General features: G+C 38.9%; 1 protein-coding gene across 3 annotated transcripts; it reads right to left on the bottom strand.

Annotated features, from left to right (window-relative positions):
- Nucleotides 1-26593: 26593 nt before the first annotated feature.
- On the bottom strand, nucleotides 26594-85458 carry LOC110908546 (probable LRR receptor-like serine/threonine-protein kinase At1g07650). Of its 3 annotated transcripts, none has more exons than XM_035983581.1 (12): nucleotides 85299-85458; nucleotides 85067-85223; nucleotides 72173-72244; nucleotides 72017-72085; nucleotides 71849-71920; nucleotides 71669-71740; nucleotides 71455-71523; nucleotides 70885-70956; nucleotides 70516-70587; nucleotides 70353-70424; nucleotides 70205-70276; nucleotides 26594-26792 (listed from the first exon to the last, which is right to left on the bottom strand). In XM_035983581.1, exons 1-12 carry the CDS (start codon nucleotides 85375-85377, stop codon nucleotides 26762-26764), a joined length of 909 nt encoding a protein of 302 aa, XP_035839474.1. In that variant the 5' UTR covers nucleotides 85378-85458; the 3' UTR covers nucleotides 26594-26761. The 3 variants fall into 3 exon arrangements, with proteins under 3 accessions (XP_035839474.1, XP_035839484.1, XP_035839479.1); XM_035983586.1 differs by lacking the exon at nucleotides 26594-26792 and adding an exon at nucleotides 26946-26964; XM_035983591.1 differs by lacking the exon at nucleotides 71455-71523 and having other exon boundaries at nucleotides 26596-26792.
- Nucleotides 85459-139982: the final 54524 nt, after the last annotated feature.

Below are 139982 nucleotides of genomic sequence, written 5' to 3'. Positions count from 1 at the left end.
TAGTAACAAATTGTGAGCCTAAGCATATTATGTGTAGTAAATGATTTTGCGTGATCATAGGGAGGTGTATTTGTGCCCTCTTTATCTGATTGAGGATTTGTAATCTATATTCTTGTTATAAATCTTTGATACCTAATTGCTAAGTAACTCACAACGTGACGCATCACAACTTTGTGAGCCAGCCAAAGGTTTTTGTAGGTCCCTCGGAGGATGAGGTTCAACCTTAACCTTGTTATACTAACACACTAGCAAGTGCGGAATCCAAGCTAGTATGCAAACCGAGTTGAATCAAGCACAAACACAACACACAAAGTTCACCGATTAACACCACTTGTATTAATACGAATGAAAGGTTCCGGTTACAAGCTCAATGTTCACAAATGTGTTTTGCAAACTCTCAAAGTGTGTGTGTGTGTTCTGGACAGAATGCTCTCACTATCTCTCGAGTGTTTCTTGTCTGTCGAAGTCTACCATGAAATGAACACACTGCATGGGTATATATACCCAACACTGGTTGCATGGTCGAAGGATCAGACAGTCTGATCGAAACATCATCTTCGAAGGATTCATACATACCTCGAAGGATGGCATATCCTTCGAGGTCCATCTGCATCCCTCGAACGGTATCTTTCGAGCTCTTCGAAGGATATACACAATCTTTCGAGCTCATCCTTCGACACAAGACATTTTACAACCATATTCTAAATGTTTGGCCAAGTCAAACCAGGAGGATGGTTGACTTGGTCAAACTTACAAGACTAACATAGACATCGTTTTACATCGTGACCGAATACAGACAAAGTACAGACACGAGTGCACCAAAAAACTCCCCCTTGGTTGTAGCTTTGTCTCGATTATGATCATCTTTGATCTTCGTGTCTTCAAGACTCTGATGTCCTTTTAAGTCTTCAATGTCGGAGGATCTTCAAAGTCTTCACGTCTTGAAAGCAGAAAGTGTATCAACAAACTACCCGTATCATGTAGGAAGTGTGTTGACAAACTCCCCCTTAACATAAGCTCCCCCTTGAGTTATGCTCGTGAATGACTTGGTCTTTATAGCTTGAGATCCTTGTGGTGTTGATGATGGTCAGCGGCAACTCGATCATCTTCATCTTTTGAGTGCCTTCACGTCGTGTCTTCATTCCGAAGCTTGTCATCGACCATGTTCTCCTTGCCTTTAGGATCTGCACATGCAAGAAATCTAAACGCATAATGAGAACAACTGCTTGGAATATAGTTAGCGTAAACAATAGACACACGTATGACCATGTCACAATCAAACACCGTCCGACAGTTTGAAAGTTTTACAAAATTTATCAATTTTAGTTTCCAACTTTCAAAACTTGCAAAATTTCGACCGTTTATGAAGATTTAGTCAATTCGGTTTTCGTTCAGGTTTCAGGTAACGAAGACTCGAGCTCCAACATCGTACGATCGAAAATAAAATAGAAATAAAATCTTTTTGGCTTTTAGAGAGTTTATATTGAAACACACCTAAAATCTTTTTGGTATTTTTGAATATTTCGAAATGAAAAGACCGAAAGCAGTAAATAAATATATACAGACATTCTTTTTGCGAGTTTCGAGGGTAAGAGAATCATATTAGTGTACGGTCATGCCAAAACACCCTTGTTGTTCAGTTAGTTAACATTAAGATAAGCATCCTATAACAATTATCGGTATTGTTGTCCACTTAAGCTCAACTTATCAGATGTAATCATGGCGAGGGGATACGTTAAGGTATGATTTATACTTACCGACCGGTGTTCATCCACATCACGACACATTCTCGTATCATGGTATGCACGAGGGTTCATCTTACCGGTGAGTATACCGATTATCATCTGTTTGACCGTATATGATGTGAGATTCTCACTTATTTTGATTTGAAAACAAGCCCTATGTGATAGAATCACTTATTTATGAGGAACTTGATTTTCATATGCATGAGGGCACAGGAACAAGTCCGTGAACAGGTCAGTACTTCCGTACAGCAGAGAGACGAACATGACTCCCGGATAAATGTGATATTTTATCACTTATTTGTTTTGGACATGTGATTGTTTATCACTTATTGAGGTCGAATGCAGTATGTAATATGTACACGTATGTATAGTATCATGGAAGATCTAGACTTGCGTCCCCGTTATTTTTCGGCAAAAGATACAACCATGATACCTAGATGATAAGCAGCATAAAGACCGAATATCTCAGAACCTCGGCAATCTCTAAAACGAAATTTCGGTACTAAGACCATATGCCAATGAATGGTTCCCACCTGGTCTTCAGTCGATTTAAGTTTATATCACCCTGCACACTTTAAAATGATTGTGAGCCTACCGATACATCTTATATAGAGCTGCTTATCGTTTTTCATTTAAGGTTTAAAGAGGTTTGGATAGACCACTGATGTTCTATCATTTTCTCTTTTGCTCGCCTGGAAACTCATTTTTGTTTTTCTATTGTTTTTGTGTTTTTGAAATTTTTCGATGTTTTTGGATTTTCAGATTTTTGGATTTACTCCCCCTAAAATCAATAAACTAAGACAAATTTAAAACACAAAGATATTTACAAAAATGATTTTTCAATGTTGGTTTTACTCTTGCTTGACCTTAATGCCGTTTACCAATAATAAAAAGTCAAATCTTGATTTGTCAAAGGCTTTGGTAAAAAGGTCGGCACGTTGGTCATCGGTGTGGACCTTAACAACATCGATTAGCCTTTTCTCAAAGCAATCACGTATGAAGTGATATTTGATTTCGATGTGTTTGGTCTTTGAGTGCTGCACAGGATTTCTAGTGATCTGTAAAGCAGCAGAATTATCAACGTAAATAGGAGTAGTTAGGAATTCAAAACCGTAGTCCCGCAATTGTTGTTGGATCCAAAGAACTTGGGAGCAACAACTTGAGGCAGCAATGTATTCAGCTTCGCATGTTGAAGTAGCGACACACGTCTGCTTCTTGCACTGCCATGTGACTAGGCGATTTCCTAAAAACTGACATCCAGCCGTTGTGGATTTGCCGTCGATTTTGCATCCGCCAAAATCAGAATCACTGAAGGCGACCAATTCAAAGTTATTATCCCTAGGGTACCATAGACCGGTGTCACGGTAACCCTTCAAATAACGAAAAATCCTTTTTACAGCTGCAAGATGTGAGGCCTTCGGGTTGACTTGATATCTGGCAAGCAGGCACGTTGGGTACATTATGTCTGGTCTTGATTGTTGGTGCACTTGTGTCTGTACTTTGTCTGTATTCGGTCTGTATATAAACGATGTCCAAAGTTAGTCTGTAAGTTGACCAAGTCAACTATCCTCCTAGTTTGACTTGGTCAATCTGTTTGTAATATGCTAGTCTGAATCGAAGGATAGCCTCGAAGGATACTGTCGATCCTTCGAGGTGATCGAAAGATATGCTTCGAATTGTTGGACCTCGAAGGATTATCCTTCGAGGTCATTGCTGATCATTCGAACATGTTGTCATCGATAGATGATCCTTCGGACCATCTATCGGATCCTTCGACCAAGACCTGCTGTGTATGGGTATATATACCCATGCAGTGTGTTGTATTTCAGTGAGACACCAAGAGAGAGCATATCCGAGAGATAGAGAGGATACTCTGCTGAAAACACACACACACACACTTTGAGAGTTTGCAAGTTAGGTTTGTAAACATTGTGCTTGTAACCGGAACCTTCATACGTATTAATACAGTAGTGTTAATCGGTGAATCTTGTGTGTTTGTGTTTGTACTTGCTTCATCTCGGTTTGCCTACTAGCTTGGATTCCGCACTTGCTAGTGGGTTAGTATAACAAGGTTTAGGTTCGTAATCCTCCGCGAAAAGGGACCTACAAGTGGTATCAGAGCTTGGCTCTTTACCTTGTTTAAAACCGGGTTGTTCGAGTTCTTGATGTGATTGGACACTAGATTTAGCACCCGTTTTGGTGGTTTTTGTTGCTTTTCTTAACTGAAAAACGGCTTCTAAACCTTCGGGAGTGTTCAAGGTTGGGTTGGGTAACTTGAAAACTTGTTTTTAAGTGACTTTGATTTTTCCGGCCATATCTCCGGTGTGTTTCCGGTGACCAGATCTTGTTGATAAGGTTGCCATTTTGGGAAAACTTTTTGAAAGTCAAAAAAAGTTGGTGAAAAGTCGTGTCTGCACATACCTTTCTGCCGAAAGTTGGCTCACCAACCACATCAACTTTTCACCAACCTGTCGTACTTTTGTCAGTGTGTCAGACCGTCGAAAGATAACTTTCGAGCTCGAAGGATCATCCTTCGATCAAGGAGATTCGAAAGATAACCATCCTTCGAACATCTTTCGAAGTCAGTGTGTTATCCTTCGAGTCAAGGAATCTTTTCGATAGATATATCCTTCGAGTTACTGTTCATTACGAAAGATAAGGATCCTTCGTGTTGGGTGAATCTTTCAAGGTTATCTTTCGAGGTTATTGTTCGAGCCATCAACAGTGATCCTTCGAACACTGTTGATTCTTCGAACAAGTGTCATCTTTCGAGACCTGTGATCGAAACATAAGGAGAATCTTTCGAAGTCATCTTTCGAAAGATAAGGATCCTTCGTATAGTCAATCTTTCGAAGTCAATCCTTCGAAGTCTTTGTTCGAAACTCAACAAGGATCTTTCGAACCTTGTTGATCATTCGAACAAGTATTGATCTTTCGAACAGTTTACATCTTTCGATTCATATCTGTTTTGCACTTAACAGTTTGTGGTGTTTAGGTGTGGTATTTGTATTTGATCAAAATGAGTTGTACAAGTCCTTGGGATTGGAGTTTGGACTCACAATCTAATAGTCAAGAACTCACGTCTGTTGCAGCATGGGCAAAGAGTATGTTTCCTCCAGCATCAATCAGTCCAAATCAATGGGCTTTGGTAGCAAATCAAAGTCAAAGCCTTCAAAACTTGTTGATCAGTGAAAGTGAAACGGGCAGTAACAATCGTCCACCGAAGCTAAATCATATGAATGACTATCCTTCATGGAAAAACCGTTTTCACACGTATGTCCAAGGACAAAGCACCGATCTTTGGACGTGTTTCATCAATGCATTCAATGAGAATCTGGAGACTGCTGCGTCCACTTCTGAGGGTTATGCCAATATGCTTGAAAATGACAAGAAGGCTTATGAATTGGAGAAAAAGGCCTTTGCCACACTTACTCAAGCACTCAACAAAGACATCTACCATCAGTTCTCATATTGCAAGACCACGAAAATGTTGTGGGATGCCTTAGTTGCTAGAGGAGAAGGAAATGCAGCTGCTCGAAAGTCTCGAAGTGATTTGTTGAAGAAAGAGTTTGAATCTTTTCAGTTTTTGGAAAATGAGACTCTAAATGATATGATCACTCGTTTCTATCATTTGATTAGTGAAATGTGTGCTTATGGTATCATTTCTACTCAGCCAGAGATGGTGAACAGGTTTGCTGATGCCTTGCCTCCAAAGTGGAGCTCTTTCATCGAGCTGTTGAAGCATACCGGAACTCTAGACCAAGTCAACATCTATGAGTTCATTCAGAAACTGGAGCACAAAAATGATGAAGAAATCAGGAAAGCAAAGCGAGCTCCCGCTCCGCAAAATACAGAAATGTATCTTCCGGGTTTCGATGCCTTGGCAAGAGCAGCAGCATCTCAGCAACCTAAGTTACAGACTGCATTTGTCTCCAACACAAGCTCATGTCCGTTTCCTCAGTCAACAGCTGCTCCACCACAACCTCAACAACAACAACAGCAAGCTCATTACACAAGCCATCCTAAACCTCAACCCCAAAATCCTCACACAATCCGAGTCGACAACTCAAATCTTTCACACCTTAGCATTGAAGTTGCTAAGGAACATATGGAAATTATCAATACCATGGTCAGTGCTTACTGTGGTTTGGTAGCTGGTCAACTTGGAAACATCAACATGACCAATGAAGATTATGATCAGATCGACAAGGAAGAAATGGAGTTGATGGATATTAAATGGGCTTTTGCTAGTGCGGTTAGAAGGGCAAAAGATTTCATGGCACGAACTGGAAGAACTTCGTTGGAAGGAAAGAAAAACACGAAGTATGGGTTTGATATTAATGCCGTCACGTGCTTTAACTGTGGCGAGAAAGGGCACTTTAAACGTGAGTGCACTCGACCAACAAAACACGGCAATCACAACCCTTTCAGAAACCAGACGAATGTGAATGCCCAACAAGAAAACCGTGAACGGAGGATGGTGGCAGTGAACAACAATCAGGGACAGCCTGGAACTGCAAATCACAATCGGGCTTTGGCTGTTCAAGCTGATGAAGGATGTGACTTGTCAGTGCAGTTTGGTGAAGGAGATCAGGGAAGTGGAACTGCATTGTATGCTAAGGTCATCGAGCAGGTTCATAAAGAAGAATCTTCTGGGAGTGATGACAGTTCTGGTTATTCTGGAAGTTCGGATGAAGAAGGCTCTGTTTCTGGGGATAATCACTCAGAGCCTGATGAGAAGGAGGAAGAAGGTGAAGATATTCAGGATCTTCTGAATGAAGCTGATGAGCTTAAATGTCAGAAATCAATTCTGATTAGAAAGGCGGATACTGCATCAAAGGAAATGGAAAAGCTATTCTCTGAAGATGGAGCTTTTTCTTTTCAAACTGCCTTTATGGCAAACGGCTCAGCCTCTACTAGTCAGGTAACTTCTGAACCTCCTGCTCCTAGTATATGTAAATCATGTGCAGAGATGAAGCTTGAATCAGAAAAGCTTCATAGTCATAACCAGAATTTGGTTATTGAACTGTCGAAATGCAAAGAGGCAAACATGGCTTTAACTCGGAATGAAAAAGAATTTAAATCTGTAATAGAAACATTAAAGAAAAATGTGTCCGAGGTTAACAAAGTAGTTTACCACAAACAAGTAAGTATAAACGAATACATTAACATTGTGGAAGAAACTAAAAAGCAATTAGCCATTGCCCAATGCGAACATGACGCGATCAAACAGAAATTGGATAGTTATTCTAACTCCCAATTTGTGCTTGATCACATCATCGATGTTCAACAACTAAAGGGAAATCAGAAAGGCATAGGGTATAACAAATGTCCGCCCCCCTTGATGAACAACTATACCAAGATGCCTGATGAGGAAGAAATGCCTCGGTATGAACCCAGTGTGCCTCTTGATGTTGAGGAGTTTGCTACTGGCCTTGGGTTCAAACCGGACAATTCTTCAAACACAGCCCCTAAGGAACAAGAAACTTCACCATCCATGAGGCAAAGTCTTCCAATTATCGAGGACTATGAGACATCGGATGATGAATCAGAAGTGGCTGTAAGTGATCAGGATAAATCACTTAGCAAGATGAAAGGAGTAGATATTCCACGAGAAAATCACATTCTTTGTGATCCTGATACTCCTGAGGTTCCATCTGTTAAGAAGCTCCTGTCAAAGTTGATAAGACAGGTGTGTCTACTGTTAAAAGCAGTAATGTGTTGTACACTTTGGTTGGAGATGATAAAATCTACTCAGATCATGTTTTTCCAATTAAAAATGTAAATAAATCTTTGATTGACAAAGTCTTTGAAGACAATACAAACAAATTTTTGGGAAAAACACTTCCGGGAATTGTGGTAACACAATGTGATCCAATTCCTAAGTCTGAGATTAGAAAACAGTTTGGTAATCAAAAATCTCCAACCACTCAACAACCTACTGCTTCTAAGGGTAAACAACAACAACGAGCTCCAAAGCCAAAGGCTAAGGTTGAATCAAAAGGAGCTCGTTACATGAAGAAAGGAAAAGATGTTAAATTTGTAGCATCAAAAGGTACAGATAAAATTGAGACTTTTGAAAACAAATCAAACACTGATTTTGTACAACAAGTCAAGATTTTGAAACGCAACAGTGATAACAATTACACCCAACACACAAACGGGTGTGATGAAAGAGCAAGTACCTCAGGTTCTACAGGTTCAACATCTGGTAGTCGATCAAGTTCTTCTAAGTCTGTTGAAAGGAGAACTTGTTTCAAATGTGGAGAAATTGGACACATTATCAGAAACTGCCCAAATGCTCCAAAGAAGAAATTGGTTGAAAAAGCTCCACCTGAAACAGTTCACCCTCAACGTCGGTCAGTTTCACCTAAACAAGATAAACGAACTGTGAAAGAACAAGAAACTAAACAACGACGTAAGAACATAAAAACTGTTGAAAAAGCTTTAAAATCTGAAGTTAAAACAGTGCAAAAGGAACCAAGTGTGTCACAACCTGTAAAACCAGAAACTTCAAAAATTGTTTATAAAAATAAATCTGGCAGGCCAAATCAAACTTGGTTACCTAAGTCGGGTGACAGTTCAGGGGGAGCAATTGTTCTTGAAAATCATCAAGAGATCGAGCTCACGTTTCGTGATGCTAAGGGACGACCCAAGACCACTAAGGCTTGGGTCCCCATTCTCAACTGATGTTTTTATGACATGTGCAGGATGTTCTAGGAGGAACTATTAATAGTCATTGGATTGTTGATAGTGGGGCATCCAGGCACATGACTGGCGACTTACGGCTCCTATACGACGTGAGAAACATTAGAGGAGGGTATGTTGCTTTTGCGGGTGATAAAGGTGGGTACATCACTGGAGAAGGAAGTATCTCCAATGGTATCGTGTGTTTTGATAAGATCAATTATGTGAAGCAAATTGATCACAATCTTCTGAGTGTGTCGCAAATCTGCGATAAAAAGTTCTCAGTGATTTTTGATGACGCTGGCTGCTATGTGCTGAAACCTGGATTCAAAATTCCACAAGAATGGATTCTCTTATCGGCTCCGAGAGTTAATGATCTTTATATTCTCGATATGAGCCAAGCGATTACTACATCTGCACAAGTCACTTGTTTTGTCTCAAAAGCCACAGAAAAGGAGTCTATATCTTGGCACAGAAGAATGGGACACATTCACTTGAGAAAGATGAACCATTTGGTGAAAAATAACCTTGTGAATGGTGTGCCTGTAAGAAGTTTTCATCTACAAGATATCTGTGTCTCGTGCCAAAAGGGGAAGCAAACAAAGAAGTCTCACCCTTTGAAGAAAATCAACACTGTCAGCATGCCTCTCGAGCGTCTTCATATGGACCTTTTTGGACCTATGAAGCACAAGACAACGTTTGGTGATGCCTATTGTTTAGTAGTTACTGATGACTACTCTAGATTTTCTTGGGTATCCTTTATGGCACACAAGAGTGAAACTCCTGGCATCCTCAAGGATCTTCTTACAATGTTGGAAAATCTCTATACGTTGAAAGTGAAAAGGATCCGAAGCGACAATGGAACTGAATTCAAGAATCAAGTTATGGATGAGTTTTGTACTTCTAAAGGCATTCTTCATGAGTACAGTTCTCGTTATACTCCACAACAAAATGGTGTCGCTGAGAGGAAGAATCGGACGATTATAGAAACTGCAAGAACAATGTTAGCAGAGTCGGAACTCCCTATTCAATTCTGGGGGGAGGCTGTATCGGCTGCATGCTACACGTTGAACAGAGTTCTTACAGTAAAGAGACATGGCAAGACTTGCTTCGAACTCCTTCAGAGAAGGAAACCGGATCTTTCTTACCTTGAACCGTTTGGTGCTCCTTGTACTATGATTGAGCCGGATGGAAAGTTTGGTGCAAGAGCTATCGAGGGTTTCTTCCTTGGATATGCTACTCCGAATTTTCGTGTTTGGAATCTAGCTACCAAAAAGATTGAGCTATGGAGCGAAGTTAGGGTTCAAAGGTACACGAGTCCTGTTAGGGCTCCGGGTGATCCGTGGATGTTCGATTATGATGGGCTATTTGACTCCTTCAATCTGCCAACCTTTGACGAAGAATCAGCAGCGGCTAGGATGTTGTTGGAAAGTGACAACGCTGCTGTCTCGCCTTTGGTTAGACCTATTGTTGTTGACCCTCAAGTTTCTTCGTCAGTCAACAATATGGTTCAAAATGAGGTTTATGAAGATGCTGCTGATTATAATGACTCTTCTGAAGATGATGAATATCATGATGCAGCCGAAGGATCTTCAGCTCCAGCTGCTCCTGTTCAAGGTGCCTCTGGTGATACTCCTCATACGCAGAATATAGATACTGCTGAAGGGAATGCATCTACCTCTACACACATTCCTGGTGTGGAGTTGGTTGTTGATCTTAATCTTACCAATTTGGGTATCAATGCTCGTGTGCCAGATAATCCTGAAATGAGGATTCATGATACCCATCCCCAGCAGAATATCATAGGAGATGTCCATCGCGGTGTGCAGACGCGTAATCAGCTGAGAAACAACCGGAATGCTGGTTTGTATTCAGCTATAAGAGAATCTGGTCAACAAAATGACTGGTCCTTCGCGTGTTACGTGTCACAAGAAGAACCAAAGTCGTGGAAAGAAGCATTGAAAGACAGTGCTTGGGTTGAGGCCATGCAGGAAGAATTACAGCAATTTCACAAGCTTGGTGTTTGGAAGCTTGTTGAAAAACCTGAGAACTACAAGAAGATTGGCACTCGATGGGTCTTCAAATGCAAGAAAGACGACCGTGGAGTGGTTATTCGGAACAAAGCTCGTTTAGTCGTTCAAGGTTTTCGTCAGATTGAGGGGATCGACTACAACGAAGTCTATGCACCTGTTGCACGTCTGGAAGCTATTCGGATCTTTCTGGCTTATGCCTCATTCAAAGGATTCAAGGTTTACCAGATGGATGTCAAAAGTGCATTTCTACATGGTGTGGTTGAAGAAGAGGTATATGTCGAACAGCCTCCAGGTTTTGAAGATCCTGTTCATCCCGATAGGGTTTGGTTGCTCAACAAAGCTCTCTATGGTCTTCATCAAGCGCCACGAGCTTGGTATGCAACCTTATCTACATATCTGCTGGAGAACGGTTTTCGAAGAGGCCTTATCGATTGTACTCTCTTCATCAAAGAACAAGATGGAGATCTTCTTCTGGTACAGGTATATGTTGATGATATTATTTTTGGTTCTACTAATGATGTTTTGTGTAGGAATTTCGAGCGCATCATGCAGGATAAGTTCGAGATGAGTGCTATGGGGGAAATGAATTTCTTTTTGGGCCTACAGGTGCAACAAACGGAGTCTGGGATATTCATCCATCAGACTAAATATGTTGGAGACATCTTGAGCCGGTTCCAGATGTCCGATGCAACGCCCATTGGTACCCCACTGCCAACTAATCACGGAATTACTCCAGACTTGAAGGGTGAACCTGTTAGCCCTTCATACTATCGCGCGATGATCGGATCACTTATGTACCTCACCGCATCAAGGCCAGATATAATGTACCCAATGTGCCTGCTTGCCAGATATCAAGTTAATCCAAAGGCCTCACATCTTGCAGCTGTCAAAAGGATTTTTCGTTATTTGAAGGCTTACCCCGACACCGGTCTGTGGTATCCTAGGGATAATAACTTTGACTTGGTCGCATTCAGTGATTCTGATTTTGGCGGATGTAAAATCGACGGCAAATCCACAACGGCTGGATGTCAGTTTTTAGGAAATCGCCTAGTCACATGGCAGTGCAAGAAGCAGACGTTTGTCGCTACATCAACATGCGAAGCTGAATACATTGCTGCCTCAAGTTGTTGTTCACAAGTTCTTTGGATCCAACAACAATTGCGGGACTACGGTTTTGAATTCCTAACTACTCCTATTTACGTTGATAATTCTGCTGCTTTAGATATCACTAAAAATCCTGTGCAGCATTCAAAGACCAAACACATCGAAATCAAATATCACTTCATACGTGATTGCTTTGAGAAAAGGCTAATCGATGTTGTTAAGGTCCACACTGATGACCAACGTGCCGACTTATTTACCAAAGCTTTTGACAAATCCAGATTTGACTTCTTATTATTGGTAAACGGCATTAAGGTCAAGCAAGAGTAAACCAACATCGGAAAATCATTTTTTTTGTAAATATCTTTGTGTGTTTTTTAAATTTCTCTTAGTTTATTGATTTTAGGGGGAGTAAATCCAAAAATCGGAAAATCCAAAAACATCGAAAAAATTCAAAAACACAAAAACAATAGAAAAACAAAAATGAGTTTCCTGGCGAGCAAAAGAGAAAATGATAGTACATCAGTGGTCTATCCAAACCTCTTTAAACCTTAAATGCAAAACGATAAGCAGCTCTATATAAGATGTATCGGTAGGCTCACAATCATTTTAAAGTGTGTAGGGTGATATAAATCTTAATCGACTGAAGACCAGGTGGGAATCATTCATTGGCATATGGTCTTAGTACCGAAATTTCGTTTGATAGATTGCCGAGGTTCTGAGATATTCGGTCTTTATGCTGCTTATCATCTGGGTATCATGGTTGTATCTTTTACCGAAAAATAACGGGGACGCAAGTCTAGATCTTCCATGATACTATACATACGTGTACATATTACATACTGCATTCGACCTCAATAAGTGATAAACAATCACATGTCCAAATCAAATAAGTGATAATATATCACATTTATCCGGGTGTCAAGTTCGTCTCTCTGCTGTACGGAAGTACTGACCTGTTCACGGACTTGCACCTGTGCCCTCATGCATATGAAAATCAAGTTCCTCATCAATAAGTGATTATATCACATAGGGCTTGTTTTTCAAATCAAAATAAGTGAGTATCTCACATTTTATACGGTCAAACAGATGATAATCGGTATACTCACCGGTAAGATGAACTCTCGTGCATACCTTGATACGGGAATGTGTCGTGATGTGGATGAACACCGGTCGGTAAGTATAAATCATACCTTAACGTATCCCCTCGCCATGATTACATCTGATAAGTTGAGCTTAAGTGGACAACAATACCGATAATTGTTATAGGATGCTTATCTTAATGTTAACTAACTGAACAACAAGAGTGTTTTGGCATGACCGTACACTGATATGATTCTCTTACCCTCGAAACTCGCAAAAAGAATGTCTGTATATATTTATTTATTTACTGCTTAACTTTTATTGTTTTTCTTTTAAACAGTTTCGTCGTTTGGTGCATATCAGCACGACATTAGCGGTGATGTCGTTTGATAACACTCAAAGGATTTTAAATTGTTGTCTTTTAATTTCAAAAATACCAAAAAGATTTTAGGTGTGTTTTAATATAATCTTTATAAAAGCCAAAAAGATTTTCTTTCTACTTTATTTTCGATCGTACGATGTTGGAACTCGAGTCTTCGTTACCTGAAACCTGAACGAAAACCGAATTGACTAAATCTTCATAAACGGTCAAAATTTGCAAGTTTTGAAAGTTAAATCTAAAATTGACAAATTTATTAAACTTTCAAACTGTCGGACGGTGGTTGATAATGACATGGTCATTCGTGTGTCTTTTGGTTATACTAACTATATTCCAAGCAGTTGTTCTCATTACGTGTTTAGATTTCTTGGATGTGCAGATTCTAAAGGCTAGGAGAACATGGTCGATGACAAGCTTTGGAATGAAGACACGACGAGAAGGCGCTCAAAAGATGAAGATGATCGAGTAGCCGCTGACCATCATCAACACCACAAGGATCTCACTTCATAAAGATAAAGTCCATTCACGAGCATAACTCAAGGGGGAGCTTATGTTAAGGGGGAGCTTGTCAACACACTTCCTACATGATACGGGTAGTTTGTTGATACACTCTCTGCTTTCAAGACGTGAAGACTTTGAAGATCCTCCGACTTTGAAGACGTGAAAGGACATCAGAGTTTTGAGAACTCGAAGACCAAAGACCGTCGAAGTTCGAGACGAGTCTACAACTATAGAAGATAAAGACAAAGCTACAGCCAAGGGGGAGTTTGTTGGTGCACTTGTGTCTGTACTTTGTCTGTATTCGGTCTGTATATAAACGATGTCCAAAGTTAGTCTGTAAGTTGACCAAGTCAACTATCCTCCTAGTTTGACTTGGTCAATCTGTTTGTAATATGCTAGTCTGAATCGAAGGATAGCCTCGAAGGATACTGTCGATCCTTCGAGGTGATCGAAAGATATGCTTCGAATTGTTGGACCTCGAAGGATTATCCTTCGAGGTCATTGCTGATCATTCGAACATGTTGTCATCGATAGATGATCCTTCGGACCATCTATCGGATCCTTCGACCAAGACCTGCTGTGTATGGGTATATATACCCATGCAGTGTGTTGTATTTCAGTGAGACACCAAGAGAGAGCATATCTGAGAGATAGAGAGGATACTCTGCTGAAAACACACACACACACACTTTGAGAGTTTGCAAGTTAGGTTTGTAAACATTGTGCTTGTAACCGGAACCTTCATACGTATTAATACAGTAGTGTTAATCGGTGAATCTTGTGTGTTTGTGTTTGTACTTGCTTCATCTCGGTTTGCCTACTAGCTTGGATTCCGCACTTGCTAGTGGGTTAGTATAACAAGGTTTAGGTTCGTAATCCTCCGCGAAAAGGGACCTACATTGATGTTGTGAGGTACATAAGAGATCCGATCATTGCGCGATAGTGTGTGGGGCTAACAGCTTCACCCTTCAAGTCTGGAGTAATTCCGTGATTTATCGGCAATGGGGTACCAATGGGCGTTGCATCAGACATCTGGAACCGGCTCAAGATGTCACCAACATATTTAGTCTGATGGATGAATATCCCAGACTCAGTTTGTTGTACTTGTAGGCCCAAGAAGAAGGTCATTTCCCCCATAGCACTCATCTCGAATTTATCCTGCATAATGCGCTCGAAATTCCTACACAAGACATCATTAGTAGAACCGAAAATAATATCATCAACGTATACCTGTACCAGAAGAAGATCTCCATCTTGTTCTTTGATGAAAAGAGTACAGTCGATAAGACCTCTTCGAAAACCGTTCTCCAGCAGATAGTTAGATAAGGTTGCATACCAAGCTCGCGGTGCTTGATGAAGACCATAGAGAGCTTTGTTGAGCAACCAAACCCGATCGGGATGGATAGGATCTTCAAAACCTGGAGGCTGTTCGACATATACCTCTTCTTCAACCACACCATGTAAGAATGCACTTTTGACGTCCATCTGGTAAACCTTGAATCCTTTGAATGAGGCATAAGCCAGAAAGATCCGAATTGCTTCCAGACGTGCAACAGGTGCATAGACTTCGTTGTAGTTGATCCCTTCTATCTGACGAAAACCTTGAACGACTAAACGTGCTTTGTTCCGGATAACAACTCCGCGGTCATCCTTTTTGCATTTGAAAACCCAACGGGTACCAATCTTCTTGTATCCAGCAGGTTTCTCTACGAGTTTCCAGACACCAAGCTTCTGGAATTGTTGCAGTTCTTCCTGCATTGCCTCAACCCAAGAGTTATCTTTCATGGCTTCTTTCCAAGTTCTTGGTTCTTCCTGTGAGACATAACATGCGAAAGACCAATCGTTTTGTTGCCCGGATTCTCGAATAGCTGCATACAGGCCTGCATTGTTGTTGTTTCGCAACATGTTTCTTGTTTGAATGCCACTTTGCACATTTTCGATGATGTTTTGTTGAGGATGGGTATTATGAATCCTTGTTTCTGGATTATCTGGAACTGGAATATTTATACCCAGGTTGTTGAGATTGAGATCAACAACTAAATCAATGCCTGGAATTGACGAAGAGGATGATGCAGTCTGTTCTATGAGTATCCACTGGAGGAGTACCCTCTGAAGTACCATGAACTGCTGTTGTCGGAGCTTCTTGATCTGCATCTAGAAATTCATCATCCTCTGAAGATTCGTTCAATTCAGCAGCATCGTGAAAATCCTCATTGTCGAGAGTATTATTGTTCACCGAAGATGGTTCTTGATTGACAAGAATTGGGCGAACCACCGGTGAAACTGTTGCATTGTCACTCTCGAAAAACATCCTTGCCGCAGCACTTTCTTCAACGGCTTCAACATTGATTGAATTGAAAAAGTCATCGTACTCAAACATCCAAGGCTGACCCGGACATTTGACTGGCAAAGTGTGCCTTTGTACTCTGACCTCAGACCATTCTTCGACCCTTTTAGTCTCTAGATTCCAGACTCGTAAGTTAGGGGTGGCATACCCAAGAAAGTATCCATCAATTGCTTTTGCCCCAAACTTTCCATTAGGATCGATGATTGTGCATGGAGCTCCAAACGGTTCAAGATAAGACAAATCTGGTTTCCGTTTTTGAAGAAGCTCAAAGCAGGTCTTGTTGTGCCTTTTGACTGTAAGGAGTCGGTTCAATGTGTAACATGCAGAGGCCACAGCTTCAGTCCAGAATGGAATGGGCAACTGCGACTCTACCAACATTGTCCTAGCAGTCTCGATCAATGTGCGGTTCTTACGTTCAGCGACGCCATTCTGTTGAGGAGTATAAGCTGCACTAAACTCATGAAGAATACCCTTTGAAGTGCAAAACTCCGCCATGGCATGATTTTTAAATTCAGTACCATTGTTGCTACGTATCCGCCTAACCTTCAACTTATACAAATTCTCAATCTGAATGATCAAGTTTTTGGTAATGCCAAAGGTTTCACTCTTGTGTGCCATGAACGCCACCCAAGAAAATCTTGAATAATCATCAGTTATCACGAGGCAGTATTGATCACCCCGAATACTCTTGTGCTTGACAGGACCGAACAAATCCATGTGCAAACGTTCAAGAGGAACTGCCACTGTGTTGATCTTCTTTGTAGGGTGCTTCTTCTTCGTTTGTTTACCCTTCTGGCACGAAACACAGACGTCTTGAAGATGGAAATTTTTAAGAGGAACACCATTCACCAATTCATTTGAAACCAAATGATTCATTTTACGTAAGTGAATGTGACCCATTCGTCTGTGCCAAGAGATAGTGTCTTTTTCTGTGGCTTTGGAAACGAAACAAGTTGCTTGTGCAGACGTAGTAATAGCTTGGCTCATATCAGGGACGTACAAATCATTTATCCTTGGAGCTGACAAGAGAATCCATTCTTTTGGAATTTTGAAGCCGGGTTTCAGCACATAACATCCATTAGCATCAAAGTGTACTGAGAATTGCTTGTCACAAATTTGAGAAACACTAAGAAGATTGTGATCAAGTTGTTGCACAAAGTTGATCTTGTCAAAGCTGACAATCCCGTTGGATATCATTCCTTCACCCGTAATATATCCTCCCTTATCTCCAGCAAAAGCAACATAACCTCCTCTAATAGATTTAACGTCGTAGAGAAGCTTCATGTCGCCTGTCATGTGCCTGGATGCCCCACTATCAACAATCCAATGACTACTGATAGTTCCTCCTGGAACACCTTGCACATGAACTCAATCAATTAGTTGGAGATGGGGACCCAAGCCATTGTGGTCTTGGGTCTTCCATTTTCATCAATGACAATAACTTCTTGTCTTTGATGGTTGGTAAATTGTGATGGTCCCCCTGATTCATTAACCGTTTTTGGTTTCCAGGTCTGTTTTGTTTTACCAGTGTTGTTCTTTAAAATTTTAACTTCATGATTGTCTGAAGTTTTTGAATTGTCTGGTTTTACAGAAACAGATGTTTTGTTAACCACATCGGTTTTAATTGCCTTTTCAATTTTCTTGACTTGTTGGCGTTTCTGTTTCTTTTTCCTTTCTTTTACAAGGCGGGGATCTTGTTTTGCAGAAACAGTTTGCCTGCGGTCAGTTTGGTCACGGGGAACATCAACTTTTTCTTTTTTTTTATGAAGATATGGACAATTTCGAATTATATGTCCAATTGTTCCACACTCAAAACATGATCTTCGTTCAACAAACCCCGAAGTATCATGTGATCGTTTAGCCGATGATGTTGAACTTTGTGAACCCGAGGTACTAGGCTTTGAACTGGTTTGTTCATTTCTTTTCAGAACAGTAGCTTTCTTGACAAAATCTAAGTTAGATTTATTTTCAAACGTTTCAATTTTGTCCGTTCCCGTCGATTTCACAAAGTTTACATTTTTGTTTTTCTTCTGATTCGGCTTCTTTTGAGTTTGAGCCGGTGATTTTGCTTTTGGCTTGGTGTGATTTTGCTGTTTCTGCACTGTTGGTAATTTCTTGTTGCCAAATTGTTTTCGAATTTCGGCCTTTGGAATAGGAGGACACTGTGTAACTGTAACACATGGTCCTGTCTTTCCCAAAAACCTACTTGTCGAGTTTTCAAAAACTTTGCTGATTAAGGATTGATTCACATTCTTAATGGGAAAGTCTTTGTCTGAATAAATCTTATCATCACCAACCAGAGTGTACAGCAAGTTCACACTCTCCGACTCTGTTGCAGACGAGGACTCAACTGCAACAGTCTTAGCGGGTTTTGCAGGAGGATCACATAGAATGTGATTCTCGAGAGGTATGTCCTCATTTTTGACTACCGCATCAGACTTTGCTGGGACAGCATCATCAGATTCATCATCAGAAGAATCAGCATCCTTAGTAATGACTGGAGGATCCTGATTCAGTTCAGCAGAAGACACACCTGTATCTGCTGACACATCTGAATCTGAGGATACTTCTTTCTGGTATCCGAGTCCTGCTGCAAACTCTTTCACATCTAGAGGCACAGATGGTTCAAAGAACACTCTGTCCTCCTCATCCGGCATGGCATCATAATTATGTCTCACTGGTGGTGGACAATTCTTATAGCCTATGCACGTGACGTCCCTTTTCTCCTTTTGGACATCAATGATGTGATCCAACACATAGCTAGAACTCAAATAACTATCTAACTTGAGTTGGATTGCCTCACTTTCCGTTTTTACACAAGCCATCTCTTTTTGCATTGTCTCAAGGCGAGATATATACAAATTAATGTCAGTTTGTTTTCTGAAAACCATTTTAGTTAACTCGGTTTTATCTTTCTTTAACTTTTCGATTACCGATTTAAACTCCTTTTCATGATTTTCATGAAACATATTGGCTTTTGTACATTTGGAAAGGTCCACAGTCAATTTCTGATTGTGAATAAAAGTCACATCATACTTTTCTTGCAAAGCTTCATGCTTACTTTGCAAGTCACACAAATTCTCATTCACTGTAGTATGTTTGTCTTGCAAGTCAAACAAACTAGCTTCTAAAGCATCATGTTTGCCTTGCAACTCAGACATACTTTTCTCTACATCAGCACATCTAGCACGCAGCCTATCACATTCATCACAATTTATAACAGTGGGTTCATCGACACATACCTGACTTGATGAACCGTCGACATTAGCCATAAAGGCTGAATGGAGAGAAGACGAAGTATAAGCAGCTTGATCCACCAGAATAGATCTTCTATCACTTAGTGCTGCAGCTTCCTCCAAAAGCTCATCAATGTCAGCATCACCCGAAACATTTGCTGTCTCACCCACATGATCATCACCTGAACTGGATGATTCTTCATCAACACTCCTGCTGTACCCAGAAGAGTCTTCATCTTCAGAAGATTCACCACCACTGGCGGAAGATTCTCCACCACTGGTGTGAACCAAATTCTTCACAACTTGTGCAAAACATGCTGTTCCATCTGGAGCATCACCACTCAACTGGATTGACCAGTCACAACCTTCATCCACTTGAACCACAAGTGCCCGGTTGGCTTGGTTGTTGACAGGCACTAATGTACGCTCATTGTTTCTGTTCTGGTTCTGCTGGTTGCCTTGGTTTCTGAAGGGGTTCTGGTTCCCGTGCTGTGCTGGCTTTGTACATTCCCTTTTAAAGTGACCCCGTTCACCACAGTTGAAGCATTTCACTGCCTGTTTATCGAACCCATATTTGGTGTCTTTCTTGCTCTCCAAGCTGGTTCTGCCAGTACTTTCCATCCAATCCTTTGCCCTTCTCACAGCACTAGCAAAGGCCCACTTGATATCCATCAAGTCCATCTCTTCCTTATCAATCTGCCGATAGTCTTCTTGTGTCAGATTAATGTTGCCAATCTGACCTTCTATTAACCCACAGTACGCGCTCACTACAGTGTTAAGAAGCTCCATGTGTTCCCTTGCTACTTCTACATTGACCTTTGAGAAGCTTGAAGTGTCGAGCTGCACTGTATTAGGTTTTGATTGCTGACCAGCAGATGATGTTCCTCCATAACATGCGTGTTGTTGATCAGGAGGAGGAGGAGGTGGTTGTATTGGATTTCCATACATGTCTGTGGTGGGAGGTGGCTTAACAGGAACTTGCACCGGATTGCCATACATATCTGTACTTGTGACAAACACCGTTTGTAGTGGAGCATGTGGACCGGTTCTTGTAGACGAAGAACTGGAAGTTCCATAATACATTTCTGGATTCTGTGGCAATGGAACTCTTTTTGCCTTTAATGTTTCCTCCTGATCCTTGTTTTCTAAAAGTTGCACGAAGTCGTTGATATTTGTAGTTCTCAAAACTCCGTTATACTTCAAGATTTCCAAGAAACTACTCCATTGGGGAGGCAAAGCATCAGCAAACTTCTTCACCACTTCTGCTTGAGTTGTCGCTACAACAAAATTATTCAACTCAGTAAGCAAGTGTTAAAACCGGCTTGTCATGTCTCCCAAAGACTCCTTATCCATGCACGTGAAACAGTCAAATTCTTTCTTGAGCAGATCATGACGCAATTGACGTGTTGCTTCATTCCCTACTCCTCTGGTTTTCAACCCGTCTCACAGCTTCTTTGTTGTCTTGAAACTGACAAACTGGTGGTAGATATCTTTGCTCAACGCCTGAGTGAGTATTGCGTATGCTTTCTTTTCCAGATCATACGTTTTCTTTTGATCTTCAGGAAGATCGGCAAACGTAGCAGTATCTGAAGCAGCAACCTCTATAGCTTGATCGAAATCTGTAGTGAAACGTATCCACAGTTCGGTATTTTGCCCAAGTACGTATGTACGAAATCTATCAACCCAGCCCGGATATTCATTTAAATGCATCAGCTTCGGAGGTCGATTCAAACTTCCGGTTTCGCTTTCGCTCAATAAGATACTTTGGATGCTCGGAGTTTGATTCGATACTAATGCCCATTGACTTGATGATATGGCATTTGCTTGTGAAGATGTAGACACCGGAGACTCGGCCCATGAAGGTGATAGACTTGTACACGTGTACTTTCCACTATCTGGAGCCGGTGTACCCCACCATGAGGGAGTGGAACCTGTACTTGTATATTTTCCACTATCTGGAGCCGGAGTTCCCCACCAACTCGGATTCATCTTTGATAAGAAAAATAAATTCTACCCGAAAGATAACAGTCAGCCGAAGGATCCAAGCTCGAAGGATCTGAAAAACACAAACTTGTTAACACTAAACAGACCACAATCGAAGGATCAACACTTGTTCGAAGGATCAACAGTGTTCGAAAGATCACTGTTGAATTTCGAACAATGATTTCGAAAGATTCACAAATTCGAAAGATTCACAATTTGAAAGATCCTTATCTTTCGAATATATATCCTTATCTTTCGACTATATATCCTTCGAATAGATTCCCTGGATCGAAGGATAAGTCTCAAACTTCGAAGGATTGTTCGAAAGATGACTATCTATCGAAGCTCCCTTGATCGAAAGATGATCGTTCGATGTCGAAAGATATCCTTCGATCTATTCTGACACAACTGACACAAAGTTGACAGGTTGGTGAAAAGGTGATGGGTTGGTAGTCAACTTTCGGCAAAAGGGTATGGTCAGACCTTACCTTTTCACCAAACAGGATTTGACTAATAAGATATTCCCAAAATGGAAGAACCTTATCCAGAACCCGGTCACCGGAGATAAGCCGGAATTTGGCCGGAAATCACCAAATTTCTTAATCACAAGTTTTAAGTTACCCAACCCGCTTTTTAACACACCCGGTTGGTTTAGAACACGTTTTTATGTTTATAAATGCAAGAAAACCACCAAAAACGGGTACTAAACCAAGTGTCCAAACACACCAAGACCTTGAACAAACCCGGTTTTTAACAAGGTAAAGAGCCTTAGCTCTGATACCACTTGTAGGTCCCTCGGAGGATGAGGTTCAACCTTAACCTTGTTATACTAACACACTAGCAAGTGCGGAATCCAAGCTAGTATGCAAACCGAGTTGAATCAAGCACAAACACAACACACAAAGTTCACCGATTAACACCACTTGTATTAATACGAATGAAAGGTTCCGGTTACAAGCTCAATGTTCACAAATGTGTTTGCAAACTCTCAAAGTGTGTGTGTGTGTTCTGGACAGAATGCTCTCACTATCTCTCGAGTGTTTCTTGTCTGTCGAAGTCTACCATGAAATGAACACACTGCATGGGTATATATACCCAACACTGGTTGCATGGTCGAAGGATCAGACAGTCTGATCGAAACATCATCTATCGATCAGACAGTCTTCGAAGGATTCATACATACCTCGAAGGATGGCATATCCTTCGAGGTCCATCTGCATCCCTCGAACGGTATCTTTCGAGCTCTTCGAAGGATATACACAATCTTTCGAGCTCATCCTTCGACACAAGACATTTTACAACCATATTCTAAATGTTTGGCCAAGTCAAACCAGGAGGATGGTTGACTTGGTCAAACTTACAAGACTAACATAGACATCGTTTTACATCGTGATCGAATACAGACAAAGTACAGACACAAGTGCACCAACAGTTTTTCTTGCTTTTCTTTTTTTATCACCTGAAATGGTTCAATTAAAAATTTTAAAAAATTAATTAAATTCCCTTCGAAAACTTAAAATGGTTTTTGATTTCATTTGGTTTGTTAGAACTATTATCAAACGACATCAAGTAAAATAAGAATATTTAACTTTTTTGTTGCCAACATCAAGTATCATTTTATAATTCTTAAATTTTCGTTACTACATATTTAATATATGATTTATTCAATCCACATATGATATACGGGTTTCTAAACTAGTAAATATATAAATGAAGATAAGTACAGTATATAGTATTTGAGAAAGTGGGGAGCCAACGACAAGGATGTGCATAAAACCGAATTAACCAAATTAACGGAATTGGTATAACAAACCTACCCAAAAATGGATGTGTTGGTTTTTTTTTTTTTTTTCTTAAACTGAAATTATTGACTTGGTATTGAGTTTTCTTGAAAACTGAAATTAGTGTGTCGGTTTTGGCTATTCCTATTTTCCGTCCCTGGCAAAACCAAACCCGCTCGAGATTTAATAAAACCACGATTAATCGAACCTACCCACTACACTTCATTGTTATCCAGTTAACGTGTATATCATTGTTTGATTATATTGTATTGTACTATTGTTTGAATATTTGTTATTAATGTTATGAATTATATATATATATTTTTTTGTATGCTATATATAATATATACGAATTTAAAATGGTAAAACTCAAATTATTCATGCCCAAATGTCTAGTGACAACTTATTAAGTCGTTAAAAATTTTATGCCTAAACTTTGAGGCCAGTTATATTGTTTTGGACTATTTACTCAAACCCAAACATTTTGATCACCAATTATTGTTTATGTTAACCATCTATAACCGGTTCGAATCAACATGTAAAATCAATTAACCGTGTCCAATTGGTTATAATTCTTTAGTCAATCGAAAGTTCGCTTATGATTACGGTTTTAGGTTAAAACTGACCAATGCACGCCCTTAGCAAGAGTATATCGCCCTTCTTGCAAGGAAGTGACCAGGCTTTAACAACTTATTTATGATTGGGCCAAGACCCGGATGGCCTGGTTATGATGCTCACAACACTTGATTTGGTTAGTGTGACCTTAAACGAAGTTAGCAAAATGTAAAGTCTTACTGTTCATTCGTTATGGAAGAATAGCTCTCCACCACATTTCTGAGACAAACAACAAAAAAGTTTGTTTTCATTAAGAATATATGAATGTATCCTCAACTCATCCCCGATTCCATTTCCATCCTCAAAAATTAAAGAAATTGTAAGAAAAACATAAAAAACACTACTCCATCCATGTTCCCCATCCCTAAGTTTTGTGTAGTTACTATTCATTCTTCATCCCTTTTCCATATATAACTAGGATATTGACCTGCCGTGCTTTGCGGCGGCGTCGAAAGTTATAATAACTTGCATTTATAGTGTATATTTGACTTGACTCTTTATCCAAAAAAAATTTACGTCTTCGTCGAATGAAGACGCATTATATTTGACCCGACTCGCTTTCTAACACAGTTTACGAACGTACACAAAATAAGTATAAAAACGTATTATTTTGTACCAGACTCGTTTGAGAGAAAAAATTATGTCAAAACGTGAGTCGTTTACGTTGAAACGTGAATTTAAAATGACAGGTACGTTAAAACTACCATACGTCGCGCATTACGGTGGCGACACCTTAGCTGTTTATAGTCGGTGACACGTTATATGATTCGTTAACCATATAAAAAACATGTTTTGACATATCCGATCTAACTCTGTATAATATAAGCATTGCGGTTACAGTATACGGTGATGACATTAACGTGTGATACCTACACGCGACATTACACGTGTTTGACTTTGTTATATACAGTACGTTCTTGACATTAACGTCATTAGATATGGATAAAAAAAGAGTATGAATCGCTCATTGTGGTGTAAAGTTGTAACAATATTTTAGAGAACCGTGTAAAGTCGTAAAAGTAATTTCGACATTAACATGGTTATACATAGATAAAAAAGTATATTAATGTGTGCTATGATCTATAGTCGTAAAAGCAATTCGTAGTAAAATAAGACGTCAAGTTATTAAGTACAAAAAGTTGGTGGATCAAAGTTATCAATTACCAAAGTTGGAAATGAATAACTTACTTAGTTTGAGAGTGTGAAATGAAAGAATTAAAAATATAAGGGTTGGAATTGTAACTTTTGATGGTTATTTGAAAGTTGAAAGAAGATAAAAGTGTAAGGGCTATATATGTTATTTTTCAAAAGTTAAAGGAACACCGACCTTTGTCTTTAATATATATATATATATATATATATATATATATATATATATATATATATATATATATATATATATATATATATATATATAGAATAAGTATAATGTACAAAAAGCCTAAACGTACGTTAACGTACGCGACAAGATTACAACGTGCGTGATTAACATACAACGTGCGTGATTTGTATAATAAAGGCCCCCATGCGTGATTAATTAGGGTTCCATGCGTGATTTGTGCCTCCCATGCGTGATTATCAAAAAAAAACTGTTCCATGCGTGATTACTTACCTGATCGAACGGTTACACCCTTCGCGTATGTTAATGTACGATAAGGTGTTTTGTATGATAACCTTTCCCTATATATATATATATATTAAATAAATGTGAATGAAAGAAAGAAAGAAAGAGAAAGAATAACAAAAACTTATTAATAAATTATTATCTAACTAAATTGAGATAGACATGGAGAATATAATATGGGAGATTTTTAAAAGTTGAATTACTTTTAGGGGTAACGAGTTACATTAATATAGGTGAGGATGAGGAACGGACTTTGAATGCCCTGACAAACCCAACTCTAGCATGCATGCATACATACATGTGACCTTTTTGTTATGGGGAAGAAGAACAACTTACGTCGGATCTTGTTCACACTTTTTGGGAGCGGAAACTCTGTCCCATGTAAAATGATTATATGAAACATCCCTGGAAATGCATAAATGGTTACCTTCGTAGTATAATTACCTATTTGGAAACCAAGTTATATATCCTACTAATATGGTTAGGTTGCATCACCTTTTTTTCAAGACATACATTTACCAAAATTTAGTAAGGTTATTTATTTTATCATTTGATGATGTGAACCGTAGAGTGAAATGATAATTATAAAGGAAAGATAATCCTCTTACACGTTCTTGGTGCTTGACAACACCCACCCAGGCATAGGTCCAGTAAGTTTATTTTCTGTCAAAAAACTATTAAATAGTGGTCACCTTAGAGAATGATCATACTTATTAACTAGATGGAGATGAAATATGGTTGAAGATAGTCTCACATACATGTAGTCTGCATCTACTAGTTGGGAAAAAGATGGTGGGATCTTTCCACTAAGATTGTTGAAACTTATATCTCTACATTAATAAAAGATATAAAAATAAGCTTTAGGATAAAGTAAATTTACGAGTTAGTTACACATATAGTTTTTACAGTTTGCGTAGGGTAGTACTAAATGTATCCACTCCCTCCTCACAAACTTGGGGTTGAGGCCCACAAGTAAAGTTCATTTACTCTCACATGTGTTGAAAAACAAACATATGCAAAGGGAAAGCGGCTAGAATTTATTCAATAGAAATGCATCAAGAACCAAAAGAAAAAGAAATACATGTTGTATAACCGGGTTACATGCTTACTAGGTAATTGGCCAAATGCCACAGTAAAGTAAACTTATTTATCATGCTAACATCCCCGCCCTCCCCCCTAAAGTCACAATGCAATAATAATTAGCATTGAGAGTTTGTCACATAAGAACCGAGATCGAGACGTTAATTGAGCCTTGGTGAACGCATCCACAATCTACAAGGCTGATGGAACGAAGCGAAGTGAGATTTTTCCAAGCTAAAGATGATGACGAGTAAAAAGACAATCAATTTCAATATGTTTTGTTCGTTATGAAAAATAGAGTTCTTAACAATTTGCATAACACTTTAGTTATCACAATGTTAGGGGTAGGCTGAGATATTGTAACACCCATATTTGCAAGAACCATCATAACTAAACAATATCACATCTAGTAACAGCCATAGCACGATACTCGGTCTCAGTAGAAGATCTCAAATCTCCAAATAACATCATGTTCTTACATTTACATGAGATTAATGAATCTACAAGGAAAATACAAAAAACTAGTGGTGGATTTGGGAACATTACGATCATCATTCCAATCATCATCACTCTAGGCACGCAACTCCAAAGAGGATTCTGAGGGAAACAAAAGACTATAAAACTGAGTGCCACGATGATATCACGGGAGAACTAAAGAAGAATACAAAGAATAACTCCTAGTGAACAGAGTTAGGAGCAGTAATAAATTGCCTAATCACATGAACATGAGCAATATCCGAACGAGTAGTTGTAAGATAAAGCAAGCTACCTACAATAATATGATACAAACTTGGATCAATCAAGAGAACACTATCAGTGGGAGAATATCATGCATTGGTTTCAAGAGAAATGTCTATAGTTGTATTATCAGAAAGTCTTGCCAAGTCTTGCTAGTTGAAACCGATCACATATATATATATATATATATGTATATATATATATATAGGGCCGGGATCATTTCAGAACCATAAATATTTACAGAACTCGCAGAACTCCTAATAAACAATCTTTTTATTTATATATTTTTATGTTTAGGATAATTTTATCATTTATTATGTGTATTTTTACGATTACATACATGTTAAGAGTAATTTTATCATTTTTTATATTTAATTTTATAGTTACACATATGTAAACTAGTTATTTTTACATATATGTAATTAGTTATGACACATATATATAATTTTGGCAATTAAACATACGTAAACTACTTTTAACATGTGTGTAATCAAAGAAATACATATAATAGATGATAAAAAGATCCTAAATACAAAAACTTATATATAAAATGATTGTTTATTAGGAGTTCTGAAAGTTCTGTAGTTATTTAGAGTTCTGAAATGAACTCAACCCTATATATATATATATATATATATATATATATATATATATATATATATATATATATATATATATATATTCGATAAATTAGGTATCTTTTCTCAGGCTCAGCCACCTCAATACCCAAAAAATACGGTAGCATACATCCTTCATAGAAAATGGTGAGCCAAATCACTCTTCAACGACTCAATACCATCATAACCATCTTTGTGATAATGAAATAATCCACATATAAAGATAGAAGAAAGCATCCAACACTCGTAAATCAAATAAACAATGCTGAATCGTGATTACTAGGAACAAAACCAAGGGAAGTAAAATATGTAGAGAATTTTTCAAACCAACCACGAGGAACCTGTTTGAGACCATATAATACTTTCCGAACTACACCGCGCTAATGAGCAATTCCTGGAAGAGAGATCATGAAAGCCTCCTGATGGAGATCACCATTCAGAAAGGAATTCTTGATATTCATTTGATAAATCTTCCACCGACAAAAAGATGTAACTACTATAAGAGTTCGAAATAGAGAAGGGCAAATTTATCCTCATAATCCATACCATACTTTTGTGAATATCCTTTTGCTGCAAGTTTGACCATATATCACTCAATACACCCATCAAACTTGTTTTAATCTTATATACACAATGACAACCAATTGCATGTTTACCAGGTGGTAGTGGAACCAAATCCTATAGTTGTGTCTGATGAAGGGTAGTTAGCTCTTCAACCTTTGGAAATCTATCTAGTGTCTGGTACTATGTGGTTCCACTCTAAGAACTCCGAATCATTCTTGAAGCTCATCCCTTTCATAAAAAATGATCTGCTTTCCCAAGAATGATGAACTGGACCAATAGGTAAATGTTAATTCATTGGGCTTGTCGATACAATCAAATAGAAACCCCGACGACGCCATATACTAGGAGCTCAAACTATGTGATTGAATAAATCCTCCTATATATTTTTCCGTTCAAGGGCTCCTTCTCCCTCTTTAAACTAGAGCGCCTTCCACTTCTAATAGGCCACAAACTAGACTAGAATCATTCTCAACGAAGCTATTCTGGCAAAGAGGATTAGAAACAACATCTCTATACAGTTCGTGTTTAGTTATCAAATGTACATTTGCAATAAAGAAGCAAAGGAAGCTAAGTAAGTAGAGTTGGAATAAACTGGTAGCTTGCTGGACTTACATTCATAAGTGGACCTCATTAGAGGTAGGGTTGTCTCGATAGATGAAGGAGTTATCTCAAGCATAGTCGGACCTAAAGTTGTGTCTTGCGATGTATGGGTGATGTAATGTAAATTACATCTGTTTCCATGTATAGGTTGTATTATATTTCGAGTCGTTTTGTGTGGCTTTTATCTTTCTTTTAGTATATTATCGTGTCATGTGTGCTTTGCAGGGTTCCGAAAGAGAACGAGCTAAAAACGAGTCAATATGGAAGAAACCGAGCCTCCGGACAAGTCGTACGTGATCCAGAGGATCACGGGAATGGAAAACCAAGAAACAGGCTTCGTCACATGATTCGCGAGGAAAGGAAAGGCTCGTCGCATGATGCGACGAGCTAAAAGTCAAAGTTGGTCAAATAGGAAGCCCACGTCGCGGGAGCACATGGTCACATGACGCAACGGGGTTAAAATTCACGAATCAACTGATTAGGGTTTGGATTTTGTTATAGAAGTTATAAATACGAATTTATACTCTAAAAACCATAACTTGGCAAACCCTAGACGAATTTAATCTTGGAGAAGGTAATTTTGATGATGGTGAAGCATAAAGTTGAAGACTTTGGACGTTCAGATCCAGATTTCCATGGTTTCTACATCGGGTTTCTTCGTTTCTTCGTTTATTATCTTTCAATCATGATTATGCTTGTTAAATTAGATCTTGTTCTTGAATTGTTAAAGATGTTAGGCAAGATTTCTTTTCTCTACCTAGGTCGTACGATGATTACATTTTTTGATTATGTTAATGTCGGTTTTGGATTTATTATGTGGATTTAAGTACTAAAGTAACGAACTTTGGTTTCAATGATTTGATGTATATGCGTACTTGTTCTTGTTTTAACCTTATCATATGTTTCACTTGCGTTCTTGTGGATGTCTTCTATGTAAGAATGTATGTTAGGTCGTGGACTTTGTGTTAGCGGCTTTTTTATAGTTAATAGTGTAACACCTCGAAAATTCCTGCCCAATAAAATAAAGACACGTGTCATGAGACAAACGTGTCAGGAACCCGGATCAAATAAAAAGATGTATGGTAGGATTTTAAAGAGGGCGTCATGTTATTAAAAATACCTCTGAACGACCCAAGGGCAACATGTTATTAAAACACCTCTGAGCGGCCCAAATTTATAAATTCCAAGATCCTTAAATCGTTTGATAAACATCTTATATATTAACCGGTTGTTTTCTAAATAAATAAAATTCCATCCTTTATATGGAAATTGGGCTATTAGGAATGTTACTACTAAAATTTTGATTTAAATCCTAGTCTAATGCGAGTTGGAAGTAGTTAATTTAACTTGTTCAACTATTATGAGAATCCAAGACTTGTTTTTGGTATTTCCGTCAACTTTAAACTCCCACATGGATCCAAAAACATGTAAGGGACATGAAAGCATGCAATGGCTGAGCTAAAGGACCCACAACTGAAAAGGATAGCATGTGAATTCGGACTTGTAAGTTGCATGGTCAATACTTGGAAGTTTGTAAAATTTTTGGCTTATGGCCATCGGTTACGGACCGTATGGCTTTAAGCTTACGGTCCGTAAGGTGCATACCTGGGCGATTTCAGCAAAGGTCGGTTACGGACCGCAACCATTTCAGCATAGGGTCCGCAAGAGCTGCATACGGACCACAAGAGCTTAGGCTTACGGTCCGTAAGCCTGTCGCTGGCAGCAGAAACTGGACAGCTGCCTGTTCAGCCTCTTGCACCGACTTATGAGCATGGTTTTCGAAACCAGGGACTTGCTAGGCAGTATTTAGCCACATAGGGGCACCTGGAATTGTAACACCTCGAAAATTTGCGAACTATAATGCATTGACACGTGTCATAAGTTTGCACGTGGCAATGGTTTCTATAGGGGGGACTAAAGTTGACAAACATAGAAAGTATGTGAATTTAAGGGTTCAGAATGTCAACAAGTGATAAAAATACTTTACAGTAACCCTACGTGATGCTCGTACCTTCAAACGAATGAATCATGGATCATATGGAACGAAATGTGGAAGAAAGCGAGGAAATTACAAACTACAGGGGTCAAATGTGTCAACATGTTTAAGTTATACCTCTGAGTGACCCTTTAACAAACCCGAGGCTATGTAACAGTATAATATACTCAATAGAATGCACGGTATAAATTTCATCAAGTTCCGTTTTAAAATGAGAAAGTCATGATCGAATTCGTACATGAGGGGTTAAAAGCGTCAACATTGAAAGTTAGGACTTTTCGGGTAGTTGTAAACTAACCGAGGGCTTAACAAAGCGGGTAAAAGTCACGAGGCCCTTATACGTAAATAAGAGAGGCCCAAAGTGCAAAGTTACCCCTTCGAAACGCCAAGAGCCGACTGTAATAATTGAAAAAGATTTGAAAATCTTACAGCAGGCCTCAGGCGGGCCGCGTAAGAGTTGTCGTAAGGCTTACGCGGGCCGCGTGGACAGTAAAAGATATGGGCTCTGACAGGAAGATTCAGGCGGGCCGCGTAAGAGTGGTTGGATCATTGACGTGGGCCTCGTCAGACTCCTAGATACAGAAAATTCGGACAGAAGCACTGTTTGGTGTTTTAACCGACTTAGGAGCCATTATTAACAGCATGGGCACCCCCTAAACGACCCCTAGCGCTCAGGGACACTTGTTGATGATCCGGTTACACTTGTAGAGTTGTGTGGCATGATCTAATGCATCTAAGATCACTATATAAAGGCCTTATGTGCAACCATTGTAACCACACCTCATTTCAACACTTCTAATCATTTCTGGAGCTCAAGTGTCTTCACTACTCATCTCTGGTCGTGCATAGGACTTCAGTAAGTGTGCCTAACCCTTCTTAGTTAAGTTTTTGCTTAGTTATCGCTTAGAAGTCAAACTGTCGTAATTAACGGTTGACTTAACGATTAATCACTAATGGTCCAGTGATGAGTTGAATCAAAGATACTTATATGTTGTTAATTATGTGGGTAGTAAACCCTTAAAAGGGCACCCTATGATTCCCACTCTAACTAGTCCAAATGTCGGGTCAAAGTTGCTTAGAAAAAGTCAACAGAATGCTAATTTTCGATTTAACGCGTAATTAACAATGTAGATGGCATGTAACCTGTTTTATCACTTATATAACTTGATAATAAGTATTGTAACTGGTCTAAGCTTGTTTGATCCGACCATTTGCTATTCTAACCTGGTTCGGAACCGAAAGTCGCAAAACTTTGACTTTTGCTTTAACTTCAGTTCGGACCGGCATTGGTATGTTTTAGATATGCCTTAGGACTCTCTTAGGACCAGGTTACATGATGGTATAACCCTCTGTGGCTAGTTCGTTGTTTGTCTGAGTCTTTTGCATATTTCCGTTATATGCTTAAGGTTGACCATCATGCCCTTTTATCTTTAAAACGAGAATTTTGGACATGTGAAAGAACAATAACCTTAGTTACTGAATTCTAAGCATGTCCCTAAAATTTCTTGTCAAACCGAGGCCTAGAATAGGAGTTATGCTAAATAGCGCAATTAAGAAAACTTTTGTAATTTAACGGCGCAATTAGCATAAAGCTTATCTAAACCCGAATTTCGACACCAAACCTTTTACACACTGATGTAAAATAATATTTTGAGTTTTTTAAAGATATTTAATTATTTTTAACCTATTCATAACCTGCGGTTGTGGCCTTGATTCGGTAAATACCAAATATGCCATTTTCGAACATAAAATGAGTTCTGCACGGTATTTTGACCCGAATCCAATTGCTACTGATTTTAAATAATAAATAAAGTATTTTGAACTTTATAACCTGGTCAGAAAGCTCAGATTTCCTGTATAACCCGGAAATCTCTTCTATAATCTTTAAAATGACCAAAATACCCCTACGGGGCGTATATTGGGATTAAACTCACTATGGGCATAATGGAAGGTATCCTACTGATACCACCACCTCTTTAAAGCATATTGACTTAGGAAACCTGTGTAAGACTCTTGCGGTTACCCGTTTCGCCAATTTCGCGTTCGGTTCAGTTTATGTAACTAGTTTACATAAATTAGCCAAAACGGGTCCAACCTTGTCGTTTTTACCTCAAAATCCTGAATGTGTTTAGTTTACCCATAATATACAAGTCTCCGAACTTGTTGGGTCCAAACCACATTCCATTCCCGGTTTTCGCCGATCATGTGATTAAACCGTATTTATCATTTGAAACTAACCGGTCTAAGCTTAGGCTAAATTAAAGACCCGTTAGGATTCTAATAGCTTATTATAAACCTTCGTTCCAGAATAGGAGACCAGTAAAAGATACTTGCATTTGCTTGTTGTGGTTATTACTTGCTCTGGTAAATACTTTTAACTTATTTCCCCTTATACGGGCTTGGGGTATGGTATATAAAATACCGCTTGGTCGGGCAATTGACCTTAGTAGTTGAGTATTATCAATGTGACCCGTTTAAAAATTTGGTTTTGTTTGTTTTACGCTTTTGGGAGTTTAATGACCATGTCCCGGATATCCTTGGCATCATTCTACGAAATGGCCATGACCTTGACAGGCGGGTGTAGGCGTACACCCGACAATGTGTCCATATTTATAAAGGTATAACCGTTGGTTTTCCCGCCGCGGTTTTATACTATGTGGTGTGTCAATTAACCTTAAACCCGACACGAACCGGGCGACTGAACGCATAACGAACATGTAATTCTTTTACAAGATTAGATTTGATTAATTATCCCAAGTTATAAAAGTTTGTGCCACGTGCATTCAAATCAATTTTATTAAACATTTTACAAAAGTGTCGGTTGAATGTATTTACCAGTGACGTATTTTCCCCAAAAACATTAAATGCAGGTTCTACACGAAATAGGCTGGCCACTCCTTAGCATCGTTAGAGTCTCGCAAGCTTGGATGCCATTTTCTGTTGAACATTATTTCCTATTTTACTTTTGATCCCCTGTGGATTATTTTGACTACTTGTGATACTTGGATATTACATTTGTTGGTTGAAATATATATATATATATCTTTATGCTTCCGCTGTGCATTCAAATATTGTGTGGTTTGACTATATTGTTGCCAACTACGTCACGGTAATCCCCCACCGGGCCCACCGGTGAGAAGTGTGGAAATCGGGGTGTGACAGGTTGGTATCAGAGCCAACGTTGAGTGAATTAAACTCTATCCTTATGTGTTTAATCTCAATGACACAATTGCACATACTCGAGTCTAGACAAGAACATAGGACGAATTCGGATTGATGTTCTAATTGTCCTTTATTGTTTACTGTTGATTTAAAATTTATGAAAGCAGGAAATATGCCACCAGCAATCAGAAGAGCAGGAAGAGGCAAAGGGCCGATCACTACTCACAATGATCACGAGGCCGGACCTTCACATATGCGAGCTCCTTCGAGCACAAGGAGTGAAGAACCTCAGAGGCGTAGGAGGAACCTCTTTGAGCCCGCTAGACGGTCTACCTCGCACAGTTCGACACCTTCATACCATCACTCTTTTGGGCCGAATTCAGAAAACGAACCCGATAACCCTCAACCTTCATATATACCTCTCCAGCGATCCCTTTCGCACCATTCCTATGGCGACCCTACTCCTGCCTTTCAGGTCCGATTCAACCCGGCAAACTTTATCCAAGAACCAGTAGGTTTTAACCCACTAGGACCAGAGGACCATTTCTCCGAAGACAATGCGATGGATATGGACGAGGACACGGATCCCATCGAACCTGCAAGAGGTACCCCCAACCATCCCATCGAGATCTCTGATGGGTCATCCTTCCATGGAACACCCTATCAGGGTCCAGACAGTTACCAGGCGAGGTTCAACCAGTGCGAGTGGTACTTTACACCCTCTCACCATTCATCACCTCATGAGCAGCAACAACAACAGCATCAGGATCCTTCCGAGGATTCACGTTTCGTGGCACTTACGCCACCGCCTCCGCCGCCACCAGTTTAACAAGCACCTCCAGATCCGCCAAGGCGTAGGAGATCAGGCGCACGGATGTCCACACGAGGAGGGGATTTTCACTTTAGCACCCATCGCCACTCGAGTGGAAGTCATTTTCCGCCACTGCCAGAAGACCCACAAATGGGTGGACCTTTGGGTCACCCTGCAGAGATGAATTCTGCACCAGTTGCACCACCTCCGCCACCGTTCGGCTATGATAACCCGATACCTGCGTACGCCGGATCCACAGCGTACAACCCATTTGAGCAGCCAGCTCACACTCACTATAACTATATGGGTGGTGACCCATACATAGAAGCGGCGGCAAACTACCACGCCCTTCACCCTGAAGTACCTTATGAAACACCTTGGGGAATGGGATATCAACTCATGGGTACCCAATACCCGCTAGACCTCCGGCTCAGCACTTATCGCAGCAGCTGCGTTTTTCCCCACCAGAGCAGGAAGAAATTCTCCACCGTTTGAACAAAGTGGAGCGAGATTTCTAGCAAGACGTAAGAACAATCGTGGATTCCTCAAAGGCCTAGCAAACCTGTTAAAAGGGAAGAAGAAGCGAGATCATTAGTCTCTATATGTACTATTGTATTTCCTATTTTAAATCAAGTCCCTGCATGGACATTTATTTGTTTTAGTCCCTGCGTGGACATTTATTTGTTTTAGTCCCTGCGTGGACATTTATTGTGTGTTTAGTCCCTGCGTGGACTCGCCTTTCAGTCCCTGCGTGGGCTTATCTTTCAGTCCCTGTGTGGACATCTATCCTAGTATTTGGTCCCTGCGAGGACTTGTTTTCTGTATAACCTCTGCGTAGGTATTTTGTCTATTTCAAAGTCCCGTTTAGGGCAGTGTGTAATCTTTTTATAGGTATTGGAATGTTACGTTTATAAATTTCATATTTGTCATTATATGCACTAGTATATGAAATAAATAAATCAAAAGTCATTCCTTTTCAATTAATCTGCCTACTAGTTATTAAATAAAGAGTCTTAATGGTGTAACCTAGCCTTGTGTCATTATAAGACCCGGCCAAGATGGTAAGACCTGATTAAAATATTCATATTCCGGTTAACCTCTGTAAACATGTTAACACTCCTGGCAGACGTGATTCGTTAAAATCACACGTGTTATTTACACAAGGATCCTTCTAAGGATTCCAAAACCTAAATTAGTGATTTATAAATCATGGGTTTAAATCATCAAGTATGATGATCGATTATCAAGCATCCATTAGTGATGTAGTGCCTACGGGCTATACTCATTGTCATATAAGACAAGGGACAGCGGTAGTCTATGACTCCCTGTCAGAAAGGTAAGGAACTATGTTCAAACCTACATGCCTTGATTCTCTGAAATCCTGGCTTATAATATAAAAATGTCCCTGTGACTAGGCTTCTGTGCAACTAACAATATTATTTGTAATTAGGATAAGTTATATTAAAATCCTAAATAAATGTCAGTAATAAATTAACCAAATATGGTCTACGTTTACCATGGTTGATGAATTACCCAATAAGGGTAATTCCATAATAAACTTCCGAATAAGACTTCTGTTATTATCTTATGTAGCAGCTCAAGATTACAATGGCTGACTCGGACGAAAACAGCAGTCATCCAAAGGATAATGAGAATGATAACGCCCAAATTAATATAACGGGTGCTGAATTAAAAGCGTTAGTAGACGACGCTGTTAAAACAGCCTTAGAACGGCAGTATGAAGATTATAGCGAGTCTCGAAGTAGGACGCGATCTGCACCACACTCTAAACCAAGAACCCATTCTGAATCTCATAGCAAACCACCCTCTACCCAGTCTAAACCTAAGAAAGATGATGATCGGCATTCATCAAATGAGAATAGTGTCCTTCCTAAGAAAATAGTGTTCGATGATGCACCTCGCGCCAAGGGTTGCACATATAAGTATTTTGTTTCCTGCAAGCGCCGAGATTTTACTGGGGAAAAAGGCGTTGTGGATTGCATGACCTGGCTGGACGAAATGGACATTGTTGTGGACATTAGTGGTTGTGCTGAGAAGGATGTGGTAAAGTTTGCATCCTAGTCATTTAAGGGTGAAGCCCTAGCGTGGTGGAGGTCATTGGTTCAAGCCTCTGGAAAGGTTGCTTTGTACAGCATGTTATGGGAGCAATTTGTTGCTCTCATCAAAGAAAACTATTGCCCTCAACACGAGATCGAGCATATAGAATCTGATTTCCTATCACTAGTCATGAAGAACTTGGATTGCCAGGCATATCTTACAAGTTTCAACACCCTGTACAGATTGGTTCCATACCTTGTGACCCCGGAACCCAAAAGGACCGCGCGCTTCATTGGGGGTCTGGCCCTAAAAATCAAAGTAGCGTGAAGGCCTCTCGACCCGCTACATTTAGATCCGTAGCAGATATATCTCTGTCTCTCACACTGGATGCAGTGAGGCAGAGATCATTGAGAAATGCTGACACCGAGAAAAGGAAACGTGAAGATGATAATTCACGTCGGTCAAGCAAGAAGCATCGGGGGAACCGTGACCACAAGAGGGGGTCTGAGACCAAGAAGGGTGAACAGCAGTCGGGCGATAGGCCCAAGTGCAAGGTTTGCAAGAAGCACCATTTCGGGAGGTGCAGGTATGAACAGAAATCCCAGCCGAAGGCATGTGGGATTTGCAAGTCCTCTGAGCATAGGACTCTTGAGTGCAAGAAACTAAAGGATGCAACTTGTTATAGTTTCAATAAAAAAGGGCACATCAAGACTAACTGCCCAAAGCTAGTGAAGAAGGCTGAAGAAGGGAAAAAGACCAACGCCAGGGTCTTTCAGATGAATGTTCAAGAGGCTATCCAGAACGACAACGTCATAACCGGCACGTTTCTCATTAATGATGTATTCGCAAGAGTATTATTTGATTCTGGAGCAGATAAATCCTTTGTAGATAATAAGTTTTGTGAGTTGTTAAAATTTCCTGTTAAAGCCTTAAGGGTGAATTATGAGGTAGAGTTAGCTGATGGGACTATGGAAACAGTCTCAACTGTGTTAGAAGGATGTGTCATATCCATTAGGAACCACTCATTTCCTTTATCTCTGTTACCCTTTAAGCTAGCTGGTTTCGACATAGTGTTGGGTATGGATTGGTTATCGCATAACCAAGCTCAGATTGTGTGCAACAAGAAGCAACTGGTGATCAAGACCCCGTCTGGAGAACCACTTACCATTCAGGGAGATACTCGGCATGGATTGCCTGCGCAAGTGTCTATGCTAAAGGCATCCAGATGTTTGAAGAAGGGATGTGTCATTTATATGGCACAGGTGACCATTGGTAGGAGAAACCCAAGATTGAAGACATCCCAGTCATCTCTGACTACCCTGAAGTTTTCCCGGATGAACTGCCTGGTTTGCCACCAAATAGGCAAGTGGAATTCAGTATCGACATCATTCCAGGAGCAGCACCTATTGCAAGAGCGCCTTATAGATCGGCACCAACAGAAATGAAAGAATTGAGAACGCAGCTAGATGATCTGCTAGCCAAAGGTTTTGTTAGACCTAGTTCATCTCCATGGGGAGCACCAGTCTTGTTCGTCAAAAAGAAAGATGGTTCGATGCGTCTATGCATCGATTACCGTGAGCTTAATAAGGTTACTATCAAAAATAGGTATCCTTTGCCCAGGATCGACGATCTGTTCGATCAGTTGCAAGGAGCAAACTATTTTTCCAAGATTGATCTAAGGTCAGGCTACCATCAATTGAAGGTCAAGGACGAAGATGTGCACAAGACTGCATTTAGGACTAGTTATGGTCATTTCGAGTTCCTAGTGATGCCTTTTGGGCTCACTAATGCGCCTACCGCATTCATGGATCTCATGAATCGCGTCTGCAAGCCGTATTTGGATAAATTTGTCATTGTCTTCATCGATGACATACTCATCTACTCAAAAAGCCAAGCTGACCACGAGCAGCATCTTCGATGTATCCTTATATTGCTTCATCAAGAAAAGCTTTATGCCAAATTCTCTAAATGTGAATTTTGGCTACGAGAAGTCCAATTCCTTGGACATGTAGTCAGTGAGCGTGGTATCCAAGTGGATCCCGCCAAGGTTGAAGCCGTCATGAATTTCTCAAGGATTGTTGCACCCCTAACTTCTTTAACTAGAAAGAATATAAAGTTTAATTGGGGCCCTAAGCAGCAAGAAGCTTTTGATATCCTTAAGTAGAAGCTAAGCAATGCTCCTGTGTTGACATTGCCGGACGAAATGGAAGAATTTGTAGTGTACTGTGATGCATCACACACCGGGATGGGATGTGTGTTTATGCAGAAAGGCAAGGTCATTGCCTATGCTTCACGTCAGTTAAAAGTGCATGAAAAGAATTACACCACCCATGACTTGGAGTTGGGTGCCGTTGTATTTGCACTAAAGCTATGGAGGCACTATTTGTATGGCATTAAATTCGTGATCTATTCTGATCACAAGAGCCTCCAGCACCTGTTCAATCAGAAAGATTTGAATATGAGGCAGCGACGTTGGATGGAGACTCTGAACGATTATGACTGCGAAATAAGATACCATCCAGGCAAAGCCAACGTAGTCGCAGATGCCTTGAGCAGAAAAGAAAGAGTGAAACCAATAAGGATCAATGCCAAGAGCATTGAAATCAAGAACAGTCTGAATGAACGATTGTTAGCTGCACAGAAGGAAGCTGTGTCAGAAGCTAACTATCCTAACAAAAAGCTAGGAGTAACTGAAGAACAGTTATCCTATGGCAAAGACGGAATTCTGAGATTAAATGGAAGAATATGGGTTCCTGTTTATGGAGGTCTCCGGGACGTTATCCTTCAGGAAGCCCACAGTTCCAGATATTCCGTTCATCCTGGAGAGGACAAGATTGTCCAAATTCGTGACCGTTTGAAAGCTACCCGAGATAGGCAGAAAAGCTACGCAGACTTGAAGCGTAAACCTTTCAACTTCGAAGTAGGTGACAAGGCATTGCTTAAAGTATCACCCTGGAAAGGAGTGATGCGATTTGGTAAGAAAGGCAAGTTAAGCCCGAGATACATTGGACCATTCGAGATCATCGAACGTGTCGGATCGGTAGCCTATAAGTTAAACTTACCGGAAGAGCTCAGTGGTATTCATAATGTTTTCCACATCTTTAATTTGAAGAAGTGTTTCGTTGATGAATCACTAGTTATACCACATACAGATGTGCACATCGATGAAAGCTTGAAGTTTGTTGAAAAACCTGTGTCAATCGAGGATCGACAGGTTAAGAAGCTTCGAAGAAAGTATATACCGATTGTAAAGGTTAAATGGGATGCCCGTAGAGGTCCCGCGTACACGTGGGAGGTAGAATCCACGATGAAAGAAATGTACCCTCATTTGTTTCAGTAAATCTCGAGGTCGAGATTTCTTTTAAGGGGTGAGGATGTAACACCTGGAAAATTTGCGACCTATAATGCATTGACACGTGTCATAAATTTGCACGTGGCAATGATTTCTACAGGGGGGACTAAAGCTGACAAACATAGAAAGTATGTGAATTTAAGGGTTCAGAATCTCAACAAGGGATAAACATACTTTACAGTAACCCTACGTGATGCTCGTACCTTCAAACGAATGAATCATGGATCATACGGAACAAAATGTGGAAGAAAGTGAGGAAATTACAAACTACAGGGATCAAATGTGTCAACATGTTTAAGTTATACCTCTAAGTGACCCTTTAACAAACCCGAGGCTTTATAACAGTATAATATACTCACTAGAATGCATGGTATAAATTTCATCAAGTTCCGTTTTAAAATGAGAAAGTTATGATCGAATTCGTACATGAGGGGTTAAAAGCGTCAACATTGAAAGTTAGGACTTTTCGGGTAGTTGTAAACTAACCGAGGGCTTAACAAAGAGGGTAAAAGTCACGAGGCCCTTATACGTAAATAAGAGAGGCCCAAAGTGCAAAGTTACCCCTTCGAAACGCCAAGAGCCGACTGTAATAATTGAAAAAGATTTGAAAATCTTACAGCAGGCCTCAGGCGGGCCACGTAAGAGTTGTCGTAAGGCTTACGCGGGCCGCGTGGACAGTAAAAGATATGAGCTCTGACAGGAAGATTCAGGCGGGCCGCGTAAGAGTGGTTGGATCATTGACGCGGGCCGCGTCAGACTCCCAGAAACAGAAAATTCGGACAGAAGCACTGTTTGGTGTTTTAACCAACTTAGGAGCCATTATTAACAGCATGGGCGCACCCTAAACGACCTCTAGCGCTCAGGGACACTTGTTGATGATCTGGTTACACTTGTAGAGTTGTGTGGCATGATCTAATGCATCTAAGATCACTATTTAAAGACCATATGTGCAACCATTGTAACCACACCTCATTTCAACACTTCCGATCATTTCTGGAGCTCAAGTGTCTTCACTACTCATCTCTGGTTGTGCATAGGACTTCAGTAAGTGTGCCTAACCCTTCTTAGTTAAGTTTTTGCTTAGTTATAGCTTAGAAGTCAAACCGTCGTAATTAAAGGTTGACTTAACGATTAATCACAAATGGTCCAGTGATTAGTCGAATCAAAGGTAGTTATATGTTGGTAATTATGTGGGTAGTAAACCCTTAAAAGGGCACCCTCTGATTCCCACTCTAACTAGTCCAAATGTCGGGTCAAAGTTGCTTAGAAAAAGTCAATAGAATGCTAATTTTCGATTTAACGCGTAATTAACAATGTAGATGGCATGTAACCTGTTTTATCACTTATATAACTTGATAATAAGTATTGTAACTGGTCTAAGCTTGTTTGATCCGACCATTTGCTATTTTGACCCGGTTCGGAACCGAAGGTCGCAAAACTTTGACTTTTGCTTTGACTTCAGTTCTGACCCGTGTTGGTATGTTTTAGATATGCCTTAGGACTCTCTTAGGACCAGGTTACATGATGGTATAACCCTCTGTGGCTAGTTCGTTGTTTGTCCGAGTCTTTTGCATATTTCCGTTATATGCTTAAGGTTGACCATAATGCCCTTTTATCTTTAAAATGAGAATTTTGGACATGTGAAAGAACAACAACCTTAGTTACTGAATTCTAAGCCTGTCCCTAAAATTTTTTGTCAAACCGAGGCCTAGAATAGGAGTTATGCTAAATAGCGCAATTAAGAAAACTTTTGTAATTTAACGGCGCAATTTGCATAAAGCCTATCTAAACCCGAATTTCGACACCAAACCTTTTACACACTGATGTAAAATAATATTTTGAGATTTTTAAAGATTTTTAATTATTTTTAACCTGTTCATAGCCTGCGGTTGTGGCCTTGATTCGGTAAATACCGAATATGCCCTTTTCGAACATAAAACGAGTTCTGCACGGTATTTTGACCCGAATCCAATTGCTACTGATTTTAAATAATAAATAAAGTATTTTGAACTTTATAACCTGGTCAGAAAACTCAGATTTCCTGTATAACCCGGAAATCTCTTCTATAATCTTTAAAATGACCGAAATACCCCTACGGGGCGTATATTGGGATTAAACTCACTATGGGCATAATGGAAGGTATCCTACTGATACCACCACCTCTTTAAAGCATATTGACTTAGGAAACCTGTGTACGACTCTTGCGGTTACCCGTTTCGCCAATTTCGCGTTCGGTTCAGTTTATGTAACTAGTTTACATAAATTAGCCGAAACGGGTCCAACCTTGTCGTTTTTACCTCAAAATCCAGAATGTGTTTAGTTTACCCATAATATACAAGTCTCCGAACTTTTTGGGTCCAAACCACATTCCATTCCTGGTTTTCGCCTATCATGCGATTAAACCGTATTTATCCTTTGAAACTAACCGGTTTAAGCTTAGGCTAAATTAAAGACCCGTTAGGATTCTAATAGGTTATTATAAACCTTTGCTCCAGAATAGGAGACCAGTAAAAGATACTTGCATTTGCTTGTTGTGGTTATTACTTGCTCAGGTAAATACTTTTAACTTATTTCCCCTTATACGCGCTTGGGGTATGGTATATAAAATACCGCTTGGTCGGGCAATTGACCTTAGTAGTTGAGTATTATCAATGTGACCCGTTTAAAAATTTGGTTTTGTTTGTTTTACGCTTTTGGGAGTTTAATGACCATGTCCCGGATATCCTTGGCATCATTCTACGAAATGGCCACGACCTTGACAGGCGGGTGTAGGCGTACACCCGAAAATGTGTCCATATTTATAAAGGTATAACCGTTGGTTTTCCCGCCGCAGTTTTATACTATGTGGTGTGTCAATTAACCTTAAACCCGGCACGAACCGGGCGACTGAACGCATAACGAACATGTAATTCTTTTACAAGATTAGATTTGATTAATTATCCCAAGTTATAAAAGTTTGTGCCACGTGCATTCAAATCAATTTTATTAAACATTTTACAACTGTGTCGGTTGAATGTATTTACCAGTGTAAACTGACGTATTTTCCCCAAAAAGATTAAATGCAGGTTCTACACGAAATAGGCTGGCCACTCCTTAGCATCGTTAGAGTCTCGCAAGCTTGGATGCCATTATCTGTTGAACATTATTTCCTATTTTACTTTTGATCCCCTGTGGATTATTTCGACTACTTGTGATACTTGGATATTATATTTGTTGGTTGAAAAATATATATCTTTATGCTTCCGCTGTGCATTCAAATATTGTGTGGTTTGACCATATTGTTGTCAACTACGTCACGGTAATCCCCCACCGGGCCCACCGGTGAGACGTGTGGAAATCGGGGTGTGACAGGAATCATCTCACAACAATTGTAGAGTCACTTGGCATGATCTTGAGCCATGAAGATTCACTATATAAGGAGCTTGAGTTGTGAACATTAGTCTTGCTCACTTGGATCTTTTATTCAAGACTTCTCTGGAGCTCCTGGACAGCAACAAATCTTTCTTAGGCTCCATAAGCATTCTTAGGACTCTTGTATGTGTCCTTAACCTCCCTTAATCCATTTTAGCTTAGTTAATTAGCTAAAAGTCAAACTGTCATAATTAAGGTTTGACTTCGAGATTAGTCCATAATTACTCAGTCAAATCTCGAATTAAAATACCTATAAGTAGGTAATTATATGGGTAACAAACCCTTAAAAGGGTATTTCCAGAATTCCCACTCTAACCATGTTAATTGTCGAGTCAAAGTATACTTTAAAAAGTCAACAAAATGCTTAAATCCAAATTAACTCATAATTAGCAATGTAGGATACATGCAACCTGTTTGATCATTAATGTAACCTGGTAACTAATGTATGAACATGTCCCAATATGTTCAACTCGACAATTTTCTGTTTAGACCCGGTTTGGAACCGAAAGTCGCATAGTTTGACTTTCTCTTTGACTTTCAGTTCTGACCCGTTTTAGCCAAGTTTAGGATTGTCTTAGAGCTTCTTTTGGACCTAGTAACATGTTAGTATAACCCTCTGTGATTATACGGCTTGGTTCACTAGTTGTCTAATTATTATGCAAATTTCCGTTAAAAGCCCATATGTTGACCATTATGCCCAAATGTACATAAAATATGATTTTTGAAAATATAAAAGGGTAGACATCTTAGTTACTGAATTATAAACTTGTACCAAAATTTGACATCAGTTTGAGGTCTAGATTAAGAGTTAAGCTCATTAACGTAATTAGAAGCTTTCTTAGTAATTAATTAGCATATTTGCATATAGCCTATCTAAACCCAAATTTTTATATCAAACTTTATATCCACTGATATATAATAATATTTTGGGATTTTTAGAGATTTTTATTTATTTTTAGGCTGAGCATAACTTAGAGTTTTAAGCTTAATTCGGTTATTGCCGGTTATGCCCTTTTTGGCTATAAATTGAGTTTTATAAATCCTTTTGACCCCCAAACCTTTTTCTTTTGATTTATTATACTAAATATACTATTTTGAGCCTTCTGGAATTATAAAAATATTAGCTTTTCTTTGAAAACCCGGAAATGGCTCCAAATCGCCTTTTTAGGCATTTTTACGACATAGTATGTGTCAAAACTAGTATATATTTATATAAGAGTCAATACCTACTGATATATTTAGTAAAATTTTATACTATAACAGTAAACTAAGGTTTCAAACTCAGATTTTCGGTTTCGACCTTTTAGGCTTATGTGAAATTACCAAAATGCCCTTTCAGTGCATAAGATGGTTATAATTAATAAAATTCACATATATTTGATACTATACTGTTATAACATAGTTAACTAAGTATATTTACTGATTTATTCAGATATATATAACTCAGATTGCTAGTTTAACTCTTTTATACCCTTTTAAATGACCAAAATGCCCTTATGAGGCGTAGTTTGAGTTTAAAATTATTTTGGGCATAATAGTACATATCTTACTGATATCACAACATATTTGGTGCATATAACCTCAGGAAACTTGTATATGATTTATATGGTTGCCCGTTACGCACGTTCGCGTTCGGATCGGAAGTCTTTAAACTTGTCGGGTCTAAATCACATTCCTTCCCGGTTTTCGCCTTCCATACGATTAAACTTGTCGGGTATAAATCACATTCCTTGTCGTGTCTAAATCACATTCCTTCCCGGAAGTCTTGAAACTAACCGGTCTAAGTTTAGGCTATATTAAAGACCCGTTAGGATTCTAATAGGTTACTATAAACCTTCGTTCCAGAATAGGAGACCCAGTAAAAGACACTTGCATTTGCTAATTGTGGTTTATACTTGCTCAGGTAAATACTTTTAACTTATTTTCCCTTATACGGGCTTGGGGTACGGTATATAAAATACCGCTTGGTCGGGCATTTGACCTTAATCGATTAGTGGTTAAGTATTATCAAGATGACCCATTTGAAAATTGGTTTTGCCTGTTTTACGCCTTTGGGAGTTTAATGACCATGTCCCGGATATCCTTGGCATCATTCATGAAATGGCCACGACCTTGACACACGGGTGTAGGCGTACACCCGACAATGTGTCCATATTTATAAAGGTATAACTGTTGGTTTTCCCGCCGCAGTTTTATACTATGTGGTGTGTCAATTAACCTTAAACCCGGCACGAACCGGGCGAGTGAACGCATAACGAACATGTAATTCTTTTACAAGATTAGATTTGATTAATTATCCCAAGTTATAAAAGTTTGTGCCACGTGCATTCAAATCTATTTTATTAAACATTTTACAAAAGTGTCGGTTGAATGTATTTACCAGTGTAAACTAACGTATTTTCCCCAAAAAGATTAAATGCAGGTTCTACATGAAATAGGCTGGCCACTCCTTAGCATCGTTAGAGTCTCGCAAGCTTGGATGCCATTATCAGGTGAACATTGTTTCCTATTTTACTTTTGATCCCCTGTGGATTATTTCGACTACTTGTGATACTTGGATATTACATTTGTTGGTTGAAAAATATATATCTTTATGCTTCCGCTGTGCATTCAAATATTGTGTGGTTTGACCATATTGTTGTCAACTACGTCACGGTAATCCCCCACCGGGCCCACCGGTGAGACGTGTGGAAATCGGGGTGTGACAGGAATCATCTCACAACAATTGTAGAGTCACTTGGCATGATCTTGAGCCATGAAGATTCACTATATAAGGAGCTTGAGTTGTGAACATTAGTCTTGCTCACTTAGATCTTTTATTCAAGACTTCTCTGGAGCTCCTGGACAGCAACAAATCTTTCTTAGGCTCCATAAGCATTCTTAGGACTCTTGTAAGTGTCCTTAACCTCCCTTAATCCATTTTAGCTTAGTTAATTAGCTAAAAGTCAAACTGTCATAATTAAGATTTGACTTCGAGATTAGTCCATAATTACTCAGTCAAATCTCGAACTAAAAATACCTATAAGTAGGTAATTATGTGGGTAACAAACCCTTAAAAGGGTATTTCCAGAATTCCCACTCTAACCATGTTAATTGTCGAGTCAAAGTATACTTTAAAAAGTCAACAGAATGCTTAAATCCAAATTAACTCATAATTAGCAATGTAGGATACATGCAACCTGTTTGATCATTAATGTAACCTGGTAACTAATGTATGAACATGTCCCAATATGTTCAACTCGACAATTTTCTGTTTAGACCCGGTTTGGAACCGAAAGTCGCATAGTTTGACTTTCGCTTTGACTTTCAGTTCTGACCCGTTTTAGCCAAGTTTAGGATTCCCTTAGAGCTTCTTTTGGACCTAGTAACATGTTAGTATAACCCTCTGTGATTATACGGCTTGGTTCACTAGTTGTCTAATTATTATGCAAATTTCCGTTAAAAGCCCATATGTTGACCATTATGCCCAAATGTACATAAAATATGATTTTTGAAAAAATAAAAGGGTAGACATCTTAGTTACTGAATTATAAACTTGTACCAAAATTTGACATCAGTTTGAGGTCTAGATTAAGAGGTATGCTCATTAACGTAATCAGAAGCTTTCTTAGTAATTAATTAGCATATTTGCATATAGCCTATCTAAACCCAAATTTTTATATCAAACTTTATACCCAGTGATATATAATAATATTTTGGGATTTTTAGAGATTTTTATTTATTTTTAGGCTGAGCATAACTTAGAGTTTTAAGCTTAATTCGGTTATTGCCGGTTATGCCCTTTTTGGCTATAAAATGAGTTTTATAAATCCTTTTGACCCCCAAACCTTTTTCTTCTGATTTATTATATTAAATATACTATTTTGAGCCTTCTGGAATTATAAAAATATCAGCTTTTCTTTGAAAACCCGGAAATGGCTCCAAATCGCCTTTTTAGGCATTTTTACGACATAGTATGTGTCAAAACTAGTTTATATATATATATATATATATATAAGATTCAATACCTACTGATATATTTAGTAAAATTTTATAATATAACAGTAAACTAAGGTTTCAAACTCAGATTTTCGGTTTCGACCTTTTAGGCTTATGTGAAATTACCAAAATGCCCTTTCAGTGCATAAGATGGTTATAATTAATAAAATTCACATATATTTGATACTACACTGTTATAACATAGTTAACTAAGTATATTTACTGATTTATTCAGATATATATAACTCAGATTGCTAGTTTAACTCTTTTATACCCTTTTAAATGACCAAAATGCCCTTATGAGGCGTAGTTTGAGTTTAAAATTATTTTGGGCATAATAGGACATATCATACTAATATCACAACATATTTGGTGCATATAACCTCAGGAAACTTGTATATGATTTATATGGTTGTCCGTTACGCACGTTCGCGTTCGGATCGGCTTATGTAACTAGTTTACACATATTAGCCGAAACGGGTCAAACCGTATCATTTTTGTCTCAAAATCAAGAATATGTTTAGTTTACCCATATTATAAAAGTCTTCAAACTTGTCGGGTCTAAATCACATTCCTTCCCGGTTTTCGCCTTCCATGTGATTAAACCGTATTTATCCTTGAAACTAACCGGTCTACGCTTAGGCTATATTAAAGACCCGTTAGGATTCTAATAGGTTATTATAAACCTTCGTTCCAGAATAGGAGACCCAGTAAAAGACACTTGCATTTGCTTATTGTGGTTTATACTTGCTCAGGTAATATTTTTAACTTATTTTCCCTTATACGGGCTTCGGGTAGGTATATAAAATACCGCTTGGTCGGGCATTTGACCTTAATCGATTAGTGGTTAAGTATTATCAAGATGACCCGTTTGAAAATTGGTTTTGTTTGTTTTACACCTTTGGGAGTTTAATAACCATGTCCCGGATATCCTTGGCATCATTCATGAAATGGCCACGACCTTGACACGCGGGTGTAGGCGTACACCCGACAATGTGTCCATATTTATTAAGGTATAACCGCTGGTTTCCCGCCGCGGATTTATACTATGTGGTGTGTCTATTAATCTTAAACCCGGCACGAACCGGGCGACTAAACGCATAACAAACATGTAATTCTTTTACAAGTTTAGATTTGATTAATTATCCCAAGTTATAAAAAGTTTTGTGCCATGTGCATTCAAATCAATTTTAAAAACATTTTCAAAATAAGTCAGTTAAATTGTATTTACCAGTATAAACTGACGTATTTTCCCCAAAAAGATTAAGTGCAGGTTCTACACATAATAGGCTGGCCACTCCTTAGCATCGTTAGAGTCTCTCAAACTTGGATGCCATTATCTGTTGAACAATTTTCTCCTTTTTATTTTGATCCGCCTGTGGATCTATTTCAGCTACTATGTGATACTTGGATATTACATTTTGTTTGGTTTAAATAAATCTATTTTATTGCTTCCACCGTGCTTTATAATTTGTGTTGTTTGACTATGATGATATCAACTACGTCACGATACTCCCCCACCGGGCCCACCGTGATACGTGGAAATTAGGGGTGTGACAAATAGTATACGATTTCCTGTAGAAAAGGTGATTAGGGTTTGATTAGGATTAAGTGCTCTACCAATCTTTAATAGCCATGAGGTGAGAGGTCGTTGGCTCATCTCGAGTGATTAGGTTTCTAGGTTAGATCCTTCGTAAGAAGATCCCCTAGTTCACGATCTCTGTCTGCTAGCTGCTAAGCTGTGTTAGATTACAAATTTTTAGTTTTCCCTAGATTCTTGTGTCATGAGGTAGATTGTTTGAGGGTGCTTTATTATTAGAGTAGGATAGCCTGTGAGGGAGTCCTACAAACCAGTAGAATAACAGCTCATTATGTATCCATAGACGTCTTCTCGAGAAGGGACGAGGGTCCTGTTCAGTTAACCTGTAAGTTTAGCATCTTAAGATCTTGGTTTCCACATTAGTTCCAAAACCATTAGAATATATCATGCATGTGTAGGATTCAAACCTAGGTAATGTGTTTTCCACCATCTGATCAAATTTTAGCCCCAGTTCGTGTCTGGTTAGTTCTAGTTATTTTTAGAAGTTTGTTAGACCCCCCCCCCCCCCATCAGCAAAACAAATTAAGTCGTTTCAGTATAGTAATTAGTAGTCAAGTCTAGTAAACCTAGGACGCATGCAAAAGACCTAGTTACTTAAAATTGGGAACTTATTTGTTTTCGGTGTTTGATGTTTGAACTATTTGATTATAAATAAAAACAACAAGTATTTCATTGGTCCAAGTGTTATGCAATATGTAATGCCTCGGTGTTTCCGTCTTAGGTCGGGGTGTGACGGGCTTTGCCTTTGCCACCAGAAACCAACCCGATGGTGTGTTTTCCTTTTGATAATCAACTTTAATGCAATCTCAGCAGGTGAATATGTTGTCCAAACATTAAAAATTTGTTACTACACATGTTAGTTTTCGAAAGTAGAGAAACCTTAATACTAAGAAAATTTAACTTTATGTGATTATATATATACATAGGGTTGAGTTCTATACAAAACTTGAATTTTAATCAGAACTATAAGAACCATTTAGAGTCATCGATACAAATTAATCAATGGTTGTAAATAGATAAGGGTAGAATTGTAATTAATGGGAAAATCAAAGGCTAGTTTTATTAGAAAAGGGCATAGTAGTAAAAACAACTTCATACACCAAAATAAATCCCTATATTTTCTCCTCATTATACGAGTTCATGATTCACACCTAATAATTAGGATTTTAAGGTTATCTGGTTTTCTTTGTTTCATATTAGTATGTGATTAAGTAAAATAAAGAAGTTGGTAATTTTAAAATCTCTGATTTTGTTGATTCTAAATCCCATGTAATATAGGTTCTATATATTTGTTCTTGTTGTTTAAGCAATATCACATTACCTAATTTTGGAGATTTTGTTAAAATTGTCAATTTCAAGCTCAATGTAAATTACATTTTATAAGTGTATATCATGTATTTTTCATATTAAACATATTAGGCTAAAGGGTGTAGGGGTTACGGTTGGGACATAATTCGCCACCTAGGAATATGACGTGGAGGGTCATGGTGGTCACGATGGTCATGACCACACCCTATAGCCTTATATTAGGTATTGACATATATGTAAATAAGTAGTTTACATATATAAATTAAATTTACATATATGTAAGAGTAAACTGCCAAAATGGTCCCTCAGGTTTGGTCACTTTTGTCACATTAGTTTAAAACTCAAACCTTTCGAATCTGGGTCCCTTTGGTTTCAATTTTGTTGTCATTTTCATTCAAAATCAAAATCTGGTCCAACTTTTCTGTCTTTTCCCTCCCTTTTAATGAAGGGCAAAATAGTCTTTTAATGTTTTATTATAACAAATTAAAAAAATCTCAAAATTTTGCCCTTAATTAAAAGGGAGGAAAAAGACAAAAAAAACCGGATATTAACTGAAAAATCTGACAAGATTTTGCTTTTGGATGAAAATGGAAACAAAATTGAAATCACATGGGTACAGATTCAAAAGTTTTGAGATTTGGACTAAAATGACAAAAATGAACAAACCTCGGGACCAATTTAGCGGTTTACTCTATATGTAAATATAGGATTTACGCATATGTAACCAACAAATAAACTATAGTTATGATAAGTAGTTTATAAATATAATGTGATTTTACATGTATGTAAATATATGAAATATACACCTAAAGCATAATTAGCTACTAAAGAAATTATATATTCATCAACAACATATAGAATATTAACTTTCTTACATTTACATATATGAAAATACTGTACATATATGCATATTGTATGTTTTACATATATACAAAAACAGGGCGAAGTATAGAAGAGGCGGGAGGGGGCGCCCGACCTCTTGAACTTTTCGCTCAGTAATGTTATATATGTAGTTTTCTTATAGAAGTTTTTGGGTATATACGTTTTCGACCCCCGGTTCTATAGAAATTTTTGGGTATACGTTTTCGACCCCCTGACATTCAGGTCAAGCTTTGCCACTGTAAAAACAAATAGTTTACAGATAAAGTAAATTTAGGTATGTGTAAATATGTGGAATTACACATGTGTAATTATAGTATGAATTATTATATTATATATACACAATCCATGAGCAACAGATCTTCAAATGTCAATTATCGAATGTATATACATGAAAAAAAGAGATTTCCAAATAAATGAATGTTTGAGAAAAGAGATTTCGTTTTTCGAATTGTTAATAAAATATTCTAATTATTGCAAATGGATAAGTAATCGTAATTAATTTGATGAAACCAGTTATATATACATACATATATATATATATATATATATATATATATATATATATATATATATATATATACATATACATGTATATATATATATATATATATGTAGGGAGCTGCTAGAATGAAAACCACTCCGAGTTGTAAGAACCGCGAGAACCACACCATCCGGGTCGCCGTTTACCATGATTTTTTTTTACAACTATATGTGTATATTATAAACACATCCGTAAAAAAAAAAAATTTAAACGCCCCCCCCCCCCCCAGGGGGTAGTTTTTTACACCACAAGTTTGGTGAAAAAAAAAAAGAAAACAAAAAAAATAATAAAAACACCAAACTTGTGGTGTAAAAAACTACCCCCTCAGGGGGGGGGGGCGTTTAAATATTTTTTTTTACGGATGTGTTTATAATATACACATCTAGTTGTAAAAAAAAATCATGGTAAACGGCGACCCGGATGGTGTGGTTCTCGCGGTTCTTACAACTCGGGGTGGTTTTCATTCTAGCGGCTCCCTATATATATATAGGTAGAGGATCCTGTACAAAGTTCAACTTTTGTGAGAAGTGTGAGAAATAATGTGGTGATGACAAACGTCCTATATCTAAATTAATTCAAAAGGGTGAATTAGTAATTTTCTATTTCTTTCAATTAATTGATTAAAAGATAACTGCCTAAAATAACCGCCACCCTTTATTATAGAAATTCGAATTTAGGAATTAATCTACGAATTTGTTTAGTGTTATATAATTCTGTAGTGCAACAACCATTCAGAACTGTATAGTGTTATATATTTTTATACAGTGTTATATAGTATTACTTGGTGTCATATGGTGTTATAATATGGTTTTTGGTGTTATATAATTCTGTAGTGTTATATAATTCTGTAGTGTTATATAATTCTGTAGCGCAACCGTCAAAAAACACTATATAACACCATCAATTATTAATTCTGTAGTGCAACTACCATTCAGAACTATATAGTGTTATATATTTTTATATAGTGTTACGTAGTGTTATATAGTGTTCTTTGGTTATATAGTGTTCTTTGGTTATATAATGTTATAGTGTTCTTTGGTTATATAGTGTTATATTTTTCTGGTAGCATGTCTATGATGGATGTATAGTGTTATATATTGTTATATAGTGTTATCTGATAGATGTATAGTGTTATATGATGGATGTATAGTGTTATACGTTTCTTGCAGCAGTTACATATTATTGTATTTTTAGAATTTATGATCGATATAATTTAGCAATTAAATTTGAATAACTAGTTTTTAGGAGATTGATGGGGGTTTTGGTTGTGTAGGATACGGTTACCATATTTGAAACATTGGAAAATACACTATTGCCCTTCTACATAAGGTCCTTCTAATTAAAACACAATTACATTTTTATACCCTATTGATCTCAACCATTAGATCAAATATCCAATGGTTTAAAACACTTCTTACCCTTCTCACATTTTAGACACTTTTTACCATATCCCTACCCTATATATATATATATATATATATATATATATATATATATATATATATATATATATATATATAGAGAGAGAGAGAGAGAGAGAGAGAGAGAGATAGAGAGAGAGAGAGCGAGGATCATGAGAAAACTACATATAAATGAGAAAACTAGAAAACTAACTAAAAGAACCTAAAAAAGCTAAAAAACATACCAATTTTTTTTTTACAATTTTTTAACAAAAAAATCACTAGTTTTTATACATAAAATTTTTTTTTAAAAGAAAAGTTTTTGTTGTATTGCACATGTTCAATATATCTAATTATATGTGTACTACACATGTACTACACATGTGCACTATATCCGTAATAGTGCACATGTGCAATACATCAAAAAAATTATTATTTTTTTATTTTTTTTTTTGAAATTTTTTTTCCAGGTATAAAAACCTGCGATTTTTTTATAGAGATTAAAAAAAATGGTATGTTTTTTCGGCCTTTTTAGTTAGTTTTTTGTTTTCTCATTTAAACTAGTTTTCTCATGATCCATCCCCTATATGTATGTATATACTTTCTCTCCCTCTCTCTCTCTCTCTCTCTATATATATATATATATATGGAGCCGCTAAAATAGGAACCACCTCCAGTTGTAAGAACCACGAGAACCACTGTTGGATCTGAGTTTCCTTTTGATTGTATTTTTTGTTTGAAGTTAAGATGAAAATGGATGAGTTGTGCAGCGGAATTAAAATGGAAACAAACTTTGCATACAATCAAATGAGAGTAATACTTTAATCAAACATCTTTTACACAATGAACCGAAAGATTGAATTTAATTTCAACAAAGATTACAAAGATAGATGTATGAATGCAAACTCCCCCTCAGCCCGAGCTTAGTAGTTTGTTCGTGCAAAGAAGACGAATGATGTAAAGAGCTAATAGAACAGTACAAAGTACTGAACTATTTATAAGCACTTGCAAACTACTGAGCATCTTAGCTGACGTCACCATGAAAGTGACATCTAACCTCCTAACAAACTCTAACCTCTGATCTATACAGACACTGCTTATGTTAACTACTGCTAATACATTCTTTTACAAACAGACTTTAGAATAACTGCTGCAACCTTCTACTGTTGTGAACCCAGCAGCACTTGTCCAGATCAGCAGTGCTTGACTCAAGGCAGTAGATTGAATCAGCAGGACTTTAGTCTTCATCAGATCTTTAGTTGAGCAGCAGTTATTGGTCAGCAGTAAGTAAGATCAGCAGATAGGAGGTCATCAGTTGTTGTAATCACTTTCAAGGGGAGAGATATGTATATCAGCATCTGCTTATTCTGGATCCACTGCTCTGATCCAGTTTTGGCTTTAATTATCTGTTCCTCTGATAGGGTTCAATCCCAACAATCTCCCCCTGGAACAGATAATGCCAAAACCCTTCATTATTGTGGATACTTTATTGCCTCATTAACAGTTCCCTTATTTGACCTTTAAATTGTAATTCAAAGTCAAGGGCATCTGTATCTTCATCATCCCTGCTAAGTGGAAGATCAAGGAGATCCTGCAAATCTTCAAGACTACGGGCAAGAGCTTGTTCCCTTGATATTTTCTTCACTTCTCCACCAGACCTGAGCAAGGTCAATACGCATGTCTGTTTGTCAGTTGCCCACTTTTGTATTTTTGAGCCTGGTGGGTTTCTTGGGAGATGTTTATTAGCAGAAGTATTTGGAGAGGCTGGCCTGTTCATCACTGGCTGAGCAGTGGTAGCAGAGCTTTCCAGTTCAAGTTCTTCCTTTAACTTTCTTAATAAGCCTTCTTTTACAATGGCATTTCCAGTAAGAATTTCTTGAACTGTTTCTGCACCTAGCTGGCTTTGACTCCTTCTTTTGTAAAAGGCAGTGCCAGTTGGAGCAGTGTTTTTCCTGATGTGCAGCTTTGTTGGCCTTTTTGAAACCTCTGCTTCAGGATAGTCAGGTTTTTGAGAAATTTTTGGATCTTTCTTTCTTAATTCCTCCAACCTTTTGTAGGTTGACCTGACCAAATCTTCTTTCCATCTAGCAACTTGTCTTTTGGTGCCAAATTCAGCAACAATCAGTTCTTCTTTCATTCTCTTTAGTTCCAACTGCTTTTCAGGTACATTCTTTTTTAACCTTCCCAATCAGGAGGAGTGTGAGTGACTTTCCTTTTTATCATATCTTGAATTCTGGCTGCTTCAGCTTCAAGCTCAGGAACAGTCCACTCTTTGTACATGTGTCTCTCTCCTTTGTATTTCTTGTAAAACATAATGCTTTCAATGTAGTCTTTTTTCAAAGTTTCAGCTGCTCTTTCTGAAATTTTTTGACTGACATTTTTAGCAAAACGTTCTAGGGAACTGACTTGTGTGAGCAGATATTGGTAGTATCTTGAAACTTCTTTGTCAGATTTCCCTTGTGAGTTTCTTTCGAGATATCCTCTGCTTGCTTGGCCTTTAACTTCAAATACTCATCAATATTTTTGGGCCAGGGATATCCTTTGATTGAGGGCAAACTCCTTTTGGCAGGGTCGTCCTCAGTATAGAAGGATTTTATCTCTTCTCTAACAGCTTCCAGTTCAAGAGGAAATTGAACACCTGCAGGAGGTAAGGGTTTGTGCATTGGAACAGAAGAAAGTGGAACTGGTTTTGGTATATTGACAAGAGCTAAGGATGTTGAAGATGTTTGGGATGGTGAAGAGACATCATCTTTGTGAATTAGCCTTCTCCTCTTTATTTGAGGAGGGACTGATGATGTTTTGGATGGAAAGGTGGTTGTAGTGGCAGTGGTTTGTGATAGACTAACAGCTGTTGAAACAACTGGTGTTCCAACCACTGTTGTCTTTACAGCAGATGTTTTAACAACTGCTGTCTTCTGCCTTTTGACAGGAGGTGATTGTGATTTTGGTGGTGATGGTGGTAAAGCAGTGGATGTAGTGTGTGTTGAGGTGGTGTGTGTTGAAGTGGGAGCAGTTGTTGAAACTACTGAAGTACCCACAACAGCAGATACAACAGGAGTTACAACAGCTGTTTTAGGTGGAGGTTTTTGAGCTGACTTTGAACGTCTGACTGGGATGGATTTGGGTAGCCTTCCTCTTCTTGTAGGCTTCTTCTTCTTTTCATCAATGAGATTTTCATCATCTCTTGACCCTGAAGTACCCTGATCCGGATAATCCACCCTGGCTTTCTTTTTGGCCTCTCTATCTCTTTTTACACATGCAAGTGCTTCTGCAAGTGCATTTGTGGTCACATCAATTTTCTTACTCCCATCTGGCAAAGGGATCTGCTTGGTCATATTTGAATTTTCTGGTGCAAGGTAAAGACCATCAGTTATTCCCTTTCTTCTCCACTCCTAAATTTTCTCCCCCTTTTTGGCATTATGTTCAGGGAGTTGATCAATGAAAAACACTAGTGGAGGAGCAGTGCCAGTGGTGTGCAGGATCTGAGTTTTGAGAGCCTTTAGATCAGCCTGAGTGTTCTTGAACCTTGACTCCATTGCATTTCTCAGCTGTTGAACATGTTTTTCATGTTGCTGATCTGCTAGTTGTGCCTGATGATGGAGATAAGGTTGAAAGAGATTCAAGAGCTCATTTGTAGCAGGTGCTTGTTGTAGAGCAGGTGCTTGAGGTGGAACAACAGTGGATTGTACCTTTTATACCTGTAACAACTGTTGGAGCATATTTTTGAGCTGTGCAACAGAGTTATCAAGTTTCTCAACACGATCTGTCAATTTCTGGTACTTTAAATCATCACCCAATTTAATGGGATCATCTGATTTCCCACTATTAGTGGTTTTATCAGTGGTAGAAGTAGGGAGTTTACTCCAAACCTTAACCACTGATGCCCCTTTTTCTTGGTACTGGGGTCTTCTTCCTACAACACTTGACAACCTTTTGATGTTGCCAGTAGGATAGATAAATCCACTGGTGGTTGGAAGAGGTGCTATATAAGGAATTGCCTCCAAGGAAGTCTTATGGATGTAACCACTGTCCAACTGTAAACCTGTAGGTTCAACGGTTGTAGTGGCTGCTTCACTTGGATTAACACAAAGAGTTACTTGTAACTCAATGGGTGTAACCTCCTCAGGCTTTGTTGGTGGGTTAGCAATGGATGATACAACAAGCTCAGTCATTTGTTGAGGGATATTCTCATTGACAGGTGATTGAGAAGGACTGGATAATGCTTGGTTCAAGTCAATTGCATCCAACAATAGTTGTGTTTTTGGTGGAATTGAGGATGTGATGGTGGGTATAGAAAGCGGATTTGCTCCGGACATTGAGCTGTGGATGATGGAGACGAGTGTATCCAGAGCATCATGATGTGGTGGCACTTTGTGTACAACCTGTTCTTTTTGTGAAGAAGCAGGAGGAGTTATGGTTATGGATTGAGATATTTGTACCAACTGCTGTGAGGAAGAAGCAACAGTGGTTTCTTGTGACATTTGTGTTGTCACGGGCATTAACTCTGGTATCTCATCCTCCAGAGTTGCCTGTTTGATTGGTTTGGGGGGTTTTTGATTTTTCTTTTTGGATGGCCTTTTGGGTTTGGTAGGTGTGGGTTTCAAAATAGTTGTTCTGCTGCTTTGATCACCTAGAGCAGTAGGCTCAGCAGCAGATACCTGAAGAGCAGTGGTAGCTGCTAAAGTCTGCTCAGGTACCCCTACTTGTGTTTTGCAAGGTGCTAACATTCTTGAAAATGTTTCAGATGTTAGGCAGTTTATTACAGTTATTTCACCTTGGTTTATTAAAGCCAAATCATCCTTACTGAATTTCTTTTGAAAATAATAGCTTAAAAACCTTGGAAATAGTAAGAATGATCTGCTTTCAACATTATTAACCAAATCTTTAAAGATTTCCAGAGAATAGTTATAATTTTCTTCTTGAAGAATTGCATATCCCAGATTTTGAATCTTTATAGGGATCTCATTAAAAGAAGTGGTTTTGTTTGAAACACATAGTAGGAGAGTATGAAATAGAAATCTTGGTGCAGGAGGAAAATAACCTTTTTCTAAGGTTAGTTTCGTCATCATTGTGGCTTCATACCCTCTTTCAATGAAGTCAATGTGCAACTCGTTTTTAGTGAAGGAAGTTTTACCTGCCTGGTCATCGAGTTGAAAGACTTCAGAGATGGATTGGGGTGTAATGTGGACATCTTTACCCTTTATGGAAGATTTTATTGCAGTTACAATGTCTCCTTGTTTTTCAAGGGTTGCATTCTTCCAAAACTCCCTTTGGGTCGCCAGATAGATTGGTGCGTCGGCGGTGAGCAAAGTTTTGTACTTTGATTTTGCCATGATGGTGATAATGGAATCGAAAACATCGGTGGATCCTGGTTTTGTGAGAAGACCCAGGAGATTGTGAGATTTTTTGAATGGAATTTCAGTGGAGATTGCCTTTTTAGAGGCTGTTTTCGATGATTTTGATGTGGGTTTTGCAGAGGACTTCGATTTTGTCATTTTTGAAACGAATGATCGAAGAAATTTGTGAGAGATGAGAAGAAAAATGCTTTGAGAAGAGAATTTTTAAGAATTCAATTCGACAGTAAAACCCTGTTTTGATGGTGAGTGGGGATGGTATAGGAGAGAGAGTGAATGCTGACGTGGCAGCCGTTACAAAAAGGTCTGACTGCTATGTACTGCCCACGTGACAACCACTGGTGAAAATGAAGGACAATACTTTTGATGAAAGCAACTGATGAAGGCAGTGGAAAGGAAACAGTGGATGATTTTCACTATCAGTGGATAGCATATCAGTGGATAAGACACTGCTTGTGAACAACAGTGGTTATCAAGAAATGAGAGAACAGAGGTTGCCTTTCAGCAGTGGACAACTGTTTTTGTAGGAGAGCAGACTTTTGAACAATCAGTGGTTACGGCAGACTTTTAAGGATTTTAATGAAATTTTCATTTTTAGCTATTTTTAAGGGTGGATTTTTCATTTTCTGAAAACATTTTGTTGCTTTTATTCATAGAAAAACAAGATTTTGCTTGTTATTCCATGTTCAGGATCCCAATCCTAGAGACCAGACTTTCAAAAGTGTCTGTATCAAGTGCTTTTGTGAGCACATCTGCCAGCTGGTCTTTGGTTGGGACATGATGCAGAGAAATCAAACCTTTTTCATAGCAATCCCTCACAAAGTGATGTCTGATGTCGATGTGTTTTGTGGTAGAGTGGGAAACTGGATTTTTGTTGATATTTTCTGCTGCCTGGCTGTCCAGCATGAGTGGTGTCTTTAAGGCAGTGATACCAAAATCCAGTAGCTGATTTTGAAGCCACAGGAGTTGGGTTGTACAGCTTGCAGCAGCAATGTATTCAGCCTCAGCAATGGATGTTGAAACTGCTGCTTGCTTTTTGCTTTGCCAAGAAACTAAGCAATCACCTAGAAACTGGCACCCTCCTGAAGTGGACTTCCTTGTGGTGTGACATCCAGCAAAGTCACTGTCTGAAAAACCTGAAAGCTTGATATTCCCATTAGCTGGATACCAGATACCAAGTGTGGGAGCACCTTTTATGTATCTGAGAATCCTTTTTACAGTAATGAGATTTGATTTTCTGGGAGCTGATTGACTTCTTGGACAGACACATGTTGCAAACATGATGTCTGGTCTAGATGCAGTTAGGTACAATAAAGACCCAATCATGCTTCTATAAAGTGTTTGGTCAATCGGCTCATCCTTTTCATCAGACATGACCAGCTTATTTGTTGCCATGGGTGTGCTGCATGGTTTACAATCATTCATATCAAATTTGGATAAAAGTTCTTTAGCATATTTGCTTTGATGAATGAAAGTTCCATTTTGCAATTGCTGTACTTGGAGACCAAGAAAGCATTGCAGCTCACCCATTGCACTCATTTCAAACTCAGCTGTCATGAGTTCTCTAAACTCTTCACACATTTTGGTACATGTGCTTCCAAAAATAATGTCATCCACATAAATTTGGACAATCATTAAGTCTTTCCCTCTCCATTTAAGAAACAGTGTTTTATCAATGGTACCTCGTTTGAAACTATTTGAGAGTAGAAAGTTGGAAAGAGTTTCATACCAGGCCCTTGGTGCTTGTTTCAAGCCATACAAGGCTTTGTTTAGCCTGTAAACATGATCAGGATAAAATGGATCCTCAAAACCTGGAGGCTGACATACATATACCACTTCTTGCAATGTACCATAGAGGAAAGCACTTTTGATATCCATCTGAAACACGTTCATGTTGTGGTTGACAGCAAAGGCCAGGAACAGTCTAATAGCTTCCAATCTTGCAACAGGGGCGAATGTTTCATCATAATCAATCCCCTCTTCCTGTCTGTAAACTTGAACCACAAGCCTGGCTTTGTTCTTGACAACAATGCTCCTTTCATCTGTTTTGTTCTTGAAGACCCACTTTGTGCCAATGGGACTAACCTCTTCTGGCAGTGATACAAGCTCCCATACTTGTTGTCTTTTGAACTGTTGGAGCTCTTCTTGCATAGCTTCTACCCAGCTGTTGTCTTTTAGTGCCTCTTGGTACTTGACTGGCTGATGGAGTGATAGAAAACCAGCAAAAAGACAAATGTTTTGGGTTTGGCTTCTTGTGAGCACCCCTTCATTGATGTTGCCAATGATTTGATCAGGTGGATGAGATCTCAAGAATTAGATCTCCTTGGTATGGTATGATGGCATTTGTTGGTGAAGGCTGCAAATGTGTATCATCTGAGCTAACCACTGCTGCTGACTTTGATGACCCAGCAGTGGCTTCAAAAGGTGGTGGAATGGGTGGTAATGAAGTGGACCACTGCTGACTTTTATCCACTGTTTGAGGACTTTTGTCAGCAGTGTTTAAGGATGTGAAAGCAGTGGTAGATGGGCTACTTTGGTCAACAAATGTTGAGGTAGCAGTGGTTGAGCTTTGGCAGCTGTTTTGAACAGCTGGTGCTTTTCCCTTTGTGGCAGACCTTTGAGGGATGATGACTTCATACCCATAGTCTGGTGTTGTATCCTCTGATGGACCTGCACTGTTAGTCTTGACAGCAGTATTTTCAAAAGTGAATTTTTCAAGATCAAACAGATCAGCAGGATTTGCTGGGATTTTCATTGATGAAAGTTCATTGAACTTTACATCCAAAGTCTCCTCCACTACCTTGGTCCGTGCATTGAAGACTTTGTAGGCCTTGGCAGTGGTTGAGTATCCCAGAAAATAACCACAATCAATTTTAGCTGCTAATTTTGAAATGGAATCTTTTAAGTTCAAAATAAAGCATGGGCAGCCAAATACCTTGAAGTATGAGATCAGTGGTTTGATTTTATACATAATTTCATAGGCAGTCTTTTTGTGCCTAGGGTTTATTAAAACTCTGTTCTGGACATAGCAAGCAGTGTTTATTGCCTCTGCCCAGAAAGTTAATGGCAAACCTGAATCTGCAAGCATGGTTCTGGCAGCCTCAATCAAAGTTCTGTTCTTTCTTTCAACAACCCCATTTTGCTCTAGTGTTCTAGGGATGCTGTACTGCCTTACAATCCCTTTCTTCAAACAGAAGGCATCCAACTCCCTATTTTTAAATTCTGTGCCATTGTCACTCCTAAAGCTTTTCACTGGAAGGTCAAATTGCTTTTCAACCTGTGTCACAAAGTCTTGCAAAATGCCTGCAGTTTCATCTTTGGAGTGCAAAAAGAAAGTCCATGTAAACCTAGAAAAGTCATCAACTATAACTAAACAATATCTTTTCTTTTTAAGGCTCATGACTTGAACTGGGCCAAACAAATCCATGTGTAGCATTTGCAAACACTGGGTTGTTTTGGACTCTTCAATGGACTTGTAGGAACTTTTATGTTGTTTTCCTTTTAAACAGGAAATGCAATGTTCAGGACATGAAAACAATTTTTGTGGTAGGCCTCTTACCAAACCATTTTTTGAAATTTATGTTATTGTCTTAAGATTTGTGTGTCCCAGTCTTCTGTGCCAAAGTTCTGTCTCTTTGTTAGAGGCAACTGAGAACAGACAAGCATCAGCTCTGGGACACTCTTTAGACATGTCAACAACATAAACATTGCCACTTCTTTGAGCAACAAGTTTAGTTTGACCATTTTTGATTATTGCTTCAATCTTTTTGACCATTTCTAGTCCAACAATCCTACAACAATCTCTTGTGAAGAATGACCCAAACCCTTTGTCACTCATTTGAGATACACTCAGAAGGTTGAATTTTAGATTGTCTATTAGATTGACATTTTCAAATTTTACATTGCCAGATTGCACTGTTCCAGACCCCAGAACCTTCCCTTTACTATTATTTCCAAAGGATATATCACCCCCACCATGGATTTTAAAGTCTTTGAGGAGGGCTTTACATCCTGTCATGTGCCTGGAGCCTCCACTATCTACATACCAAAGACTATCAAAGCATGCAGAAGCTCCCTGCACATGAAGTAAAAGGATTAGTTCATTAAGGACTCCAAAGCCAACAGGGCTTTGGATGGAGTCTCAACAGTGTCTGGTATGGATGTAGTGTGATGGACAGTGGTTAAGTGAGGGGTTTGGACAGTTTTAGTACTGTTTCTCGCTAACCACTGTTGAGGGTCTTGCCCAATCACCTGCTGGTAACCGAAAGGATGCCTATTCACTCTGGGTTTAGAGGTCCTTTTGTAGACCTCATAAACGTGTAGAATCCTTTGGTAGGACTGTTTTTCCTTGCCTTTTCTGAATTGATTGGCAGGAGGTGCATCAGTAACCTGAACATCTCTTTTGACAGATGTTTGGTTCAGCTGTTTTGTGACAGCTGTTTGAACGGGCACAAACAGTGGTTGTTTCTTTGTGAACTTGACAGATGGTGATGATGCTGATGAACTCAAGGATGTTTTAGCCATGTACTCATTCTTCTTTTCATTGAAGTTTTTGAGATACACACACGCTTGAGTTTTATGGTTTGTTTTACCACAAACACTGCAACTTTCAGCTGAAGTAGTGACACTTGTTTTGGTTAAATCATAAGCTTTTAAGTGGAAACAATCTTTTGTTAGATGGTTCCTCTTCTCACAGAATTCACAAAACAAGTTATCAATTTTTTCTTTCTTCTTCCTCTTTTCAGACTCCTTTGTAGCAGAGGTTTTGACCACTGCTGGAATGTCCTTAAGAGGAATGACTTTAGCTTTTGGAGCCTTAACACCATCAGTTGATGTAAAGTCCATTAGCTTGAAATTTTCAAGAATATCACACTCATCAGACCATTTTGGTTTAAATTGATGATTCTCAATCTCCTAAAAAACAGAGGGGCCCATTGGTCTGTCAAGTGTGATTTTGTTACCAAGTTTGTCAGTGATTTTCACTTCTTGGCCATTCTTGTTTGTGGGGATGAACTCAGCAGTTACATCAGTGGTTGAAATAGATTTTTCAAAAGCAGTGTTTTCATCATCATGTTTTCTATAACCAACCCCAAATTTCACATTGCTTTTTATTTGTTTCTCAAGCATAACCTCATACCCTTTGCATGATTCCACCCATCTCTCACATGTGATCTGGGTGGATTCTAACTCCTTTTTTCAAACTTGGTATTTTTCTACCATAGTTTGGAGTTGGGTTTTGGTTATGCTTTGCTCTTCTTTCATGCTGCTAATCTCTTTTTTCCTTTTCAGTCAACTTGTTTTTAAGTTCTTTTAAAGATCTTTCAAATTTGACTTCATCAGTTAAGATTTTGTTCCTAAGGTTTTCATTCACCTCTTTGATGTTAGCAAAAGCAATAATGCAATTGTCAGAACATAGTTTTTCTAGAACTTGAGGTGATACCTTGGCAGCAGCCATCATTGCACAATCACACTGAGGATTCTCTTCATCACCAGCTCTCTCTTCTTTCTCACCTGCCTTTTCTTCTTTCTTGTCTTCTTCAGACCATAGATCTGTCAGTGGTTCAATCAGGGTACCTGAACTTTCTCCCAACAGTACTTCATCAGCCACAGCAGTAACCACTGCTTCAGTCACCTCTTCCACTGTTTCAACATTCAGCTGTTCCTCTTCAGATTCAACCCCCTCTTGTATTGACTCTAATGTCATCAAAAAAAAATCATTGTGAGAAGAGTCATTTGAAGCATAGAGTGCAAAATTTTCATCATTAAGAGTTTCAGGCAAACTGCTCCAATCAACAAACTCTTGAGTAAAGAAACTTTGTTGATCTGGTTGTGTTACTACTGGAGCAGTGGTTTGTGGTGCAGATTGTACTTGTGCCTGTGGAGCAGGGGTTTGAACATATTGGATCTGTGGAGCAGCTGTTTGAACATAATGCACTGGCACAGGGGCAACAACATAGTGAGCAGTGTTCACATGTGCTGCTGGGGCATATTGGGCATAGTGCACAGTGTTTTGACTTTGAGGTCTAGGATTTGAACTAGGGTGAGTGACTATGGGACCAGTTGTTTAACTCCTACACTCTCTAGCAAAGTGTCCTAACCTGTTACACTTATAGCACTTGATTTTCGATTTATCCAACCCAACCCTTAGATTCCCATGCAACCCTGGGAATTTTCGCCCTGTCCTCTTATAAAACTTGCTAGTTCTAACACTTAGCAAGGCCAGTTGGTGCAGGATGTCGATTTCCTCTAGGTCAGTGGGGTCAAAATGCTGAAGATCATTTAGTTCAAAGCTTAAATTGTCTGACATCTGGTTTTCATTTGCAGTAAATGCATAGCCTGTAGAGTGAGGATCAGGGTTGTTAAAATTTGCACCAGTAGTTATGTCAATGAAGTGATCATAACCCTGATCCTTACCACTACCACCAGATTCTTCTTGACCCAGAAGAGCAGTGTTACCGAATGAATAATCATCAACGGTTTTCCCTGACTCTTGTAACTTCCTTTTCTGGTTCAACTCCCTTTCAAAGGTCAGGAGTCGACCATGGAGTTGGGTCAAGGTCAGATCCTTGAACTCAGGTGCAGTTCTGGTGACAATAGCTATGGTGTCCCATTTTTCTGGCAGTGATCTGAGGAACCTGCTATTTTGAGTCGAGTTTGCAAACGTGACATTAACAAGCCTCAGTTCACTGATGAGACAACTGAAACGCTCAAATTGTTGCGTCAGTGATTCACCTTTAACATGACAAAATGTTTCATACTGTTGGTTCAGGATTTCCCTATTGTTTTCTATGACCTCTTCGGTACCTCCAAACTGTTCCTTAAGCGAGTCCCATAACTCTTTGGAACTGTTACAATGTAACAGTCCAGCATATATTTCGTTGAGCAGCGCTGATGCTATGATACTAAATGCTTTAGCATCTAGTTCAAATTTTTGATAATCTGTTTCAGTATAATATTCGACAGGTTTTGGCACAAATTTTTTAGCATCTTCAGCGCTTGGCACTGTAGGAACATGAGGACCAAAGACGATAGACCTCCAACAACCTGTGCTTTGTTGAGCGAGGATGTGACCCATCCTCCTCTGCCAGATGTTGTACTCATTTCTTTTTAGCATAGGTGGTTTAAAAAGAGAGCCAATGTTGTTTTTATCGTCCTGAGATTGTGACGTCATTCTTGTTGTTTTACAGGTACTGAGAAATCAACTATAATGGTGATTAATCCTTACTCTGTTTTTCAACGACGAACAAACGATCAGTATCAACTGTTTTGAGCTGAACTATTTACGTCAAAATGATTGTTAAATCAAATTTGACTGTTCTAGCTTTGATACCAATTGTTGGACCTGAGTTTCCTTTTGATTGTATTTTTTGTTTGAAGTTAAGATGAAAATGGATGAGTTGTGCAGCGGAATTAAAATGGAAACAAACTTTGCATACAATCAAATGAGAGTAATACTTTAATCAAACATCTTTTACACAATGAACCGAAAGATTGAATTTAATTTCAACAACGATTACAAAGATAGATGTATGAATGCAAACTCCCCCTCAGCCCGAGCTCAGTAGTTTGTTCGTGCAAAGAAGACGAATGATGTAAAGAGCTAATAGAACAGTACAAAGTACTGAACTATTTATAGGCACTTGCAAACTACTGAGCATCTTAGCTGACGTCACCATGAAAGTGACATCTAACCTCCTAACAAACTCTAACCTCTGATCTATACAGACACTGCTTATGTTAACTACTGCTAATACATTCTATTACAAACAGACTTTAGAACAACTGCTGCAACATTCTACTGTTGTGAACCCAGCAGCACTTGTCCGGATCAGCAGTGCTTGACTCAAGGCAGTAGATTGAATCAGCAGGACTTTAGTCTTCATCAGATCTTTAGTTGAGCAGCAGTTATTGGTCAGTAGTTAGTAAGATCAGCAGATAGGAGGTCATCAGTTGTTGTAATCACTTTCAAGGGGAGAGATATGTATATCAGCATCTGCTTATTCTGGATCCACTGCTCTGATCCAGTGTTGGCTTTAATTATCTGTTCCTCTGATAGGGTTCAATCCCAACAACCACTTTCAACCAATCAGATTATGCCAACTAAAAGGGTGTTTTGGTCTTTTACCTCAAATGTCTAATCTCTCACACTCTCTCTCTTCAATTATTTCCATCAGAAATGTCTATTCCTCTTTTTTATTGTCTCTCTCTTCTCTCATCCTTTATTCAAATAGCAGAACTTCATTTTTTAAACCCATTTTCATCTCTCTCCTATCTGATGAAGAAATCTTCATCATCTTCACCGATGAAACCCTCAGCCTCCTTCTCCGGCGAACCCTCATACTCTGGCAATCCCACTCCTACTCCGGCGACCCCACCCCCCAATCGTACTCCGGCGACCACCGCCACCATCATCACCGCTCCAATTTGGGGGTAGTGACCACCGCCGCCATCATCACCGCCATCATTACTGCCCTCGTTTATCGGAGATTAAACCTTGGTCGCCGCCGCCGTCTCCTCCGCCACCGTCCGACGCCAGCCAGGTAGTCGTAATGTGTGTTTTTTTTCTTGTTTTCAAAGACAAGTTCTTCTGGTTGTTCTTCATCTGAGAGGTTTAATGGTGATTATGATGTGGAAACCCACACATGAGCCTTGTTCTTCATCTAAGAGATTAATGGCGATGATGATGTCGGTGGTGTCGGCGATGTTGGTGGTGCCGGTGGTGCCATCGACGTCGATGGTGCCGAAGTTTGAGTGGTGGCTAGAGGTGGTGCCGGTGATTGAGTGATGGCTAGAGGTGGTGCCGGTTTTGGGGGGTGAAGGAAGAGGTTTTTTTGGGGGTGGTGGCTACTAGGTCAAACTTTCTTGTGTTGTTGGGGGTTGATTGAGTTGGGGGTTTCTTTGATTCTGATTATTTTGGTTTGGGATTCTTTGATTCTGATCTTGTGGTTGTTGGTGGGCGGGTGAACGATGGGTGAATCTGGGTTTGAATCTAGGTTTGAATGATGTTCATGTTGAATTAGGGTTTGAATGATGTTTTTGGGAACTTTTTGATTCTGTTGAATCTGGTTTGAATGATGTTCTGTTTTTGAATGATGTTCATGTTGAATCTGGGTTTGAATGATGTTCATGTTGAACCTGGGTTTGAATGATGTTCATGTTGAATCGGCGGTGATGATGCAAAAAAAAAAAAAAAAAAAAAAAAAAAACTGACGATGGCGCGACAAGGACGGTGGAAGGTAGGTTTTTGAACCTGCAACCCCACTTTTGCAACCTCTGATTATCGGAAAATCTAAGCCGAAAATTCGTTTTTTTTTTTCAAGAATCCACTCGTTCCTTTTTGTTTTTGTTTGTTGGGGTTTTTTTTTTGAGGCGTCGATGATGATAGCAACCTATCTGCGACACCTCCCCGAGTGTGCGATTTTCTGGGTGCTTTCGGTTTTGCGTAAAAACGTTTTTGTAAAAAAAAGTTAAACCGTAAACTTTTTAACGTAAAACGTAAAAACGTAAAACGTAAAAAGTTTTAGGTAAAACGTAAATTGTAATTTTTTTTAGTAAAACGTAAAAAGTTTTACGTAAAACGTAAAAAACCGGCGCGTAAAACGTAAAACAACGTTAACGTAAAAAACCGGCGCGTAAAACGTAAAAAAACGTTAACGTAAAAAACCGGCGAGTAAAACGTAAATAACGTTAACGTAAAAACGGTGTTAAAAAAGTTAACGTAAAAACCCGACGCGTAAAACCTAAAAAAAAAACGTGCGCGTAAAACGTAAAAAAAAACTTTAACTTAAAAATCTGGCGCGTAAAACATAAAAAAACATTAACGTAAAAAACCGGCGCGTAAAACGTAAATAACGTTAACGTAAAAACCGGACGTAAAAACGGCTCTTCAAAACGTTTTTTTTAACAAATCTTAAAAAAAGTTATTACAAAAATCTGATTTTCAAAAAGTTATTTACCAAAAAATTTGTTTTCTTAATAAAAAAAATAAATTTAAGACAAAAGGTAATTAATGAATAGGACAAAAAAAAACAATTAAAAATAATATATATAAAAAGACAAAAAAAAGCAATTTTACTTATATACTCTTTTGAATTAAAATATTAAAGACATAATAAGACAAAAAATCTATTTAATATTAATTTTAACTACTTTTAATCTTGTCCATCCATCTTCTTGATCTAATGGTTAAAAGTGGTTCTCATGGTTCTTACAACTGGAGGTGGTTTTCATTTTAGCGGCCCCATATATATATATATATATATATATATATATATATATATATATATATATATATATATATATATATATATATATATATATATATATAGGGTTGGGCTATATAGAAAACCCTATCTATATAAAAAAACCCTAGAAAACCCAACCTCCCGACATTTTTTTTTTGAAAAAAATAACACATGTAATATACATGTTTTTAAGACTTTTGGGCCAAAAAAAATAAAAAAAAGCGCCGAAGGGATAATTTTAAAAAAAAATTCAGCAATTTCTGTCTTTCTTGCCTAACACATGTTAGGCACTGAAATTTGTTTATTTTTTTTTAAAAAATCCCTTCAGCGCTTTTTTTTATTTTTTTTGGCCCAAAACACTCTAAAACATGTATATTACATGTGTAATTTAAAAAAAAATGTCGGGGGGTTGGGTAAAAATGGGGGGAGATTTGGGTTTCCAGAGTTTTCTACCTAAATGAGGGTTTTCTGTCTAGCATTGTCCTATATATATATATATATATATATATATATATATATATATATATATATATATATATATATATATATATATATATATATATATATATATATAGGGTAGGGGGGTAGGGTTCAAGAGTGAACCATATTGTTTTTGTGAACAAAATGAACAAATCTTGTCCATTGATTTAGGAGATCTTGAGATTTATAATAATGACAATTTCCTAATTATTTATGTGTAGAAAATAAATGAAAAGGGTATAAGTGTAAATTATTAACTAGTTCTCTTTCCAATTAAATATTTAATTACATTCTCCCTCTTCATTTCTCTCACCAATTAACTAATTTATTAATTTAAAAATAAACACAATTACTATTCAGCCAACCTGTTTTATACACATATGTATATCCATTTTATACACATGCTTACATATGTAATTTGAATAATACATATGTGTACTTTGAGTATCCAATACAATTACATATGTGTATAAACCATTTATTAGTTCTGTTTATGTATATTTTATACACAGTTTCTATTCAACCAAACTGTTTTATACACATATGTATATCTTTTTTATACACATACATACACATGTAAATTAAAAAGTACATATATGTAAATATGTCATGAGAAAAGGTATAATCTCTACAAAATAGGAAACATGTAACTGAAATCAAGAATTCAAACAAAATGATTTAAATAGGAAACGTGTAACTGAAATCAAGAATTAAAACAAAATGATTTAAATCTAATTTATGAAAATTAAAGGTAAATTTACAATCATATCCTTTTAATTAAAAAACAAATGGATGGCTGAGATTAGTTCACTCTGTTCACAAACAAGGATGTTGTTCACTCATTATCCTGACCCTATATATATATATATATATATATATAATAGAAGCAAGGAACATCGTCAGAATAACTTACAGAACATGAAGATGTCTCAAATTCCCAATATAGTTAGGAATTGTCCCATGGATCAAACAATTCCTGAGGATCCTGGAATTAAATGTAGTTAATATCTTCACTTGAGTACTAAAAATAGGGAAGAATCCAACCAGAAGAAAATGCTCACAATGTACGTAGTTCTGTCATTTTCTCTACTGATGGAAAGGTAGACCTTTGTACTTTTAGGTCACTTATTTTCCTGTACACCAAGATAAGTATAGCCACCTCAATCAATAGAGATAATCCCCCCTCTCCAAATAGAAAACACACCCAAGTGGAAAAAGTCGTACAGATTATCCAATTGTGTTAAGAGAGAGATACTAGAAGGAATGGGCCCCTCGAATGAAGAACCTAGTAGTTCCCTACATCGAAAACCAAATGTTGATGCATTTCAGACTAGTACATCCATAACGAGTGGTAGAAATATCCAGCGTTATAAATGAAGAAAAAAGCTTTGAGAAATGGCATAAAAAAGTTCATGTGGTATAGACATCGGATTTCCACCTATAAAAATGTTTGGACCTAAAAATATATATTTCTCTTAACTTAATCTTGTAATTTAACCAGTTTTCATCCGGACTCTAAGATGCCACACCAAAAGAAGTCAACATGATCAAGATTACTAATACATAAGTTGTCATTTCATCATAGGATCTTACAATTTCGTAATTTGTGTCCACCTGCTAATAAAGCTGGGTATCTTTCCAGTGAAATTGTTGTCACTTATCCGCCTAAAATATGTAACAAATTCATAAAGTTAAGTAACCTGTTGAACGTTTGCGGATGTGAAACGATTTCTATACCACCAAAATATATTGATTTTAACCACTTTGCGCTTACAAAAGACGTAGAAAACGAGTTGACATAGTGCATTCATATCCCACTCTTCTTCTTCGTCTACATAATTTAACTAAAACCCACACCTTTCTTTAAAAAAAATATTTTATAAAATCCTCACACATCTCATTCTGTACTCATATCTTTATTTTACTCACAAACACTTATATTATTATTATTTTTTTCTTATATACTCACAAAAAAAAATATAGAGGCTTGATTTTGAGTCTCTAAACATAGTGAGTTGCTTTTGTATTCTCTAAATTGCTCTCTATTATAGAGTGTGTGATGTAATGGTATTTTGGATGGTTTTTTTAAATTTGAGGGTACACATAAAAAATATGGAATACCCTCTCTCTATTATCATTCAAGTTTACAAAACTTGTACTCACAGATCATTCAAGTTGGTAAGGTTTTCAATTGCAACGGAGAGCCCTCTGAACTTATTTGAAGATAAAAAACTGGGAAACAAAGTTGGAAGTTGTACATGAATATGTTGGCTATTTTATGCAAAATTTGAGAAAAGTATACAGTTTTGATCTATTATTTTTCCCAGTAGGGTTGTTAAAAGCATAAACATAGATGTTATAGGTAAAAATTGAGTACAGTCTCTCCAAATTGTTCAGTTTTGAGATATGTTCAGGTATGAGGCCTGAAAAGTCATTTCCACGTATGTTCCTGCGGAAAATGAAGTAATTCACAGTTAAGCTACATCATATTTATATAATTCTTCTTCATTATTATATCAAATACTCCAACAACTAAAGAAGTGGTTATGTGGCTTACAAATACTGAAGGGAGGTTATCGAGGTAAGAGTGGTTGGAAATGGTCCAGATAACCGGTTGTCCTCGAGGGTTCTGCATAGTTACATAATTAGAATTTAACATATATGATAAGCTATCACACTTAAATAATGATTTTACTGCTAATGAGGTTATATAATGTGTGGTTACAATGTGATTAGGCGCATGGTAGCCCATTCAGATGGTATAGTTCCTTTGAGGTAGTTCTGCCCTACATCCCTGCATTAATAAAACAATAGGATTGTCATTTCACTAACATTAAAAGAATGTATTGATTATATGTTATCAAGCTGACGGTTTTCTTACAAGACTTCCAGCTTCAGGAGCTTGGTAAACTCCACTGGGAGAGCAGTTGAAACATTCTCGGATATTATGTATCTGGGTTGTTAAAGAAATATAAACATCAAATTTCAGTGACTAAAAATTTAAAATTCAGAGTCAAATGCTGAATTCCACTAATAAAAAGTCAATGTAATAATTCATATGGCTGCTCAACCTATTTGGAGTCACAAAGAGAAATAAAAACTAGGGCCCTTCCTAAAAATTTAACAATTTAAATGGCCAAATTCATCCTTTGGATTTTGATTTGACATAGAAATATAAGAAATAAAAGTATGCAATTACCTTAAAAGATTATTGAAACCCAAAACACATAGTCGAGAAATAATTAAAGAAACATGAACAAATAAGAATAATTGTTGATGATGATACCTACTTTTATCCCTGCCACCGGCTGCCGCCGCCGCTAGGGTTTTTATCGCCGACACCACCAACTCGCTATAGTTTCGCAGCTTTGCTCCAGGGCAACCAACCGGGTACCGCCACCGCCACCTAACCCAAATTAGGGTTTTGTTAGCCGTTGCCGCCTACCACCTTGCCAGAACCGCAGAATCGTCGCCGCCGCTCAAACAGAAGGGTTTCTGTACTGATTTTCGCTGCTACGATTTTCGGTCTTTCTGCACGTTTTTTGAGGTCAGATTTCAGGTTTGTTTTTCAGTTTATTCTCACACGTTGCAAAGATGACTAAAGATGACTGATGCTTGAAAGTCAGAATTGTGAAGTTTGATGGAAAATTTCAGATGGTGGAAGATGTAAATCAAGGATTGCTAATACAGAAGGATCTGGGTGCAGCCCTTAGAGCCTCCTCCTGCACTGCACCTGTAACGAAAGAGTGGACATCCATTGACAAGAAGGCTATGTCAACTATCAGGCTCACTCTTTCTATGAATGTTGGTTACAATATTTCTGAACAAGGAATCATAGAGGCTTTGTCGAATATGTATGAGAAGTTGTCTCCTGCCAACAAGGTGTTTCTGATAGGAGAGTTAGTCAACACCCGTATGAAAGAGGGAAATTCTATTATTGAGCATATTAATTTGTTTAATTCTCACTTGTCTGGTTTGGATTCAGTAAAGTTCAAGATAGATGATGAACTGCAAGCATATCTGCTTTTATCCTCATTACCTGACAGGTTAGGAACTATCATTGCAGTCATGGAACAAGTGATGAAGGGTCGAACAGCCTGGTCGATCGAACAACAGGTTCGATCGAACGGGTTGTTCGTTCGGCTAGACAATCCGTTCGGACAGTCTGTTCGATCGGCCGGTAGGCACGATCGGCTGGACTGTTCGAGTGGATTGTTTCTTCCTTTAAGTAAGATGTGTTTGTGTATGATGGTTTGAACTTTTGAGGTTTTCGTTGTAGTATTTGAGAACACTGAAGTGCTCTTACCTTTCAGATCGATCGATCGAACGGTCTGTTCGATCGGCCGGCTCAACCGATCGGTTAGACACTTCGATAATGAGTCCTCAGCTGGATGTTACTCGATCGAACAACATGCTCGATCGGGTGGCACTCCATACTACGAACGAGTTGTAAAATCGATTAAGTGTTGAAGCATAGTATCTCATGATCCGATGAGTAATGTTTACCAAACGGCTCGTTCGATCGAACATCATCTCGTTCAATACCATACTTCGTGAAATTGTCAAAGTGTGGGGCCATATGCTAGCCGATCGGCTGGCCTGGTCGATCGGCTGACATGTCCGATCGGTTGGGCTGTCCGTTCGAACAGCCTAACCATTCGACCAGCATCCTGACCTGGTCGGCCTGTTCGTCTAACACTTGGCTGTTTTGATTATTTGACGTTATATTGAGGTAGTTTGACAACGAGCTGAACCAGGGAACCTTCGTTTTTATTTGTTCCTCCTGCTCGGACAGGAATCACCCAAGTCCGGCCGGTGAACGGTTCGGAATGGCGGTTTGACGTTTAACCCGAAGTCGGTGAACCTCGTAGACAGAACCCGAATCTTGAACCACACAACCATTGGAATGATTAGTGAGTTGGCTCAAGTTCCGTTTCTACCGGTTTGAAGGCATTGAGTGTAAAAGAGTTGAAAGAAAGTTGGAATTCCTTCTTTCAATCCTTCACATCTTGTAAATGTTTAGATCTTTGATAGATCTTTACTTGTTTATGTGGAAATCAGTTAGATCCGAGCTATTCATGGTGGATTGAGGCCAAAACATGATGTTCTTGAAGAACACCATGATGACATCATCCTAGAATGCTTGGATCTTGATGATTTCACGGTTAGAAATCAAGATTTGAAAGATAGAAAGGTGTAGGAGCATGTTTTGATCAAGAAAGTACAAGATTTAGGATGAAAACTTACCGAAATCGGAAGAAATCTGAGAAAAGATGAGGAGCACGAGCTGGTCGGTTAGAGAGTTTCCAAAAGTAGAAAGAATGACAATGACAACCCTATTTATAGGCTCCAAAAGAGGAAAGGCATCCCGATCGGACAGCCTGCTCGATCGGACTGTTCGCCCGATCGGCTGGGCTGTTCGATCGGCTGACAGCCTGATCGATCAACAGCCTGGTTCGAGTGTTCGGTGCGACGATTTTTGATATTTCGATTTCGATTGAATACGATGGAGTTCCTATTCAAATTACTTTTAATCCCAACCACTATATCTAACATACAATCATCTATATTTCACAATATCCTTACGTTACCATTCGTCATAATTCGATTTCGATTACATTCGATTTGAGTTTCGAGTTTCGATTCGAGTCTCGATTGATTCGATTGAATACCACACAAAACATAAAGTAAGCACGCACAGGTAACACATAAGGCACACATACACGTATAACAACATAACACCAAATTCGCATAGTTCGAGTCTCGAGTTCGATTGATGATTTGATTAGCTTGATTTGTGATTGATTAACTTTATCGCATTGTTACTTCCTACTATTCATAGTCATAAGTCGGTTCGTGTTGATTAAACATTCGATTACTTCGATTCATTCTGATTAACAACACTTTCTCCACATGATACAAATAAAACATAAAATTGACTAATTACAGTCAAAGAAATCAAAGTTGACTTGGACTTTGACTTTGACATTGACATTCGAAAACACGGGGTGTTACAAAACACGCTGAATTCAATGAAGCAGAGCTATACAAAGACAAGAATATGGAAAAGTCAGAGGTTAAGAAAGAAGTGGTTGAGTTTGACACTGACGGTCAAAAGAATGAACCGATTATAGAACCCGAATCAGATTCTGAAGACCACACAGGACCAGAGTTTGAAGGTGGATATAATAAGACAAGAGAAGTCTCTAACAGTGGGAGCTCAGATCATGAAGTAAAATAGCCTCCACAGCAGCCTGACAGAGAATTGGGTCAAGAGATGCAACATAGTTAGTAAGCCGCCTAATAAATGCAATCCTTCAGTTAATTATATTCTCTTGACATAAACCGATGAACAAGAAAGCTACTCTGAGGCAATCAAGATGAAGGATTTTCTCTAGTGGGCGCATGAAATGAAGGATCAGATGAGCTCTTGAGATAAACACAAGACTTGGGTCTTAGTCAAGCTTCCGCCAGATAAAAGAGTTTTACAAAATAAATGGGTCTTTAGGGTCAAAGAAAAACACAATGGGTCTAAAGGGTACAAAACCTGTTTAGTAGTTAAGGGGTTTCAGTAGAAGAAGGAAGTTGATTATGATGAGATTCTCTCTGATGGTGAAGATGACTACCATCAGGTTGGTTCTTAGTATTATAGCTGCATAAAAGTTGCATCTAGAGCAGCTAGATGTGAAAACAACTTTTCTGCATTGTGACCAAGATGAACACATTTATATGGCACAACCTGAGGGATTCAAGGTTGTTGGAAAAGAGAATCGGGACTGGAAACTGAAGAAGAGTTTATATGGTCTTAAACAGGCAACCAGACAGTGGTACATGAAGTTTGATGACTTCATGGAGTGATCAGAGTAGCAGGGTAGCTATCTGAAGAAATTCAGTAGCTTTTATATCATATTATTATTGTATGTTGATATGTTAATGATACGTTGATTGCAGGATCTGATAGGAAGGAAATAAGCAAGTTAAAGAAGCAAATGTCCAAAGAATTCGAGATGAAGGATTTGCGTCCATCCAGACAGATACTCAGGATGAGTATAATAAATAGAAGCAAGAAGGATGGCTCAATGACACTATCCCAGGAGAAGTAAATCGGGAAAGTGTTAGAGAGATTTGGTATAAACAGTGAGAAGACCAATCCTAGAAACACGCCTTTACGAAGTCACCTCAAGCTTGCCAAAGATCAGTGTCCCAGAACAAAAGAAGAAAAGGCTGATATGACTATAGTTCCGTATGCATTTACTGTAGGAAGTTTAATATATGCTAAGGTATGATAATGCCCGGTGTATGTAAAATGTTTACGAGTTGGAATGGTTTGGGGGAGTAAGGTAGAATGGTATTACTCGATCCGAGAACTAAGAACTGGTACTCAACTGCTACTTCCAACTAAAATAGATTTAATAGAATTTACACATGAGTTTAGAAATATACATGAGTCCGACGTGAGATGGTTAGTAGCTCCCATGTCCATGATCCATTGTGCGTCAGGCGGATCCATAGACATAGCTTCAACGGCTTTGCCTAATTTACTTTACTTCTTCGGTCGGTTCACTTCTGTGATGTGGGCCTGTGCATGGGCCGATGAAGAAGACGATTGAGTGGGCATGTTCGATTGTTCCACGGGGAAGCCGAACCTGCTTGAGTTGGATAGGGGCTAGGCCGTGGAGCAGCCCAGTGGGATTGAGCCCAAACTGGAGGCATCTGCTGGTATTGGGTCTGTGCCTGGGTCAACGTCCATTGTTGATGTGGCTGATGAGATGGCCCAGAAACCTTATTAGGCCCAACTGAAGTCTGATGTGGCCTAGAAGCCTGATTAGGCTCGTTCCTGTGTCCACGATGTTGATGCTGATTTTTAGGCCCACAAGTAGAAGCAGATCTACGCCCTGATTGACGAGCAAGGTGTTTGGGATTTGAGTTACGCCTATTGGTTTGATTCTGAGTGGGAGCAACTGCAGCCATGGCTTCCGGGGAGGAGTTCTGATCACGAGCCGATTGCTGTGATTGCTTGAGCTGTAACATGCTACATGTCGTTTCCAGGATGGGAAGCTAGGATGGGAGGCTTTGATTGATGAACGAGCCAGCCAACTATATCAAATTCCAATGGTAGACCACAGACCAGTTGAAGTACAAAGCATTTTTCATTCACCGGGCATTGGACATCATTGAGTAATCAGAGAGCTCTTTGAGTCGCTGACAATAGGCATCTAGAGAATGATCACCGAGTTTAAGATTGTTGAACTCGTGTTCCAAGGCAGCGGCCCTAGCTCCTTTGTTGTTCAAGAATATGTTACCGATCTTGTTCCAGGCCTCAAGTGTGGTGGTATCTGGTTCGAGAAGCAGATTTTCGGACAATGTTCCGTAAATCCATTGTAACACGATAGCATTGATATGATCGACAACCTTATAGCCACACGCATGGAGTTGAAAACGCTTCACCCAAGACGAGTGCGACATCTTTGTTCCGTCAAGAACACACACCTTTTTCTGAATGTCGGTGACGGTGTAGATGGGATGAAAGACATTGGCTTTGGGATTGGATCTTGCTTTTCACCCATGGATGCGATACGTTAAGACGGGAAAAGAATTGGATAGGAAAAGGGTTCGATAAGCAGGCTCAGGGTTTAATAGGTATAAAGCAAGTGTGTTATGATACCACGTAAATGTTTGAATATTCCGATGATCTTTATTCACACTCACAATCAAATATATACACGTACAATGGAGACTATGTTGTCAAAAGCGTTAGTCGCACTTAAGGCGCAAAGGTCTCTCCTGGAGCCTAGGCGCAAAGGTCTCTCCTGGAGCCTAGGCGCAAGGCACAAAGAAAAGAGAGAGTTTTTTTAAGTAAGGCGCCGTAGTAAAAAATAAAAGAAATTACATATCATAGGCATAAAATTAATAGTTTTACACTATTATACAAATATAATGTAAAAAAACATAATATCCTTTTAGAATATGTATAACAATAATTAATGTTTATAAAAGCATTTAAGTATTCGTAACAAACTAAAACAATAAAGTGGAAAACAATTTAAAGATCTTTAGTTGGGCTACCCATTCATTCTACAAATTAGGTTAGTTATTTAAAAGAAAGACCGGAACATTACAATCTACACATAATCTACAAAAGGCAGCCCATCAATTTTATTGAATTAGGGTTTCCTATAAAAAGCAGCAGCCGACGCCAGTCCACCTGGTCGGCCACAATGCTCTAGGGTTTAACCAGGGTTTCTCCCCATTTGTTGAGTCTTCAACAAATTGCTAAACTAGGTTCCTAACTATCTACCCTCTCTAGTTAACTCTCCATGTCGTCCATCCTTGTTTTAGGTTGTTTTTTTTTTGGTTTAGGGTCGCTTTTTTGCGCCTGCGCCCAGCTCTATGCGAGCATCATCTGAGTGTGTCTTTTGATAAAAGACGCAGATTTGCGCCTAGCTCTCCACCAGACAGTTTAGTTGTGTTTCGCTGCGAGAGAGCGCCTAGGCACACACCTAGCTCGCTTTTGACAACATACAATGGAGAAATAATCTAACTAACCAAACTAAGTTTCCTAGTTTACTAGAGGACTGTTCCTGTGGACTATTCTAGAGGATAGATATAAAATACTAATAATATAAAGGGTAAATTACTTTTTGAGTCCTTGTGTTTTATGGGTTTTAACCACTTGAGTCCAAAAGCAAAAAGTTTAACGACCTGAGTCTCCATAAGTATTTTCTTTAACCATTTGAGTCCAAATTTCTAACACTGTTAGAATTTTTTGGTTAACTATTGTTAAATGACCAACATACCCTTTATAATTAAAAAATAAAAAAAAAATCTCTATCTCTCTTTTTAACCTAATTAAATCCCCATTTCAATCACCATTTCAATCCCCGTTTCACATTTCCTTCATCTTCAATCCCCATTTCAATCTCTCTCTCTTTAACCTAATTAAATCCCATTTTCATCACCCACAACACCCACAACTTCAATCTTTGTTGCAGATCGAAAGTTAACCTACTCCGGCAACCGCCACAGCCCCACCACCGAAATTTTTTGGAGAGCAATAAACAGTATACTAGCAATGGTCCTTGAAAAGTTGTAAAGAAGATGCCCATTGTTGTGATGATCAAGCATTCTACAACTCATGATAATGACCGACAGCAGTGAGCCTGTCAGCGGCGACGGAGATCGAAAATTCAAATATGTAATTGTTAAACCGCCGTTCACGGCGACGGAGATCGACGCCGCCTTGCGACTGATTCAACTCAGAGATTCAACTCAGCTATTAGTTACTCCCCTAGTTTACGTGAATACGAAGCATTCGATCTCCGCCTTGCAACGGATCAAGCATTCTACAACTCCGTCGATCTTCGTCGTCGTCGATCTCTTTTCTCCTATTCATATTCACGTCGCCGGTTGTCTTTCCTTCGGAACTGAGAGAGACGAGAGGTTGAGGGGGGGGGTGGGTGGTATATGAAGGTGGGTGGTATATGAAGGTGAGGGTTTGGGTGCCGGCTTGCTAGTTAACCGGCGCCGGCGGGAGAGAAAGGGAGTGATGGCAACAGGTGTGTGTATGGAGGAGATAAGATTGCAAAGAGAAGGATTTGAGAAATAGGGTTTCTAACCTTGAAGGAGAAGAAGAGCAGAGGAAAAAGAGAGGTCTGTGTTTTATGTGTTTTATAGGGGTAATTTTTTCATTTAACAGAACTTAACAATAAAATTCTCACTGGGTTAGAACTTTGGACTCAAATGGTTAAAGAAAATGCTTATGGGGACTTAGGTCGTTAAACTTTTTGCTTTTGGACTCAACTAGTTAAAACCCATAAAACACAGAGACTCAAAAAGTAATTTACCCGAATATAAATAATGACCTATCTCTTATCTCTTATAATAAATAAAACTATTGTTGGGACACGTGGCACATTCTCAATCAATTATTGTGATGGGTTTCCCGCTCATTAGTTTGGATCCATTTTTTATTTTTCACATTACCTTTGTCAACATACAACTGATGCCTTTTTGTTCGCTACTTTCTCTCTCAATTTTGTTTCATCATTCAAGAACCGTAAACCCAATCTCCCAACGTTGTTGATTGATGAAAAAACATTGAAGACGTTTCAAGGTTTGATTTGATGAATTCGTAAACACTAATCCTATTATCAATTGAAGATAACTTCAATGTAACCTGCAATCGAACTTATTTACTTATATAAAAACAACCTTTTTTCTTCATATATTCCTTGTTGGAAATTTGTGAAAATAAAAATTTTCACAAATATAGGAAAATGAGTTTTTCCTATTTTGGACTAGAAATATATATAAGAAACTGAGGTTTCTTTATATGTTTATTTGTTGGTTTGTGTTCTTTTTGGAAGAGCTTCACAGTGAACTAAACCACGTCCAAAACAGAGCTAAGATGAATGAGATATCGATGCTGAAAGTTTGGTGTTTCAAACATAGAATGCTGAAAAAAGTGGGAAAGTGGCATCTTTTTCCACATAGGAGGAAAGATGAAACTTAGAGGGGTATTTAAGTGGGAACTCTCCATCCTTATTGTTTCATGGAAGCACACACTAAGTTTACTCGCGAAGGGAGCACCCTAACTCGCACACGTGCGTGGGCGATGGGCGCAATGTGGCGCTTTGATGGCGCACTTTGGTAAGAAGAAGAATCTACAAACAAGTAACTTTGGTAAAGTTCGTTTGGCTAATAATCTTAGTCTTGATATTACAGGAGTTGAAGACATAGACTTAAAAACACCATTGGGAAACATATGGACCTTGAAGAATGTTCGGGTCATTCCTGGTTTGATGGGGATGCTGATGTCCATTGGACAACTTGATGATCAGGCACACGCGCACGCACGTGGCGTGGGCGACGGGGGCAATGTGTCGCTTTGATGGCGCACTTTGCACTCCGCACGCTCGCATCACCGCGAGCCGCTTGAGAGCCGCCTTTGTATTTTAACTGCGTGCGCATGGTGAAGGACATGGGCTGCAAGGACAAGGTGGCAGGTAGACCTTGGAGGGTGTCGTGGCAGCGGCTTATGCATACACGTGGCATGGTGGAGCGCACTCTCGCATGGAGCATGGGCACTAAAGTGACGTGCATGGCGCAGCAAACTGAGCCAAAACAGCGCGACTGTGTGGCGTGATCGTATAGGTCACTGGTGGTTGGCGCACGTGCGCATGTAAGTGAGCAAAACCAGCGTGCGCAAGGAGCCCTGCTTGCGCATGAAAGTGAGCCAAAATGGCGCACGCGCACATGAGTGTGAATACCTGCGCGCATATGAGCTAGAAGGGCGCACGCGCGCACCAGTCTGTCTTGCGTGCGCGCACGCGCAGAAGCTTCTAGCAATTAATGACAGTGTAGTTACTTTTCAGTATTCGAAACTGACGAGTCAACGATTTTGACTGAGAATTAAATGACGAATTAAAATGCATTGAAGACGTTTAATGCAATTTAATTCTCCCATTTAATTCATTTTTCAGTTTCATCTCGAGATCAGCAGTATAAAAAGGTTGCTACCCCTGCTGCAGAAACACACCGAAAACTACCAGCTAATCATCTCTCTCTACTGAATTCTTTCTTCTTCTTCAAGCTTCAAGGTATACCTTGGGTTGGAGTCAAGACCGGCAGTGCAACTGAATTCTTTCTTCTTCTTCTTTTTCTTCAAGCTTCAAGGTATACCTTGGGTCGAAATTTGTTTTAAGGGACCCGTGTCTAATATGATCCTCAGCCAAGAACAGCCTTTTTGCTTATAATTATGTTCTTAATTTTCGATTTTTCAGTTGTAAATAATTGTAGTTTAATTTTTAGTATCATTCTGTTTCTTGTAGTTTAGTTTTCAGTATCATTCTGTTTCTTGTTCAGTAATTCAAGTTAATAAAGGATTTTATTTATTTTGTACGAACGGATTCCTACATTCCTTTCTTGATTCTCACTTCAATCTTCATAATCTAAACAACAGAACTCCTAAATTGAGAAATTAGCATCAGTTCATGTCAATTTCTTCCAATGTACGGATCATCTGCTCATTTTTGTCGATTTTAGGTAACTTTACTTTCTAGAAGTCGGTTATCATATCTCGTGTTATTTGTCCTATCTTGTATATGTTTTGTTACTTGATTGCTGTTGTTTGTGAGATTTTGTTATGTTTGATTTATGATTTAAGGCGAATTGTTGTAGATCTTCATATTATTTGAAGGATGAGATCTCTATGTGGCAGCCTTTTTGGTTGACTGATATTTGGAATAACTAAGCATAGCAAGTAGAAGTTGAGTTTTTGTTTTGTATCCTTTTGTAGGATTATATTGGCTAAATGGAGATTAACGCTCAAACGGGTATAATCCCAAACGTGATATAACCTGCTCATATAATATTTTGGGGTATATAACTATGTAATGAGGTAAGTTTATATAATAAGGTAACTATATAAAAGTGAAAAATAGGCTTTGTAGCCATGGTTTGTATTTGCACACCTTTTCTACTATGTTAATATTATTTTTAAAGGGGAAGGTGTATTTGAGAAGAAATTTAATGTGAGAAGAAAAAGAAGAAAAAAATACTATTTCATTTATAACTCATATCATTAATTTTCTCTCTTTAATTAATTAGTCAACTAATCATTAATTATCATACATATAATCTACAAAACCTACACATGTCAAAATTTTCCTACATATACCCTACACATTATAGAATGTTATCCTACATAGTCGAAATTTATCCTACAAACCTCGAAATATATCCTACACAACGCGTAATTTATCCTACACAAATAATAATTTATTCTACACTTTAAATTAAGTTGTTTTTTTTTTAATTTGGAAAAGTATATATTTTGAAAAGGAGTTACAAATTTAATTTAGTTAGTTATTAAAGGGGAAGAATACAAATTAATGATTTATGTAAGTTTACCAATATACCCTTATATTAAAATTAAATGCAAATATTAAATTAAGTAAAATGAAGCATTCTTATTGGTTTAAACTTTTTTTTTTCTTACAAAAAAATTGTTCCATTTGAACCTTTCACTATTTTTAAAAGTATCTATTTTATTTAAGTAAACGTTCTATAGGAGGGGACTGTGTTAAGAAGAACTCAAGAGAAAGATATATTAAGACACTATTATTCATTTCATGATATATGTTGGATTGTTGGGACATTATTTTTTGGGTTTTTTCAGGCTGATTATCTGAGGAGAATGTTTATCAAGCTGCTCGGCATGGGGAATAGATCTGCGGATCGTATGCCCAATTCCTGATGAGCGGGTGGTCTACAATACATGTAAGTGCTCTGTTCATTAGTACATAGATTAGGTTTTGAGGGGTCTACGTTTTGGTGTGTCTGGGTTAGGTGTTAGGTGCATATAAATCGTTGGGGGAGAGGGTGTGAGTTTTGCGTGTATTTTAGGTTTTAACAATTGGGAATTTTCTTATGGTGCCGCGGGTCTTTGCAAGTAATGTGTGGCGGTATATAGCATATTTTATTTATTTATTTTTTTGTGTTATATCTTTCGTATGGGGTGTGTTTCGTTTAACGGGGGCAGAATTTCAGTTTGCCATATTCAGGTTGCTTTTGTGTTTTATGGATGTTTTTTAACTATGTTATGACACTAGCAGGGGATATATTTTGGTTTGTGTGAGTATTTGACGTGAACCTGGGGTAGGTTTAAATTTATGTTTTGTGCTTGGTGTCAGTTCACTCGATTGGGTGGGTTCGGATCGTCAATAGAGGGTGTATAAGATGGGGCTTGTGGGGTGATACTCTTTCTGTACCTTATGCGGGATGACAAATGCAAGGATGTCAAACACTCGTTCTATAAAAGGATGTCAAACACTTGATAAAGGATAAGGATGATCACATTCAAATTGGATATCAGAAAGGGAGTTAGGTGGAGAACTTAAGAGTATAAAGTATGCAGGTTTTTAAAGGATGTCAAACATAGAAGGTGTCACTTTAAACCCCAAGCAGTTCATATATATATATATGTATTTGATCAATACCTACTAGCAATGAGAAAGGATAAGGTGTACCTAGCCCACAAGCACATTAGTTCAGCTCCTATATTCACCACCACAATGGTGCAGGCAGTACATTACCTCATCAGATGGTTTCAAATACTTGGCTCACATAGTGTCTCATATTCTCTTTGATTTAATTCATATACTTGGTTATGCTACTAAGACCATGTGTAGTGGAAGGGGAAGATAATGCCCCCACCCTAGGGCATTTTACGTCATGTGGCGGTCCAGTCAGCAAAGGGGCATTATTGGACGTTTTCTAAAATGGGTGTAGTGGGGATGGGGCATTAAATAAAATAAAGAAAAAACACAGAAAAAATCTTATTGGATAAGGAGAAGGGGGATGAAAGATGATTGGACAAGGGAGAAGGGGGAAGGCGTTTTATATAAAACGCCAAATTCATTTTTTTCAAAAAAAAAAAAAAAGCCAAAAAACGCCCTATGTAATGGGAGCGGGCGTTTTTGGGCGTTATTTTTTATTTATTTTTTTTTAAACGTCCCCGAAATGGGGTAATATTTTTCAAATGAAGTATAGAATCTAAATATTAGGTGCTGCTGCTTTTGTTTTTAATTTGTTTTGTTTTGTATATAAGTTATTTAACTTTTATTTATTATCAAAGCAAATTGTGTATAACACTAAGATCTTAGATAAGTAGATAACCTAGTAGAAGACTAATAATGACATCATACAGTGGTTAAAATCTTAAGAATGTTAGCTACTTAACAAATTAAAGCAATAAGATCGAAATACTACGCACATTGCAGTAACACGGCAGGTGGAATTTTTATTGAAGGAGCAGTCACATCGAACAGAGAACTGCCACTCCCCCTGGCCACTGCACGGATCCTCCTCAAAATCCCATCGCCTCTTCTCCGTTAGCCCTAACTTTCCCCAAATTTGTGCGAGTACCTTCACTGCAACAATCAATCAAATTGATGTCAATATATAGATCCGGAAAACAAGCTAATCAGTGAGTGAGAATAGAAGACCTTCTTGCTTATCGAGTTTTGCTGATTGTGTGAATGTGAAATTTGAGTACAGAATCAAGAAAAATGCGAGCTTCTTCATGATGCTATGCTGTTTGTTGGATGGTCGACCTCCGATGGTTCATCTTATAGCCGCGAAGCATGTATGTGGTTATTAAACCATATTGAAATATATAGCATGTCATGTGGTTATTAAACATCACATATGGGTACGATTGACCTTTTTCTTTTCTATATTTTTTTTTCTTTTTTATTTGTTAGTTATAGTTTATCAAAACTAGAGTTGATTTATCATGTCGCTGGGTATCCTTTTATCAAAACTATAATTCATTTCTTGGGATTGGTTATTTTATGTCATTTGAGTCTTGATTTTTTTTTTTTTTTTTTTTTTTTTTTTTTTGTAGTTGCTTATGGATCAAAACGTAATGTTTATAAAAGTAAGCACGGAAACGTTTTATCATCTTTCATAACACGGTGTGGAGGGGCATGAAGAACGTCACACTTTTTTTTCCAGCTTAAGTGTGACTAAAGGTCGAGTCATCGTAACTACCATACAGTCACATTCACGTTTAGTGGCTATAGCAACTTAAAAGTGTGGCTAAAGAGTACCACTGTTTCATGCTAGAATCAAGCATTATGTGCAATAAGTGTGGCTTAAGGGTTGCAACAGTCACATGAATTTATTGTAAGCGTGGTGATTTCTATTATATAGTCACATAAAATTTTGTTTTAGCCACATCAAATTAAAAAAAAAATGTGGCAAAAAAAGTTATTGTAATCAAGTATTCCATCCATTAAGTGTGACTAAATGGTAGCAACAAGCCAACAACCACATGAACTCACTGTAAGTGTGGCTGTTTTATTATTTAGTCACATAAACGTGGCTAAAAACTATTTCTAGACACACAAAACAACTTTGTAATTTTAAATGTGGTTATTGTTTAACCTTTGGTCACACATTCGTTTTTTTTCACGTGACGTTTGCTATCATTCCGTCCCACAAAAAAAAAGTGACCATAGTGTGGCTAATGTTTATGTAAAGCCACATGAAGTTTTGTGTTTTTAAATGTGGCTAATGGCTAATCTTTGGTCACATATATTTTACTTTTCTCATGACATTTGTTATCATCCCGTCACATAAAAAAAAAACAAAGTAATGATAATGTGGCTAATGATTATGTAAAGTCACATGAAACTTTATAATTTTAAGTGTGGCTATTATCTAACCTTGGTCACACATATTCATTTTGCCCATTACGTATGCTATTAGTCCGTCACATAGAAAAGACAATAATGGTGGTTTGGCTAAAAGATATGTAAAGCCACATGAATTTATTTTTTATTTTTAAGTGCGGCTATTGTATAAAATTTAGTCACACATAACTTTTTTTTCCCATGACGTTTGGGATCATTTAGTCACACAAACAAGAAACAAAGTGATTATGGTGTGGCTAATGGTTATATAGAACCACACAAAATTTTATAATATTAAGTATGGCTATCATCTCACCTTCAGTCACTCGTAACTTTTTTTCCCATGACGTTTACTATCGTTTCGTCACACAAACAAAAAACAAAGTGACTATAGCATGGCTAATAGTTATGTAAAGCCACATGATTTTGTAATTTAAGTATAACTATTATTTAACCTTTAGTCACACATATTTATAAGGCAAATTGGAAATAAATAATCCCAACTCACTGTTATTGGCCAATAATAATCCCAACTAATTTAATCACTAATAATAATCCGAACTATTCACTTTTGTTTGTAAAATACTCCCACGTTAAAAAAAAAACGCTCACTAGGTTAAAATATTGCTGATGTGGCTTAACATGTGTGGACTGACGTGGCTGGTTAACATCTTACCTGTGTATAAAATGATTATCAGCCTCATTTGCGCACACAATCGCACTCTCCTTCAAAACCCTAATTCTACAAATTGGGCAAATTCAATCGATTGTGTGTGCAAATGAGGCTGATAATCATTTTATACACAGGTAAGATGTTAACAAGCCACGTCAGTCCACACATGTTAAGCCACATCAGCAATATTTTAACCTAGTTAGCGTTTTTTTTAACGTGGGAGTATTTTACAAACAAAAGTGAATAGTTCGGATTATTATTGGTAATTAAATGAGTTGGGATTATTATTGGCCAATAACAGTGAGTTGGGATGATTTATTTCCAATTTGCCTATTTATAATGGTTCTATGTAGCCATTTTAAGGTAAGTATTTATTTTATTTTTATTTTTTTTGTAAAATAAAAACTGAAGTAAACATGAGATAATCTAGAAACCATATGATATTAACAATAATATCCTAACATCCATACATAAGTTTTCAATTTAAATACTAACTAAAGACAAACTTCTAATCAAAACCTATCTATAAAAGTTTCAAAGGGAAACAAATGTACACAATAACTAAGAGCTATTTCTAGGTTGTTTTCTTCGAGCCCATATACTCAGTGCTTGAATACGAGAAGCAGTCTATATACTCACTGCTTAGCACTACTGCCTTTGCTTCTTCACACTTCTTTTTCTCTTCTTCCTTATGTGCAGCAGCCATTTCCCTTTGCCTCTTCAGCTCACTAGTTATTAAATATGATCCATTTGAGCAAACAAATATAAGTTCAGCTCAGTAGTAACTAAACATGATCCATTTCAGGTTGCTAATATAAGAACAAGTGTATGAACTTGGATAAATAACTTACTCTAGTCTAGTCCTTGCCTTAATCACATGGCCCTTGCCAAGTTGAAAGGTGAAAATTGTATTGTCCTCATGTGTAGTGTCAAAAAACTTCACCTGTTTCAGCCAGACTCCCTTCATAATGCATTGTCCAACAGTCCACACACCCCATGAAATCCCATGTTCACAATCAGCGTCTATTAATATTGTTATATATATATATATATATATATATATATATATATACATATATATATATATACATATATATATATATATATCTGTGTGTGTGTATGTGTGTGTATGATACAAATAAACACATGACATTGTTGTGTCTATCACCTAAACAATAAGAATTCAACTCTATTGTAGCGTAACATGTTTGACATATATATAACCCAAGAGCATGGTAGATGATGAGCAGCAACATACATATATTTAAGTAGTGTTGGATATTATCACCGATTCAAGACAATGAAACTAGAATCAGAGCCACAATAGCAAACAATTTTAGTCTAAAAGTGTTAAATAACATTACCATCAACAAGAGGAAGGCTCTTTGAAGGAGCAACTACATAAGGTTTAGCACTCTTCACAGTCGTCTCCAGTCAAATTAATTGCTTCAGCCATTTCACCTAAATGTTCACTGGCCTGGAGATAAAACATCAACATAGCATCATCAAATCAGAACCAAATTCTTATTGATGCATTACCCAACTATCCCTGTCCCCTAATAACCCGGGAACAGGCGGCCGCGGCCAGTTTCAGTGGTATCGGTGGTTATCATTTTGGCAGCGGAAATTACATCAGGACCGTAATTAGGAAATATTTTATCAGAGTAAAATACCACACTTTTATAATATTAAACACGTGGGAAAAATCCCAAGTTTTAGTACACATTTTCTTAGGGATAAACCCTATTTTATTTAAATAAAAACATCTATTTATTTTAGATAACTTTATAGCCACTTTTCCAAGCCTTCAGTGCTGTCCAGCTGGCTTCTATTTGGATTTCACATTTTGTTACCTGAAACGCGTTTAAAAACATTTTGTCAGTGGGAAATACTGGTAGTGAATCCCAGTTTGATTAAGATAAGTAAAACCATTGTACAGTATTGAGGGCGGTCGCGCAATTACATTTGTTTCCATCTACTTTAATTACCACCCACGGTACTGTCAACCCGACTTGTGGTCATGTTACTACTCACAATGTAGTAACAAATTTTGTATGCAAAACCCCAACATCCCGACGATAATTGTAGAATACAAATACTCGATCACTGTTTAATATAATGTTAATCATGTGAGGTTTTGTAAAAACAGTTTGCAAAAAGGTTCACAAAAAGGAGATTACTCACATTGCTGTCTTAGGGGTTTCCTTTAGGATTTCCTGGTGATTATCTATTAATTACACGATGCACACGCGTTAGTATAATAACCCAATATTTACATTAGTAATACCCTCCCCGAGACGGTATTCCAACGACTACGTCGGGTAGAACCTCGACAGCCGTTACGGAACCCTGGATCAATTGGGCAACGTATCTAATACGTAACCGGGGTTATGATACTTACAATAAGGCAGAACTTCGTTATTTAGGGGGGTATTATACCCGAAAATTATGTTTACTCTTCAGAAATTCGAGAGAGAGAAAGAAAATGAGCGGTTTGAGACTGATGCCGATGGCCTCAATTTATAGTGCATGTTCGCCTTCCGTTGCGCCCCGCGTAAGCTTCGTCCAGGGCCTTCGCGGCCCGCGGGGCTCCCTGGGGTAGGCCCTAGGGTTGCTGAGTTGACTACTAGGCTCGACACGACTGGGACACGTGGCGGCCTCGGGGCTTGCCTGGTGTCTAGGTTGTCGCGGCCCGCGATTGAGGTAACCAAGGGCTTCGTGCCCCGCGACGGCCCTTCAAATTTAGTTTTGAATTAATTTAAATAAAAATAAAGGTATTAGGGGCTTATTTTCGTATAAGGGGTATAATGTAGGACGTATTTGTAACACCCCGAAAACGGGTTTGGTAATCAAACCACGTTAATACTACAAGACGGGTAAAATACAGTTGGTGGTAAAACTTACCCGGTAAATTTCAGGATTTAAATAAATAAATTTAATATTTATTAAAAGGATGAAAAATACTTTGAGAAAGCAAAGTATATAAAAGGCCCGAGATTTAACGGGACTTAAAATAAAACAAGTTGTGAACAAGTTAAAGTAACTAGGAAATAAATAACCTAGTACAAGTCTTGTAATGAAATGAAAGAACAAAATATCAATTTACAAACCAAACTAAAGTTGAGGGGCCTAACGGGTGTAAATTGAAACTAATATTATTAAAACAAAAATTAAAACTCAAAACCCACTTAGGCGCGTGGGTGGAGGTCGAACCAGGCAGGGGGAAGGCGACCAGGGTTCTTCAAAACCCAAGCTTCCACAAATCTCATCAATTGAGGTTCAAATCTGATAAAAAAACGAAATCCGAGCTAAGATTAATGATCCCCATTGCAAGGAGATCATAAGGTATGTAGAATTTGACAAAAACCCTCTACTTGAAAATCTCATGAATTTAGAGAACTTGAAATCTGATGATGCATGTGTGATTTGTAGATGAATTAGGAACATTAAAACGTCTAGGAGTAAACCCTAGACAAGTACATGTTGAAATTATGCTAAATTCTAGTGAAATCCATGGTCACCATTTTAGGTGATTAGTGGGTTATGTAGAACTTGATAAACACTAGGAAATTTGGGGTTGTTCTAGTGTAAAACTGACATATGTGAAGTTATTTCAGAAATTTAAAGGCAAATATTTGTGATAGATAGTTTGATTGATGAAAATTCGGGTTATGTGACAAGTTATGAGCTTGTTAATGAATTATTTAAAATTCTGCCTTTAAGGTGTTTGTATAAATGCCTCAAAGAAGACTTGAACTTGAAATTTAAAGTTAAAACGCATAATTGTGATGATTTAGCAAATTGTGCGATACATGATTGAGAAAGGATTCTAAACGGATTGCAAATTAAACACTTTAGGCGAGGAATCCGGATCGTCAAATGGACAAGCCTGTGGAAATACGCGTTTGAAAAGGGCGCTTAAAAAGGTACGTAACAACGGTTTCGGTACGTTATGCTTGATTACGTATTTTCGCTAGTAGACTTTAAATTAGCATTATAGATGAAATTGGTATTTAGTTGAAGTGACGAAGATCACTAAATAGATAAATGGGTCGAAAGGTGAAATTATCACCCTTTGACAATATCGACTAATGGTTTGTTGAGTTATATGATTATAGGAATGAATATCAAATGGATGTATACCTCGCTATTTCTTAGCGGCTATTAAGGCAAGGTATCGAAACAGGTCAAATTATTGATCCAAGTCAGGTATGTAAAATGGTTTAACTCATCACTTAGAACTTGAGACTCTTTAAGAGTTAAACAAAGTCAAAATTGGATATTCGGTTACCTTAAAGGCAAACCGAATGATTTAAGTTATAAATGTGGTATTTTAGAAAAATAATGGTTTCTAATCAGAATTATAGTTAAAAGATCGGATTTTGGGTTAAACAAGCATCTATGAGTCATTCGTCGTAAAAGAGGGACCAAAATCGACCAAAACGCCCCTGTAGGATAAATTGAACAAACAACCCTTAAGGGTTGTTTGGAAACGAATTTCATGATTAGACAGATACTTAGAATAAGTATAGAAGTTGAAAGATGTAATATGTTAGTCAAATAAAAATCCGAAGGGCAAAACTCGGAACATATAGATATACACATTGTAATCCAACACACAAAGAGTTGTAGTTGAAGATTACTTGATAAGAAATGTAGGAATAAGATGCTAGAAATGAATGAAAACGATTTCAAGCTTTAAAGTGCTTAAATACCCTTAACGGGTCAAAATAAGCATACGAGCAAAAACGGGTTTAAATTGTGTAATAAACCTATGATTAGAACCTAATATAGTAGGTAACATTAATTTGAAGAAGTGTATGAGATATAGGAATCAAATGAATACGTTTGTTTGATAAAATGCATAAACGGGTTAAAATTCGGTAAAAAGGTAACGAGTCGAAGGCTTAGAAGTCTCAAAATTTCTTATGTTGGATGTAGGATTTTAACTCCATAAGATGGAGGATTAAATTACGGACGCGTAGGAAAAAGAATCGGGTAAAACGGATCAATAACGAAGAAGTTATGCTTGTTTCCGTGAAATCGGGTGATGCTGGGAATGTACAGCAGCTGTTAAGCAACAGTCTGTGAAAAAGGGGGCCTAGCGTCACGCGACGCCCCTTGGCGTCACACGACGCCCCTAACTTCGGAAAATTTTTAATTTTTGTCATTTTAACCCCTGTACTTATTTGAACTTAATATTTGACTACCAAAACTAACTTTTAAGTTGGTTTTGATCATAGGTGATCGCCAAGAGTGCCCGGATGAAGATCAAGCTCGATGAGGAACCGAACACAATAAAATACAAGCTTCCGCGCGGCGTTTTGTCATATCTTTAAAACGACGAATCCAATTACATTAAGTTGTTCAAACTTTTAAAGGTGTAAAAGTTTTAGTAAACTCGTATTTTCTAAGGATACTTAATAGTAATTACGTGTTTATTTTCGTTATTTATACGAAAACCTTTAAAATAATAACAAGGGTGTTACAAGTTGGTATCAGAGCCTTGGTTTAAGAGATTCAAGTATGGCGGGAAAGCTATGCTTGGACTTAAACCTTACGCTCTTGATAAAGATTGGTGTTCGGTTCGAGGCTTGATCGCAAATCCGGTAAGTACATGTATATAGTAATGATTGAGTATGATTAAAGTGTTGAAGAACAACACATAGGGTTATCGTGTAATACACGATACATCAATCAAATCGATAAAGGATAGATATAGTCAATGAAATTACGTGTGTTGACACGTATAGTGGAAAAGCCTTGTATTATAATACGGGCGATTATTGATGACGACACTACTAACTTTTTTGAATGTTTCAATTGAAGGACACTCGCATCTGAAGATGACGAGAGTTGGACAAATTACGGATATGAGGATGAAACGGCCCGATGTATGACAAGCAAAGCATACTCATCAAGGATCTAAATCGCGTAGCGATCTTGAACAAGGTTAACGGAAAAAGGAGAGCCTGATAGAGCAAGCATTATCAGGTGCACGTTTTAAATTATTGCATAAATAAGTAATATGCAACAAATATATAGAAATTGAAAGTTGCATATGTAGATTGAAAACTTGGAAAAAACCTGAATAGAAAACCTATCCGGGATACTGTTTCCAAGAAAAAAACAAATAGAGGCATTACTTACATGGGGTGTAATGTGAAAATTATAAAAAAGGTCATGCATACCAGGTGTTGATCGCTTACTCTGGCCAAGTAGGTAGTGAACATGTGGTACGATGAACTTCTTATGATGGACACATTTATGTCTGATGTAGTAAGGGTGGGGTGAATGGGACTAACTTAAAAAGTACCCAAATGAATCAAAGGAGCAAAATATTTGATAATAATGTAAACGCACAGCCGGGTGACGGAAGCGTATTACATTAGGATGATGAGCCCGAGTGAAGGGGCAAAGATTAGTGTAAAATGATTAAGGTATGCAATTGGGAGGGGTGTGCTTACACTCGAACCCAGAGAATGCAAATATGACTCTTAACGGGCCAATTTTGTAAAACGTCAAATTTGAAAACAAAGTAGGAATATAAAAACGAAACGAAGTCATAATGCATACCGTAAGGGTTGCAATAATAACGACTTCGGTAAAACATCCGGTTGGTGGGTAAGGATTAAAACGCATGCGTAGACTGAGAAACAGGAACACGAAATAGAAAGTCAAAAGACTCGGAATATGAGTCATGACTAAAAGATGACAAGAATTTTCGCAAACATAAATTTTGATAAAAATTACGTTCGACTAGTTAAAAGTCGAACGGGTCGAACAAAGAATGAAATTTGACGTTCACCAGTGATGAAATTTCTCACGAACAAGTCAAACGAATTAAATAAATGATGACGCTTGCTAATGTAAGTGGGCGCGGACTGAATAAATAAAAGTGTGAGTTGTTAACAAACCTATGTAAAGGGTTGTCAAGAGGTATAAGAATGAACCGGGAAACGGTAGGCGTAGAACGAACTGACGTGTAATTAACGTCTGAAGTCATAAAGTCGGGGGATTAGTCCGAAAGTAAACAAATGAAGTCTTAGACTACGGTCAAGGTCAACTAAAGTTTAAAAAGCGAAAATAAATGATTTCCAATATAACAAGGGATGCCTTGAAGCTATACATGTATACATATATACATTTGAATATAGACACGAATAAAAGATGATCTATGGGATCATCATAACCTACGGGATTCAAAGAAATGTCAAGGTCTACGGGACCGAGAAGACCCTTGGGTCATAAATGAAAGAAACGAACTGTTGAGATCCCACCTTAAAAGGGTGAAAAATTTAAATGAAATAGTCCATGAGGCTAAGTGAAAGAACCTACGGGTCGACAGTATAAAGCGAGGGAACGGGTTACAATTTTTCGTGTAAACGAGAACGAAAAGGATAAATTATAGGTGTCAATTTCCTCGATGAGAGTAATTGACATAGTTAAAGCGAAGGACGTTAAACTAAAATTTAGTTTTAGTAAGAAATAACGTTTTAACAAATATGAATACTGTAAGGCGAATTCGGAAATAACAAATATCAAAGAGCATTGGTCTTAACACCGATAGGTGCGAGACGATACATTCGAGAAGAAGAAGTATGATAAAGAAACATTGAATTAAACTTAAACGTGACGTGTCACGCTCACGGACGAGAAAAGAAATATAGAAAATGATCACATTGTAACGTAAGTTACGGGGTATGAAGTGACGGGGACTAATTAGTCTAGCTAGTAAAACTATTCAAAGTTAAGAAAGCGTCATAACAAATACAAGCGCTTGTTAATATAACACAAGCGCGGGATAGACCTGTTAAAAGACTAACGAGACTGAGTGGTCAAGTTACAACTCAGTCAATAAAGATTAAGGGTTATAAGCAGTAAGTAACGGCCCGCGAGGCCTTACACATGAAAGACGTACGCGTTAGTATACATGAAAACTTTTAACTAAAAGATAACGAGTTTTCAAATGGTTACCTTATAAGGTAAACCATAGCAAATAATAAGGGTAGAAAGTAACTGGACCAATAAGTCTAGTTAGTGAGACCGGTTAAGGCCATTTAAATAAATTTGGTTTGCTTGTAAGCAGTGGATTCGGTATAACTGAGCCGAATAAATAAATTTGAAAACAAAGGAAATTGTTGCTAAAGGTGAAAGATTTCACCAAAGGCCTTTAAACGGGTCAAAGTAATGGATTCATAAAGAATTCGATAGTATATGAAAGCGATGGATATCGCTAAGATAACTAAACTAGTAGAAATAACGAGATTACATTATTTCAAGTTGCACTAGGTCTTATGAGATACGTAGACAATTAGAAACCAAAAATATGTTACCATACCTTTCTGGTAATACTAACAATTGGTTAAAAGTATAAGTAACGTTTAAAAGATTTCTCGGATCGAATACATTTGAGTTTAAACTCAAGGAATTATGTAAGAAAAGGTTTCGAGGACGAAACCTCTTTAAGGGGGGTAGACTTGTAAGACCCCGAAAACGGGTTTGGTAATCAAACCACGTTAATACTACAAGACGGGTAAAATACAGGTAGTGGTAAAACTTACCCGGTAAATTTCAGGATTTAAATAAATAAATTTAATATTTATTAAAAGTATGAGAAATACTTTGAGAAAGCAAAGTATATAAAAGGCCCGAGATTTAACGGGACTTAAAATAAAATGAGTTGTGAACAAGTTAAAGTAACTAGGAAATAAATAACCTAGTACAAGTCTTGTAATGAAATGAAAGAACAAAATATCAGTTTACAAACCAAACTAAAGTTGAGGGGCCTAAAGGGTGTAAATTGAAACTAATATTATTAAAACAAAAATTAAAACTCAAAACCCACTTAGGGGCGTGGGTGAAGGTCGAACCAGGCAGGGGGAAGGCGACCAGGGTTCTTCAAAACCCAAGCTTCCACTAATCTCATCAATTGAGGGTTCAAATCTGATCAAAAACGAAATCCGAGCTAAGATTAATGATCCCCATTGCAAGGAGATCATAAGGTATGTAGAATTTGACAAAAACCCTCTACTTGAAATTCTCATGAATTTAGAGAACTTGAAATCTGATGATGCATGTGTGATTTGTAGATGAATTAGGAACATTAAAACGTCTAGGAGTAAACTCTAGACAAGTACATGTTGAAATTATGCTAAATTCTAGTGAAATCCATGGTCACCATTGTAGGTGATTAGTGGGTTATGTAGAACTTGATAAACACTAGGAAATTTGGGGTTGTTCTAGTGTAAAATTGACATATGTGAAGTTATTTCAGAAATTTAAAGGCAAATATTTGTGATAGATAGTTTGATTGATGAAAATTCGGGTTATGTGACAAGTTATGAGCTTGTTAATGAATTATTTAAAATTCTGTCTTTAAGGTGTTTGTATAAATGCCTCAAAGAAGACTTGAACTTGAAATTTAAAGTTAAAACGCATAATTGTGATGATTTAGCAAATTATGCGATACATGATTGAGAAAGGGTTCTAAACGAATTGCAAAATGAATTCTTTAGGCGAGGAATCGGGATCGTCAAATGGACAAGCCGGGGGCGCTTAAAAAGGTACGTAACTACGGTTTCGTTACGTTATTCTTGATTACGTATTTTCGCTAGTAGACTTTAAATTAGCATTATAGATGAAATTGGTATTTAGTTGAAGTGACGGAGATAACTAAATAGATAAATGGGTCGAAAGGTTAAATTATCACCCTTTGACAATATCGACTAATGGTTTGTTGAGTTATATGATTATAGGAATGAATATCAAATGGATGTATACCTCGCTATTTCTTAGCAGCTATTAAGGCAAGGTATCCAAACGGGTAAAATTATTGATCCAAGTCAGGTATGTAAAATGGTTTAACTCATCACTTAGAACTTGAGACTCTTTAAGAATTAAACAAAGTCAAAATTGGATATTCGGTTACCTTAAAGGCAAACCGAATGCTTTAAGTTATAAATGTGGTATTTTAGAAAAATAATGGTTTCTAATCAGAATTATAGTTAAAAGATCGGATTTTGGTTTACAAACCAAACTAAATGTGGTAAACTCTTATGATCAGTGAAAATGGTAAACTTACTACCGTGAAGGTAATGTCTCCAGATCTTAAGAGCAAAAATTATAGCTCCTAGTTCCAAATCATGGGTTGAATAATTCTCTTCATGATTCTTAAGTTGTCTAGAGGCGTAGGCTATAACCTTTTGACGTTGCATTAACACACATCCATAACCTAACTTAGAAGTGTCACAATAGACTACAATGTCTTTAGTTCCTTCTGGTAACGCTAGTATGGGTGCATGGGTTAATCTTTGCTTAAGAATTCTAAAGGCTTCTTCTTGTTTTGATCCCCATTCAAAGTTAACAGATTTACAAGTTAGCTTAGTTAAGGGAATGGCTATTCTAGAAAAATCTCGAATAAATCTTCTATAATAACCGGCCAATCCTAAGAAATTTCTAACCTCGGTTGGTGATTCAGGGGTTTTCCATTTGGTAATTGCCTCAATCTTTGCGGGATCCACATGAATTCCTTCATGATTGACTAAATGCCCAAGGAATTGCACTTCTTCTAACCAAAACTCACATTTTGAAAACTTAGCGTAAAGCTTTTCTTTTCTTAATAAACTTAGAAGTGCGTGCAAATGCTTTGCATGTTCCTCTTTACTCTTAGAGTAAATGAGAATATCATCTATAAAGACAATTATGAATTTATCCAAATATGGCTTACATATTCAGTTCATCATGTCCATAAATGTGGCTGGGGCATTGGTTAAACCAAATGGCATGACAGTAAATTCATAATGGCCATACCTTGTTCTAAAAGCGGTCTTAGGAATGTCCTCTTCCTGTACCTTTAATTAATGATATCCTGATCGTAGATCGATTTTAGAGAAAAATCGAGCTCCTTGCAACTGGTCAAACAAATCATCGATTCTCGGTAAATGGTACCGATTTTTAATCGTGACTTTATTCAATTCACGATAATCAATGCAAATTCACATTGACCCGTCTTTCTTTTTGACAAACAATATCGGTGCTCCCCATGGTGATGAACTTGGATGTATGAATCCTTTCTCTAACAGTTCGTCTAATTGTTTATTTAATTCCTGCATTTCGGCTGGTGCCAAGAGGTAGGGTGCTTTGGCAATTGGTGTTGTTCCTGGTAGCAAATGGATTCGAAATTCAACTTCCTTGTCCGGCGGTAATCCTGGTAACTCTTCTGGAAACACGTCTGAAAATTGAGATACTACAGGGATATCTTTTAACTCTTTTCCTTTAGTGTTAATGATTCTAGAAATCAAATACACTAACGATCTTTTTCTTACACAACTTGCTATTTTCATCATAGAGATAAATTTCGTGGATCTAGATGGCTTATCTCCTTTAATTGTGATCTTTTCACCTTTTGGTGAATTTATTTGAATTGACTTTTGATCACATAAAATACTGGCTTTATTGGCTATTAACCAATCCATTCCTAATATAACATCAAATCCTGCCAGATTCATTGGGTAAAGATTTGCAATAAACTTTTGATTTAAAAATTCTATTCTTGCTCCCTACAAGATTTCAGAAATCTTAATGGTTTCCCCATTTTCTGTCTCTACTAGACATTCTTGTTGGAGTTTAGTTAATGGTTGATTGAGAAGTTTGCAAAATGAAGTATTAATAAAACTTTGGTTTGCACCAGAGTCAAATAATACTTTAGCAAAAACATCATTAACTAAAAATGTACCAGCGATCACGTCCGAGATCATCTTTGCTTCTTCTGCAATCAGAACAAATGCTCTAGCATTTTTTGTAGTCTTGTTGTTTATGGCCGGAGCTAGTTTCGGACAGTTCGGCTTGATGTGACCCTTTTCTCAACAGTTGAAGCACATTCCATTATTAGGTTTCTTCCTACATTCTTCTTACTTGTGTCCTGTCACACCCCCAAAAATCCACACGCGGAGTACCACCGCTTGGGAGCGTGACTGACCAGGATCAAGCCACCAATCATATTGAACATGTAATTAATATCAAGTAAAATAAATGTAAACCAAACATCCAATACGATAGGTGTTCAAAACATAATCATAGTTTCAAAGTATAGCGGAAGCATAGTAAGTAACCCAACATAGTTAATAGTTTTAAATGTCATAACAGTTCAACGTAGTAATCACGATCCTTGTCCACAACGACCGCGCCTCCAGTGCAAGCTCCATAAGTACCTAAGGTCCTGCAAGGCATGCAGCAACGAGTCAACAACTAGTTGAGCGAGTTCACAGTTAACAGTTCAGTAATAGTATAGTGTGAGTAGTAGTATGTTCGTTTGTTTATGTCATGCATCGTATTAGTTTCCATCGCGGCCTCCCAGGCAGGTATGCGAAGATATTAGGGGATGTTCATCCCGAGTATTCTAGACTAGGTTTATCTGTATCGCGGCCTACCAGGCAGGTGTGCGAAGATTAGTAAATTCAGTTCGCGGCCTTCCAAAGGCAGGTGTGCGAAGTCAGTCATAATATCGCGGCCAACCCTTGGCAGGTGTGCGAAGATCAGTTCAATAAGTGTTACTAGTCTAGTCGTAGTTCTATCAGTGAAGTATATACAATTGTTCATCAAATCCCATTCCCACCCGGGAACCCCATGCCTTGGCTGTGTGAACTCACCTTGGTTTGCTTGGTATGTTATTGCTTCTAGGGTTTGTTAATCGTCTAAGTCTGTTACACACGACCTAGGATATATTGCACATGATTCGATGTGAGTGCTTGCATCAAATTAGGGTTTACACATCTTTGATATCCAAGCGATTGTGTTGTGTGTGTTTATTGTGTACGTGATGATATCACATAGAATGTTCACGCATGTAGAATCATATCGTTGCATTCAGTATCAAATAATTATGCACATAGAATCATACATCATGTAATCAGTTCATCGTATTCACATATTTCATGCGTCACATCTTTACTTTCACCTTTCAGTCTAACATGGAGGTTAACGTATGTGTCAATGTTAACATACTTCGTATATTCAACGGCGTTGATAGACTTAACAAGTTTAACCGAGTCAGCGGCCTCATATCAAACACACATCAGATTCAATACTCAGACAAGTGTGGGGGGGGGTTCCCCTGTTTAAAAGTCGGATAGCACATGAGGGTTTCAAAACTTGGGCAACATAATTTTGACACATGAATTTCGGACTAGGGGGTATAGGGATCAAAACTCGGACAAGGTAGGGGAATTAAAATCGGACAGGAGTGTGGGAGTTAAAACTCGGACAACAACCTCCCCCACAAACTCGGACCAACCTCCATCATATCTAAACTTCGGACCCCCAACCCTTATTCACAAAACTCGGACATGCATTCATTAAGAAACTCGGACCCTACTTGTTTGTTACAAAAATTCGGACCAAACTCATATTCACTATAACCTCAGTCAGCACTTGAGTATAAGAAACTCGGACCTATCAATTTAAAGATCGGACATGGTGGCTCACATAAAACTCGGACCATGTGGCAAGGGTTAAAGGTCGGACCTTGCACACTTGTAAAACTCGGACATTAGCACACCCCTATAAAACTCGGACACACAATGTGTTAAAGGTCATCCAATGATAAAACTCAGACTACTTGATGTTATTAAAGCTCGGACCTCATCGTGTTATAACAAAACTCAGACAATTTTATTAGGGTTACGAAACTCTGACAATAAGCAACACGTGAATTTCAATCATTGCACAGAGTCCAAAGAATCAAATCAGTTACGTTTCTTGTTTTCATACGACCAGAACCCTAAACTCATCACTTTTGCATAGCAGGAATCACTTTAACAATTAACAACTTCAAACTACCAAGCATATTTTGCCATCAAACAACGATTTCACGACTAATCATTATCATAACACAATAATCAAGATTCAATCCAGTAAATACAGGACCATCATATCAAGAACTAGGGTTTGCAAGAATTACAAGAATCAAGAATTGATATCAATAAAATAATCAACAAACAATCATTAACAATTACCTTGTGTTGATCCTAGAGAAAGAGAGGAATCAAACTTGTGATGTCTTGCCAATGATTTGGTGATGATTGCCAGAGAATTGTGATCTACGTGCTTGGATTTTTGTGTGTGTGGTTTAGTGAAGGATTAGGGTTAAGTATAATTAACTTTTCACTAATTGCTCAATACACCCTGAATAATTATATTTTACACAAGCATACCATCTTACAAGCATTTCACAGTTTCACCACCAGGTTCACATAATTGACAAGTCTATCACAATTAATCAAACAACCATGCACAATCACACAATACGATTTATTTCATCAAAACGTATACCATTCCATAGTAATCAATTGTGCAAATAATTAACTACACGAACAATGAACGTGCAATAAATGCGAAATAGAAATCTTGGAAATTCGAATTGTCACATTATCCCCAACTTAAAAGAAATTTCGTCCCGAAATTTGGTACGCACTCACTGAGGAAGCTAGGTAAGCTGTAGTGTTCACTGGTTTTCCCGGGGTGTCACATCATCCCCCCATTGATTTGGAATTTCGTCCCGAAATTCAGCAGTAGTAGCTTCAGCCTCAGTAGTGGTTGCATTGGTTCCGAATAACTGGGGGTACTTTTCTTTCATTTGGTCTTCGCGTTCCCAGGTGTACTCTGGGCCACGTCGGGAGTTCCAACGAACTCGAACAAGAGGGATTCTCTTGTGTTTGAGGACCTTAACATCCCGGTCCGTGATTTCAACTGGTTCCTCGACGAACTGCAACCGCTCATCAATAGTGAGTTCCTTAAAAGGAACTATGAGGGTCTCATCTGATAGGCACTTCTTCAGATTCGACACGCGAAATACATTGTGAACTGCACCGAGTTCAGCTGGTAGGTTTAGTCTGTAGGCTACTGGGCCTATTCTTTCAGTGATTTCGAACGGTCCAACATACCGTGGATTGAGTTTACCTCGTTTACCAAATCGAACCACACCCTTCCAGGGTGAGACTTTAAGTAAAACCCGGTCCCCGACCTGAAATTCCAATGGCTTCTTACGCTTATCCGCGTTGGCTTTCTGACGGTCGCGTGCTGCCGCCATGCGTTGCCGTATTTGTGTAATCTTTTCTGTGGCGTCCACTACAATCTCTGGACCCGTGATCTGACTATCCCCCACCTCTGCCCAACAGAGAGTTGACCGACATTTACGCCCGTACAATGCCTCGAATGGAGCGGCTTGTATGCTGGTATGATAACTGTTATTGTATGAGAACTCCACCAAAGGGAGATGCTTTTCCCAGCCGTTGCCGAAATCAATAACACATGCCCGAAGCATGTCTTCAAGAGTTTGGATCGTTCGCTCAGACTGCCCATCCGTCTGAGGATGATATGCTGTGCTCATGTCTAAACGTGAGCCAAAAGATTTGTGCATCGCTTGCCATAGCTCTGACGTGAATCGTGCGTCCCGATCCGAAATGATGGAGGTGGGCACCCCGTGCCTCGAAACAACTTCTTTAAGGTACACGTCTGCGAGGGTGGAGAACTTATCCGTTTCCTTAATAGCCAGGAAGTGTGCAGACTTGGTGAGTCGATCCACGATCACCCATATGGTATCATTCCCACGCTGGGATCTGGGTAGGCCTGTAACAAAATCCATGGAAATTTCTTCCCATTTCCACTGTGGTATCCTGGGTTGCTGAAGTAGGCCTGCGGGTTTCTGATATTCAACCTTGACTCTGCACAGGTCAAGCACTTGCCAACATAGGTGGCGATGTGGGCCTTCATGCTAGGCCACCAATAAGTAGTTCTGATGTCGTGGTACATTTTGTCCGACCCTGGATGTACCGAGTAGCGAGACTTGTGTGCTTCGTCCATCACAAGCTCTCGTAAACCGCCATAAAGTGGGACCCAAATACGCCCCGTTACATAGTAGGCGCCGTCTTCCTTTTGTTCCATTCGTTGCCTTGAACCGCGTAAGGCTTCAACCATGACGTTTTCGGGTTTCAATGCTTCTATCTGAGCAGCTCGTATCTGTGCAGGAAGACTGGACTGAATAGTAAGCTGAAGCGCTCGCACGCGCTTAGGTAGGGTGTCCTTTCGACTGAGGGCGTCGGCCACAACATTGGCCTTGCCTGGATGATACTTGATGGCGCATTCGTAGTCGTTCAGTAGTTCAACCCATCTCCATTGACGCATGTTCAAATCCTTTTGCTTAAGAATATGCTCGAGACTCCTGTGATCGGTGTAAATCGTGCACCTGGTACCGTACAGGTAGTGCCGCCATATCTTAAGCGCGAAAACAACAGCTCCCAGCTCTAAATCGTGCGTCGTGTAGTTCCGTTCATGAATTTTGAGTTGCGAAGCGTAAGCAATAACCTTATCCTGTTGCATCAATACGCAACCAAGACCCTGTATCGATGCGTCACAATAAACCATGAAGTCATCTGTGCCCTCCGGCAATGAGAGGATAGGTGCACTGCAAAGCCTATCCTTTAGGTACTGAAAAGCGGTCTCTTGTGAATCTCCCCAATGGTAGGTGACACCTTTCTGCGTCAGCATAGTAAGCGGCTGCGCGATCTTCGAAAAGTCTTTAATGAATCGTCTGTAGTAACCCGCCAAACCCAAGAATTGGCGTATTTCCGTTGGTGTACGCGGTGCAGGCCAGTTTCTGATCGAATCTACCTTGGATGGATTGACATGAATCCCATCCCTGTTCACCACATGGCCTAAGAAGTGGACTTCACGAAGCCAGAAGTCGCATTTTGAAAACTTAGCGTACAGTTGTTCCTTTCGTAGCAGTTACAAGATAAGACGTAAGTGCTGCTCGTGTTCCTCCTGACTCTTGGAGTAGATCAGAATGTCGTCGATGAAGACAATGACGAACTTGTCAAGATAGGATTTGCACACCCTGTTCATAAGATCTGTGAAGGCTGCAGGTGCGTTCGTAAGCCCGAATGGCATGACAAGAAACTCGTAATGGCTGTAGCGAGTTCTGAATGCAGTTTTAGAGACGTCCTCATCCCGGACTCTCAGCTGATGGTAACCTGACCTCAAGTCTATCTTGGAGTAATAACACGACCCTTGCAACTGGTCGAATAAGTCGTCAATACGAGGAAGAGGATAGCGGTTCTTCACTGTGACCTTGTTCAATTCACGGTAATCGATGCACATCCTGAGGGTGCCATCCTTCTTTTTCACAAATAATACTGGAGCTCCCCAAGGCGATGAGCTTGGACGAATGAAGCCCTTATCCAAGAGCTCTTGTAGTTGCTTTGAAAGTTCTTCCAGTTCAGTTGGAGCTAAACGATACGGTGCGCGGGCTATTGGTGCTGCTCCTGGAGCTAGCTCGATTTGGAATTCGACCTGACGATGAGGCGGTAGACCAGGTAAATCTTTAGGAAAACCTGAGGAAATTCGCGTACAACTGGATGGTCTTCCAACTTCTTTTCTTTCGTTAATGCGTCAGCAGCGAGAGCCAAAATTGCGGTGTGGCCCTTCCGCAAACATTTCTGAGCCTTCAAGAAAGAGGTGATGCCAACCACAGCACCACTCTTGTCGCCTTGAACTTCGAGAGGTTCTTGACCAGAACGAGGAATGCGAACAACCTTTTCTTTGCATAGGATTTCTGCTTGCTGTTGCTGCTGGCGATTTAGATTTGCAGGCCGTGGGCTCCTGGATCCTTAGCTTCATGGCCCATCTTGAGACACCTCTGGCAACGTCCCTCGTTGCACTAACCACCGTGGTGTCTGTTGCATTAGTTACGCATTGGGTGAATTCCCTGATATCCACCCTGCCCCTGACCACCAGAGGTTGGCTGACTCGGCTCTGGTGATCACTATTCTTGCGCTGCTGCTGTGCTTGAGACCGAATGGTAGCTGAACCCTTGCTGGAATACCCATCCCATTCCCGCTTGTTGTCACTAGGAGTAGCGGGAGTAGCAGAAGTGATAGCGGTAGTAATAGCGCTGATACAACTAGGTAGCCTGTTCTGTTCCGCTGCCTGATCCGTGAGGCGATGAGCAAGACACTAAATGTCTTGGATATTGTCGAGGTTAGCCGATGTAGCATGGCTCTGAATCTCTGAGGCTAGACCCTTGAGGTACAATTCAATACGCTTGCTTGAAGGGTCCACCATGGTTGGACACAAGATGGCCAGTTCGTTCGACCGTTTCGTATGAGCTTCAATTTCTGACCCCGTCATTTTCAAATGGTAAGGCTCCACTTCCAACTTGTGGATGTCATCACGCGTGTAGTATTCCCTTTTAATGCGTTCTTTGAATTCGTTCCAGGGGGTGGCGTTAGCAGCTGCCAACCCTAGTAACTGTACTTGCGCGTTCCACCTGGTTAACGCGATTCCTTCCAAAGTACCAGTGGCGTACTTGACCCTGCGAGCCTCAGGGCATTCACTCATCTTGGATACTGACTCGAGCTTCCCAAACCAATGGAGTAGTCCCACTGCTCCTTCTGTGCCACTGAATGTGCTTGGACGACAGTCCATGAAGTTCTTGAATGTGCAGACAGGTTGCTGTGTGTTCTGACCCGTTGCGCGAGAAAGATAGGTCAAGGTTAAGCGCGAGAGTTGGGTCACGAGGGTAGGATCTAACATCCTAGGATAGGTTTGGAATTGCAGGTTATACCTCCTGCTTGTGCGGCTGCAAGTGCCACAACAACTTGTTCGTTAATGAGAGCCGTCAACTGGGCTGGAGTCATGTTAACACGTCCAGACATGATCGAACAGTAAAGGTAGCATAAGTATGAATGGTTCGCGAGTACTGCGATGACAGAAAAGTGTAAGCACACAAGTGTTCCCAAGCAATAACAAATAGTGAGCAATGTAATGTAAGCATACTACGAGCAAAGTTCTATGCAATTCTAGCATGTAGGCAATAAACATAAACCTTATTACCTAGGATGTTGAGTCTTGCACGTGGAGCGAAGCGTCGTTGTGGATCGTTGAGAGCACTGTTCTGGTTATAGTCTGGTTTTAATAAAAACGTTTTCCCATATTAAAACCAAGTTCTCTATAACCAATGGCTCTGATACCAATCTGTCACACCCCCAAAATCCACACGCGGAGTATCACCGCTTGGGAGCGTGACTGACCAGGATCAAGCCATCAATCATATCGAACATAGCATTTAATAATAAAAATAGATAATGTAATTCAACAAGACATGATTGATGTTCAAAACCAAACATTTGTTTAAGTAGCGGAAGCATGTGAGTAAACCCAACATAAATAATAATGTAATGTCATAAGTGTTTAAAGAAACAATCACGATCCAAGCCCACAACGACCAGCTCCTCCCTGTGCAAGCTCCATGTACCTAACGACCTGCAAGGCATGTAACAGAGGATCAACAACTAGTTGAGCGAGTTCACAGAAAGTAAGTGCGAAATAGTAAGTTCGTTTGTAACAGGTGGCTCTACTGGGCCGTTAGTACGTTCTATTGGTGGGGGCTTCTCATGTTGTATAACCACTAGACTACTCGTAACCATAAGTATCCTTCACAACCGAGGATAGTAGTAAGTATAAATACACGTAGGTTTTACGTGAGTATCCTTCACAACCGAGGATAGTAATAAGTATAAGTACACATAGGTTTTACGTGAGTATCCTTCACAACCGAGGATAGTAATGAGTATAAGTACACGTAGGTTTTACGTGAGTATCCTTCACAACCGAGGATAGTGATAAGTATAAGTGCACGTAGGTTTTACGTGAGTATCCTTCACAACCGAGGATAGTAGTAAGTATAAGTCTACGTAGATTGTAAGTATGTGTCCTGCACAACCGAGGACAGTGAATAGCATAAGTATGTGTCCTGCACAACCGAGGACTGTGGTATGATAGTCTAGTATTAGTGTCAGTACGAATCTATTCAACCTTATTCCTTCAATCCCATTCCCAAGCCCTGGGAATCCCATGCCTTAGTAAGAGTGTGAACTCACCTTGGTTTGCTCGGTATGTTATTGCTTCTAGGGTTTGTTAATCGTCTAAGTCCGTTACACACGACCTAGGATATATTGCACATGATTCGATGTGAGTGCTTGCATCAAATTAGGGTTTACACATCTTTGATATCCAAGCGATTGTGTTGTGTGTGTTTATTGTGTACGTGATGATATCACATAGAATGTTCACGCACGTAGAATCATATCGTTGCATTCAGTATCAAATAATTATGCACATAGAATCATACATCATGTAATCAGTTCATCGTATTCACATATTTCATGCGTCACATCTTTACTTTCACCTTTCAGTCTAACATGGAGGTTAACGTATGTGTCAATGTTAACATACTTCGTATATTCAACGGCGTTGATAGACTTAACAAGTTTAACCGAGTCAGCGGCCTCATATCAAACACACATCAGATTCAATACTCAGACAAGTGTGGGGGGGGGGTTTCCCCTGTTTAAAAGTCAGATAGCACATGAGGGTTTCAAAACTTGGGCAACATAATTTTTACACATGAATTTCGGACTAGGGGGTATAGGGATCAAAACTCGGACAAGGTAGGGGAGTTAAAGTCGGACAGGAGTGTGGGAGTTAAAACTCGGACAACAACCTCCCCCACAAACTCGGACCAACCTCCATCATATCTAAACTTCGGACCCCCAACCCTTATTCACAAAACTCGGACATGCATTCATTAAGAAACTCGGACCCTACTTGTTTGTTACAAAAATTCGGACCAAACTCATATTCACTATAACCTCGGTCAGCACTTGAGTATAAGAAACTTGGACCTATCAATTTAAAGATCGGACATGGTGGCTCACATAAAACTCGGACCATGTGGCAAGGGTTAAAGGTCGGACCTTGCACACTTGTAAAACTCGGACATTAGCACACCCCTATAAAACTCGGACACACAATGTGTTAAAGGTCATCCAATGATAAAACTCAGACTACTTGATGTTATTAAAGCTCGGACATCATCGTGTTATAACAAAACTCAGACAATTTTATTAGGGTTACGAAACTCTGACAATAAGCAACACGTGAATTTCAATCATTGCACAGAGTCCAAAGAATCAAATCAGTTACGTTTCTTGTTTTCATACGACCAGAACCCTAAACTCATCACTTTTGCATAGCAGGAATCACTTTAACAATTAACAACTTCAAACTACCAAGCAGATTTTGCCATCAAACAACGATTTCACGACTAATCATTATCATAACACAATAATCAAGATTCAATCCAGTAAATACAGGACCATCATATCAAGAACTAGGGTTTGCAAGAATTACAAGAATCAAGAATTGATATCAATCAAATAATCAACAAACAATCATTAACAATTACCTTGTGTTGATCCTAGAGAAAGAGAGGAATCAAACTTGTGATGTCTTGCGAATGATTTGGTGATGATTGCCAGAGAATTGTGAACTACGTGCTTGGATTTTTGTGTGTGTGGTTTAGTGAAGGATTAGGGTTAAGTATAATTAACTTTTCACTAATTGCTCAATACACCCTGAATAATTATATTTTACACAAGCATACCATCTTACAAGCATTTCACAGTTTCACCACCAGGTTCACATAATTGACAAGTCTATCACAATTAATCAAACAACCATGCACAATCACACAATACGATTTATTTCATCAAAACGTATACCATTCCATAGCAATCAATTGTGCAAATAATTAACTACACGAACAATGAACGTGCAATAAATGCGAAATAGAAATCTTGGAAATTCGAGTTGTCACATTATCCCCAACTTAAAAGAAATTTCGTCCCGAAATTTGGTACGCACTCACTGAGGAAGCTGGGTAAGCTGTAGTGTTCACTGGTTTTCCCGGGGTGTCACATGTCCTGGTATCTTGCAGAAATTGCAGTAAGTGGAGCATCTACCTGAATGCTTCCTCTTGCAGGCCTTACAGTAAGGTGAAGAGGTAGAACCTACATTTTTCCCACGGTTGGAATTACCGTAGCGGAATTCCAGGGTAAGCCTTTGAGCTAAGTTTCTCCTCTGGTCTTACTTCTCGTGTACGCACTAATTCATCAGTAAAGGTGTTTGCTAATTCCACAGCTTCCTCTATGGTTTGGGGTCTACCTGCCTTGACTACATCTCTAATCTCCCCGATTAATCCCTAGATGTAACGGGAGATTAATACTAGTTCTGGTGATGCAAGGGTTGGCACTATTCTAGCATATTCAAAAAAGGTAATAGTGTAACCCATACTATCTACTCCAGTCATTCTAAGGTTTAAAAACTTATTTTCTATTTGTTCTTTTTTATTGGGAGGACAAAATTTCCTTTCTACCATGTTTTTAAATTCTTCCCATTCCATATTGTAAACCCTTTCAGTTCATCTAGATTGGAGGATAGTGTTCCACCATTTTAAGGCTGAGTTCTTAAACAGATTGGAAGCAAACATTATCTTATCCTCTTCTGCACACTTGCTTATTTTTAAGACTGCCTCAGTCTTTTCTATCAAGCGTAGAGCTGTAATGGGTCCTTCATTTCCCGAGAATTCTATTGGTTTGCAGGACCATAATTCTTTATAAGAACAACCATAAGACATGGTTCTTCTTCTTTTGGGAATGAGCACTTGAAGTATTGGTCCATTGTTTACGCTGTGATCTGGTTCAGTGCGTTGCTTACTGCCATTGTTACTTTTATTATCCGCTTCCTTAACTGTTTTAATGATATATGGCATTGCGTCTATAATCCCCTGTGCCACTATGTGTTGGATTGCACTATTATCCACTTGGTTTCCATTATTATTGTTATTCTGGTTTTTCTGGTTCACTTCGTTGTCCATCTGAATTTTAAACATTTGCCAATTATTAATATCACAAAATAATATTTAATGCAAACAATCACATAATACACATATTGATCAAAATCGTCGATCGTTACGACTTACTCTTTCTTATACAGTATGCATCAATATATATTACAATACAACTGGAATTGAAATTACAATACTATTAGGCATTAGTAGCTATTGTCTAGATTTTTTTTTTCAAACATACACACATATTATATATTATTATTGCTATTATATTATTATTACTAAGGGTAGGGGTTCATCCAAAAGTCCATATTACGCTCGTCATATTTCCAGACGAGCCGTTCTCCTATCTGCCTCATTCTTTCACTACCTTCTAAAATCTCCTCACCGAAGCTTCGGAGTTCTTGCACATTTTCTTCACTCATTGGGGGTGCAGGGGCTGGTACTGGGTTTGGGAACTAGGGCATGGGTTCTTGGTAAGGGTAAGGATTCTCTAGAATTTCCCTAATAAGGATCTAGAGGGTCCAAGTTTGGGTAAGCTGCTAGATTTGGCATGAGTTCGTCTTCTGGTATTGGGTAGTGTTGCTGGCATGGTCATCAAACCATGGATCGTAGTTTGGGTCTAAGGGATTGGGTGCTAGTATTCTAGGTATATCTGCTGGGTCGAAATCATGCATTTGGATTTGATTTTCTGGGTTGGCTACAATTTCCATTGGTTGCATGGGAAACAAGGGTAATGGTTGGGGTGCTATAAGTTGCTCCATGTGTAACACCTCGAAAATTTGTGTCCAATAAATAAATGACACGTGTCACATTCGACAAAAGTATTGTAAACCCGGATTTAATTAAAGATGTATGGTAGGATTTTTGAACATGTCGACATGTTAAATTTTTACCTCTGAGCGACTTCATTATAAATCCCAAGACCCTAAGCATAATTAATAAGCATCTAATATATCTTAACCCGGTGATTACTACACATGATGGATGCCAAATTTGCAAAAATGGATCCTATGAAAATAATGCACGTTAAAATCTCCATTTCATGAATCCTATTATTCTTCAAATCCTTTACATTGCATATTGGGGTAGACAGCTGATAAAGCATGGTTTAAAGGCATGGTACTGATAATTCATGACTAGAAATCATGCATTGGCAGTTGTCTGTTCAATGCATGAAAGGTTAATTTTTTTTTGCCTCTGACATGGGCTTACGAACCGTAAGGATCCTGCCTTACAGATCGCAAGGAGCGAAAGGGTAAAACGTTTTCCCCGCCAAAGGCTTACGGACCGCAAAGGCCCTGCCTTACGGTTCGTAAGGGATGCCCAGCGACAGTAAGTTGGCTGTTGGCTGTTTTAACGGTTAAACCGACTTACCAAGATATTTTTGGGAACATGGGCGACTCCTAACACTTCCTAGACACTAGGATACACTTGTAAATGATCCGGATCACCCCATAGACTTAGTTGTCACCATCCTAGAGGATTTAGAACTCTATAAAAGGCCAATGAGTTGCACATTGTGTTCACTCATCACTTCTGCATTCTTGGAGCTTCTCTGGAGCACAATTGCCTTCTCTAAGCATCTCTGGTCATTCATTAGACTTCAGTAAGTATGCTTAACCTCTCTTAGTTTAGTTTTTGCTTAGTTTTAGCTTAGAAGTCAAACCGTCGTAATTAACGGTTGACTTAGCGATTAACCACTAATGGTCCAGTGATTAGTCGAATCAAAGGTAGTTATATGTTGGTAATCATGTGGGCTTTAAACCCTTAAAAGGGCACCCTCTGATTCCCACTCTAACTAGTCCAAATGTCGAGTCAAACTTGCTTAGAAAAAGTCAACAGAATGCCAAATTGCTATTTTATACATAATCAGTAATGTAGATGGCGTGTAACCTGTTTTAACACTCATATAACCTAATAATAAGTATATTAGCTAGTCTAAGCTTGTTTGATCCGACCATTTACTGTTTTGACCCGGTTCGGAACCGAAATTTGCTTTGAGTTCAGTTATGACCCGTTATGGTATGATTTAGATATGCCTTAGGACTCTCTTAGGACCAGGTTACATGATGGTATAACCCTCTGTGACCGGTTCGTTGTTTGTCCGAGTCTTTAGCACATTTCCTTTAAATGCTTAAAAGTTGACCGTAACGCCCTTTTAACTTTAAAACGAGAATTTTGGAAATGTGAGAGAGCAAAAATCTTTCTTACTGATTTCTAAACATGTCCCTAAAATTTCGTGTCAATCCGAGGTCTAGAATAGGAGTTATGCTAAATAGCGCAATTACGGAAACTTTAGTAATTAAACGGCGCATTTAGCATAAAACCTATCTAAACCCAAATTTCGACACCAAACCTTTTACACACTGATGTAAAATAATATTTTGGGAATTTTAAAGATTTTTAATTATTTTTTTGACCTGCTCATAACCTGCGGTTATGGCATCGGTTCGGTAAATACCGAATATACCCTTTTCGAACATAACATGAGTTCTACATGGTCTTTTGACCCGATTCCAGTTGCTACTGATTTTAAATAATAAATAAAGTATTTTGGACTTTATAAACTGTTCGGAAAACTCGGATTTCCTGTAGAACTCGGAAACCTCTTTTATAATCTTTAAGAAGGCCAAAATACCCCTATGGGGCATATATTGGATTTAAACTCGTTACGGGCATTATGGAAGGTATCCTACTGATACCACAACCTCTTTAAAGCATATTAACTTAGGAAACTTGTGTAGGACTTTTACGGTTACCCGTTACGCCTTTTGCGCGTACGGTTCGGTTTATGTAACTAGTTTACATAAACTAGCCGAAACGAGTCAAACGTTATCGTTTATACTTCAAAATCCAGAGTGTGGTTATTATACCCATATAAAACGAGTCTTCAAACTTGTTGGGTCCAAACCACATTCCATTCCCGGTTTTCGCCTTTCACGTGATTAAACCGTATATATCCTTTGAAACTGACCGGTCTAAAGCTAAGGCTAAATTAAAGACCCGTTAGGATTCTAATAGGTTGTTATAAACCTTCGTTCCAGAGTAGGAGACCAGTAAAAGAAACTTGCATTTGTTTGATTAAGGATTATTACTTGCTCAGGTAAATACTTTTAACTTATTTTCCGTTATACGGGCTTGGGTTACGGTATTTAAAATACCGCTTGGTCGGGCAATTGACCCCAACTCATTAGTAGTTGGGTATTATCAATGTGACCCGTTTAAAATTTTTTCTTGGCTTTACGCCTTTGGGAGCTTAATGACCATGTCCCGGATATCCTTGGCATCATTTCACGAAATGGCCACGACCCCAACACACGGGTGTAGGCGTACACCCGTATTGTGTCTATATTATTAAAGGTATAACCGTTGGTTTTCCCGCCACGGCTTTATGCTTTGTGGCGTGTCTATTAACCTTAAACCCGGCACGACCCGGGCGACCGAACGCATAGTGAACATGTAATTCTTTTACAAGATTTAATTAATAAATTATCCCAAGTTATAAAGAGTTTGTGCCTTGTGCATTCAAATCAATTTTTATTAAACATTTTACAAAAGTGTCTGTTGAATGTATTTACCAGTGTAAACTGACGTATTTTCCCCAAAAAGATTAAATGCAGGATTCTGTACGGAATAGGCTGGCCACTCCTTAAGCATCGTTAGAGTCTTGCAAGCTTGGGATGCCATATCTGTTGAACAATATTTATATTTTTATTTTGATCCCCTGTGGATTATATTTCGACGATTGTGATACTTGGATATTACATTCGATAGTTGAAATATATTTATCTTTATGCTTCCGCTGTGCATTTAAATATTGTGGTTTGACTATATTGTTGCCAACTACGTCACGGTAATCCCCCACCGGGCCCACCGGTGAAATGCGTGGAAAATCGGGGTGTGACGGGTTGGTATCAGAGCCAACGTTGAGTGAATTAAACACTACCCTGATGTGTTTAATCTCAATGACATAATTGCACATACTTGAGTCTAGACAAGAACATAGGACAAATTCGAATTTGTTATTCTAGTTTGTCTTTTATTGTTTATTGTGATTTAAAGGTTTGTTAAGCAGGAAATATGCCGCCAGCAATTAGAAGAGGAGGAAGAGGCAAAGGGCCGATCATTACTCATAATGATCACGAGGCCGAACCTTCGAACATGCGAGCTCCTTCCAGCACGAGGAGCGAAGAACCTCAGAGACGTAGAAGAAACCTCTTTGAGCCAGTAAGACGGTCCACCTCACACAGCTCAACACCTTCATACCGTCACTCTTTTGGACCAGATTCGGAGAACGACCCCAGTAACCCTCAACCTTCGTTTATAACTCTCCAACGATCGGTTTCGCACCATTCTTATGGCGATCCTACTCCTTTCTTCCAGGGTCGGTTCAACCCGGCTGATTATGTCCAAGAACCAATGGGTTATAACCCTTTAGGACCTGAAGACCATTTTTCCGAGGATAATGCGGTAGATATGGACGAAGATACGGATCCCATAGAACCCGCAAGAGGCACACCCAACCATCCTATCGAGATCTCTGATGGGTCATCCTTTCATGGCACACCTTATCAAGGTCCCGACAGTTTCCAGGCGCTATTTAACCAGCATGAGTGGTATTTTACGCCCTCTCACCATTCATCACCTCACCACCAGCAATAGCAACAGGATCCTTCCGAGGATTCACGTTTCGTGGCAGTTACGCCACCGCCTCCTCCGCCACCAGTTCAACAAGCACCTCCTGATCCACCAAGGCGTAAGAGATCAGGCGCGCGGATGTCTACCCGAGGGGGGAATTCCACTTCAGCACCCCTCGCCACTCGAGTGCGAGTCACTTTCCACCAGTGCCTGAAGAGCCACAGTTAGGGGAACCTTCGAGTCACCCTGCAGAGGTGAATTCTTCACCAGTTGCACCACCTCCGCCACCATTTCGGTATAACAACCCTATACCAGCGTACGCCGGTTCCACCGCGTACAACCCGTTTGAGCAACCGACTCACACGCACTACAACTATAATTACGATGCCGACCCATACGTGGTAGCGGCCAATTACAACGCCCTCCATCCCGACATAAATTATGGAAACCTTTGGGGAATGGATTACTCAGCTCATGGGTATCCAGCACCTCCTAGACCTTCGGTTCAGCAACCGTCGCAGCAGCCACGTTTTTCTCCACCGGAGCAGGAAGAAATTCTCCACCGTTTGAATCGTGTGGAACAAGACTTTGAGCAAGAACGAAAGAAAAATCGTGGATTCCTTAAAGGCCTAGCAAACCTGTTAAAGGGGAAGAAGAAACGAGACCATTAGTTTTTTTATATATTCTACTGTAATTCTTATTTCAATCAAGTCCCTGTGTGGACATCTGTTTGTTTTAGTCCCTGTGTGGACATTTATTATGTTTAGTCCCTGCATGGACAACTGCTTTTAGTCCCTGCGTGGACATCTATCCTTGTATTTGGTCCCTGCGTGGACTTGTTTCTGTAAACCTCTGTGTAGGTAATTGTCTATTAAAAGTCCCGTTTAGGGCAGTGTGTAATCACTATTATGATTAATGGAATGTTAAGTTATAAATTTCATTTTTGTCATTTTAATATACTATTATAGGAAACAATTTAAAAATCGTTCCTTTTTAAATTAATCTGCCTATCAGTTATTAAATAAAGAATCTTAGTGGTGAAACCTAGCCCTGTGTCATTAATAGGCCTGGCCAAGATGGTAAGACCTGATTAAAAGATTCAGTTTCCTGTTAACCTCTGTAAACATGTTAACATCCTTGGCAAATGTGATTCGTTAAAATCACACGCGTCATTCTTATATAAGAATCCTTCAAAGGATTCCAAAACCCAAAGTAACGATTTGTAAATCAAGGGTTAAGTCGTCAATAAAGATGACCAATTACCAAACATCCATTAGTGATGTGGTGCCTACGGGCCATACTTATTGTCAAATAAGACAAAAGACAGTTATAGTCTATGACTCCCTGTCAGAAAAAGGTAAAAGGACTACGGTTCAAACCTTCATGCCTTGATTCTCTGTAATCCCGGCCTATATTATAAAAACGTCCTAGTGACTAGGTTTTTGTACCACTAACAATATTATTTGTAAATAGGATAAGTTATATTCAAATCCTAAATAAAAGTGAGTAACAAATTAACCAGATGTGGTCTATGTTTACCATGGTTAATGAATTGCCATAAAAGACAATTCCATAATAAACTCCTAAATAAAACTTTGTCATTATCATCTGTAGCAGATTCAAGTTGCAATGGCTGACCCAAGTGGAGTTAATAGTCATTCGAAAGGAGATGACAATGATAACGCCCAAATTCACATAACGGGCGCTGAATTAAAAGCTTTGGTAGATAACGCTGTTAAGGCAGCCTTGGATCGGCGGTACGAAGAATACACCGAGTCTCGAAGCAGAACCTTATCTACACCACATTTAAAGCCAAAAACCCACTCTAAATCTCACAGCAAACCACCGTCTAAACCTAAGAAGGACGACGATAGGCACTCATCCAATGAGAATAATGTCCATCCTAAGAAAAAGGTGGTCGATGACGCACCTCGCACCAGGGGTTGCACGTACAAGTACTTTGTCTCCTGCAAGCCCAGAGATTTTACTGGAGAGAAAGGCGCGATAGATTGTATGACCTGGTTAGACGAAATGGACACTGTTGTGGACATCAGTGGTTGTGTTGAGAGAGACGTGGTGAAGTTTGTATCCCAGTCGTTTAAGGGTGGAGCCCTAGCATGGTGGAGATCGTTGACTCAAGCCTCAGGGAAGGCTGTTTTGTATAGCATGACATGGGAGGAATTTATGGCTCTCATTAAAGAAAACTACTGCCCTCAATACGAGGTTGAAAAGATCGAGTCTGATTTCCTATCGTTGGTTATGAAGAACCTGGACTGCCAGGCTTATCTCACAACTTTCAACACTCTGTCGAGATTGGTTCCGTACCTTGTTACACCGGAACCCAAACGGATCGCGCGCTTCATTGGGGGTTTGGCCCCAGAAATAAAAGCTAGCGTGAAGGCTTCTAGGCCTGCTACTTTCAGATCCGTGGCAGATATATCTCTGTCTCTCACCCTGGATGCAGTGAGACAGAGATCGTTGAGGAATGCTGATGGTGAGAAGAGGAAACGTGAGGATAATGATTCAGGTAGATCCAACAAGAAGCATCGGGGAAATCGTGATCCCAAGAAGGGGTCAGAGAATAAGAAGAATGATCGACAGTCTGGCGATAAGCCTTTGTGCAAGGTCTGTCAGAAGCACCACTTCGGAAGGTGCAGATTTGAAAAGAAATCCCAGCCGAAGGCCTGTGGGATATGCAAGTGCTCGGAGCATAGGACTCTTGAGTGCAAGAAACTCAAGGATGCAACTTGCTATAGTTGCAATGAGAAGGGGCACATCAAGACTAACTGCCCTAAGATAGCGAAGAAGGCTGAAGATGGGAAAAAGACCAATGCGAGGGTCTTTCAGATGAACGTTCAAGAGGCTATCCAGAACGACAACATCATAACCGGTACGTTTCTTATCAATGATGTATTTGCAAGAGTATTGTTCGATTCTGGAGCAGATAAATCCTTTGTGGATGATAAGTTCTGTGAGTTGTTAAAATTACCTGTTAAAACCTTGAATGTAAAATATGAAGTAGAACTAGCTGACGGGACTATGGGGACAGTCTCAACTATTTTAGATGGATGTGTTATATCCATTAGGAATCACTCATTTCCTTTATCTCTATTACCCTTTAAACTAGCTGGTTTCGACGTAGTATTGGGTATGGATTGGTTATCGCATAACCAAGCCCAAATCGTGTGCAACCAGAAACAAGTGGTAATCAAGACTCCGTTGGGATAACCACTTACCATCAAGGGAGATACTCGTCATGGATTGCCTGCACATGTATCTATGCTAAAGGCATCCAGATGTTTGCAGAAAGGATGTGTCTTTTATATGGCACATGTGACTATTGGGGAGGAGAAACCCAAGATTAAAGACATCCCAGTCATCTCTGACTATCCTGAAGTTTTCCCGGAAGAACTGCCTGGTTTGCCACCAGATAGGCAAGTGGAATTCAGGATCGACATCATTCCAGCAGCGCCGCCTATTGCGAGAGCACCTTATAGATTGGCACCCACGGAAATGAAAGAATTGAGGACGCAGCTAGATGATCTGCTAGCCAAGGGTTTTATTAGACCAAGTTCATCTCCTTGGGGAGCACCAATCCTATTCGTCAAGAAGAAAGATGGTTCGATGCGTTTATGCATCGATTATCGTGAGCTAAATAAAGTAACAATCAAGAATAGGTATCCTTTGCCCAGGATCGACGATCTGTTCACTCAGTTGCAAGGAGCGAGCTATTTAGGACTCGTTATGGTCATTTCGAGTTCCTAGTGATGCCTTTTGGGCTCACAAATGCACCTGCCGTGTTCATGGATCTCATGAATCGCGTTTGCAAGCCGTATTTAGATAAATTTGTTATTGTCTTCAACGACGACATCCTCATTTATTCAAAGAGTCAAGATGACCACGAGAAGCATCTTCGATGTATTCTCAAACTGCTTCAGCAAGAAAAGCTTTATGCCAAATTCTCTAAATTTGAATTTTGGCTACGAGAAGTTCAGTTCCTTGGGCATGTAGTCAGTGAGCGTGGCATCCAAGTGGATCCTGCCAAGGTTGAAGCCGTCATGAATTGGCAGGAGCCGAAGACACCTACGGAGATTCGCAGTTTCCTAGGTCTAGCAGGATACTACAGACGCTTCATCGAAAACTTCTCAAGAATTGCTGCACCCCTGACTTCTTTAACTAGAAAGAAGATAAAGTTTAATTGGGGCCCTAAACAACAAGAAGCTTTTGATATCCTCAAACAAAAGCTGAGCAATGCTCCAGTGTTGACATTACCGGAAGGAGCGGAAGAATTTATCGTATATTGTGATGCATCGCACACCGGAATAGGTTGTGTGCTTATGCAGAGGGGCAAGGTGATTGCCTATGCGTCACGACAATTGAAAGTGCATGAAAAGAACTACACCACCCATGACTTGGGGTTGGGTGCCGTTGTATTTGCACTAAAGCTTTGGAGGCATTACCTGTAACAACTCTCATTAAAATGAAAAATTAGGATGATAATTATCCAATAAGGAAACCCTAATTGAGACACCCGAGTGATTCTGCACAAACCCTAAAATTTCCAGAACAATCGGAATCAGGATCAGGGCCCCTAAAACTCAGGGGGGGGGGGTAAATCCTAGTTGACGGTTATCTAAATAATTCGTTGTCTAAATCTTATTTTTCAAAACTGTCAACTCAGCATAGCTAGTCCCAGACCTGGCTACCCTATAACTAGACTGCTTCCTTACGGACCGTAAGGGAAGTGGCTTACGGTCCGTAAGCATGTCCCAAAAATTTCTATAAATAACCGACATTGGCACTTGCATGCTGCTATTGTTTCAACGAAGAAATTCGTTGTATACACTGAGATAGAGGCAATCACTAAATGGAAGGTCCTATGGTAAATCACGAAGGTATCCATGTAGATCCTGCTAAAATAGAGGCAATCACTAAATGGAAGGTCCCACAAACAGCTATGGAAATTAGAAGTTTTCTAGGCTTAGCTGGATACTACAGAAGATTCATTAAGGATTTTTCTAAGATAGCTGTACCTTTGACTAAGCTGACCTGTAAAACGGTTAAATTTGAATGGGGATCTAGACAAGAAGAAGCTTTTAAGATTTTAAAACACAGATTAACGAATGCTCCAATTTTAGCTTTACCCGAGGGAACATAAGATTTTGAAGTATATTGTGATGCCTCAAAGTTAGGATTTGGATGTGTGTTAATGCAACGCAAGAAGGTAATTGCGTATGCCTCCAGGCAATTGAAAAAGCATGAAGAGAATTATACAACTCATGACTTAGAATTAGGAGCCATAATTTTTGCCCTTAAAATCTGGAGACATTATCTCTATGGAAGTAAGTTTACTGTTTATACAGACCATAAAAGTTTAAGGTACATATTTGGGCAAAAAGAGCTAAATATGAGACAAAGAAGGTGGATGGAAATCTTAAGCGATTACGACTGTGATATCCAATATCACGAAGGAAAGACAAATGTAGTTGCAGATGCCTTAAGTAGTAAATATCATGAGAAGCAAAGACGAGTCCGTGCTCTTAGATTAAATCTACAAGTAGATTTAATGGAGCAATTGAAGAAAATTCAGGAAACAACAATCAAGGACGATGCTGAAGGAATGAAAGGTTACATAAAAGAACTAGAACAAGACAATGATGGAATTTGGAGGTTCCACAAGAAACGAATTTGGGTACCTAAGCAAGGAGAATTAAGAAATAAGATTTTAGAAGAATCTAATAAATCTAGGTATACTATACATCCAGGAAACAATAAGATGTACCAGGATTTAAGGAATAATTTCTGGTGGATAGGTATGAAAAAGGATATAGCTGAATATGTATCTAAGTGTTTAACCTGTTCACAAGTTAAGGCCGAACACCAGAAACCTTCAGGATTACTACAACAATTGGAAATGCCTGTATGGAAATGGGAACTCATAACAATGGATTTTGTTACTAAGTTACCCCAAACCAGAAAAGGTAATGATGCGATTTGGGTAAATGTGGACCGATTAACCAAATCAGCTCATTTTCTACCAATGAAAGAAACCTTTAGCATGGAAAGGTTGGCCAAGTTGTACGTAGACGAGGTGGTATCTTTACATGGAGTTCCACTCTCCAATGTATCAGATAGGGATAGTCGTTTCACTTCCCATTTTTGGACAAGTTTCGAGAAAGCAATGGGCACCCGACTAAATTTGAGTACAGCATATCATCCACAAACAGACGGACAAAGTGAAAGGACGATACAAACATTGGAAGACATGCTCCGAGCATGTGTAATAGATTTTGGTGGAAATTGGGATAGCCACCTACCTTTAATTGAATTCTCCTATAACAATAGTTACCATTCAAGCATTGAAACTGCTCCATTCGAGGCACTGTATGGACGCAAGTGCAGAACTCCAGTTTGTTGGGCAGAGATAGGAGAAAGTCAATTATCAGGTCCTGAGATTGTACAAGAAACGACCGATAAGATAACTCATATTAAGGAAAGACTGAAAACGGCCCGAGATCGTCAGAAGAGCTATGCAGACCACCGCTGTAAGCCGTTAGAATTTCAAGTCGGAGACAGAGTACTTTTGAAAGTTTCTCCTTGGAAAGGAGTAGTACGATTCGGTAAGAAAGGAAAACTGAGTCCAAGGTACGTTGGGCCATTTCCAGTAATCCAACGAATAGGACCCGTTGCCTATCGGTTACAACTACCAGAAGAGTTAGCTGGAGTACATGATGTATTTCATGTATCCCATCTCAAGAAATGTTTGTCAGACGAATCCCTGATAGTATCTCTTCAAGATGTGGAGGTAAACGAAAAGCTAAAATTCGTAGAAAAACCAGTACAGATCGAAGATAGAAAAGTCAAGTTTCTCAAGCACAAACGACTAGTGCTGGTTAAAGTCAAATGGAATTCAAAGAGAGGACCAGAATACACCTGGATACTGGAATCAGAAATGAAGCGGAAATATCCTCATTTATTCCAGTAAATCTCGAGGACGAGATTTTTCTTAAGGTGGGGAGGATGTAACAACTCTCATTAAAATGAAAAATTAGGATGATAATTATCCAATAAGGAAACCCTAATTGAGACACCCGAGTGATTCTGCACAAACCCTAAAATTTCCAGAACAATCGGAATCAGGATCAGGGCCCCTAAAACTCAGGGGGGGGGGGTAAATCCTAGTTGACGGTTATCTAAATAATTCGTTGTCTAAATTTTATTTTTCAAACTATCAACTCAGCATAGCTAGTTCCAGACCTGGCTACCCTATAACTAGACTGCTTCCTTACGGACCGTAAGGGAAGTGGCTTACGGTCCGTAAGCATGTCCCAAAAATTTCTATAAATAGCCGACATTGGCACTTGCATGCTGCTATTGTTTCGACGAAGAATTTCGTTGTATACACTGAGATACAGTAGAATCAGTTCCAAAACACACACGATTCACGAATCGCTGCCGCAATCAGGGTAATAACTCGATCGCTATTACGATTCAACGTCCGATCGATTATAACTATCCAACGATTGTCCGAGTGCTGCTCAATTGAGCTTATACTTTATTATTCGTCGTGATTTCGACTTGAATATTTGAGTGCTGTTCGAATTCGGACTATGCTCTGTTATTCGTTGTGAATCCGTTGAATTGTTAAGTATTGCACTTAGTTAATCGTTGTGAGGGTTTAATCTCGTGAATTGTCATAACTACTGTATTAGTTACTAACCCGTTTGTGTGTGCATTGTTGTTAAATTAGGTTAATCAAGGCTAATCAGTAGGCCTATATCTTGCTCGTTAAATCTGCAATGTGAGTCATTCTCTTTTTATCAACTGTTTTACAAAACTCCAAATTATTTTCAAAAGTTATAATTACAGGGATTAAGTCTTTATAATCACCAAGTTACAGCCGGTATGTGGGGTTTTGTATACATTACTTGATAATCGTCACCATTGGGGCAGCCAATGGGTGATATGACCATAATTACAGACACCATTGGACAGGTGGGCTAATGGGTCGAGTGGTAAAGTACCGTGGGTAGTTGGTTTGATATCAAGAACATTGTAGTTGCTCTTAATACTGTAAATTATAACAAATGTGTCGCTTTCAGTAAAATGAATGATTCACTCAGTATTTCCCCGCTGACAAAACCTTTTTCAAACATGTTTCAGGTGATCTGTTGTAATCCAAGAAAAGTGTCGTGAAGCACTACAAGCTCAGAGAAGTGGCTCAATGTAAATAAATAAAGAAACATGTTTTGAGAATAAAGATTTCCCAGTGAAATCACTTTATTGTAAATTATGGGATTTTATCCCTAAACTTTATGTAATATATTAAAACGGGCATTTTCAGTATTAAAAGATCCTGTATTAAAAGACTTCCGCTGTCACCTAAATTAGATACCGCAGCTTTCCTGTCCCGCGGCTCTGGAACCGGGTCAAACCGGGGCCGAGGGCCGTGACAGGAAAAGGTGGTATCAGAGCCACTGATCGAGCCACTGATTTAAGCCTATGACTGATTAAGTATTTAACAAAATACTTAATTTTACTGATTGCCATTTTGTGATTATGTGTTTATTAAATGATTATTTGTTAGATACAGTATGGGTAAACAAAAGCTTTCTGCTATCTACCACAAATTAGATACTGCATCCACAGAAAAAGGAACCTCTTCCTCCAAATACCCAGCAAACCTAAAAGAAGGAATTTTTGTCCGAAAGGCACAATATGAAAATCCTCTTACCCCAGAGAAAAGAAATTCGATTATTAGGAAAAGTCAGAAACCCCAAGCCAAGAAAGTGAGGTTCAATCCAGAAATCCAGAAATTAGGCAATAATCAACCTTGGGAAGATAAATTAGACGAAAAATGAGCAAATCTTTATATGCTAGGTACCGTAGCAGAAAATGCAAACCTCTAAACCACTAATAAGCATAGTTTAGTAGAAAATTACTACCCAGTAAATAAATAAATCCTAGTGTGTCTCTTTCTTGTTGTCTTTGTACAAATTAGTATGCAAGAAAACTTCAGTGTTTATTTATAAAACTTTGTTTCAGAGTTTTAACTTAGCATTTTTGTGCATTTGCATATATGCTATACAGCATGAATGAGATATCGGAAGCATTCTAGAATCTCAACCTCTACCCAGTACCATTTGAAATCTCCTACGACTTTACTGGTTATATTGCTGATATAGAGGAACCCCTGGAATTCCAAGCTCCACCGCTGGAAAAAGCAAAACCTAAAAAGAAAAGAAGATATGTTGGATGGAGAAAAGTGCGCAGGAGAAAACCAACCACTAAAAGACTTCCCAAAATAGAAAATCCTATGAGTAAAGGAAAAGAAATAGAGACTGGAGAGAGTTCTAAGCAAACAGAGATAGAAATAAGGCAAGACCTTAGGCAAAAGGGAGTGGAGATCGGAGAGAGCTCAAAAAACCTGGAGAAATCACATTCCAAGACGAAATAGACCGTCTACTGGCAAACTGTGATGTCATAAGCCCTATTCACAATAATCTGTACCCTTATCCAGCCACAATCCAACTCCCGGTGAATCTGGAACCAGCTATTCCAGACCCTTTAATCCACACTCGACCATTCGGAGAAATGGAAGAATGGTGGACAAATGATTGGCAATTTCAAAGCATAGTCAATAGTCCCTATACCTTCCTTCCACAATTTGATCCAGAACCAATCCCCAATCCTCCCATGAGCGATGAAAACTTAGCCGAACTTCGACAGTTCGGAGAAGAACTGATAGGAACAGGGAATAGGATCAGGGAAATGGGGGAACAACTTTCCTGGAAGTACGACGAAAGGGAGCGTCGTTACTAGAACTGCTGGATAACAAACAGAATAGTGGAGTCGGGGAAGTATGTTATATAATAGCATTAGTAGTAAAGTAGAACTTTGTAAAATGGGCAATAAAACCTTGTAAGATACAGTGTGTATGGATGCATATATAATATACAACACAAAATAGAAGTCGAGAAATCGACAATTTTGGCTATAGATGTGTTGTGATAAAATTATGTGATTTCGTGCAATTGTTTTGTTAAATTATCAATTATTTGATACTAATAAGTTGATATCTATAAAAATCATCAGATGGAAAGCGCTAATAATGAACCAGTTAATGAAGAAAATCAATCCGAGCAAAATCAGGAAAATCAGTATATGACTAGACAAGATATTGAAAATATCATTACTCAAGGAATAGCCAATGCTATTCCAGCAATCATGGCTGCTGCTCGGAAACCTGTTGAATCGCAACAAATCGTTCCTAGTAAACGTACTCAGGAAGACAATTTTAGTCATAGTGTAAACGGAGGCGGCAATCATGACAATCATGATAATGATCCACGATAAGTCCCACTTCCTAAGAAAATGAAAGCTGCAACGCCTGGTTGCACTTACAAAGAATTTCTTGCTTGCAAACCCACTGAATTTGCAGGTAACGAAGGGGCAACTGCAACACTGCGTTGGTTAGAAAAAACCGAAGCAGCAATTGCAATAAGCAAATGTGCTGAAGAAGATCAGGTCATGTATGCTTCAAATCTGTTCAAAGAAGGGGCACTGGAATGGTGGAACACAGTATTGCAAGCAAAAGGAAGGAGAATAGCCTATGCCATGAGCTGGGAAGAATTTAAGAGTCTTGTTGAAAGAAAATTTTGTCCCGAATATGAAAAAGATCAAATGGCAAATAAGTTCCTAAATCATCGTATGACGGGAGTAGATTGTCGCGGTTATACTTCGACATTCTTTGAATACGCTAGAGTAGTACCAACACTGGCTTCGCCAGAACCGGTACTTATTTCCTGTTACATTTGGGGATTAATTAGTGAAATCCGTAACATCGTTAAAGCTGTGAGACCTCGTACCATTGACGATGCTGTGGAATTAGCTAATACCCTAACTGATGAACTAGTACGCACTAGAGATGAAAATAGGAAGAAGGACTTGGTTCAGAAGATTACCCAAGGAGTTCGTACGGGTAATAATACTAGTTTCAGAAGAAAAGGAACAGGGCAATCTTCAACTCCGCCATTTTGCAGGAATTGCAGAAGGAAACATTTTGGAAGATGCAATGTAACTTGTAATTTTTGCAAATCTGTAGGCCATAGTGAAGAAAACAGTAAAAAGAAAACCAGAGTCTGCTTTCATTGTGGAGAAACAGGACATTACAAAACCGAATGTCCCAAACTGGTTAAAACCACAGGCAACAAAGGAAAGCCAGCTGAGGGAGTTACTAAGAAGAAGGCACGAGCATTCCAGCTAACCACTCAAGAAGCCGAACTCATCCCAGACGTGATAGCTGGTACGTTCCTAGTTCACGACGTATTTGCAAAAGTATTATTTGACTCTGGTGCAAACCAAAGTTTTATTAATACTTCATTTTGCCAAGCTCTTAAATTACCTTTAACCACCCTTAGGCAGATTTTTACAGTCGAAACAGCAGAAGAAAATTCTGTTAACATAGATAAAGTTTTGCAAGAAGGAAAGATAGAGCTATTAGGCCATAAATTTTCTGCAAATCCGTTACCTATGAACTTAGCCAGATTCGATGAGGTATTAGGAATGGATTGGTTAGTAGCCAACCATGCTCGAATCCTATGTGATAAGAATTCTGTAGAAATACGTACCCCCACAGGAGACGTGATTTTAATTACAGGAGATAGATCTCGAAAGCCACTGAAATTCATCTCAGTAATGAAATTGGCTAGTTATTCGAGAAAACAAGAAATGGTGTATATGATTTCTGTAATCATCAACACTAAAAATAAGGAACTTCAGGACATCCCTGTAGTCTCAGAATACCCAGATGTTTTTCCAGAAGAACTACCTGGATTACCACCCGATAGAGAAGTAGAGTTTAGAATTCATTTAATTCCGGGTACTACACCAATAGCTAAAGCACCTTATCGATTAGCACCCACCGAAATGCTAGAACTGAAAAAGCAGTTAGATGAATTATTAAGCAAAGGCTTCATACAACCTAGTTCATCCCCTTGGGGAGCACCAGTGTTGTTTGTGAAAAAGAAAGACGGATCAATGAGAATGTGTATCGATTATAGAGAGCTGAATAAAGTTACAATTAAGAATCGATACCCGTTACCTAGGATTGACGATCTTTTTGATCAACTTCAAGGAGCTAGGTATTTTTCTAAGATAGATTTAAGATCCGGATATCACAAGCTAAAAGTACAAGAAGAAGACATACCTAAAACTGCTTTCAGAACTAGGTATGGTCATTATGAGTTTACAGTCATGCCCTTTGGATTTACGAATGCACCCGCAGCATTTATGGACATGATGAATCGAATCTGTAAACCATACTTGGATAAATTTGTGATCCTTTTCATCGAAGATATACTTATTTACTCCAAAAGTCAACAGGAACATTGTGAACATCTACATGTACTCTTAACCTTGTTAAGAAAAGAAAAGCTCTATGCCAAATTCTCAAAGTGTGAATTTTGGCTGCAAGAAGTGCAATTCTTAGGTCATATGGTAAATCACGAAGGTATCCATGTAGATCCTGCTAAAATAGAGGCAATCACTAAATGGAAGGTCCCACAAACAGCTATGGAAATTAGAAGTTTTCTAGGCTTAGCTGGATACTACAGAAGATTCATTAAGGATTTTTCTAAGATAGCTGTACCTTTGACTAAGCTGACCTGTAAATCGGTTAAATTTGAATGGGGATCTAGACAAGAAGAAGCTTTTAAGATTTTAAAACACAGATTAACGAATGCTCCAATTTTAGCTTTACCCGAGGGAACAGAAGATTTTGAAGTATATTGTGATGCCTCAAAGTTATGATTTGGATGTGTGTTAATGTAACGCAAGAAGGTAATTGCGTATGCCTCCAGGCAATTGAAAAAGCATGAAGAGAATTATACAACTCATGACTTAGAATTAGGAGCCATAATTTTTGCCCTTAAAATCTGGAGACATTATCTCTATGGAAGTAAGTTTACTGTTTATACAGACCATAAAAGTTTAAGGTACATATTTGGGCAAAAAGAGCTAAATATGAGACAAAGAAGGTGGATGGAAATCTTAAGCGATTACGACTGTGATATCCAATATCACGAAGGAAAGGCAAATGTAGTTGCAGATGCCTTAAGTCGTAAATATCGTGAGAAGCAAAGACGAGTCCGTGCTCTTAGATTAAATCTACAAGTAGATTTAATGGAGCAATTGAAGAAAATTCAGGAAACAGCAATCAAGGACGATGCTGAAGGAATGAAAGGTTACATAAAAGAACTAGAACAAGGAAATGATGGAATTTGGAGATTCCACAAGAAACGAATTTGGGTACCTAAGCAAGGAGAATTAAGAAATAAGATTTTAGAAGAATCTAATAAATCTAGGTATACTATACATCCAGGACACAATAAGATGTACAAGGATTTAAGGAATAATTTCTGGTGGATAGGTATGAAAAAGGATATAGCTGAATACATATCTAAGTGTTTAACCTGTTCACAAGTTAAGGCTGAACACCAAAAACCTTCAGGATTACTACAACAATTGGAAATGCCTGTATGGAAATGGGAACTCATAACAATGGATTTTGTTTCAAAGTTACCCAAAACCAGAAAAGGTAATGATGCGATTTGGGTAATTGTTGACCGATTAACCAAATCAGCTCATTTTCTACCAATGAAAGAAACCGTTAGCATGGAAAGGTTGGCCAAGTTGTACATAGACGAGGTGGTATCTTTACATGGAGTTCCACTCTCCATTGTATCAGATAGGGATAGTCGTTTCACTTCCCATTTCTGGACAAGTTTCCAGAAAGAAATGGGCACCCGACTAAATTTGAGTCCAGCATATCATCCACAAACAGACGGACAAAGTGAAAGGACGATACAAACATTGGAAGACATGCTCCGAGCATGTGTAATAGATTTTGGTGGAAATTGGGAGAGCCACCTATCTTTAATTGAATTCTCCTATAACAATAGTTACCATTCAATCATTGAAACTGCTCCATTTGAGGCACTGTATGGACGCAGGTGCAGAACTCCAGTTTATTGGGCAGAGATAGGAGAAAGTCAATTATCAGGTCTTGAGATTGTACAAGAAACGACCGATAAGATAACTCAAATTAAGGAAAGAGTGAAAACGGCTCGAGATCGTCAGAAGAACTATGCAGACCACCGCCGTAAGCCGTTAGAATTTCAAGTCGGAGACAGAGTACTTTTGAAAGTTTCTCCTTGGAAAGGAGTAGTACGATTCGGTAAGAAAGGAAAACTGAGTCCAAGGTACGTTGGGCCATTTCCAGTAATCCAACGAATAGGACCCGTTGCCTATCGGTTACAACTACCAGAAGAGTTAGCTGGAGTACATGATGTATTTCATGTATCCCATCTCAAGAAATGTTTATCAAACAATCCCTGATAGTAACTCTTCAAGATGTGGAGGTAAACGAAAAGCTAAAATTCGTAGAAAAACCACTATAGATCGAAGATAGAAAAGTCAAGTTTCTCAAGCACAAACGACTAGTGCTGGTCAAAGTCAAATGGAACTCAAAGAGAGGACCAGAATACACCTGGGAACTGGAATCAGAAATGAAGCGGAAATATCCTCATTTATTCCAGTAAATCTCGAGGACGAGATTTTTCTTAAGGTGGGGAGGATGTAACAACTCTCATTAAAATGAAAAACTAGGATGATAATTATCCAATAAGTAAACCCTAATTGAGACACCCGAGTGATTCTGCACAAACCCTAAAATTTCCAGAACAATCGGAATCAGGATCAGGGCCCCTAAAACTAGGGGGGGTAAATCCTAGTTGACGGTTATCTAAATAATTCGTTGTCTAAATCTTATTTTTAAAAACTGTCAACTCCGCATAGCTAGTCCTAGACCTGGCTACCCTATAACTAGACTGCTTCCTTACGGACCGTAAGGGAAGTTGCTTACGGTCCGTAAGCATGTCCCAAAAATTTCTATAAATAGCCGACATTGGCACTTGCATGCTGCTATTGTTTTGACGAAGAACTTCGTTGTATACACTGAGATATAGTAGAATCAGTTCCAAAACACACACGATTCACGAATCGCTGCCGCAATCAGGGTAATAACTCGATCGCTATTACGATTCAACGTCCGATCGATTATAACTATCCAACGATTGTCCGAGTGCTGCTCAAATTGAGCTTGTACTTTATTATTCGTCGTGATTTCGACTTGAATATTTGAGTGCTGTTCGAATTCGGACTATGCTCTGTTATTCGTAGTGAATCCGTTGAATTGTTAAGTATTGCACTTAGTTAATCGTTGTGAGGGTTTAATCTCGTGAATTGTCGTAACTGCTGTATTAGTTACTAACCCATTTGTGTGTGCATTGTTGTTAAGTTAGGTTAATCAAGGCTAATCAGTAGGCTTATATCTTGCTCGTTAAATCTGCAATGTGAGTCATTCTCTTTTTATCAACTGTTTTACAAAACTCCAAATTATTTTCAAAAGTTATAATTACAGGGATTAAGTCTTTATAATCACCAAGTTACAGCCGGTATGTGGGGTTTTGTATACATTACTTGATAATCGTCACCATTGGGGCAGCCAATGGGTGATATGACCATAATCACAGACACCATTGGACAGGTGGGCCAATGGGTCGAGTGGTAAAGTACCGTGGGTAGTTGGTTTAATATCAAGAACATTGTAGTTGCTCTTAATACTGTAAATTATAACAAATGTGTCGCTTTTAGTAAAATGAATGATTCACTCAGTATTTCCCCGCTGACAAAACCTTTTTCAAACATGTTTCAGGTGATCTGTTGTAATCCAAGAAAAGTGCCATGAAGCACTACAAGCTCAGAGAAGTGGCTCAATGTAAATAAATAAAGAAACATGTTTTGAGAATAAAGATTTCCCGGTGAAATCACTTTATTGTAAATTATGGGATTTTATCCCTAAACTTTATGTAATATATTAAAACGGGCATTTTCAGTATTAAAAGATCCTGTATTAAAAGACTTCCGCTGTCACCTAAATTAGATACCACAAGTTTCCTGTCCCGCGGCTCTGGAACCGGGTCAAACCGGGGCCGAGGGCCGTGACATTACCTTTATGGCATTAAATTTGTGATCTATTCTGATCACAAAAGCCTTCAGCATATGTTCAATCAGAAAGATATGAATATGAGGCAGCGACGTTCGATGGAAGCTCTGAACGACTACGACTGTGAAATCAGATACCATCCAGGCAAGGCCAATGTAGTCGCAGATGCCCTGAGCAGAAAAGAAAAAGTGAAACCAATAAGGATCAATGCCAAGAGCATTGAAATCAAGAACAGTCTGAATGAGAGATTATTAGCTGCATAGAAAGAAGCTGTGTTAGAAGCTAACTATCCCAACGAAAGCTAGGGGTAACTGAGGAGCATTTATCCTATGGCAAGGACGGAATTCTGAGATTGAATGGAAGGATATGGGTCCCTGTTTATGGAGGTCTTCGTAACGTTATCCTCCAGGAAGCCCATAGTTCCCGATATTCCGTTCATCCTGGTGCTGATTAGATGTACCAGGACTTGAAGGCAAATTTCTGGTGGATAGGCTTAAAGAAGTCTATAGCCACCTATGTAGCTAAGTGCTTGACTTGTGCGCAAGTAAAAGCTGAGCATAAAAAACCGTCAGGCTTGCTACAACAGCCTGAACTTTCCGAGTGGAAATGGGAAATGGTGACGATGGATTTCATCACCATGTTACCAAAGACAAAGAAGGGAAACGATACAATATGGGTAATAGTTGATAGACTGACCAAGTCAGCACATTTCCTACCCATAAAGGAGACTCATAGCTCCGATATATTAGCCCAGTTGTTTGTAGATAAGATTGTAGCCCTTCATGGCGTGCCTGTGTCTATCATCTCTGATAGAGATACCAGATACACGTCACACTTTTGGAAAAGTTTCCAGCATTTTTTGGGTACACGTTTGAACTTCAGTACGGCTTACCACCCTCAGACAGATGGACAGAGTGAGCGTACCATCCAAACATTAGAAGACATGCTCCGTGCATGTGCAATCGACTTAGGTGGTAGCTGGGATAACCACCTACCATTGGTCGAATTCTCCTATAACAACAACTACCACACAAGCATTAAGGCTGCACCTTTTGAAGCCCTATATGGTAGGAAGTGTAGAACGCCCATTTGTTGGGCAGAAGTGGGAGATGTCCAGATGACAGGACCTGATATAATATTTGAAACAACTGACAAGATTGTCCAAATTCGCGATCGATTGAAAGCTGCCCGAGACAGGCAGAAAAGCTACGCAGATTTGAAGCGTAAACCTTTCAATTTCGAGGTAGGCGACAAAGTATTACTTAAGGTATCACCTTGGAAGGGGGTGATGCGATTCGGTAAGAAAGGCAAGCTAAGCCCGAGATATATTGGACCTTTCGAGGTAATCGAACGTGTCGGATCGGTTGCCTAAAAATTAAACTTACTGGAAGAGCTTAGTGGTATCCACAATGTGTTCCACATCTGTAACCTGAAGAAGTGTTTCGCTGACGAATCACTGGTTATAGCACACACAAATGTACACATTGATGAAAGCTTAAAGTTCGTTGAAAAACCGGTGTCGATCGAGGATCGACAGGTTAAGAAACTTCGCAGGAAGTATATACCGATTGTGAAGGTAAAATGGGATGCCCGTAGGGGTCCCGAGTATACGTGGGAAGTAGAGTCCACGATGAAAGAAAAGTACCCTCACTTATTTCAAAAAATCTCGAGGTCGAGATTTCTTTTAAGGGGTGAGGATGTAACACCTCGAAAATTTGTGTCCAATAAATAAATGACACGTGTCACATTCGACAAAAGTATTGTAAACCCGGATTTAATTAAAGATGTACGGTAGGATTTTTGAACATGTCGACATGTTAAATTTTTACCTCTGAGCGACTTCATTATAAATCCCAAGACCCTAAGCATAATTAATAAGCATCTAATATATCTTAACCCGGTGATTGCTACACATGATGGATGCCAAATTTGCAAAAATGGATCCTATGAAAATAATGCACGTTAAAATCTCCATTTCATGAATCCTATTATTGTTCAAATCCTTTACATTGCATATTGGGGTAGACAGCTGATAAAGCATGGGTTAAAGGCATGGTACTGATAATTCATGACCAGAAATCATGCATTGACAGTTGTCTGTTCAATGCATGAAAGGTTAAATTTTTTTTGCCTCTGACAAGGGCTTACGGACCGTAAGGATCCTGCCTTACGGACCGTAATGTCACACCCCCAAAATCCACATGCAGAGTACCACCGCTTAGAGGCGTGACTGACCAGAATCCAACCACCAATTATACTGAGCAATTTAATTCATAACATCAGTAATACTCACCAACCACAAGGTTAGCAAATATCATAGTCAAAGTTCAAAAGTTTTAAGTTTAAGTAATAGTTCAGATAAGTAGCGGAAGCATAAACAAAATAGTTTAGAACAAGATTCTTAGTTCAAGTTTGTTTAGAACCCATCACACGGGTTAGACGACCACTATACATCCGCAAGCTGCAAGCTCCTGAGTCACTGGGTACCTGCAAAGCATGCAGTAAGGTGTCAACATAAAGTTGAGCGAGTACACTAGTTGTCCAGTTTTAGTTTTCGAAAAACATAAGTTGTTTAGATAAAGCATTTATAATCACGTTGTGGGGAGCTACCCCATCTGTAAGCTCACTAAACTGTAGATACCGAAACTCTTGACGGAAAGTTGTTGTGCCCCGAGTCAATGTCTATCGTCATTGACCAAGATGCAAGGTCTACTAGTTCACGCCCGATCTCCCCCGGTCACGGTGTGAGGTTTTCAAACCTAATAGCGCTATCAACTAATAACCCGTTCGCCCCCGGCGATTAATCGGTACTGTAAGCAGGGACTTAAGGTGATAGAGTTTCGTCTAGCTTGGCTAGTTGTGATTTATAAATAATATCCAAACGTATCTCCCCCGGAGATAGTAAATACCCATTCGGAATTTCCCCCGGAAATAATAGTCCAAAAGTATTTTTCCCAAAGTTGGCATTTTGTCCGTGTCCCTCCTTGGGACGCATGCTTTTAGTGTGTGAACTCACCTTGGGTTGCTCGGCAGATTAGGTTACTTGTCAAACACGCTGGTCACCACGTCCTAACATGGTTACCAGTATAGGTCAGGCTTGGGTACAGAGAATGTCACGTATATATATAACACATAATCTAACACATAGCATGCATACAGTTACATGTAGAGTTATTGGGCCTGTTCTACTATTGGATCAATCAACAATATCAAATAACACATAGTTCGGTTAAACAGGCAGCCCAAACAAATCACATTGTGGCCCAATAACTAAAGTGAACAGCCCAGTCGAGACAAGGTGGTCTCGACTTGAGAACATGCGGTCTCGAGTCGCAACCAGGAGATCTCGGCTTGTAATGGTTGGTCTCGAGTGGTGCAGGCATGACTCGCAACCCCGGAGATCTCGAGTCCTGTCTCGAGTTGTCACGATGTGGTCTCGAGTCGAGACCTTGATGGTCTCGAGTCCCTGAAGTCTGTTTTGAAGTTGCTTGGTCCAGGTCTCGAGTCGCAACCGTTGGTCTCGAGTCGTTTACCTGCTAATTCTGATATATCTGCCCGAATTGTACTATGCCACAGAATTCTGATTTCATGCCCTTATGTACTATCCAATAAGGTTTCACAAACATGTTCCCTTGTCTAGCACTTAACCAAAATGGATCAAACAGTAAGTTTTTCAAATATTTTCATGACATTCATGTTGTTCTTTATTAGGGTTTTCATCATAAACATGTTCATACGATTCATCATGAAGTTTATCCAAATAGATAACATTCTTCTTGTTCAAGGCATAAACATATACCTTCATTCTACAACACATATCATGCTACTTGGTCAATAAGAATCATGTAAACATTTATTCTAAACACTATGACACATTTTGACCTATAATATCAACATAAATCGGATTATCATAAACACCTTACACTAACAATTACTCATCATTCCAATGTCTTAGCACTTCATTATCATGCAAGAGTTCACATATTTCATCCATCATTTCAATCATTCAAAGCAAATAGCACCATTATGCACATAAACACCTAGTGAACATCTAAAACACTAACCGGTTGTGAAAAGGCACCGAATCAAAGGAAGAAAGTGAGAAATGAAGTGTCCGAGTGATGATGATAAGCTTGACCGGGGCTCCTTGTTGCCGCCGATTGGATCCGAGAGGGAGAGAGAGAGAGAGAGAGAGATGAGCTTACTTGTTGTGGTTTAAGTGAGAGAGAGTGAAGGAGTGTGTGTGTGTGTGTGAGAGAATGATGGAAGTGAGGGAGAGTTGGCTTGGACATGGATTTTATACCCGGTTTGGGTGGTGCACCCTACAAGGGTTTCGAGTGGGCTCAAAGGGGGTTTGCATCCCAACCGGCCCAACTGTTTCCTATTCACTCGAGACCGGGTGGTCTCGAGTTGGGTTTGTTGGTCTCGGTTCACCATTATAACCGTATATATATATATATTACATGCACATAGTTAAATACAAGGATCACATAGCACACCCATATAATTTGCAAATTTCCATTTAATAATACTTATGCACACTGTGCTAATACAAGAAGGTTGTTCGGGAAAACCCGAAGTGTCACACTATCCCCAAGTTTTAAGAACTTTCGTCCCGAAAGTTAAGGCAGCCACTGTCAAGCTAGTACGTGTGAGAGTGTTTCAACAGGGTGTCACATCATCCCCCTGTTAGTTTGGAATTTCGTCCCGAAATTCAGTTGTAGCCTCAGTGCTGGGGGTTTCGTTTGGGAACAACTGGGGATACTTGCACTTCATCTGGTCTTCCCGCTCCCAAGTGAATTCTGGGCCACGTCGCGAGTTCCAACGAACTCGCACGAGAGGTATCTGGCTACGTTTGAGGGTTTTGATCTCGCGATCCGTGATCTCAATCGGTTCCTCAGTAAAGTGTAGCTGTTCGTCAATAGTGAGTTCCTTAAAGGAAATGATGAGCATTTCATCTGACAGACAATTCTTCAGATTAGACACGTGGAAAACATTGTGCACCGCACTCAGCTCTTCAGGCAGATTCAATCTATAAGCGACCTTACCGATCCTCTCGGTAATTTCGAATGGTCCAACATATCACGGATTCAGCTTGCCCCGTTTACCAAAACGAACCACACCCTTCCAGGGTGAGACTTTAAGTAGAACCCGGTCCCCGACCTGGAATTCTAGCGGTTTCCTACGCTTATCAGCGTAGCTTTTCTGACGGTCACGAGCTGCCGCCATGCGTTGTCTAATCTGGGCAATCTTCTCCGTTGTGTCTACCACCAATTCTGGGCCTGTGACCTGGCTGTCACCAACTTCCGCCCAGCAAAGAGGTGATCGGCATTTACGACCGTACAATGCCTCGAAGGGTGCTGCCTGAATGCTGGTGTGGTAGCTGTTATTGTAGGAGAACTCCACTAGCGGTAGATGCTTCTCCCAATTCTTGCCAAAATCGATCACACATGCTCTAAGCATGTCTTCCAGGGTTTGGATGGTGCGTTCAGACTGCCCATCCGTTTGTGGGTGATAAGCGGTGCTCATGTCCAAACGTGAGCCAAAGGATTTGTGCATAGCTTGCCACAATTCGGAAGTAAATCGTGCATCTCGGTCGGAAATAATGGAGGTTGGCACCCCGTGCCTCGAGACTACTTCCTTTAAGTAAACCTCTGCCAAGGTAGAAAACTTGTCTGTTTCCTTAATGGCCAAAAAGTGTGCGGACTTGGTCAATCGATCTACTATCACCCAAATAGTGTCATTCCCGCGTTGGGATCTGGTAGGCGAGTAACGAAATCCATGGAAATTTGCTCCCATTTCCATTTCGGGATTTCTGGTTGTTGGAGTAGGCCCGCTGGTTTCTGATACTCAGTCTTGACTCTCGCACAGGTCAAACATTTGCTGACATATGTTGCTATGTGGGCTTTCATGCCAGGCCACCAATATGTGGTCCTTAAGTCGTGGTACATCTTATCCGAACCAGGATGTACTGAGTAACGGGATTTATGGGCTTCGTCCATCACAAGCTCACGTAGATCTCCGTAGAGTGGGACCCAAATGCGCCCTGCCACATAGTAAGCGCCATCTTCTTTTTGTTCTAATCGTTGTCTCGATCCTCGCAGGGACTCAGCCCTGATGTTTTCCGGTTTCAGAGCTTCAACCTGAGCATTTCGAATCTGAGTAGGGAGGTTAGACTGGATGGTGAGTTGTAGCACTCACACGCGCTTGGGCGCAATGTCTTTTCAGCTGAGGGCATCTGCCACGACATTGGCCTTTCCCAGATGGTACTTGATTGCGCATTCATAATCATTCAAGAGTTCGACCCATCGACGTTGTCGCATGTTTAATTCCTTTTGCTTGAAGATATGCTCGAGACTCCTGTGATCGGTGTAAATGGTGCACTTGGTACCGTACAGGTAATGTCTCCATATCTTAAGCGCAAAAACCACCGCTCCCAGCTCCAAGTCGTGCGTAGTGTAGTTCCTTTCGTGAGTCTTAAGTTGTCGAGAGGCGTATGTGCTTTGGGGTAAAATACACATATTTGTCCCGTGTAAATTGTATAATTATTGTATAGTTATTTATTCTTTTTAGTTTGTTTTAGTATCATATTATATTATATTGTGTTTGGCAGGTCCTGGTGCAAATTGAGCGAAAACGAGTAATATGGAAATAACCAGGCAGTTGCGCAGAGTAGAATGCCAAAGACCGAATTGAAATTGCCGCTACTTTTTGTGATTGATCCGAGCCCGCTATCTCTATATTATTATTAAACTTGGCTACGGTGGAGATATAAAGAAAAGACAGCGAAAATAAAAGGGATATCATTATTCTATGTTTTGGACGACACATGAAGTCATGTGTCAGACATCACATGCACATGAAACAAAAGTCAACAATAATGTAATCATCATAAATTTGCGGCAGCCATAGGTTTTGGGGGATTGGTGTTTTGGCGGTACATATGAAGAAGCAAACATAAACACCACGTTGACAGAAGGCACATGCAAAGACCTTGAAGGAGACTTGTGGATTTTTATTATTGGGCCAACAACCATATGGGTGCACGTTAATTCAACATTACGTGCAATTTCTTTTTGGGCCCTAATCACATGAATACTAAAAGGGAAGCCCATTCGTGAACAAAAGAGGCGGCAGCCTTGATTGGTTTAGGAGGAGGTGAGGAATTATTGGGCTCGGGCCTGTCTTTTACGGCAGAAAGCATCACACAACATAATCACATGTGGGTCTTTGTGATTGGGCCGCACATGGGCTGAGATAGAGGCGACATTAACATCAGTCGCACATTATCGGACGGCAGTAAGGAGAACGCAACATCAGATCAGAACGCACGCGATCGAAGGTAGAGCCGGACATCATCTAGAGACAGCGGGACTAATTTTGGAGAAGGTGTTTAGCAAAGATCAAGGCCACGGAATCGTTGGGTTGAAGCAAGAAGCTTGGAGAACAAGGAATAACCGGGTTTTGCCATTCGGTTTCTTTTATTTTCTAGTCTTTTTGTTTTAATTCCATGAATTCATTATTTGAACTTTGTTTGATTATTTTTGAGACTTTGTTCGTAATGATTATCGGCTAGACTTCTTGTTACTACCTAGACATGGTTGAATGATTGTACATGTTTTGATTATATTATGGATTTATGAATACTTTGGATTGTTTATAAATTGTAAACGGCTTGTTTTATCGGTTAGATGTGTTTGCGTGCTTGATGTTGTTTGAATATTGATTATTGCTTCGTTCGATTCTTGGTGACGGTCTTTATCACATAATAGAGTCGGGCTAGGGTTTTAGGTTTTGGTGAGTGTCTATATCACATAATAAATCTTTAATCCTTTAGGGTGAAAATTGCATAAGTAGCCTTAGAAGTAATAATTGGTAATCTTATAAAATCAAGTGTTCTACTAATCGTCAATAGCTGTAAGGTGCGAGATTATTGCTAGGTCTAAGTGATTAAACCGCAAGGTGGGTCCTTCTTAGGAAGTTAACCTTTTGGCTGCTGTCTAGCAAGTCTAGCTGAGAAAACAAGCCTATCCTAGGTTTAGGTCTCGTAAGGGAGTGAGCCTTGTAGGATACTTTTATAAATCCATTAGATGTCTTGTAAAGGAGTCTAATAACCGGTAGTTTAACAACCTTTAGGGGATCTTAGCGTGCTCTTGAGAAGGATTAGGGGTCCTTAGATTTCCCGAGGGGTGAGAATTTCAAGATCCCGGTTCCATAGCAGACAACTTCCAATTATAATCATAACTAAAAGCAATTAGGATTCCTGTCTAGGTAGTTCCTTCATCATCCTTGTCACACCCCCAAAATCCACCTGCGGAATCTCACCGTTTAGGAGCGTGACTGACCAAGATCAAGCCACCAATCATATCGAACACAGCATTTAATATTAAAAATAGATAGTGTAATTCATCACGACATGATTGATGTTCAAAACAAACCAAACTTTGTTTAAGTAGCGGAAGCATGTAATTAAACCCAACATAAATAATAATGTATAAAATGTCATAAGTGTTTAATTAAGCATTCTTAATCCATGCCCACAACGACCTGCTCCTTCCTGTGCAAGCTCCATGTATCTAACGACCTGCAAGGCATGCAGCAGAGAGTCAACAACTAGTTGAGCGAGTTCACAGTGTATAGATCAGTAATGGTAATAGTATGAGTAGCATTATTTTCGTTCGTTATGTCCTGTATCGTATTAGTTTCCATCGCGGCCCTCTCGGCATGTATGCGAAGATTTGGGGAAATACTCCCTAATATCCTAGACTTTGTATATTTGTATCGCGGCCACCCTGGCATTACTTGCGAAGTTTTAGTATCTTTAGTTCGCGGCCTTCCCAAGGCATGTGTGCGAATGATTAGTCATAATATCGCAGCCAACCCCTGGCGTGTGTGCGAAGATCAGTTCAAATGGGTATACAAGTCTAGCCGTATCTTATCTTTACTCCTCCTCTCCCGAGGACCATATCATTAGGTTCGATTAACTAAGTAAGTACGAATAAATCATTCAATCCCATTCCCACCCTGGGAACCCCATGCCTTGGCTGTGTGAACTCACCTTGGTTTGCTCGGTATGCTAAAGAATACGCACGCTCACAGTTAATCAACCACGCAGTTTTCGTTCATAACAATCTTGTACACAAATCTAACGTCACATAGTGTGTTTGGCAGTTAATCATCATGCAGCACATAACAGTTATTTTACTTTCATACAATCATGCCTCATATGACAGTGTTCTTGATCAATTCGAACAAATTTATTCAGTAACACAATTAACAGGGCTGTCGTGTTTAACAAGATCAACATACTTAACAAGATAACATGTTTTCGTAGAACTGATACACTTAACATGGTTAACACTTAAC

Source organism: Helianthus annuus, chromosome 2, assembly GCF_002127325.2.
Source record: "Helianthus annuus cultivar XRQ/B chromosome 2, HanXRQr2.0-SUNRISE, whole genome shotgun sequence".
In the NCBI taxonomy this organism is placed as follows: Eukaryota; Viridiplantae; Streptophyta; class Magnoliopsida; order Asterales; family Asteraceae; genus Helianthus; species Helianthus annuus.
This window is presented reverse-complemented; position numbering and strand designations above follow the sequence as displayed.

Excerpts from the sequence above, each read along its gene's own strand:
- LOC110908546 (XM_035983581.1), bottom strand. The coding sequence starts at position 85,377 with ATGAAGAAGCTCGCATTTTTCTTGATTCTGTACTCAAATTTCACATTC. Across the intron at positions 85,224-85,298 it reads AAAACTCGATAAGCAAGAAG|TGAAGGTACTCGCACAAATT; the intron begins GTCTTCTATTCT and ends TGATTGTTGCAG. Across the intron at positions 70,425-70,515 it reads TTAACACAATTGGATAATCT|GAAAATAAGTGACCTAAAAG; the intron begins GTACGACTTTTT and ends CTTGGTGTACAG.